Genomic DNA, 123681 nt, shown 5'->3' with positions numbered 1-123681 from the left:
GAAATACACTTGATTTGCCTTTGTATAACTAAGTGAGAAAAATAAATAATATGTACTGTTCGCTTTTAATTTATACCGCTTTTTATTTTAGGTTATAGCATTTATTATGTATTATTTTTGTTTTGGGTAATTTTATTTTTTATTTAATCTTATTTATAAACTTATTATCAATGTCTATCATAACCACTATTTTTCAGTATTCGCTTATTTTTAATCTTATATACTTATTTAATTTTCCTTTCTAATACTATATTTCATCTAAAAAGTATATTAAAAGCATTTTGAGAAAGATAGAGAAGGTACATGTTGTATTGTTAATTTGTTACGTCTAAAAATATGGCTTTTTATGATCAAAATTGTTTGAGATTATTCATAACCTTTAGAAATAATTAAAAGTTAATGGATGGAGCAAGGATTATCCCCTAATTTTTTAATTAATAGGTCATTGTTATCATAACTATCATTATTACTTCCAAATTATAAGGATTAGATAAGGAGTGATTATATTGTAATATTTCTCTCTCAAAATCAACCATTCATTTTTGCAATAATTAATTGCAAGAAAAGAGATATTTTGTGATGGGCAATCATTTTTTTTTTCCTTCTAGTGGAGTACAAGTGACTTGAAAATTTAGTGGGTTAATAAAGTTCATGTCTTTTCTTGTTTTTTATTATTTCCTTTTCTTTAGTAAGTGTTCATATTACTTTTAAGTTTATGTATTATGGTTTTATTAAAAATACATGTGATTACCTTTGATTAGACAAATGATTCCACACAAATAAGTTAGTAGATGGTATTCACTTCAATTTAATTTAAAATATTTCACATTGTATTAGTTACTACTTAAACGGTGTAGTCACTTCCAATTTGATAGATTAATATTTTTTTATTTAATATTCAGTTAAAAAGATGAAATACTACTTTTTCATAATTGTTAAATTTATCTATAGTTTCATACAATAATACCTAGAACGTTTTACAAACAAAAACATTCAAACCCTATAAGTTACAAACTTTTCATCTTACACAAATTTTTAAATAAGACGGTCTCATAGTGAGACTATTTTTATTGGGTTATCTCATGTTCATTTAATGTGCTAAAGTGATCATTTATATTTTTAAAGTAATTAATTAGAAAAATAGACTGATTAAATGGGCTCGTCTCATGGTGATACGGTCTCATACAAGAAAAGCTGTCCATCTTATATTCCTATAGATAAATAAACAGGTGTATATAAAAATTAAATGATGTACATATTTGAGTGGCAATTTTGTAAATAATTGGACATTTTTTAAAAGGTGTACATACATGTTTAAAAGATGTGCATATCCGGACGACATTTCTATAAATAATATAATGTACAGCTTTAGACATAATATATATGTATCAATCTGAGTTTCAATTTTCACCACTTTAATTGTTTTCACATAATCATATATATATATATATATATATATATATATATATATATATATATATATATATATATATATATATTTATATATATATATATATATATATATTTACATATATATATATATATATATATATATATATATATATATATATATTTACATATATATATATATATATATATATATATATATATATATATATATATTTACATATATATATATATATTTACATATATATATATATATATATATATATATATATATATATATATATATATATATTTACATATATATATATATATATATATATTTACATATATATATATATATATATTTACATACATATATATATATATATATATATATATATATATATATATATATATATATATATATATATATATATATATATATTTACATATATATATATATACTTTTGGGACTTTCATAGATGCCATCCATTCTCCAATCCATAATACAATATTGTATAGTGATACTCCTTAACTCAAGGCCATATTCCTTACATAACATGAGATCCAATCATGTGCACATCATGTGCTGAAATAACTACTAATCTTTCTTGAAATTTTTTTAGTTGCAGAACTCAAGTTTTTTAATTAAACTAAAAAATCCAAGCCATATTTGTGGACCATTCCCTTTTTTCCAATCACTTATCTACATTATCTCAATAATATATTCCTAATAAAGATAACTAAATCATGTTCATATTAAGATGATGCAGTGATAAGGTTGAGGACTTGAGGTTTGCCCAAAGCTAGAGAATAATTCAAATGCACTTTATTTTCTCACCCTAATAAAAAAAGTTAGGAGTCATGTGAGAGATTTGGTAATAGGACTTTAAAATAAGAAGTTCATTTATTAATATTTGTATTAATTAGGCTATTTAATTCATATATAAAGTGTATTTAACGGTGAGATTGTCTCATAAAAAAATTTATGAAAGGTTAAATACATTCAAAGAAACTCATGACAACTAAATTAAATATCAACACTACTTCTTCTATTTTATTATACTTGTTATATTTTTAATTTTTTACGCAATCTAATAGAAATATATCATTTAAGTCTTTTATATCTTTTTATTTTTCTTTATTTTTATTCATTTTTATCTTACATCCACACTTCCATCACAAGTTCACAACACATTTCAAGACAATCCCAACAAAAATAAAAAACCTTTTAAAAAACCCACCAACAAAAATCAATTATATTCTTTCTCCCACCTCTTGATATCTCATTATTGACCATTTCTTGTTTTAAAAATGGGAAATAATATGGGAGGTGCAAATAGTAAAACAGCAAAAATAGTGAAAATCAATGGAGAATTCTTGAAGTTGAAGCTACCATTAAAAGTTTTAGACATAATCAAAGAATACCCAAATCATATTTTATTAGATTCACAAGATTTTCTAAGATATAATCTTAGATCAAAACCTCTTAACCCAGAAGATGAACTTAAACCCAGAAAAATCTACCTTCTTGTTGAATTACCCAAGTTTCCTGATGAAATAAATTCTCAAAATCCTCTTAGAAAGGTAAGATCAGGTGTCTTAGCAAGAAATAATGGAGATTTGATGATGAAGAAGGTGTCAAGGAGGACAGTTTCTGACCTTACGATGATCATGACAAGATCAACGGCTAAGGATGATGGTGGTGATGGCCGTAGTGGTGGGTCCCTTAAGGGTGGTTATGTGGGTCCTACAAGGTTGAAAATGAGGTTGCCTAAAGCACAAGTGGAGAAGATTATGGAAGAAAGTGGGAATGATGATGGTGAAGCTGCTAAGAAGATTGTAAGGCTTTGTTTGGAGGAAAAAGCCACCGTGAGCGGCGGCGTTATGAAGGCGGATATGGTGGAGGAAAAGGAAAAAGAAGAGGACGAAGTTGAGAGTCATTGTAAGGATGTTCATGGGATGTGTAGTCCTTGCTATAGTTACCGACGTAAGTATAAAAAATTAACCTCTTAATTATAGTATAGCATGTCTTTTTTTTTTTCTTCTTTGTTTGGATACATGGTAATCTGATGGAAGGGGCGAGCTATGTGAGGATGACGATAAAATCAAACCCAAGTCTTACATGGAAAAGTGATATATATTTATGTTCAAAAAATAACTTACATGTGATCATATATTTATTTCTTATAGAATAATGTTATGATCCATTTTAAGGTACAAGACTTGTATCACATCAGCTGTGTATGTAATTGAAAAAGAGTTTTTAGGCAAATGAGTTATGTCACCCATGGGGCTCGACTCGGAGTGAGTGGCTTGCAGAGTAGGTGACTTGCATTGGAAGAGCACATTGTGACCCAATGTAATCATGACGCAATGTAGTTGTCACCCAACGAGGATGTTGACCTTATGGGGGTCTGTTGAGATTAATGATGTGACTTGAGTGTACAATTGATGTGTGTATTCATATGTGACTCATGGGATGGAATTCTATGGATGACTTGAATGGGTGACTTAATGTTTGTGATTTATGATGGAGTTTACGAGCTTGATTATTTCATGAAATTATATGACTTAATTATGGAAGTTATGGGACTTAATGAAGAAGTGTAAATGTTTGATTGAAGATGCTCTACTATGCTTCGTCGAGCAAAACTATCAGAAAGCACACTGAAGGTCGCTCGACCGAGCGAGCTCCTGGGTGGGTCGAGCAAACAAACTAAATGTATCCAGAAGCTGCCTGTAGCTCGCTCGACCAGGTCACTCGATCGAGCGAGCCCCTGTTACGGTCGAGTGGATCTTCTGACAATTCATAGGATGCTGTTTTCGTCCCTTTAACTTCTTGGAGCAGTTTCAAAGTGGTTAATTCTCAGTATTAAGGTTGTAATCTCATTGAATGTAATTAATACTATAAATAGTGAGCTCATTTGTTCATCCAAACACATCAATCACATAACCTCTAAGCCAAACACATAGCCTATGTTTATGTCTTACTCAATTGTGATACTTCATTTATAAGAGTGTTTTGCTCCATTGAAATAATATAAACAAGAAACTACACACCACAGAGGACGTAGCCATTACTGAGTGAACCTCCTTAAATCATTGTGTTATTTTTGCAATTTTATTTTTCGTCAAATGTTTGTTAGTTCATTGAAATCTTTATTATCGTTCATCAAAGTTCTTTACATCACATCGATCTTGGCAAATATTTCAGGGTCGATTGTTATGGTCAATTGCAAGGTATTGGAAATGTCCCATATCAATTGTGTATGCAATTAACGTGAGGTTTATAGGCAAATAAACTCTCTAATCTACCATGTTAATTTTTTGGGTTAGCTTTTCTTTTTATCATGTAACATATAAGGTTAAAGGGATAGAGAATATATCTAATTGTAGTTTATGCTTAATGATTTTTTGGCCTTATTTATTTATATGAAGAGATTTAAACAAGTAAACCAAAATTAGTATAATTTGTAGCTGAAGTTAATTTTTTTTTATTAGAATCAGGGTATGTAAGTTAATTTATAGTTGTTTTTTCTACTTGATGATATATCATCCTTGGAGTAGATTAAAAAGAAGTGTAAAAAATTGTTTGTAATTTAGGGGTAAATGTAAATATTTTTATTATATAGTTTGATTGATCACGAGTTTGAGTAAAACTTGGTGATTAATTAATTTAGAAAAGTTTTGTTCAATTAGATGAAGGTATTATAAGATTGTGCGATCTATTTACTTCATTTCTAAAAGTTTGTCAATTTAAACTTTTTTTATTACTTATAAACTTGTTTGTTTTATTTTTTGTTTGTCTCGTGTTATCTAAATGTTATACTATTTTTTGTTTAAATGTTATAGGAGTATTATTTTAGTAAGATGAACTAAAGGTAAAGGTAAAGATAAAGGTAAAGGTAAAGTACACTCTCAGTATCCCGTACAAAGTAAGATCTGAATGAAGATTTTTTTTTTTTTTTCCTAAAAAATGCGGACAAATCATACCTGTTCTAAATGTAAGAAGGCTAATTAAGAGTTTGATTTCCCTTTATTTATTTCGATCCTTAATTTTAAATTCCATGAATTTAAATTTATTTTGCCACAGAAATTATTATTCTCTTTGTAAATCAATCATGTACTCAAATATGAATCCAACAAAAATAGATGTGAACACAAAAAAAAAGGAATAAAGTAGAGTTAATATGCCTAGATTTTACTTTTTAATATTTTAATCAACAGTTCTATTTGGTTTTACACATATATGAATGACTATATTTGAATCTTAAAAATTTCTACTTGTACTTTCTTAAAAATTATAAAAAATGATATTAATAAAATTCACATTGAAAGTATTAAATAAGATTTCACATAACTTTTCAAAAATTTATATATTACGGAAAAAAAATAAAAAGTAAGAGTAATTGATGAATAATACAATACTCAAATAAATATTTGATTAGAATAAGAGAATATAGAACAGAAAATAACTAAATAAAAATCAAACTCAAAACTTTTCATGAAAAAATAATATCTGAAATAAAATCCCATCATCAACTATGTGCCCAGATTTGTATTTGCATCGAGTGGTATAAATTCTTTTTGACCATTTTTACATTAATTGAATCACCAACCACACAAAAAGGAGTAAAAAAAGATTTGTTTTCTCAATTTTGCAACAACAAAATTAGGAGTCAAAATATAAAGGTAGAACTGTAGAAGTATAAAGCAGTTCGATCACCAATTTGAGGTCATTTTCTGCCGACTACTGATCTGATTCTAATTAGTGGTGGTGCACCACAAAAGCTATCAAAATGTAAGTCATACTCCATATAATAAAAGATTAATTTTCTCAAAATAAATTTTGTATATATTTCTTTCATTATTTATTTTTAATTAAAAATAAAAAATAAATAAAACAAAAATTAACAAATAAAGAGGATAAAATTAAGCAGAAATTGTCAAAATAAATCAATCTTTATCTGATCTGCTGAAAATAAACATCACTATTGTTTATTATTAAATAAATCCACTTATTAATAAAAGACTGATAGAGACATAGTGTACATAACATATTAGTCCATCAAACATCAATTTAAATTTTTCGTTGAGTTATCAAAAGCGCAGCCCAAGTCACCGATTCGAATCTATTCCATTCATCCTAATATCCAATGTTATATTTAGGGATGCAGGCGGGGCGGGTTTATTAGGAGACCCGCCCCATGGGACGGGGATGGGTCCCGGTTTGGTGGGTCATGGGGCGGGTACGGGTATAAAATTCATACCCACCGCGGGGATGGGGATGGGTTTTAGGTGATACCCGCCCCATCCCCGCCCCGCCCTCCTCAAGATATGTACAAATATACAAATTTATAAATGTATGAAACTATGAATAGTATGATGTACAAGTATTAAAAATGTATTTATTTAAGTATATGAGCTATTGGGCTTTGTACAAATTATGAGCCCAATATCACTTATTCACTTGTTGCACATGTACTGAGTTACTGACTAGTCAGTATATGAGCTATTTAAGTAATTGTTTGAGACTTTGGATGGGTGGTGGGGCGGGGATGATTTTAGGTACAAATCCATCGAGGCGGGAATGGGGAAAAAAATTATACCCGCCGCGGGGATGGGAATGGGGATGGATATTGCATTAACAGATGGGGATGGGGATGAGAATTTCAATACCCGCCCCGTCCCGTTTGCATCCCTAGTTATATTTAGTGCAAAGTATGATCTATACTTATGCTGCATCATTCATTGTTCTAGTCTAAAAAATTTCTCATATAAGAAAATTTAATATTGTATATTGAGATATCAATTAACTATCAAATTAAATATTTAATAGAATTGTAGAGTGAAAATTAAATAAATAACATGCAACTCATTATAGAAAATTGCACTATCATTAATGTGTACTCTATTAATGTTAAGGGTTGTTCACATGACTCGAGCAGTACATGTCTATGGTTCGTGGAAGTTTTATAAATTAATGCATATTCTAATATTGCATAATGTTTTGAGTCAATCGAGCTTAAGTCAATTTGAGAGGTGATAAAAAATTACTGTAGTTATATTGTTATACATTTGTGACATAATTTTAAATAGATATTCTCATATTTAACTCACAAATAAGGTACAATTCATAGTTAAATTATCTCATACAAGAGTTTATGTAAAAAGCAACAAAAAAAGGAAAAATCTAAAATGTACAGCAAAAAAACTATTTTATAGTAAATAAACTATTTTTCTATATAAAATTGATGGAACTCACGAGTCAAGACTTACCACGATACTTATTTTATAGTAAAAAAAAATGATTAATTTAATTTTTTATATTTTTTAATCTAGAACCGGACTCAAATTTTTTGTGTCTAAAAAACATGGATCTTTACTTTAAAAATAGGGATGGATTTGGAACAAATTCAATAAAATCATGGACCCATGAGAGGCCATATCCATCCCTAGATAATAAAAGAGTAGCCGGTTTTCTAAGAGACCGTCTTTCTGTAAAACCTCTCTTAGGGCCAGTTTAAAAATTTAATGTCTATTCTTATTTTACATTATTCTTTATGTGCCGGCCCAATTAGAGATGATTTTTTGAAAAAACCGTCTCTCACAAGAATTTGTGAAAAAAGAGTCACAACCATAAACAGTGAAGTAAATACTATATGGGCTTTTTGTTTGGGCTAGATAGTTGAAAGTGGGCCCTTTCCGTATATTGTTGTATACTCAGTCATTAAAGGTTAGACAACTTTGTAGTGGGCTTTATCTCATCTTTTCCGTCATATAAGAGATAAATTGAAAATTTGAAATCTTTAAGTCAAAAAATCAAAAAAAATGAACCAAATAATCTAAATTTCAAACTTATTCCAAAGTAAGTGTGAAATTCTCAAACCTGAGCTTTGGGGCTGTTCGCAGTTAGTAACTGCGAATAGGTCAAAAAAGACAAAATAGATGTTCGCAGTTAGCAACTGCGAACAACTATTTGACCTGTTCGCAGTTACTAACTGCGAACAGCATGCTCCACAAAAACAAGTCAAAATAGTTGTTCACAGTTACTAACTGCGAATAACTATTTTGTCTTTTTTGATCTATTCGCAGTTACTAACTGCGAACAGCCCCAAACCTCAGGTTTGAAAATTTCACGCTTACTTTTGGAATAAATTTAAAAGTTATATTATTTGGTTAATTTTTTTGATTTTTTAACTTAAAGATTTCAAATTTTTAGATAAATTCTTGTCTCGACTCTCTAGTCTGTCATGTATTAGCTTATGGTTATAACTTAGACTCAGTAGCGTAGCGACCTATTTGATTGTCGATATTATATGATGAAAAATCTCTTAAAAGATTTAATGATTATTATTATTCTGTATGATTCATTTCAATTTTTTTATAATATTTTAATGTGTTTCTATTGGAGAAATGATATTAAATGATAATGGAAAAACTGTGAAAAAGAAAACTTTTTTTATGATAAAAACTTTAATACCATTAAAACGATATAATATATTTTATGAAAATTTAAACTTCAAATTATTACCATTACTAGCATTTAGTACCAACAAACAAATACAGTAGAGATTAAGGATTCTCATCTATCATTATTACTACTCTTATATGTTCAATTTTTCATTAGACAAGTGCTCATGGTTACACCACCTAGCAACCACCTAACATTTTCCATTAAATATAAATACTTGCTGACTGTATATGATAAATGAAAGTATTTTTGGATCGAGTGTAAGAAACAAAAGTTATTCAATTGAACGAATAATGATAAAATTTAAACCATATAAAAAAAAAATTGAAGAAGTATTTTTTATTGCGGATAATTAGGAAAAAAATAAAGATAGCGGTTGTAATTTTGAAAAACTAAATTTAAGAGTATATTTGACAAAAATTACATTTAATTTTAAACTAAATTAAATTATAATTTCAAGATAATTTCAATCATTTAATATTAACAATCAAACTATTTATAAAAGCATCAAAGATGGACATTTGTGTGAGGAGACTTATCATAATATAAAAAATAAAATGTACACAGTCGTCAAAGTGGTTGCTAGCTTCATACACTTATTGTATGAAGTTGGCTAAGATAATTTGGTCCATCTTTATTGTAGCGGTAATTGTTATATGAGACGCTTTTATTATGAGACACATTTTGCATAGATTAAACAAATTATAAGAATATAAATTTTTTATATTGAGGTTGTTCCATTGAGAGACGATCTCTTAAGAATAGCTATTATTGTAATTTATACGCAGCTGTCAAAGTAGAGAGTCTAGCCTGCAAAAAATTAACTATAATTTATCTTATTATAAATACTCTATCAGTTTTTATTGACTAATGAAAAATATTTATAAGATAAAGTTAATTAAAATCAGTGTGAAATGTGTAAGAATCATATGCATTATATAAGATTGTTAAAATAAAGTTAATGAAAAATATATAAGAACTATAAATATTAAAAAATAAAAGAAAATAAAGCCGCCTAAAAATATTAATATCAAATAGAAACTTAGAGATTAAACCATAAGTTGTTGGTCATATGCTTGTATTGACAATGACAAATGACTATCAATATATAGGCTGAAAAATTTGCTACAAAAAGTCATCATAGTATTTTCTCTTTTGGTTTTCGTACCGTGCGTTTTATATGAAAGTTGTAATATCTTTGCTGCAAAATAGAAGAAATTAAATGTAATCTTTCTCAATTTTTATAAAAGAAAACACAATACAATAAATTTAACTTTTTGCAATATTAAATTGAGTGACATTAAAAAAATGCCACAAATTTATATTTTTAGTGTAATAATTGTTGGTTTTATTTTAAGTTCCACTATAATGTGATTTTGTGACATTTTATTTGGTCTTTAATGGCATATGTAATTGTTATTATAATCTATAAAGACATTTATGAGAAATGTCACTATAACCTATGTCCGCAAAAGTTATAGTATAATTTTTTTTATTTTACTACTAAAGGGTATAATAAATATTACTAAATTCACTATATTTACTATTATAAATTTAAAATGATGATATTTAAATTAAATATCGCTATATATATAACATTATAAAAACAAATTAAGTTGCAATGCGGCAAAATATAAATTGTTGTTAATTCGATGGAATAAGGGAGTACATAATGAAGTATTTTAGAATAAAATCATAAATCTAAACTAACAAACTTGTGATATAGAAGTAAAAGTACTCATGATTGTATTTGAGAAATACTCAATGATTTTTATTAAAGCAAATCATACATGTACAAATCTTCTAAACTCTTATTTATCTATATACATGCTTACAACTCATGTAAGCCAATTATTAAATCATAAAAATACTATCTTAAGTTCGATTTTCAGTTAATCTTTCACTCAACTCTTCGTACCTCATTAAATAAAGTTAAATTGGGACAACTTTATTTAAAAAAAAACTAACAACATACGAAACAAAAACTCATTAATTAATCACTAAGATAAACACTAAAATGTATTGAGTGCATGCATTTTTTCCTGCCTTTTCTATGGAAGGGACACAGATATAATTTGTCTACTACCTTTCTCTTTCGAACTTTGACTTGTGCGGGATATGGGTTGATTAACATTGATTAAGATTAATTAAGAAACAATAACCTCTTTGTTATTAGAGCTAATCACCTTGTTCTTATCATTCCCAACAATTTTATGATTACCATTCAAAAGATTACCTTCAGAATCATACTCAATCTTACCAGAAAATTGAAGAGGCTTACATTTTTCTCCTTTAATAATAGTTTTCTTCCAAACAGCATTTTCCCCAATAAACCCATCATCATTAACAACAAAATAATCATGATTATCATAATTATTAATATCATAATAATCATCATGATCATCTCTATGTTGAACATCTTGTTTTCTCCATGAAACCATATTCAACAAAGCTTTATTACTAAAATTGTTCACTTTTGATAAGCTTTTTAGTAGATTCTTTCTACTAATAGTAAGCTTATTCTTGATTAAATCATCCTTATAATATTTTTTATGAGATGCACATAAAAATATTACTAGGGAAAAAATGCTTAAAATTGCTAAAAATGTTATTATTATGTAAAAAGATGGGATTAAAAGAATGGGAAGATGTGATGATAATATTGGTATAGGTCTTGCCATGGCTAAGAAAAAAAAAGGATTAATTTATGAATTTTAGGTTTTTATTATTTTATTTGTAGGGTTTTTGTGAGATTAAATAATATATTAATGGACGAAATTATATGAAAATAATATAAGGATTTGAGTGGAAGGTGGAAATGAGAGATTTGACTAATAATGGCGTGGGAATAGGGGGGTTTAATACTGGTTGGTGTTTGATTTGAGTTTGACTAACTTTTTTTTAATTTTTATATTTTAGGAAATTATTATCTAGAAACTTGCTTTTTTAGTTTGTTTTCTTTTGACTATGAGAATAAATTAGTAAATAAATTACTTGATCATCGCATGTATTTTTAGAAATTTCTTTAATTATTCATTTTACCATAATTTTGCGTAAAATTTTCAATAAATATAAATACACATGTATCAATTATCATGCATAGAGTGGATTTTTACATTTAGTGGCATAAAAATGAAATACTTATATTTTTTTCTAAATATATTTATATATTTTAAGGCGGTGAGAACAAGGTTTTAGATAGAGTTTTTCATGGAATTGCCTGCTAGGTATAGTCCATCCGCCCTATTAAATGGACAGAATTAAATGAATTTATTTTTTAAATAATAAAAATTTAATGACATAGATAAACTTAACAAAATGTATTTTTAATATTTTTTAAATTTAAAATTGTGAATAATTTGAAACAACAAGACTAATTTATTATAATATAAATCTTTTTTTTGTTGAGTAATAATAATCTTTGTTATATATAGGCTTCCATTTAATTTATGCAAAATAATAATAATAATAATAATTTGCTCTAACTTATAACAAGTAGATGAAAATGAACTCATTGGTGACAAAAACAAAAGGATATGTGGGGTCACAATCTAGTTTGGCGTGGTTTACTCGTTAAATTGACCCTAGTTGACTTGAAGGTAGACCCGACTATAGTTTACTATACTCTATTATTTGAATAGCGTGGACCTTAATATGGTGCTTAGAAGGTAAGGTTGCATTTGACACTTCACCATTATGAAAGGAAACACCTAAAAATAAAATTTAAAACTAAGTTTTTAAAAAATCACTCTTGTAAAATAATCAGGTCTTGTTTTAGTTAAATATGTGTCAATTTTTTAGATAAAATTATGACTTTGATTTTTACTGTCACTGCCTAAGCTTTCCCCTTGCTAAAAAAAATTAATTTAAGGAACCGAGAAGTGATTAATTTTTAAGATAGTTAGGTTGTAGTTATTTAACTTTTTATTGACCGGAGATTACTTTTTTATGTCTCTCTCATTTGACATGGTTTATTTTTGGTGAAAATGAGTAAAAAGGAAAAATTGAGTTGAAAAATAAGGGAAAAAACAAGTGAAAGATATAAATAAGTGATTAAAAATGAGTGAAAAAAACACTTATGGATAAATAAAAAGAAAAATTGTGAGACCATTCAGAAGGATAATAATGCAAAATCAAAGAGATAAATTAAAAAAAATTAAAAAGGACAATGAGAAAATATATAAATATTTGGTAAAACTACTTTTAAAATGAAAGAGAGTTTTTGATGTCAATTTTAAAACTTCATAACAAAAGTGTTTGCAAAATGTTTTAAAACTTGAGCATCTTTACTTGCAAAGTCATTCTCTCTCCCCAACACATTAATTTAACTTTGTCATTGTATATTTGTGAGCTTTTGTTCTTATCTTAAATAAATAATTAAACTCTAGCTAATACTCACAATGCAATTAGAAAACAAAAATATACTCTTTATCATTGTAAACTAATTTTCTTATATAAAACTTGACTAATTGCAAAAATAATGATGTTTATTCCATCAATCAACTAATCATCATCATCAGGCTCTTGATATGGAAGATCCCAAATAGAAGTTCCTACAACAAACTCATTTTCTTTATGCATATCTTCTTCAAGCTCTTGAATAGGAAATTTATTAAGGTCCATATTATGAAGATGATAATGAGTATCCAAATTCATATGTGCAAAACTATTTTCCCAATAATGTATTTTCTCATACACTTGCCTTTCGCTATAAGTCTCTTGATATTCTTCATTTGTAGTCATTATAACATCCTTATTGTTCACTAATTCTAATGTTGTTCTTACCTCTTCGGTACGACCGCGCCCTTCTACATGATTGCACATGTTTGCACGGTCGTGCATGTCAACACGATCGTGCATATTAGACTGAATTGTTCGTCTTTGGCTATAAGTCTCTTGATATTCTTCATTTGTAGCCATTGTAACATCCTTATTGTTCACCCATTCTAATGTTTTTCTTATCTCTCCTACATGGTCGCGCTCTTCTGCACGATTGCACATATTTGCACGGTTATGCACTTCAACACGGTCGTGCATATCGGATTGAATTCTTCGGCTTTCATTAGAACTAAATGCACGGCCGTGCACGCCAACACAACCGTGAATATCAGACTGAATTATTAGGCTTTCATTAGAACTAATTCCATCCCCATCATCGTCATCACCATCAACAAGAGCTTCTTTACCTATAATTTTCGACCACAAGGCAGTATCCTTAGCCGTCATCTTAGCTTGAAGACTTTTAGATTTCTTAACAAGCCATAAAGCATGGTTCAAATCAGATGACATATGTTTAATTACCGCAGACAAAACACTTATTTTCCATGCCTTCTTAAGTTCATGGGGCTTTCTATAAGGCGGTGGCCCGTGTTCAACAACCACCGCCCCTTGTTGGCCCCACCAAACTTCTTCCCCCGTGGGCCACCACGGGGGTGGCAACCCCCTATCAAGAGGAAACCTCCTCTGAGGAGGCGTACAATGCTGCATAAGTGCAGATAAAATCGACCCTAAAGTGGAATCCTGAATTTCCTGCAACAAATGCAAAAAGGAGGCCGCATCACTTGAAAAAACTGCTAATCTCTGCTGCACATTTTCCGGTGCATTCTGCTCGAACTTAATCGTCTCTTTCCACCATTCTCTTAAACTATCCGATGATCCGGTCATCGGTTTTCCCTTTTCCGGTATGATCCCATATACAAAACCTTTAGCATTGCAAACTTCCATCATTTTTACCATGTACTTCAAGATTGAATCTTGAGCTCTTAAGAGCTTTTTTCGCCTCGATTTTTCATTTCTGCTTGATTCCGATTCTGCATTGTTTGAAGTATCCCCTCTTGAATTACTTGTTACTTTTTTCTTTTTTGTTGCTGATTCTTTGAATTTCTTCATAAACATATGATCTTTCCACATTCTTTTCTTTAGATCTTTATAGCTGAGTTTTTCTTTTCCTTGATGATCTAACATTAATTCTTCGGTGCTTATTGAATCGTCCATTAACTCATCATATATTTCTACCATTTTTTAAGTAGCTTGGCACTTGAATTTACTGATATATTTCTGTTGTAGAAGTGTTTGTTATCTACTATACATAATACATGTGACAATACGTTTATATAGTGTAGAATCCGACCTCGTACTACTATTTTTTTTTTCATTATTATATTCTAACCTTTTTATTGGTTGGTATTAAATGATGGTAGTGTTATTGATGATCATTATTATTATTCCAATGAGTCATATCTAAGGCAGGGTCTGATGAGGATAGAAAAAAGGCATATTAAAATACTGAGAATGTTGCAATCGAAGAGAGTCCCTCAACTCAGAGCATTACTTGGCATATGAAGACCCTACAAAAGAAAATCCTACAAAAGAAAATAAGAAACATGAGACAGAAAACACAAAACATAGTAGTACATATGCAGACTTTAAACATGTTGGACTTTAAATAGATCGGGTTTTAAACATGCTCTTTTACAAAAATAAAATAGCTAGATTAAAAACAGATTTTATATGGGCCTTTATTATTTTTCTACTTGAATTATGATACATTATTATACATTTATAATTGTCAATAGTCTAATTATAATTTAGAGGAATAAGCAAGTAAGTCATTATAAAAACTTTTACTCAATGTGATATGTCGATTTCAAGGAATATTTATAAACAAAATTATAAATGAACCCATTTGAGCCCATTTTTTTTTATTAGAGTTCCTTTTATTATTTATTTTAAATTCGACTTCCTAACCGCCAAACAAACTAGCATGAATCCTGAGGAACAATAAAAAGATACTATAATATATAGATTTATCTGCTTAATTTTCTGTGCATCAAGATTTAATAATAGATAAACCGCCCAACAATTGCAAATAATATCTGCTCCCTCCGTCTCAAAAAATGGCAATAATGAGACTTTGCATCAAAATCAACAAATATTTAGACTATTTAAATGAAATGTGGATAAATTCAAAGAGAGATTATATGTGGATAAAAATAAAATAATAATAATAATAATTATTATACATACAAAAATTATATCAAAATAAAAAAGACTGACTAATAAGGAAAGTAGCTATCTCTTAATAACATAGGACTATCAATTCTATGCATTCAAATATATTTGTACCTAATATTTGATTAATTATTATAAAGAAAAGAGAAATATATAACATTAGATAATTTTTAATTTACTACAAATCTACAATATATTTGAAAGCCTTTATAATTTGTGTAAAATAATAAATTCAATGGTAATTTGGTAAATATATTTTTTATTAGCTTTTTGATTAGTTTTTGAATGGCTAAACCTACAAACGAAAGTTAACAATATTTAATCAATGATTTTTAAGTGTCAACAGAAAAACTGACTTTTAACTAAGACAAAAAAAATACAATAACTTTTTTTTATTAGCTAAGATTTTTAAATCATTTCTTTTTCCTAACAAACAACCAATAATTAATTTTTTTTATCGAACATCTCCATGACAACTTACTTAAATAGCTGATTTAATGATTTATACATCTAGCTAGTCAAATAAACCAACAATTACAACCAATACTATTCATGATATTTGCTATATGACTTTTTATGCATTTCAATGTGTTATTTTGTTCATTTATATATTAAACTATACACATCTAAAAATTATAAAAAAGTTAATATTATGAAAATATGCGATTACGTTATTCAAATAATATCCCACTTAATTATATTTTTTCTTACATATTAACCGTAATATATAAAATAAGCTTGAATGATGAACAACACCTTAACCGAAATGTGGTAACTATTTCAGAATGGAAAAAGTATAATGGGAACAATAACAAGATGACATTTTATCAAAATTAAGGATAAGTGACAAAATTAGTTGTATGTCCGCTTGACTCTTGATTTCCCTGCTTAAATGACGCTATAGCTATTTCCTACGCACCCCTTCTCAATCAAATAATAACAAAATTTCAATTCCCATGTAATTAAAATTGCTAACTGGGTTCAAATCCTAAGCAAAATTTCTTCAATCTTAAGAATTAATCAAAATGAAAATATTACAAAGAAATGCATGCATATAGTATTTTATCAAAAAATTAGTCATTTCCACAAAATTTAAAAGTCGTCATCAATTTTCTAATTTTTATGTTGTTTATTAAGAAATATATATATCTAATAAATGCATGCATATAGTATTTTATACTATCTTTTTTTGATGGATACTCTCTGTTTTCAAATGTTCTTCCCATTCACTTTCTGTGTAGATCCAGATGAAAACCTTAAAATTTAATAAATTTTAAAAAACTTACCTAGAATAATCCAACCTATTTATGATTTTCCTACAATGATCCCACCTTTTGATTAATTATGGATAATTCCAACTTTGAACGGTATTTTCTTAGAGTAAATTTGATAACCTGATGACTTGCTATAGCAAGTTTTATATTTTTAAAAAAAGATAAATTAAAATAAAATGTCGAAGAAAATGTTAAAAAATGTTAAAAAAATTATGTTTTTTTATTATTTATAATTTTTTATGTAAATTTTAAAAATTTTCCTCTAATTTTAAATTAATTTTCAGTTTACATTTTGTTGAATTACCTACTATTGTAGGTAATCGGGTATTCGGGTTACTCAAGTTTACTCTAGGAAAATACCCTCTAAAGTCGGGATTGGATTATTCATGGCTAGTGAGATTATTGTAGGAAAATCATGAAAAGGTTGGATTATTGTAGATAATTTTTCCTAATTTTAATTGTAAGTTTAAAAAAATTCTAAGAAGTTAATATTTAAAAAGTATATATTGAAATGAATCTAACAAGATCTCATATGAATATATTTTTTCTTATAGATCGACGAAAAATCGTAATTAAAGTTTGACACTAAAATTACTAAATATTAAATTCTAGTTGGGTAGAACACATAAAAACAAAGGGATTGAGGGAGTATTATCATAAACCGGATAGTTTACTGGACGGATAAATAAAATTTTTCATGAGATATTTCAGAAGATACCTTCTGTCCTTCAGGAAGAGCTATTTGTGGTGTGCCGCATGGCTCTTTGGCAGCCGATTAGCTGGCTATTTGGAAAACCCCTCATATTAGGAAAGCAAATATATTTTTTCATTAAATATTTTCGAAAACCCCACAGCAATAGATTTCCTGAGTTAAAATGTAAGAAATTGATGTTTTTAAATATTTTTTTTTCTAATTAAGGTTTCTCGTTTAACAACACATTGTAAATTTTAATTTATATCAAGTAGATGTTTTTGATGACATATTCTCTTTATAAGACAAATAAAACATTTTTTTAAAAGACAAATAATAAAAAATTAAATGGAATAAAATTAAGTTTTAAAATACTTAAATTATGTTTATTCTAAAAAGTAAATCATACAAATTACAAACATAGATAGTATTATAATCATTATTATCATTACAAAAATAATTGTAATAAGGCATCATCATGTCTTGAAAAGGAAAATATTTTATAAGAAAGTGATACATATATACATAGTTTGATGTCAATAGATTTTCCTTTAGTTATAGTTAATAGTTTTTAATAATATTTTCACTATATGAATAAAAATAAACTGAGATAGATTAGAGCACAAATACATAGAATAAATAAAGTTCACATTCTAGGTAATGAAATATATATATATTTGATTAACATTTTTTCCTTTTAATTTTAACCATAAATTTATTTTGAATATGCATTTTAACTTTTTACTTTTATAATCGATTTAATTTTGTTTTATTTTCTTATCTTATTTTCCTTTCTACTAAATTTAACCCATATAACATTAAATGTAATATAAAACTGAAATAGAGAGAGTAGTTATTACTTATTTTCCTTTTTGAAACTCTCCATGTTTTGGGCCTTTTCATATGGAGTTGGTGCATATTATTGGTAGAGATGTGTCTTTGAGGTCCAATTTCTAGTAATGGGTTTGGGTCTTAATATTTTACTTTGTTTAGCATTGGGTTGTAGCCTTAATAGACTTGTAGCTTAATATAAGTGAAGTTGGGTTGTACACTTGTACAAGTAACCACATTTAATGACTAATTTGATTTGATTGTCTTACTAATTATAATCTTACTAGATACTCTTGTAAGAGGTTGTCTCCATCTCTCGGTGAGACGATCTTATAAGAGCTCATTTAGTCGTACTTTGTATTAGTTAGCCTATTTAATTCATGTATAAGATGCATCTCTCAAAAAAACCGTCTCATATAACAATTTCAATAGTGTTTGCTTACTCTTAGCTCTTTCACTCTCTCTAGTTCTGATCCAGTACGTTTCACTTTATAGTGTTTTTCTTAATTTGTATAACTTATGTTACTAGTTTAGTTCGTTCAACTAATTTTGCACAATTTTTTTGAAAATAGTTTCACTTTTTTTCTTTTAATCCCATTCACAAGTTTATTCTTTTTTCCTCTTTTAACCACTCATAGCATCCACTTATTTTTGTCTTATTTTCTAATCTAATTTCCCTTCCTCTAAATTTCACTCATAATACAACAAGTTTAATATGAGAGAAACGTTGGGAGTATATATTTATTGACTTCCCCTCTTGGAACTCTCCATATTTTGGGTAAGTGTTGAAAATAATATGAAAGATTCAGATTTATAAGTTGAGATGGTAAAATCAAAATGAATGAAAAGGAAAAATTCATTAACACGATCAATAAAACTAATCTATTAATTTATACAGTCCACCCTTAACTTTTAGGATTGATATTTGGCGTTGTTGTTACAAATGTCTTTGGGACATTTACTCAATAAACAAGCCTAAGGGCACCTTATCATCAAAACAAGTTAAACCAATTATATTAAAGGCGATCAAGGTTTAAGGATAAAAAGCCTCAAATTTTCTGTGATCCTAATTACTTTGACAAAATAAAAGTCCATTTCAATAAATTAATTTATTTTCTTCCTTTTATTCTTTTCTATTCCTTTTGTCCTACTAATTTAGAATTATTAACCATTTTGATTCGTTCCATTCTTTTGTATCATTTTTATTTTTTAACAGTGATTTACCATTTTCATTTAATCTCATATATATATATATATATATATATATATATATATATTTTAATTCTATTTTAATTTTATCCACATAATTTATTCTCTTTTTTAAATTTATTACCAAATATCTATATTTTTCTTAAAAAATGCATTATTTCTCTTTATTACTAATTTAAAGGAGCGGAATAATATAATACTTATGTCGGGTATGATATTTCCATAATTTATTAATTACAATTTCAATTGGTCAAATGAAAAAAATGTCTTTACAACCCTCATGTCCTCACATAAGCATTACTAATTCAAAAATGGTTATTTGTGCAATGTTTTATTTAATTAAATGCCTATAACAATCAATCACTATCATAAAGAAAAATACAACTCTTAAGTTTATTGATACATAATCAATCTAGCCAATTAATTTTGTGATCATGATTTAGTTCTCTAAGACACTCTTGAGGGAGGTTCCACCAATTAAAGTAAGGTTCAATTCTTCATCAAAGAACTAATACAATTAAAAGTTTAAAAATATATAATACATATTCTAATATACCCTCTCACACGAGAGTCTATTTGACTAGAAGTGTCTTTTTAGACAGCATGTCAAGTGACTAATTCAACTACAAATTTAAGCTTATAGTTTGGGCCTCTCTATGCATTATATATAGTCATGACATTTATAACTTGACTTTAAGTTATTTTGTGCTTAAATAAAATTATAAGGATGTCAAATTTGCGCTAATATATAACTTCATATTTTCATGTAAATCACACAATATATATATATATATATATATATATATATATATATATATATATATATATATATATATACATATATATATATATACATATATACATATATATATATATACATATATATATATATATATATATATATATATATATATATATATATATATATATATATATATATATATATATATATATATATATACATATATATATATATATACATATATATATATACATATATATATATACATATATATATATATATATATATATATATATATATATATATATATATATATATATATATATATATATATATATATATATATATATATATATAAAGTATGATTCACAATCTGGCTCCCTATACTCTTTATCCTTGTATTGTTATAATTGACAATATTATATTAACACCTAATTAACATTATTTCTTAAACCACATTTTTTATATTTCTCAATCTAAATAAAAACAATGCTTCACCATAGCACATAGTACAAACACAAAAGGGAAGACAAAATAAAGAACCTTCCAACCCCTAAATACTACAAAATTTTCACCCTTAAAATGCCAAATACCCACCTAACAAGTATGACCAATATACTACACATATAGCTTGAACTCAATGCACCCAATTCATATCCTACACCACCCCTTCCATTAACGTGCACCACCCCATTCAAAAAATGTATCCAATCCCTCAAATGTTCCAAAAACATATTCTACTACTACTCATAATTGTAGTCTCAATTTCATGCATTAAAGCACAAGATATTACTACACCTGTCACGAATGATCCTAATGGCATAAAGTGTGTCACTTGCGAACTTACTCCACCGCCGCCTCCAACTCATCCACCATGTCCTCCTCCCCCACAACCACCGTTACCACCGCCAATTATTCCATCACCACCGCCGGCACCACCCGTTCTTCCACCACCGACGTCACCACTACCATGTCCTCCATCAGCATTGCCACCACCACCACCCAAATGGATTAATACTCCAACTGTTAATGGTTTGTATGTTACACAATATAACTACTCTGCCGGTACAAAAACATATAAAGGTATTACGAGTCTTATAGTAATATTTTTTGTTGGAGTTGCATTGATGGAAAAGATCATATTTTTATGATGATTAAACATACTCCTATGAAAATATATTCTATGGAGTGTTAGTATGTAGACTATATATAATTAAGAAAATTTATGTTGGATTAGAATTTCTTATTTGTATTATTTTATTATCATCATCCGCATGGTTAATCAGTTACATTTAATCAATTTAATCATTTGGTGATTCAATAATATTATATTGCTATAACTTCATTCTCATTTTCTTTACCATGTAGTTATTTCTTATAATTATTTGAATTTTTCCCTAAGAAGTTTATGATTGTATTGTTTCTTTTTAATATGTAGAATATTGAATAGCTAATTTTCCCTATTTTGAACATAATGAATTTAATGTAATATTCTTATGTCACGCAATCTTTTTCTCTCGAATACGATCTCATATCCAATCTCTGTTAAGAAATCAACTCAATTAAAAATTTGAGTTTATAATTGAAGCCCCATAATATGTTATATACATTATCACGCTCCTTAAAAGATCAGAGCACTTTGAGTTAGAAGTGTGGATACAACTCATCCCTCTTCATATACATGTTGCCAAATATTTCACTTCAAATATTGAAGGTTGAATGAGATTAAGGTCACGTTAATTTCTTATATCATGTCAATAAACTAATTCAATCAAAAGTTTAAACTTATGTTTAAAATTCATAATACGTTATATACATTATCAATCTGTACTCAGTTTCTAACAATGACTATATGAGCTTCTTTGTTATCTATATCATTTTCCTAAATCGTGGTTATGTGAAGACGCTTGGAAAGTGAAATATATATGAGATATTGTTATGATTTGGGTTTTAATTTTTTTTTTACTTGGCTCATATATAAATGCAAAGAAATATGCTTGTAATAAGTGTAATTGAGATTAATGATTTTAATTATATTATATAATATAATATATATAGATAGCAAAATTAAAGTAACAGATAAAATACTTAAACTTATTAATTTGTTGAATTCCGAATTTATATAGTAAGATTATAACACCAACGAGAACGAGTCTATTGCCTTCTTGCAAAACAAGGACAAAAGTTAATAATAATAATAATAATAATAATAATAATAATAATAATAATAATAATAATAATAATAATAATAATAATAATATATTAGTAGACTAAATATAAGAGAGGAGGATTATTGTGCACTTACTCCCACTAATTCATTTAAAACGTTCATTTTGAGATTTTCTGTTATATGTCGATCAATTTTTAGTAGAGAATATAAACTCTTTGTTTTGAGTTCATTTTACAGAAAAGCAGTCTTTTACAAAAGTAATCTCAGTGTCGTTTTCTAATATTTTATGGGCTCTAGGCAAACTGAAAAAAATGAGCACTTTCTAAAGAGGGTCAATTTTGAACTTTAACGGATGTTGGAAAATTAATAGAAATGGACCTTATATATTATAATTATCATTATTAATGTAGACGTGTGATAAACTTCTTAATTGATAAGATAATTAATCATGAATTGCAAATTTTTAAGTGTTTACTTCATTAACCAAATATTTCAGATTTTAGGGCTTTTTCTAATTCAGATCCCTAGACAAATGTCTACATTGTATATGGTCAAAAACGGCCCTAAATAATCCTAGGTATTTTGTAATTTTATTCTTAATATATAACTTGAAAAACGTAATCAAATGACATCTTATTTAATTGGTATTAAAAAAATCAATTACTATCTAATAATAGTCTTCGAAACGCATCACTCACTTTCTCAGAAATACCTCGAGTTCGATGATTAGTTAAAAAGTATGCATCCATATTGTCATAACATCCGTTTAATTAAGTTGACGGAAGTCGGCCTTTAAAGTTTTACTTTTCAACTTTTTTATAGTGTAATTAGGTATTGACCAAATGGTCTCTAAAAGTCAACCCTCCTCAATCCTCAAGTTAACTAAAAACAAAATAAAATTATTAGTAAACGTTAAAATAAGTGAATTTTTTTCCTTATTAGCTATGCCGCCCTTTAGATCTGTCAAAATGGCGCAGGACGTGCAAATTTAAATCAGATGAATCTAGCGAGTTATTTTTGAATTAGGTTAATTTCAAATCGAATTATGTTCGACGAGCTAATTATACTTTTAAAACTTTTTTCTTATTAATTTTGTTTAAAAAAATTTTATACTCTTTTTTATATGAATTCATTTTGTATTAAAAAAAGACTAATATATCGATTGATTACAACAAAAAAATGTTGAATTAAAATTTTTAAAAATTGACTAAAATATAATTGGTTCCAACTAAATGATGATAGAGAATTGAGAGTACTGATGTGAAATTGAAAATAGTTTTTAAAGTGGTTCGGGTTTCAATCAGGATTGACCCATTTTATTGGGTTTTTTGAGTTGTATCATTTTTGGTCCACAAGTCGGTATGTTTGGGTTTCGACCCACTATTTCCCAATCAAATTTCCGATTAAATTCGAATCGAATTAAAATTTGACCGGTATACTATGATTAAAATATACTACAATTATAACTTTTAAAAAAATTTCATCTATTTATTTTCTAAATGAACCATCCATTTCTTTTATAAAATAAAAAGAATGAGAATTTTAAGTTAGACTAGTGGCTAAAGACTTTTTATTTTCTTTCACCCTTTCGACTGGAGCTTAATTCTTACCACCTAGAAATACTCTAACCTACATAAAATCAAATAAATTGAATTACAAATTAGTCTTGTGATTAAATATTTTCACTTACAAAGGTGAATTCTCTCTTCCAAAAAACATCATTAAATACATAGAAGTACCAAGTAATTTCTAAAAAACAACTATCTCTTTCGCTTGTGCAAGTTTCCTTCCCATTTTGAAAGGGGGACGTTATGAAAGACCCACATTACCTACCCCAAATTAACCATTAATTTGAAATAAATATTGACCATAAGTCAACCCTAATTGGTAACTACACACTATAAATTTTTTATGAACCCATGATGTTACAAATTACACCTATACAATCACAAGTTCACAACCTATAATTCAAAAGGCTTACAATTTTATTGTTTCCCTTGTGTCCTACAAATATGGGTACAACCCACAAAACCCTAAAAATTCTATTATTCCTCTTTTTTGTGATCATTAATTCATGCAAAGCAACCATTGATCAAATCCCTTCATCAATACCTCTACAAAACCCTAGCATCAAATGTGACACTTGCTCTGAAACACTATCTCCACCGCCTCCGCCGCCACTTATAGAGTGTCCTCCACCGCCCCCACCGCCCGTTATAGAGTGTCCTCCACCACCACCACCACCGTGTGACGACCCAATTCCACCGCCACCGCCACCGGAGGAGCCTCCATGTGACCCATGCATGCACCAACCGCCGCCGCCTCTGCCAACGTTTTCCTACAATTCTCCGTCTAAAAGTCTATACCCCATAGAGTATATCTACTCAAAAGGTGCAAGAGTACAAGCTACTGTGTGTGGAATGTTTGTGCTCATAATAGGTGCTTTCACACTTGCATGATCATATTGCAGGAGAAAATCGAACTTAGAATCTTATCTGAAAAGTATTACTCGTTTTATAACTGAAACAATACTCGATTTTCTATAGCTTGATCACTTGCAAGATTTATTTTATTTAGTCTATGTTTGTGTTGGGTTTCCATGAATTTCATGGAAATTATATTTATATGCACTTCAGTTTTGTATTAAAGGTGAAAGTGTTTTTTTATGTAATTAATATTTGATTTCTCCTTTTAATTAAGATTAGAAAGGTGTTTTAGTTTATATATATATATATATATATATATATATATATATATATATATATATATATAAACCTTTATATCTGATCATCAAAATTTTATAACGACACGTTAGTTAATATAGCACAAGCAAATCAAAATACATAATAAATTTTAAGATCTTTTTTTATTTTACACATTTTCAAAATTTAAGGCTTATTAAACAAAAGCAAAAGCAACGTCAACATTTATTTCCAACATTAAATTTAGGAGCCATAAGGTCATGTACGTTCATTTTGCTTTAATTTAATGCTATCTAGTATAGAAGTGCTCATCGGGTCATCGGGTAGTTTAAAATTAGATTTTGCATCCATATTAGTTTTAATATAATAAATAATCCATTTTTTAGTCGGGTTAAATCTGATTCGATTATAAGGTCGGGTAAATATTAGATTATCGGGTTTATTTTGAACACCCATATCCAACTAATGTTGTTTTCAACGTAATAGAAGTGTATATGTTTAGTTAGATAATAATAATTCATATGTACTTAATAATAGTGTCGATTTTGTTCAAGACTATCAAATTTGAAGGAATTAAAGCATTTTCTTTTAACATATAAGACCCTAATAAAATATTTCAACAACCTAACGTAAGTTTATTATGTCAAGCTTTCACAATAATAGTCAAGCTTTCATAATCTATCATCTTTTAATTTTTTTTAGTTTATGTCACATCATATTTGTTGGATTACCTCATGTTTGACATGATTTAGTTATTTAATTAAGGAGTGATTAACTTAGATAATTATAAAATAATTATGACTTGTGACTTTATTTAAGGGCACTTGGAAGTTATAAGTCTATATAAATTACATTGCTTGTTGATTATGGTACCTCCATATTTAAGTACGTCCTACGTAGGGTTTCAATTTTGTAAAGAATTTGGTAGCGGATTGTGATTTCAGTCTTCTAAATAATTGTTGGAAATGATGATTGGATATTGAATTAATCAAAATTTTTGTTTTCACCAACCTCAATTATTTACCGTTTAATTGTGGTAATACTTAAGTTTACGTGTTATAACGACTTCAATGATATTGGTTACTTAATCAGTTTTGACGTGAGCTACATCGAATTGGAGTCTGGTTAAAAGATTTTGCAGGATAAATACATTTCAAATCGAATTCAAATTTGGCAAGATTTTGAAGGTTAGATAAATACATTTCAAATAGATAAAATATTTCTAGTTGAGTAAGTACAATAGTTCGTTATATTTGTATTTGATTACAACATATTTAAAGGTTTTAATCTTCAGTTTAAACTTTTAGTTGAATTAATCTTTTAATATGGTATTAGAGCTGATTAAGAATGTATCAAATCCTAAAATTTCAACTAGAATCTTAAACTAATTGAAAATATATTATATCTTAGAATTTCAACTACAATCTTAATAAACTGATTGAGTATGTTCACAAGTAATTCTCTGTCTTACTCATTTTGCATATTTTAAATATCGACGTGAGAGTATTTTCATCTTAATAATGATGCAAAATGAACGAAATATGAAAGAAGCTAACAAATTGACATAGCTTGACTAAAAATTAAGATGTACCTCAAACAAAATGCATGCATTATTCTCAATTCTTACATTCATGGCCCCATTTATGGATCAATCACTTTGCATCTCTTTTGTACCCACGTATATCTATTTCTTGACCTATTCAAGCCTCTATTTTTGACTAATGACTACATCTTATAATGTCCGAGTCTAAATGTAACACCCCGAGATTTTAATGACGTAATTATTTAATATTTTAATAGTTTATAAAGATTTTACAATTATATTTAATTATTTCTGAAATTAGTTTTAATAAATTTCTTTCATATACGAATTTAAATGTTAACATATATATATATATATATATATATATATATATATATATATATATATATATATATATATATATATATATATATATATATATATATATATATATATATATATATATATATATATATATATATTAAAAATATAGTTACGACTTCTCAAATAAAGAGGTTCGAATAAAAATGATTATTTTATTAAAATGTGTGAACCCACGAAGGTGAGTCTTTTAGTTGAGTCTCGTAAGAAAATGAATCGAGATAAAAATAAATAAAATAAGCCTAATAATAATAATAATAATAAAATAAAATTAAAAAAAAAGTATAAAAACCCATGAAACCCTAAACGCTCACGGTTGAAACCGTGCACCACCGCCGCAGCAGCAGCCTCCCTCACGCACAGTCACGCTCTACAGCAGCGGCCCTTTCTCTTCCCTCCTCCACGACAGCAACCAGCAGCAGCCAGCTGCTCCTCCGCAGTCCTTCCCCCTTCCACGAGCAGCCCCAGGCAGCAGCATAGCAGGCTGCGCGCTCTCCAACAGCAGCCGGCTAATCTGTGTACCGCCAGCAAGTCAGCAGCCACGTGGTGGTTGCTCCACCACCCCACATGACCATCAATTGTGATCCACCACTACAACCTTCACTTACTACCTTCATTCCTTTTGCTAGTCCCATCTTTGTAAGCCATCTTCTTCCCCTAATTGATTTTCATTGTTTTGAATGGGAATTTGTATCAAGTTTATGGATTTTGTGTTGATTTTTGTTTTATTTCTATTAAATCTTATGATGGGTAAGAGTTTAAGTGATGATTTAATATAGCTATGAATTAGAGTTAAAGTATGAATAGAAGTGATAATAATTGTACTACTTTTGTGCTTGGGGATGTTTTAAAACTTGAATAGATTGGTATGAGATTTGAATATATGATTTGATTGTGAATAGGTGATAATAGTTGTTATAATTGAGAGTATTAGTCACAAAAGTGGTGTTAATTGTCACTTGTATTATAAAGATGATGGTGGATATTGTTATGTTATTGAGTATTATTGTTAGTCAATTGTGGTATGGTCGTGGTAATTAAAGTTGAATACTATCATTGTAGTAAACGATATCACAACTTGAGGCTATCACTAACATCACTATCATCATAAGTTGCTAGTGTTGATCTTGTTATACAAGTGCTAGTAGCCTAGGACATTTCATAGTGATGAGGCCTTATACTTTGAGCCTCATTGGTTTATAGAAATTGTCATAAAATGCACTTTATTGTTGTGAAAGCTTACTTGATTGTTGGTTTAGTAGATGGAAAGACTTATGTTGTGTTGAATTAATGATTTTGACTTGTATTGAATGAGTTGTGTGCGTGTTAGAGTAATCAAAAACTCATGTTGAATGGGTGATAGCGGTTACTTTCGTATTTAGTTTGGTATGGCAAAGTAGTTAAGGGAACTTATTAGTTCTACTCATGACTTGTATAGGTTCCCAGTTCATAAGAGGAAAGTAGAACTTAATTGGGTGATTTTTGTAACTCTTGGTTGTGCAGTGACGCTTGCAGGTACGTACACGCGGTAATTAATTATCATATTCACTGTTTCAAAGTATTGTCCATATTTCATGATTATATGCATTGCATTAGAATTATAGAACGCCAGAAAGTGAACTATGTTAGCATATAGTCATAATAGTGATATAGGCAAGTAGAATGAAAACATTAGAAGACTATGAGAACAGATTTCTAAATAGTGAAGAACGCACCATGGTTGTGTGTGGTATCGATGTGAATTCCTACTTATTGAGCCTTGATGTATGATTAGTTGGCGGACTCAAATGGATTATGTCTGGTTGATTTAATAGTCCCCTAGGTGAGGTTCGACGGGACCACCGTAAGGGGGGTATGAGCATGCTTGGGTCATTGGGCGCCGGGAGGCCGATAACGCCCCTTGACCAAGGTGTTACCATGCGGGCCTTGCAAACCCCAATATGGTGGCCTCTTCACTGGTTTAGTACCCCAGTGTGTTAGTTTTTCCCGAAGGTAGGACCCGAGAGGGTCAGCTGGAGGGGGCATAAGCTCATACTTTGCCAATGGGCGCCAGAAGGCCGATAACGCCCTTGGCCGTGTCACTATGCCATGAATAGAGAGAGGATCCACTACCTTGAATATACCTCGAGAGATTAGTAGTTTTAAGGAGAAATTTTGAGTAAATAGAGGTGCTTAGACAGATGAGTAGACTTGATATTGCCATACTAGATTGTTGTCTATAGTTTTGTTCAATGACTCTAATTGTTATAAGTTTATTAATTACTGACGTGTATGTGTTTGTTGTTGTTTGCTCATGACTCTCTATGATGTTCCTGCTATGACACATCTGACTATGGTCATTATGTGGAGCAGCAGGGGGATCATAGCTTGACATGACAGGTATAGGAGCTTCTTTTGTTTTGCATTGGGGGAACAGCGGAGTACAACCGTAACAATTGTGTACAATTGTCTAATGCTTGTAGCTTCTATATTACTTGTAAAGTTTTCTTTGGGATTGTATAATTTCTTTTGTATGGAGCCATGTGACTCCTTATATGATCCATAGTTCCGCCGCGTAATTTTTTGGATGTATAGTATTGAGAATACTCCTTTAGTATCCGTCAGATCAATGCGTTAACACTGGAACCACGATCCTCATTAGAGTTGATGATTTGAGAAGCTGACGATGATTCTTTCCGTCGTGACATATTCTTGAAGGCATAAATGCCTTAGATGATTATAGTTATATTATCCAATTATATATTTTTTGTCACATCCTCAGTTTTCAACAGAGATGCTGCCGAAATTTCCACCTACTCACTTTTTAATTAATCCTTAGCGTTTATTTTAATTATTTTCCCTTTTCTTTTTATGTAACACCCGAATTTCCTCCCTTCCTTCACGATTCTGGTTTTTTTTATGGGCTTGGAAATTCAGGGGTGTTACACTAAACTTGCTTATTGGGTCTTGTAGCACAACGAAGAAACAAACTTGACTTCTTAGCTCGTCCCATTAAAGTGTAAGTTCAAAATAGACTTAGTTTATAACTTTTTAGCGTGCACCTTTCTTTAAACTTTCATTCACAAGTTTACATTACTCACTCTCTACTCTTCATACCTGATAGACCTCGTTTATAGAAGCTATGAACATAGTTTGAAGAGTTATTCAAGACAATATATCACTCTCTTATTAAAGTGAAGAATTAAATATTGTGAAAGATTAGGGTTTTAGGAATACTCTATCTATTACTTTAATAAGAAAATCATACTCCAATATATACATGAATACTAGCCACTAATTTAGGAAACTAAATATCCTATACAATAATTAAAGAAAAACAGAATAATCTAGATATATGAAAATATATGCTTTCTCACACTCCCTCTCAAGTTAGGTTGGGGGATCACCGATGCCTAACTTGCATAAAGTATCGTTAAAGACTTCTGATGCTACATCTTTCGTGAGAATTTCGGCTAGTTGATCCTTCGATCTAACAAAAGGAAGACTGATGATCTTGTTCTCTAGCTTCTCTTTGATGAAGTGTCTGTCTATCTCTACGTGCTTCGTTCGATCATGCTAAATTGAATTCTCGGAGATGTTGATCACTGCTTTATTATCACAGTATAGAAGACTTGCCTGTGTCTGATGGCAATTTAGCTCGCTCAAGAGCTTTCTAATCCATAGAATTTTCGTGACCCCTTTTGCTATTCCTCTGAACTCAGTTTCAACACTTGATAAGGCGACTACCTTCTGCTTCTTACTTTCTAAGTAACCAGATTTCCCTCTACACGGGTAAAGTATCCTGAAGTAGATTTTCTGTTATCTCGATTACTAGCCCATACTGCATCTGTGTAACCAACAAGATCAAGGTTTTCATTCCTTGTATACAAGATTCCCTTACTACTTGTTCCCTTCAAGTATCTCAAGATCCTCAAGACTGCCGCCATGTGCTCCACTTGGGGTCGATGCATGAATTTACTCACAACTCCTATAGCATAAGCAATATCTAGTCTTGTGTGTGATAAATAGATCAGCTACCCCACCATTCTTCTATAACGTTTCTGATCTGCCATTTTTGCCCCTTCAACAATTTAGAGACCATGATTGGTTACCATAGGGGTTTCTGCTGGTTTACAATCCATCATTCCTACTTCTGCTAAGAGATCCAGAATGTACTTCCTTTGATTGATGAATATCCCTTTACTAGACTTTAGGACCTCTATTCCAATGAAGTATTTCAAATTTTCCAAATCTTTCATCTCAACTTCATGGAATAATTGTCTCTTAAGCTTATCGATCTCCTTAGCATTGTTCCCGGTAATAACCATATCATCAACATAAATAACAAGGCATATGATTTGATCTCCTTGCTTCTTGAGAAACAGAGTATGATCTGAGTTACTCTATCTGTATCCAAATCTCTTCATGGCTGCAATAAATCTTCCAAACCACACCCTTGGAGACTATTTCAAACCATACAGAGCTTTCTTGAGTTTACACCCTTCGCCTTGGTTATATTCATCTGATAATCCTGGTGGTGGCTTCATACAAACCTCTTCTTCGATTTTCCCATGTAGAAAGGCGTTCTTCACATCAAACTGATATAGGGGTCAATATTTGTTTGTTGCTATAGAAAAGAGAACCCGGATAGTGTCGATTTTAGCTACAAGAGAGAAGGTTTCCGAGTAATCTAACCCATATGTCTGAGTATACCCTTTTGCGACAAGCCGCGCTTTGTGTCTCTCGATGGTCCCATCAGCATGATACTTAACTGAAAACACCCACTTACACCCAACAGTTTTCTTGTCGTTTGGTAACGTACACCTTTTCCATGTCTCATTTTTCTGGAGGGCTGTGATTTCCTCATCCATGGCTTTCTTCCACTTCGGATCATGGAGAGCTTCTTCAGTGGTTTTTGGAATAATACTGGAATAGAGAGCAGTGTTAAAGGCAATAGTTGTCCGTGATAGATGCTTATTGTCTCATCTACTAATGGGATATCGGAATCTCTAAGATTCAAATTCTGGATCATATCTTCTGAGGGGCACCCCTCTTGTGCTCCGAGGAGGAAATTCATATCTCCTGGGAACATCAATACTTGGCACAGTATCATCATTAGACATATCAATAAAGGGAGGATTTGGTGTTACCTCTTGTTCAACTGGATGCTCGGGGGCTGGAGTAGCATGAGGAGATGAACTAACTGTGTTTTCACTGGCAATGTCTGCGGTATTACCTACTTGTTCTTTTGGATCTCGACTGTCAACCAAGGGATGAATTAACCAGCTAAGATCCTCACTCACACTCTCCCCCTGAGATCGAGGCTGGGTATAGTAGTAGGACTGTTCAAAGAAGTCACAGTCCATGGTGGTATATAGTTTGTTCTGAATAGGATTATAACACCGATAGCCCTTCTGAGTAACTCCGTACCCAAGAAACACACACTTGACTGCTCGGGGTTCAAATTTGGTCTTTACCCTGGATAGAAGGTGAACATACATGACACACCCAAATATGCGAGGAGATAAGAATGAGATGAGGGGATGGCCGTGAATGTATTTAGGGTAGCAAGAGGAGTTTGAAAATGAAGGGACTTAGTGGGAAAACGTTTAGTTAGGTAGGTGGCAGTAGCAATGACCTCGGGCCAAAAACGAGCAGACATACGAGCTTCAAATATAAGAGCCCGTGATATCTCAAGGAGGGTATAATTTTTTCTTTTAGCAACCCCATTCGTTGGGGAGTATCAGGACAAGATCTTTGGTGACATGTTCAAGAAAAAATTGTTTCATAACAAGGGAAACATGTTCACCACCATTATCAGATCAAAGAATTTTAGGTTTAGCATGGAATTGGGTGAGAATCATATTATAAAATTTAACAAAAACATCAAACACTGCTGATTTTTCTTTCAAGAAATAAACCCAGCACATACGAGTACAATCATCAACAAATAACACAAAATATGCAAAACCATGAGAATTACTGTGGGGAGCTAGGCCCCATACATCGGAATGTACTAAATCAAACGGTTTATTTGCTCGAGTGTTACTGGGAAAATAAGAATGTTTATGGCTCTTTGCCAGTACACAAGTTTCACATGCCAGGGGCACAGTACAATCATGCAGTGAAGGAAAAAGTCATTTTAGATAACCTAGAGATGGGTGACCTAAACGACGATGCCAAGTCCACAATTGGTGAGCAGGAGATCCGTGAGCAAGCATTGCACTACTATTTTGAATCGCCTCGTCAACATATTATAGTCCATCTCGTTCAGTACCACGCCCAACAATCGTCCCTGTCCGAGCATCTTGCACAATACAACCATCAAAAGTTAGGAGCAAAATACAATTCATTTCTTTGGTTAACTAGCTAACAGAAAATAATTTGTGAGACAAGCTAGGAATTAACAAGCAATTTTTAACATGAAGAGAGGGTGAAATATCGATCGACCCTGCTTGGTTAACTGGTACACATTCCCCATTGGCTGTCTGGATATGGGTTCGGTTGGTGGAGTGAGTGGATAGAAGATCACGAGGGTCAAAGGTAATTGTGCCTTTTGCCCCGCAATCAAATATCCATAGGGAGTTAGTTTTGTGGTTTAGGAGACTTGTGGATGTTTAGTAGTTTGGGTCAGAAATCTTTGTGGGCTCTTTACTTGAGCCGAAATTTAAAAACAAAGGAGGTTTTGTTTTTAAATTCCCACCCGATTTTATGTGGGATTGGGGTGCAAGATTATTTAAGTGGGTTTGGGTTTTAGGGGTTTTGTGTGTTAGGGTTTGGGTAGGAGTAGTTTAAATGAGTGGATTTGGAAAGTTTCACTTCCTTCCCCATGTGTTGCGGCTGTTTCTCTCTCCTCCCTTCTTTCTTCTGTTTTGGTTCCGGTCACTGTATCTCCTTCTTCCCCTTGTAGCCCTTCACATTACCTAACTTATCACATGATGATGGTGGATCGACAGTAGTCAGGTGAGCCTTGCCGGTGCCTTGGTGGCGGCTTTCCTCTTCTGTATATCGTCCCACCATTCAGGGTAACCCACGCGCTTGAAACATCCCTCCTTAGTATGCTTTGAGCCTCCATAGTGAGTACATCGGAGTTTTCTCCGGTCATCTTCATCTCGGTTTCTATGGAGATTTTTGTTTTGCATGGCCAACCCCAATCTAATCTCTAAGGGACTCGATCCCAGTGATGAGACGCCGTTCATTATTTACCGACGTGATATTTCTCGTCTTATGGTGGCGTAGGCCACCTCCACCGTCGGCAGAGGGTCATTATTGAGAAGATCCCTTCTCTCATTGTCTAGATTGTCATTGACTCTGGTAAGAAATTGGTAGTCTTTGCCTTTGTATGTATTTGTTGAATTTTGTGATGTCCTTTTAGCACACCATCGGGTTTGACATTCTCTGGTCAATTTCTTTCCATAAAACATTGAGTTTACCGTTGTAAACTTCAATAGCGTCATTGGCCTGTGTTAAAGTGGCTGCTTTTGAACTCAAATCAAAGATTTGGAGTTCGTCCCTACCACTGGCTAAGAGATTTTCCCTATCATAAACTCTGAGCAGTGGTGTAGTCTAAGAATTGGTTGACATTGTCTCAATTTATATTTTCAATGATCCATGTTATGACCATGGCATCCCTCTGTTCCATGGAGATTATTTGTTCCATCTATATATATATATATATATATATATATATATATATATATATATATATATATATATATATATAAAAGAGCTTTTGAATATAAATAAAATAGTTTTAGAAAAATAAAGCGGAATGAATAAATCTATAGTATTATTATGATGCGAGAGGCTTTAAATCAAGTTCATTGATATAATTGATAAATCTGTTGACTATAAAGTATAAATCAAATATAACGAGGTATTTAAAAAAAAACTTGAATATATAGTTAATTATTCAGACTTATATCATTTACTGATATAAGTTGATAATGTATTGCAATTTGCACCAACGGAAAGATATGGGCTAACTATGTCGAAAGTGCCCATTATATTCTTAAATTTTTTTTTAATCATAATTATTATTAAAAAAAGGATGTAACTTAAGTAATTAAAAGTAGGAGTATAATCCTTAAGCTAGAGGTCAAGGCTTTAAATCTCAGCACTCTATTTTATAGTTTACAAAAAATTAAATATTTTTGAGCCCTTAACTAAAAGTAAAAATTATTTATTAAAAGAAAAAATAAAATCACCCCACCATCTTTTTTGAATTTTATTTTTTTTCATAAAAAAGGGGCTTTGTTTTATAACTAATTGACAAATTATTGATTATGAATAAATTGATAAATGTTACGAAGGCCTAGTGCAATTTCGAAAATTATGATATTTTTCTAAAAATTTTAAGTCATTTAATATTAAGGCCCCTATTTTTCAGAGTTATGTGCGGTCAAACATGTTGAATATACTCAAAACCTAAGTGGGATCAGATTATATACACAATAAGCGTTTTTTTAAAATAAAAAAAGTGATGAAAGCTAGCTTGAAAAAACTTCACCTTTTCCTCCTCCTTTAAAAAACAGAGTGATCTTTAGATCTACAAAAAAATTGTCTATTGAATGATCATAACATTAATTGGAAAGACACTCATTAGCAAGCTTTTCAATCAAATAATCTTAACATTAGAATATGATTTCCACTAATAAGAAGTTACAAAATAGTTCTTTTTAAAACTCTTTTGTTCTATTTTAAACGATTTATAATTATTTTAAGAATAACTGATCATGAATTAATTTAATTCTACTTTATTACTAACAATTATAAAATACTAATTGATAATGAAAGGGTATATAATATATTTTGGATTACAGCATAACATGACAACGTGGAAGTCGGCCAACATAACAAATGGTCACGAGTTTGAATCTTATCCACCCATCAGTGTGGAATATTTATCCTTAAAAACTAAAATGAGAAAGATATGTGTTACTTCTACACTTTTAATTCGAAGGGCTTTAATTATATTGTGTTGTCAACGCCTCAACGGTACGATAGAGTATGTAATATCTTTCAAGACTATAACTATCACTTAAGCTTATAGTTAAATTGGTTAATTAACATCTACAAATAATTTGAAAATATTTATGAAAATGAATTGAATGATCCATCATCATATTATTATTATTATTATTATTATTATTATTATTATTATTATTATTATTATTATTATTATATATATATATATATATATATATATATATATATATATATATATATATATATATATGAAAACATCTAAATGACTATATTATATTTATTGTCAAAAAGAAACTTCTTTACAAGAAAACTATTCCTAAGTTGGAATACTTCCATGTGTAAGCTTAAAATAAAGTAGAATAATTTTGGAATATTAGTACTATAATAATAATGCATGCAATGATATTAATTCAAAATAACATAAATATAATTTATTAATAACCCAATAATATTATTCATCATAGTAATCATAGAGTTGCTTTATATCCCATGCATTCATGAAGGCCATAATGAGATACCTCTAACCTCCATGTATGTCCCTTTCATTTCTTTCTGTCTTTTTTGTTGTGACTTGTTATTTTTATTTATTTTATAAATTAAAATCTTGTCTTGAAATGCTTAGGTAAGAATGAATATCAATCCTTGAACATGCATCAAGGGAATATCAGCTACTTACCAACTTGTTAAATAAATATAAGTGCACATTTATCATTTTATCACTTAGTCAATATCTTTCCCCCAATTCTTAACTTCCACCTTTAATTAAATCCCTCAAGTGGGGATAAATTTTTTTTTAGAAATTGTTTTTTCCCTATTTATTTCATATTATCCCCGTCTTGAATATATAGCTACACTTTTCCTTATTTATTCGATTTTTAAAAAAAATTGTAGCTATTAAACAAACACAGATATAAGTATTTATCGAGTTCAATTCTTATAAATTCAGTTAAATATTTTAAAATTTTTATAAATTTTGCCATTATTTTTACTTTTATAATGTCGCTGCTTATTAAGTTAGATTCAATCTGATCTAATATCATTCGCCATAGAATTATATCCCCATAACTATTACTAATTTAGTTATGTTTGACTCGACATTTATCTGTAAAGTTGATCCCAACTTTAACCCGCCTTCAATAATAAATTTATGATGATTTAAAACTACATGTGGACATAACACCAGATTTTAACCCAACTCAAAATATCTTATCTAAAGACATAGATGAACACCTCTAGTTCAATAAACATATTCGGATCATCAAGCCAACCCAAATAGGTTGACCCAAATCAGATGGGTCAATATAGCGTTTTAAGAGCGAAGGAAGATAAGAAAAATTTCCACCTCATATTATCACACAAATTAAACAGGAAAAGACACAGCATGGTTAATATATAGAACACCTACCAGCGAGAAGATTCTAGTTAGTTCGATAATAATTAATAATAATAATCAAAGGACAACCTAATCATATTTTTAAAATCCCACTTAATCTTAATGAAAATGATAGAAAATAGTTTTTATATATTGATCACTATACGGAAATATTTTCTTCCTATAGTAAACACACCAATCTAATACTTAACAACTACTTTAGTACTAAAATATGTACTAGTCTCACTTAATTGTCATTCTTATTACTATTCCATTTGATTTTTGAATGTTACATATAAAATTCTAAATAAATGTCTCTAATTTTGCATAACGTAAAAATATAAAAAGTTAATATACTTAATAAATTTTTATCGAGATAAATCAAATAAGATTTCGTTTAAACATATTTTACAGAGCATAAATATAAGTTGTGACTGATCAGAGTAATGGAATAGTTGTACTTTTTATGCTATTCATAAGGTGACTTCGTTTTAGATTTCTCACTAATTTATAAAAAATTATATAGTCAAGTAAAATCTTGTTAGAGTTTAAAATTAGTTTTTAGATATCTAATTTTTATAATTTATAAATTTACATAATAAACATATAAATTAACAAAATATTACATTGGATTACGTGAAAACCCTAATATTAAATTCACAAAATAAAATATTAATTAGTAAAGTATATATCTCTTGCTTTTTCATTTTTGTGATAAATTTACTTCACTTTTTAAAAGAACAAGAAAGTAGAAAAAATATAGCTACTACCCTTAATTAATTATTTACAAGAAAGTTTTGACATTAGCAAAATTTTTAATCATTCACAATGTTACTTTAATTTCTAACCTACCAATAATAATCATTCATTGTTCTCCCATAAAATGTCCTAATCTTTTTCCGGGGTACCCTACTAATTTGGTCCACTTCTCCTTGTAGGCGGCTTTCATCCCCCATCCATTTCTACTTCCATTTCCTACTCCTAATTCTCTATCTAATACATACTACATACTACTATATTATCTCTTTTTCCTTACCATTCAATCTAAATCTCCTCTTTTTTTTGCCAAAATTTCTTCACAAAAAAAATGATCAAATTATCAAAATTTTCTTTTCAAAGTTCTCCATTCGAATTTATGATCATAATTTTAGTAATAAATTTAACAATATTCCCACAAAATTCAATGCAAGATTCACCTTATGTATGTCCATACCCCTGTCTTCCACCACCCATAGCCGGCTCTACATATCCCACACCAACACCTACACCGATTGTTCCTCGGCCTTCACCGCCTTCCACCACCGCCAACTGCCCACCACCACCGTCAGAAGGCGGCACGTATTATTACTCTCCGCCACCGCCGCAATCACAATACATTTACTCCTCTCCACCACCACCTTCATTAGGATATACCCCACCAAGTTATGGTTATTACCCTCCAGGAGGAGGGTATGGAAATGCTCCTCCCCCTCCTAACCCAATTATGCCTTATTTTCCTTTCTACTTTAAGACTCCACCTCCTAAACCACAAGATATGTCTTCTACAACAAGATTATTAATGATGAAGCAAGTTCTATTACAAGCTAGCTTTAGCTTATGGTTGGTCATGTTTTTATTGTTTTTATGATTTCGGGGGAAGGATAATTCTCTACGGGTAAAAGGAAAAGAAATTAACTTTTTATCAAAATAGAATATCGATACTCTGTTACAAGGATAAAAAGAAAAATCAAAGGTAGTGAAAAAAAGTGTATTCTTTATTAGTAGCCTTTTGTGCTCTTTATTATGATCATTTTAATTTTCATATTTATAATTAGTAAATTAGTAGTAGTATGTTAATTTAATGTTGTAAATTCAAAGTGATAGGTAAATTTAAATTTATTTTGCATGTATGTTGAACAACTTTAATATCTGTTATTATATTTTCTATTATATGCTATGCAATTCTATATTAATAGAAGTTTCCATCGAATAACATTATTGATAGCCTTAGCAAACTCGAGATGTGATAACTTCTTCACAAGCTTGTTCTTTGATTATTTTAAACTATTTTTTATATCTTACGTATGCTATCTTGTAAATGAACTTGCTTCTAAAAAAAAAGTACCTTATAAAATAAGATCAAGTTCTTCAACTCGAGTGGAATTTTATATGAATAAAACTTGCTTCTTGTAAACAACCTTACACTAAAGAGTAAGTTGACTATTGTAGTACAATTTTTTTTTTTTTGAAACTTCTTGCTACATATTTCATTAGTTTTATCATCATATATTAATTGTAAGACCTTCTAATTCAGTGGAAAAATAGACAAAAAATTCAACGATGCTTAAAAAATATATATTCAACAAAAACAATATTTTATATATTTACCCTAATGTTATAAAGTGAATCCCACCAAAAAAGGATTTAGATGAGCCAGATGTATCCGGTCTTACTTATTGATGATAAAACTAATAAAGATGTATTTTGCGATTACTCTTTAACAACAAACTTCATATACAACTTTATATAATTAAGAAATACAAATAATTAAATTAAAATTTCAAAATACTATACACAACACTCAATATGATAGTGTGGTTGTATAGATATACCTTGTAGAAAAGTAAGCTTTATTTAGCTCAAATGTTGCAAACAAAAGTAATTACTTTCATAAGTTAAAAGTTGCCACCAATAATACAACAAAAATAGGTAAATTTATTAATTTTTATTAGAAAAGTTGCATGAAAAGGACCCCGTTGGATGAGCATATTCCTACAAATAAGGGATAGAAAGGAGGGCTCACAATGAACTATCCAAAGACGTCTTTTTTGCTTTATCATTAAAACAATTCCCTTTTCATTTGCTTTTAGGGAGGCTATATTTTTTAAATCAGCCTCGACCAATTCACATGTTACTCCTAGGTGAAATTTAAATCACATATGAGGTAAATTTAATATACAATCATATAATATATATTAAAACTTTTTCAAATAAGTATTTCATATTTATGTAAAACTCATATTATATTTGGATGAAAGAAAACGAAAGAAAAAAGTAATAAAAAGATATAATTTCCTTTAAGTGAATAGCAAACGGAAAGAGAAAGAAAACAAAATAATTGAAAGAAAACAAAAACAAAAGAGTTATTTACGCTTAATATAAACTAAATGTTTCTAATAACAGAAAGATGTAAAAGAAAAATACGTCTCCATTTTTCTTCTTTCTTTTTCTTACTTTTCCTTTCTTTTCTTTTACTCCCATTTCCTTTCCTCCAGAAATACTATCAAAACATACTCAAATACAAAAAAAAAAACTTAAAAAAAACGTACAACCCACTACAAGCCAAATTTAGCTCTCAAACTTGTATAGCTACATCTGATTTGTGTTTGACTTCATTTTTTTTTTATAAAAAAAAAAAAAAAAAAACTCAAAATTTTAAATTTCATACTATTTAAAGTGTTTAAGCACCCTACCCATATTTTGAGTATAAAATTCAGCACAAGTACTTGAATATAGAGAAAAATCCTAGCTCGTGTTTTTTTGGGTCAATGAAAATTAAATCAATCAAGGATTTCAAAATATAAGGCTTACAATGTCATCAAAATTATAAGGTTCTCATACTTCAGTCCCTTCTATTTTATCTAAAAAACTTAAATATCTAAAAACTTTTTTGAGTCATAAAATGTAAACTCAAATGAACAGAGGAAATACTTACCTACTTTTCTATTAAAAAAATTAGGTTATTTAGCCTATATATCTAATGTGTCTCAAAGTGTGTTAAAAAAATTCACCAAGATACAATTTGTTGATATTAAAGTTTTGCATAGTATTGCAAAGATCTATTACGAAATTTACTACAAATGATACCATTTCAGATTAAAAAAAAATAATGACTTAGGAAAAAGCATAGATGATAATCCAAGATGACAATAAAATGTTGTACTTCTATGAAAATGAAAAAAGTATATATGAGTTACAATAAAGGAGAATTATTCAATAGTACAGTATATTTGTTATTTCTAAAATAACCTAGAAGTGTACCTCCTTATGATATAATAAATCACAATAATAAAGTACCTCAAATACAATTTAAAATGCAACATCAACGGATAATTCCCTTCCCTCTCTTCTACATGAATAGCTTATGCATTTTTGGAAGCAGTCAAGAACATGACTAAAGAAAACCAACTGTCCCGGCCCTCCCAATTTTAAATGTTTCCTTCGCCATGAAAAATAATCGAACCATATGATTAATCTCAGAACTCTTCTCATAATCATCTCAAGTCGACTCCAAAAGAATGCTCGATGAATTATGTACCATCAGTGCGAGGGTATATTTCACATGTTTGTAGAGTGCACTTACGGAGTGATCTTGCTGGTCAGTAAAACTGTTCATGGAATAATGGTATCCAAGGCCTTGATTGTGTTCCGACGCCACAATGAGGTGTTTGCATCAAATCTTAACTCCCAAGTAGGCCAGTAATGCAAATCTTGCTTCAATGTCAACACTCGAGGTTTCCCATTTAAGTGGACTGTCCTCACGCGTGCATAATCTCCGTGATTTAGTTCCTGCTCATCAAACAATGCAGATTTTTAGCGTACTGCTATGCACATCCAATAAGAAGGGAAGAGGGGGAGGAGCGGAGGGGGAAGGCAGAGTTCAGGAACTACCGAACTCTAAAGCATTTAGAGTCAACTGTTTAGACAGATACAAGCAATGAACTATAAAGTTATTATACCTTGGCAGCACTAACAAAAGCATCTAGATCTGGCGTAGGTTTTCCGTTCACTTCTACTATCCATTGAAGAGCATACAAACCATATCTATGCGCTGGACTTCCATGACACCACCTGAAAAAAACGATTAGACAAAAAAAAGAGAAACTAAGTCATAAAGTGAGGGGGGCTCACAAACTAAGCATAGCATAAGCTTTCTGTTTCGAAAACGCTTACGTCCTGTTACTTTGTGGGTATTAAATGGTAAAAACGGTGAAAATATATCGTAAATTTGGTAGAAAATTTATTTGAGAAAGTTCATGGTCGTGCTATTCAAAATTATCCTTTCTTCACAAAATTTATTCTCAATTTCTCATCATTATCGCATAGAAAGTGTCATTAGATGGTGATGGAAATTTGTGAAGAAAAAACATGTTTGTGGATGAGACTTCCATTACCTTGTGAATAATATGGCACATCTCATCAAAATTAAAACTCAAACTCATTCCTATTACCACAAATTAATACCACCAACTAAAGGGGTGTTAGTTTATGCTATCAATCTGATATCATAAGGATAGACTACAGAGACTAAAAGCGTATAGACAAAAATTATGAATATCCATTCAATGGCATCTAATGGTATGACGTACTGAAATAATACTAAAAGTCGGCCAAAACAGATAAACAGAGAAAAACAAGGAAATGTAGCACTTAACAAATTTACTTCTCAAATATTAACATATATCCTACATCTCCAACTCTCTTTTAATTATAACAAAGCTTCCTGTTCCTTTTTTGTTTCTACCACCACTACCAGGCTTCTAAAGCAAGCTTTCTGTCAACTGATTTTATCTTATTCATAATTGTACCTCTTCTGGCAGATCAGTTCAAATCAGTTTATTGAAAAAGCTAATACTACGACGAAGAAACTTTGGGACAACCAACACAATAAGAGGGATTAGTCAATCACCTTGCAACATATACTCCATGGCCTTCTTCGGGAAGAAACCCCAGAGCTCGTACAGCAGAATGAGGATCCTGAACTATGCACCCACACCAATTAACAGCACGAACTGTACCAATGCCATCTCTAACATCAGTACCTACTTCTATTTCCAATTCACATCCCTGCATGACCATTCAAAATCAAATAAGTTGAGTAATCTGTATTGCCGTCATAAGACAGACAACCAACTAACCAAGGCAACATACATTCCTGTTGAACCTTTGAGTAAAAATTAATTAGATAAGGTTAATTTCAGTCACTACCTGGCGAAAGATGGTCATCTTAAGCATCCCATCACTTTCATCATACTTGTCTAAATCTTGACATGCAATTTCAATATCACGAAAGCATGTCACAGGCTTTTTATTAACTGCCAAAACCATATCACCTTGTTCCAAAATGCTCTCAGCCCTTGATCCAGCCAAACAACCTTTGACACGCAATACTTGACGACGCAAAGGGTCTTTCTTAACAAGAGCCTGAAGGAAGTAGAAAAAAAATCCCAATTAAACAAAAAAGACAATTCCAAGAAACTCAAGGCATTTGATAATAATACACTTTTAAACAAAAAAAGGTCAAAAATGTACATAATCTAGAATAAGAAGGTTAACTGTAATTCTTGGCAATTAAAGGAATGTTATAAGAATTATCTGGCCAAGTAGGTAGCTTGGGAAATAAGTTGGTAGAAAGTAGTATACAAAAAGGGGAGAGAAAGGAAGAGGATATCAGAAAATTCAAGGACATTGGATCACACCAGAACAGTCCACTAATAGTCACTACACATCTTTCATTCTTACATAAAAAAACTCGCACAGTTCAGGCTTCTGTCAGTTTTTCATCAACATAAAAACAGCAATTGCAAAAAGATGCATCCCAAACCCAATTGGATTACAGTTGGAGGAACTTAGACTACAGAATGTATACTGATCCCAAAGTTCAGAAAAGTTGATCCTCACTACCGCAGCACTACACAGCAGATAATGCAAAAACATGTCCACATCAAAGTCTTTGTCCATTCTAAATAAGGAAAAATACAGAGGTCCAAATGAGCAAGTTCATCAAAGTCTATTTGTCCATACTAAATAAGGAAAAATACAGAGGTCCAAATGAGCAAGTCCTCCCAAAAACTCTGTCCAAGATTGTCAACAAGAGTTCTCGCAAAATCAGCATTCTATAGCATAGGCATTATCCGGCAAAATATCAACCATGGACAAAGAAGGAATCCCCAAAGCCATTTATATCATGTATTGGACATATGGAACGAATTACTAAGTATCAGAAGTAATTTGAAATAGAATATAACATGAAAGCGAGGCATACTTGAATCCAATCATCACTCAGGCCAAAGCTCCTTGCTTTTGACAGCAAGGTAGGATAAAGCTCCACTTCCAGTATTCTGACAAGTGGCATGGGCCTACTAATGCCATTTATAAGAAGAGGTGGACCATTGGCACCAGACAAAATTTTGTCAAGGACTTGACTGATAGTATAAACTGGTATACCTCTCACGAATTGATGATCTTCTGACGTACTGGAGCCATATTTCAGCTGCAAGAGGAAATACGAACTGTTAGCATTAGCATTTAGAAGATTCAAGTAGCCAAAGAGAGATGAAAACCTGAGTTGAAAAGCTCCCCCATATTGCTTGAACCCTACCGCGTTCATCGGTCAATACGCCAGAAAATGTACTGCCAAAATCTGGGGAGAAACTCCATTGCAAACTTTCAGAAAGTAAAACATGGCAAAAGAAAATTGAACATTTCATCTTTCCTTCAGTTTTCTTCTTTTTCTGTTTTTACATATAATAGTTCTTTCTAGGAAGCAAAGGAAGCGAGAAGGGACAGCATGTGGCATTAAAGAGTATTTAGTGCAAGATTAAATGAACGCTAATTACTAGAAACAAATTACCTGTGTCAAGCTCAATAACTTCCATATTAATGGCTCTATATCGTGGACAATCAGCAGATCCAATGTTTAAAGCAGCACATGGATTGGTGACAATTGATTTCCTGGAAGTAGCCTGGAGACTTCTGCTCAACCCAACGAGACATACAGCATCACCTCGACGTAGTGCAGGTTCTGCCATATAAAGAGAGTTTAGCAAACATGCATTTACATACTGTACTGCACCACCAATTTATATCATAAATATCATCCCATAATACAATTAGACATCATAGGCTGGCATGCGTAATCGAACTTCTAAAGTCATGGTGATTCATGGCTTATGAGAACTATCAAGATGAAAAGATTGGAGCTAGGGCAAACATTTCTCGAGGAAATGGCTAGATCTAAAAATCACAATGCTATTCTTCCACAACAGTATAACTAAATATAATAGATGTTTGAAAGAAAATATGATACACATACTAAAGGAGAGCAAACTCAAATAGCATTATGCACAAAAAAAAAAAAAAAAAAAAAAAAAAAAACCTGGAAGCAGCTCAGCAGCATGCACTAAAGCTGCACCAGCACCAAGAGCAGAAGGGTTGTAAGCAATGAGAGCAAAATTGTGTATTGGATGTAGAAAAACCACCTACAATATAAGTGAAATTTCAATGAGATAAGTTGCTGAGCCTAAAAAAAATGGCAACAACTAATGCAGTTACCTCCCCTGGAATTTCAATAGGAAATGCAGCAAAAGATAGCATGATATCAGATGCAGATATTGCAACTGTGTTCTTGTCAACCACAACCAATCCCATATTTTGAGAATGATGAATAATGACGCCTGTTCCAAAGAAATGTTGGGAGTGAACACCATCAAGCATACATGATGGTGGCACATGAACCTGAAAATGATAAGATGGATGAGAACAATGCATGTGTCATGAATAACATGTATACCAAACAGTGATAAAAATATTATTTTAGGCAGTATCTTTACACATCACAAAGACTGGAAAACAAGTAAAAATGAACAAATCAGGTTAAAAGAAAGAGAATTAAATTTTAACATGCTAAATCTAATTGAAAATAAAAGGGCATGACAGTATTTCAAATCATCAACAGATACTTAACAGTACATACAAACTAAAGCAAAATTTAACCCAAATCAGGTGAACATCAACATGAAAGCCAAACCCCACAGCCATCATCTGACTAAACAAAACAATTCGAGAGCAATTACAAGACACTAACATTTCCGAACACAAGAACAATGTGACAACATAAATATCCTCCACCAAAACTTCAAAATAAGACAATTTATCTCAGAACGTTACCTCAAACATAACAAGAGTTGGTTCAATAACACGTTCAGCAACTGATGCATTGGACACTGCAGCCGTCACACCTTGATGATCGCTTGGGATACTATTCTCGGAAATTCCTGAGTCCACCAATGTCTCTTCTCTAGGTTCAAACAATGCACCATCAGCATTAGCAATGCCATCAGCAAATGAACACTCCTCTACCTTTCGCTTCTTTTTCCCAATATCAGATTCATCTCCAGTGTTCGCATCTTCAGATGTAAGATCATTTTTTGTCTCCATGACTGCAGCACCGTCAATCGGCTTTGGGTGATTATCGTCTAGTGTATAGTCCATTAAACACACCCCTCTAATATCTGATGACACTGCATCACTTTTAGTGCTGCCGTTGACGTGATTGATACCACATGACCAAAGTGGGGACTCTGACGGTATCGCAGGCTTCACTATCCATAAACCAGTACTGTCATCACGTGTATATATTCGAGGAGGGGCGTACCATTCATGTCGATCAACAGTTACCAAGACGGACTGCACCAAATAGAAACCAAATATTAGAGATAGTCTCAAGAAAAGAATTAAAACGGGTGGACGAAAACCCAATCTCATGGATGTAAACAACTATCTAAAATGGAAAAAAAGAAAGGGGAAGGAAAGAACAGCACTTTAAAAAAATGTGCAGAAAAGGCAATTCGAAACATTGAGGTAAGTTTATGGATCAAACCAACTGGGACAATTATTATCTCCCATAATCCTATAAATGAAACACTATCATTAGTTATAATTCTTATCAAATTATGAAAATTCTTCTGCAAAAAGTTCTAATTCTTAGTTCTAATCATAAACAATTTCCATATTGAAATTATTTTGAAGGTTCTACATAATATTAAGTTCGTCAAATATTTTCAAACGCATTATTATAGCATTGAATATAGTATTGAAATTGAAATATGACCTACTGACTACAGCATTGAGCTCATGACGTAAAGTGACAGTTAACATTGCGTAGAAACTTAAAATGCTTTCTATGTATTGGAAAGCAACAGTTTATACATTTTACAGTTACATTAGGCAGTTTATGCAATAGGCAGTTATCCTTAGTCAGTTATTAGGCAGTTATTAGGCAGTTATCTTGAGTCAGTTACATTATACATGTATATATTGAATATGCCCCTATGTAATGAGAGTAAGAGAGAAAAACAGTATCTTTTCAAAAACAAAACTCCAGAAATCATCAAATCTTCATGGTATCAAAGCCATAGGGTTTAGATTCGGGAAGGGCTCATCATCTACCGTTTCTTACCTTGCAAATGGCCGATGTATCAGAAGAGCAAACACAGCAAACCCTAATGTCATTGGAACAGATGGAACAGATGTTCCAAATGTTCCAGAAACTCCACAAAATAACCAACCAAACTGAAAACCCAACATCACTTAAAATTTCAGAAAAACTCACATACCACAATTATACGAAATGGTGCAAGCTAATGAACGTAGCAATTGGTGGTCGGGGGAGGCTCAATCACATCACTGCCGGACCCCCACCACCATCAGACCCAAATTACACCCAATGGGAACAACGAGATGCCATGGTTATAGCATGGATAATTGAGAACATAGACGGAGATATTGTAAACCAATTCCTAGACTACACAACAGCACACAGTCTATAGCAAGGGATCGAAAGTCTCTTAGGATGTGGTAGGGACGAACTACAAATTTTCGACTTAAGTTCAAGAGCAGCAACATTAAGGCAAGACAACGACAATATCGAAGTTTACTACGGTAAACTCAACACAATATGGAAAGAAATCGATCGGAGGATGCCAAATCCCATGACATGCCCACGGGATATAACAAAATTCAACAAATATATTCAAAGACAAAGATTTTATCAGTTTCTCACCGGGATTAACGACAATTTAGACAAAGAAAGAAGAGATATTCTCAACAGTGAACCTTTACCGATGGTGGAGACAGCCTACGCATCAATCAGAAGGGAGATCACACGCCGGAACATTATGAACGGCGTCTCATCACCGGGAACTCGTCCTCAGAGATTGGATCGGGTTTAGCCACGAGAAACAAACCCTTCCAAAGAAGCCGAGAAGAGGATGACCGGAGGAAACTCCGTTGCACTCACTGTGGTGGTTCAAGGCATACAAAGGAGGGATGCTTCAAACTTGTGGGGTACCTCGAGTGGTGGGATGATCTACAGAAAAGGAGAGCCGCCACCAAGGCACCGGCAAACCGAACCGGCGGCAAGGCTAACCTCAGTACTCCGACATCATGTCTCAAGTCAGGTGAACTGGGAGGATGGAGCAAAGGGGAAGGAGAGGCGACAGTAACCCCAGAACAGGGAGCCGTCAATGGTGAGGAACAGAAATGGGAAGAGAAAGCGATAATAGCCGTCAGACAAGGGCAAAGGGAAGGGCAGGCCAACCCTACTTACCCCCACCATCCTTTTTATAATGAAAAAACCCTAAAACTTACCTCGCACTCCCGTCCACCCTCACATTCCAGCCCACTTACCCTTCCTCGGCCCAATATCTCTCCTGGCCCACAAAATATTACTCCCAAAGGCCTTCTTAGCCATAATGCAAGCTCTGAATGGATTTTTGACTGTGGGGCGACCGATACGATGACCTTTGACCCCAGTGATCTTTTATCCACCCATCCGACTAATCGAACCCATATCCAGACGACTAATGGGGAGTATATACCAGTTGCCCAAGCTGGGGCAGTCAATATTTCCCCTTCTCTTCACCTTAAAAATTGTTTGTTAATTCCCAGTTTGTCTCATAAATTATTATCGGTTAGTCAGTTAACAAAGGACTTAAACTGTACTGTGTTGTTAACCTCTGCTAATTGTATTGTGCAGGATGCTCAGACGGGAACGATAATTGGGCGTGGTACTGAAAGAGGTGGACTATACTATGTTGATGAGGTGATTCAAAATAGTGGTGCAATGCTTGCTCATGGATCTCCTGTTCACCAATTGAGGACTTGGCATCGCCGTTTAGGTCATCCATCCTTAGGTTATCTAAAACGACTTTTTCCTTCACTTAATAGTTGTAATGCATCTCTAGATTGTGAAACTTGTATCTTAGCTAAGAGTCACAAACAGTCCTATGTTCCTAGTAATACCCGTGCTCTAAAACCCTTTGATATTTTGCATTCTGATGTATGGGGCTCAGCCCCACATACTGACTCTCATGGTTTTTCATATTTTGTGTTATTTATTGATGATTGTTCTCGAATGTGCTGGGTTTATTTTTTGAAACACAAATCTGAGGTTTTTGATGTTTTTGTAAAATTCTATAACATGATTCTCACCCAGTTCCATGCACAACCTAAAATACTTCGCTCAGATAATGGTGGTGAATATATCTCTATTGCAATGAAACAGTTTTTCCTTGAGCATGGCCTAATTCATCAGACTTCCTGCCCCGACACTCCTCAACAAAATGGGGTTGCTGAACGAAAAAATCGTACTCTTCTTGAGGTCGCACGGGCTCTCATGTTTGACACTCATGTACCTGTACACTTTTGGCCTGAGGCCATTGCTACTGCCACCTATCTCACAAACCGACTTCCCACAAAATCCTCCAATTCCAGACCCCTCTCGCCGTACTAAATAAGTTTACTCATGTTCCCTCATCTCACTCCCTTCGTCCTCGCATCTTTGGGTGTGTTGTGTATGTCCATCTTCCATCACGAGCCCGCACTAAATTTGAACCACGGGCAGTCAAATGTGTGTTTCTTGGGTACGGAACTACGCAAAAGGGCTATCGATGTTATGACCCTGTCCATCACAAACTTTACACCACCATGGACTGTGACTTCCTTGAACATTCTTCCTACTACACCCACCCTCGGTCTCAGGGGGAGAGTATGAGTGAGGACCTCAGCTGGTTGACTCATCCTTTGGCTGACAGTCGAGCTCCCAAAGAGCAAGTAGGTACTACCACCGATATTGCCACAGACATTGTCACTGATTCATCTCCTCAGTTTACTACTCCAGTCCCTGAGCATCCAATCCCTGAGCATCCGACCGACAGAGAGGTAACACCGAGCCCGAGTCAGGTAACACCGAGTCCTACTGCTCCTCTCATTGATATATCCACTGACTATATTGTGCCAAGAAGTGGTGTTGTCCCCAGGAAATACAATTTGCCCCCTCGAAGTACAAGAGGAATGCCCCCGAAGAGGTATGATCCCGAGTATGAATCCCAGAGATCCCGATATCCTGTTGGTAGACCGGATGATGAACAACTTTCACAGACAGCTGTTGCCTTTAATGCATCCCTTTATTCCAGTACCATTCCGAACACCATTGAAGAAGCCCTTCAATAACCAAAGTGGAAGCAAGCTATGGACGAAGAGATCATGGCTCTCCAGAAAAACGGAACGTGGGAGAAGTGCAGATTACCAGGTGATAAGAAGACGGTTGGATGTAAATGGGTTTTCTCAGTCAAATATCACGCTGATGGAACCATTGAGAGGTATAAAGCAAGACTTGTTGCTAAAGGGTACACACAGACTTACGGGGTAGACTACTCGGAAACCTTCTCACCTGTGGCTAAAATCGACACCATTCGAGTCCTGTTCTCCGTAGCAGCAAATAAAGAGTGGCCTCTGTTTCAATTTGATGTGAAAAATGCCTTCCTACATGGAGAGATTGAAGAAGAGGTATACATGAAGCCACCACCCGGGTATTCAGATGAGTATAGCCAAGGAGAGGGGTGTCGACTTAAAAGAGCACTATATGGCTTGAAACAATCCCCTAGAGCGTGGTTCGGTAGATTCACTACAGCAATGAAGAGATTTGGCTACAAACAGAGCAACTCAGATCATACCCTATTTCTCAGGAGAAGTGGAAAACAAATTACATGCCTCGTGATTTATGTAGATGATATGGTGATTACCGGAAACAACCCCAAGGAAATTGACCGTCTCAGGAGCAAATTATTCCAAGAGTTTGAGATGAAGGATTTGGGACAACTGAAATACTTCCTAGGAATAGAAGTTCTAAGGTCAAGGAAGGGGATATTCATCAATCAGAGAAAGTACATCTTAGACCTCTTAGCAGAAACAGGCATGTTAGACTGCAAGCCAGCGGATACACCTATGGTAGCTAATCATGGTCTACAAATTGTTGAAGGGGCAGAAGCGGCAGACCAAGATCGCTATAGACGGATAGTGGGAAAGTTGATTTACTTATCCCACACGAGACCAGATATTGCCTACGCAGTAGGCATTGTAAGCAAGTTCATGCATCAACCTCAAGTGGAGCACATGGCAACGGTCCTGAGGATCCTGAGATACTTAAAGGGAACCAGTAATAAAGGAGTCCTCTACTTAAAGAATGATAATCTTGATCTTATTGGTTACACAGATGCAGATTGGGCTGGTGATCGGGACGACAGGAAGTCTACTTCAGGATACTTCACTCTTGTAGGGGGGTAATCTAGTCACCTGGAAGAGTAAGAAACAGAAGGTGGTTGCCCTGTCCAGTGCTGAAGCAGAATTTAGAGGGATAGCAAAAGGAGTTACAGAGATTCTATGGATTAGGAAACTTCTATGAGAGCTAGGCTTTCATCAGACACAGGCCAGCCTTCTATATTGTGATAACGAAGCAGCAATAAGCATCTCCGAAAATCCAGTCCAACATGATCGAACGAAACATGTAGAGATCGATCGACACTTTATCAAGGAGAAACTAGAAAGCAAGGTCATCTGTCTTCCCTTCATCAGATCTAAAGACCAACTAGCCGACATTCTCACAAAAGCAGTTTCATCACAGGTCTTCAACAGCACTCTATGCAAGTTAGGCATCGGTGACCCCACGACCTAACTTGAGGGGGAGTATTGGAAAGCAGCAGTTTATACATTTTACAGTTACATTAGGCAGTTTATGCAATAGGCAGTTATCCTTAGTCAGTTATTAGGCAGTTATCTTGAGTCAGTTACATTATACATGTATATATTGAATATGCCCCTATGTAATGAGAGTAAGAGAGAAAAACAGTATCTTTTCAAAAACAAAACTCCAGAAATCATCAAATCTTCACTATGGATCAAACAAATTAAGCCAAAACACTTTATATCCGAACTATGAGAAGTATTCAATTTCATGCCTAATATATGAGACTTAGACTAAATAAGCTAGGTTAAATCAATTACCTTCCTTCGGTGCCTATCCATGTAAGTTATGTATTCAAGCGGCACACGAGTACCTCTAGATAACTTAGAGAGAACAGAGATCAGCTCCTGAAGGCATGATATCTCCTGTCCAGCAAATTTTTTTATGATAGCATGGCGAGGCACTCCAGCTCTTACCAGCATGTAACTGCCAACAACAAAGAAGGCAAAACGGGCAAGTAATTATCTCAATGATGCGATAAACATGATATTAGATCAGAAGAACGACTAGAAAATGAACTGACAGCCAAAAGCCATTATAAGCACATGCTGCCAAAATCAAACAAGTCAATCCTTTATTCTCTAATAGTTTTCAAATGAAAGACTTACCCAGGTTCTGCAACGTAAACAAGACCACAAGTAAACCGGAAATTTCGAGCCTGCAAAAATAGTTTGAATAATTAATGATGTTGGATAAAAAAAACTGCGTCATGATTAAAAACTAAAATAGCAAAATTTACAAAATATAACAATCAAGTGAACTAGTGAAAAATGACATGAACAGTGTTTCTTGTTTTCACACTGTCTAGACATGAACATCAAAGTTACTTGATGCAAGGGCATAACAACTTGGAATGCAACAGTAATTGGAGGGAAAATCAGCACCCGAAACAAATTTTGTAAAGAAGACTCCCACATCAAAAAATTATCTTGAAAAAAGAGTAGAATGTCATTATTGGATATACCAAAATGCTTACTATAAAGACAAACAAAAAATAGTAGAATGTCATTATTGGGTATACCAAAATGCTTACTGTAAAGAACAACCAAAAATCCCATAAAGACACCAGGGGGTATATCATCCATGCACAAAAGAAAGGCTAATGAATTTCCTGAAACAATCATTACAAAATTTGGTGTGCCAAATTATATATAGTCATAATCGACCATCTCAACATGCAGAGATTCTGAAATTGAGGCCTGTAAAAAATAATGAGCTTATAGAAAACAAGATGGAAGCAAAAAGCTAGATCCAAACAAAAGGTACAACATTTAGGGAATACAAACAAAGAAACCTTCATTGAATAAGTAGCAACCCCAGAACCCCATACCACCCAATAGTGAAAGAACTTACATCAGAGGAGGGAAAAGGGGGAGAAACAGGGGAGGGGGTGAGACTCAAAATTTTCAGACTTTCAATCAGGCTTCAACTCTTACATTGACATATAAACTATTCCATAAGCCACACACCACATCTAACAGACAATTCACATAAAAGCGTAAGTGAACAATCAGGACACCAGAGAAAACATGCACAAATCTAAGCTTAAAATTGGGAGATAAAGGTGCAGACCTGCTGATAGGACAGAGCATGAATAACTGCACCACTCACTTCAAGAAAGTGATCTGGGGTAATTGAGTGCAAATCTTGAATCTGAATCATCAATTATATAAGGCACAGACCAACAAAAAACATCAAGATATACAAAAAAGCAGAATAAAACACCAACAAAGTCAATTGTCAAAGGCTTTGGCTACAAGAGCCAAAACAAATCAACATGGAAAATTGTTCTAACAAATATTAGGGTTGTTCGATGGATGGCTTTTAGATTGGCTTCTGGCTTTATGGTTAGTCAAAAAGCCAAAAAACGTGTTTGGCAAATAGCTTTTCATAAGCTAGCTTTTAAGCCAAAATGAAAATTTCAACTTGGTTGGCTTTTGACTTGTTGGCCCACTTAGTTTAAGTATTTTCTTAACAAGCTGACTTATCTGGCTAAAACCAACAAAAAGGCAACGCATTCAACTGGCAAACATGCCAACTAAAAAAGCCAACAGCTAACACCCAAAAGACATTTGCCAAATATCTCCACTTTCGCTTTTATGAGAAACTTACCAATTAAAAGAAAAGACAAAATACAACTCAATTTCCCACGAAAAAAATTACAAAAAAAATAACTATATATCTCTTTTATTCTAAATCCATTTCGTGAAAATAAAGTCAAAACCAAATCTACGAAACATGATTCCACAAACACAAAGACAAGCTTTATTTAAAGAAGCACATAGTAAGCTTGATATGGAAGAAAATTTGTAAATTGTGAGCTCACCGTCAAGTTCACTGTCATTGGAGTGCCACCTCTTTCTATCTCCATTTCAACTTTCTTGTTCACACTATCGTCTAACAGTGTCTCTAGTTTGAGGAATTGAGTCATAACCTGCAAAGGATTGTATCACAAATAATCAATTACAATAAATGCAAATCAAGAAATGCCATTTTCAGAAGAATCGAACGCCAAATTAATATCTGTAAACAAATGGCAACCAGAAAGCAGCAATTTGAGTTAACAGCATGTCACACACTGTTATCGAAGGTACATGACATCAGGAGACCTTTCCATAAAATTGATTTATGGATAAAAATGAACCAAAAAAAGACAACACATAAAAGCACTACTCCAAATTACTTTCAAAAACTATCAGGATACATTATCATAATACCATCAAAGATCATACAATAATACATCTCTAGATCTTGGACTAAGCTATAAATTTAACTGTGAGGAAAAGAGGTTCAATAGAATATAACTTAAATGACAAAGGATATCTCAGATAGATTGTCCATCCAGAAAGAATTCAAGTGAAGCAAATGCTTAATTATGTGGACTTACTTCACCATTAACACGAACAAGCACATCACCAGTTTCCAAATGCTTATGAGCTGGCCCACCTGGAACCTGCAATGAGAAATAGAATGCAGTTTTTAGGAGACGTAAAAAGGTAGCTAAAAACAATTCATTCTAAAAGCTCTCACTGGTATAAGATACCATACTCACCACTGAATCAACAACCAACATTCCAGTTTCTCCTGGTGGAGATGCTTGTCGCACCATCTACTTAATTAAACACACAAGAAGTCAGCATCCAAATAACTCAAAATGCCTGAAGGCAGCTGACAGAAAAGAGACATATAGAGCCATTAAGTACCAGTTCCGTATCTCTTCGAATACCAAGCCGAAATGTCTCATCAAAACCTTTGTGCACAAATGTCATCTACATAACCATGATGAAGTCCATTAGAACATTTACGCATATTAACAGATAACAGACAGTGTTATGAATGGTTGACTCTTGGGTTTGGAATCCAATGAGTATGTTAATGTTGGTGTATTATGTTGAGTCTTGATGATTGTGATTTATGATGGTGATTAAAAGTATGGATTAATGAGGTAATGAAGTATGAGTTATTCATTGGAGTTATGGGACTTAATGAAGAAGTGCAAAGGTTTAATTCTTGATGCTCCTAGGATGCTGTTTTTGACTCTTCAAGTACTTGGGAATGTTTCATTATCATTTATTCATAGTTTTAATGTACTTAATGTTACTTAGTGAGATCTCTCCTATATATAGAGAGCTCTCATTCACACATAAAGAATCATCCACAAAATACACCCCAAGCCAAACACTAGTCTATATCTCTTCTCTATCGTAATTCTCCATATTTGAGAGTTCTTTGAACTCCTTTGATAATATAAGAGATACTACACACCGAAGGACGTAGCCTAAGTTGGGTGAGCCTCGTTAAATTTTTGTGTCGTTTTATTGCATTACTTTCTCCTACAAACATCGATATCATTGATAGCTAAATTTGTTTGTCACAAAACCTCATACATTCGATCTTGGCAATATTGGAGTTTGAAACACATTGTTCGAACTCTAGTATAGCATCGTTTTCAGACAGCTCAACCAATTCCAAAGCCAGATCGAATTTATAGTACCAAAACCACAATTATCTAAATTTTAAAGTTGCTGAATATTCGCAATAAGATGACTAGAGAACATAGTCGCCGAATATTCATGCAATTCTGATCCATTTTCTGAGCTCAACACTATATTAAGGTTTCAGATATAGGTTTCAGATAAGAGGTTACAACAACAAAAAATTTTAAAGCCTTAATCCCAAGATATAGGGTTGTCTACATAAGCCAAAATAAGTCAACATAAGAGAGCATTTGTAACATGTAGCCTTTTCCATTCATCCTATACATGGCCATATGTTCCTAGAGAAGTAAAATTCAACTATATCCTTATGTACTTCTTCCATTCAAGTCATCTTTGGTTTTCCTTTCTTATGTAGTCATCGCTTAACCAACTCTTGATTGTAACCAACAAATCCAATTCTTTTATCTTATTTGTAATATCTCCCACACATAACTTTAGTCCTTAATATAATTTCGAGTTCTATCTCTTAGCCTATGCTCACACACTCATCTAAACATACGCATTTCAGTAAGTTTAGTTTTTTGATTTGCACTTTTATATGCAAACATCTTGACCCGTGTAGCAAAGCACGTCTGATGGTAAATCTATATATATTTCCACTTTAGTTTTTCTGGTACACTATAATCGCATAATGCTGCACCTTTCTATTAGAGGCACCCAAATTACATCTTAGTCAATCACTACATAGAAAAACTGAACTAAGGACTTAAAACACGAATATTCTTGATTCTTTGATTTCACCACATCTTCATATGTCGTCCTTTAATTGTGTGAAACTTGCATTTTATATAATCTGTTTTACTACGGCCAAGTTTAAACCCACAAGTCCTAACCCTTGTCTCCATGTCTCAAATTTGGCATTAATACGTGCAATTTCATCAATTAAAATAAAATAATTTTATCTATAAAAAGCATAGACCATAGTGCATCAGTACTTAATCTAGAACTCATTGTGTTAATTCATCCAAGATTATTCCAAATAACAAGGAGCTTAGACAGGATCTCTAATACAATCCAATCATGATAAAAAAAAAATGTGTCGTGATAAAAAAATGTCCCCCTCCTCCACACTGGTCACATTGTAACATGATAATATATGCACACAGCACAATAGCCAGCAGAATGATCACTCCGAGTATGTTGTCATTCTTGGTGTTCACACAAGAGCACTAAAAAGTACAAAAGCTTGCACACCAGGGAATTTCATAAAAACGAGCTGAAGACATTGAATTAATCATATCCAGGGAAAATATCAACAAACCTGGAGCGTACCACGAGGGATGGTAACAGCAGGCCACTTATTTGTAGATAAATCTCTGCCTTTCTGGAGAAATTCTAGTGCCCTGACAACCTACAAAGTCAAATTCAACACTCAACGACAGGTAGAGCACTAGCTAATTGCATAAGCAGAAAGCAACGTCTATATGATAATTCTGACATGAATTAAACATGGACAAGATCAATGCATCAAAAAAGTCAATGTCCAACTCTCAATAAATAGTTCCTAAACGACTCGAGTGAACTTTCACATTAACTGATTAATCATATAGGTCGCCACTAATCATCTATGTAAGCCAGCCAACATCATATTTAAGACCAAACACGCTTTATCTTTACCCTTTTTTCGCAGGGGGGAGTGTGTTGTGTTAATACGAGCTAGATTCTTATATTCTCATACAATGGAATTTTAGTATGATGGCAAGGAAAAAGTCACGAGATAAAATAACTCACTCGTTCCAAGGGTAAGAAAAAAGCAGATGCACTGGATGACTTGCTTCCAGCATTTAAAGCAACGGCCCTTCCTTGCCAATCTATAACAGGAGAACCACTGGAACCACCTTTAGTCCCTGAAGCCGCCTGCAAACAAATTGTTCATTGGTGGATCAATTAGCTCTACTAAAAAAAGTTATCTATCTAAATATTAACGTGCAACATTGTCAAGTTTATATAACCTAAAAAACCCAAGTAAAAAAGAATTGCCAGCATTTAAAAATTTGAATTGCTTTTCAGAAATAAAAAGTAAAAAAAACTCAAAATCTTGTAGCACATAGTAAAACAGGCTACTTACTTGCATGTAAAATGTGTTAAAATCATTGTAGCCATCCCTGCATCCACAGAGCAATAGATTATGTCAGAATCAAAAAATTCACACTTTTTTTCTTTGGGGGGGGGGGGGATATTCAGGATCAGCAAGTATATATTGGCTTCATATAATCAATCATCAAAATTGCATAATGAATAATGCAAAGTAATCACTTTCGGTCATACATATCCAAAAAGCCAAGAGTTACATCACGAACAGTAAAGCATTGTTAACAGGAAAGTACAGTACGAGGGAAGCACTCGGGAAGCACTCGGGAAGCACTGGATGATACCACAGTTAACAAAATTTTCGAGCTTCAAATTAGAGATTTAAACTTTCTTTCACCTCCCTCCCTATATTTTATTCAGAGGGGAAATCTGTAATGAATTTGAGCATATTGCAAGTTATAGGACTTGTTGCAGATTGGTCGTGTAAGAAACCAATCAGGGGCTTATAGTTCGAATGGGCTCTCTCACCAAATCGGAAAATCTTTTGGGATAGACTCTCCCATTTTTTGATCTATAACATTAAAGCATTGATATCATAGCTGCCACCTGGTCCACCGAGTGGTGCTTTGAATTAAGACAGTCGTGAGTCATGACAAACGAAACGTTAGTTATATTGAGGTCGATTGTAATGGAATTGAGGTCGATTGTAATGGAATGAAACTTGCTTTGCATTGGTTTGTGTAGGAAACTAATTAAGGGCTTATAAATCAAATGACATATTTCACCAAATACGCTAGTCTTTAGGGAATAAGCACTCCCATTTGATCTATAGCAATTAGCAATACTGCAAGCAAGTCATTAATCCCATGGATGAAAATGCTAAATAAAATATTAACTTCTGACCTTTTCTAAATGCTACATCTAAACCAAAAAATGACATAGCGAAAACCTCGCTCTTCAACGAAACTTAATTAATACTAAATGAAATAGGGTCAACACTATCTCTTCCAATTGATGCTACCTCAAGTGGACTACATAGGGTGTCTACAACCTTACCAATCTCATTTGCAACCCTATATTGACATCAACTTCTCAAGAGGATTACAGACATATTATCATAATAATTTCAAGGCTATAAAACAAAGATTAAACTAAAATGCACCAATACGCTAGCAAGCTGTAGCCATCTTTATTATCTCGCTACTCTAGGTCCAAGCACAGCCAGCACATTGAATAATATAGTAAAAAGGGTACAAGAAAGAACATGTTTCATATAGAACAATTAACTTTCAAGTCTTCAAAGGAAGGAAGTGGATTGGTTTGGACAAAGTGACTAAAGACTGTACCAAATATGAAAATGGCAACCAAAAGTAAAAAACATTTAAATCCTTATGTGAGACAACATAAACAGTCAAAGTCCAAGATAACCATTAGAGAAGATAATTAACTACTAACAAGCTAATGACCCACATAGAATATCTTATAAGAACAGCAAAGTTCAATAACACACTTGCAAAATCAAAGTGACCTCAGTAGAGCTCTACCCTACTCTCCATAAAGGTGTAGCAACGACTCCTTTCCCTATAAAACCATGCCCTCCAACTGTCTACCCTGGTTACTTCAAAAGTGCATAAGCTAAATTGTGCCTAAGATCTTTCAATACCTGCAAACACTTTTGACTAATCCATTCAATGACAACAGTCAAATCTTCCGGTCCTCAATTGTTGCTAGTTTCGATAGTCAAAAGGAATCGCACCAACTAAGAAAGTTGTTTCCTGCCTCTTAGGCAAGAAATTGAAGCAAATGACAATGGAATGGTACATATACAGTTAAGTTCTACCTTACTAACGAACAAACATTATTTTGCGGCCCCACATTCAGCTTTGTACCTCCTTTTTGACCTTATATCACAATCCACTACACCTCAGTTCACTAATATGAGAGAACAAAATTCATATCATGACCAAGCAATAAATTCAAGCTAAAAAATATTTTTACCACATACTTTTTGTAGTGGGGAGCATCTCTATCAAGACGTGCAAGAGTGCCAGCCAAAATGGATACCTGCACAGGAGTAATATATCAAGCAAGCAAAAGATACAAAGCAAGTACATGGACAAGATCAAATGGACATATCTCACCTTAAATCAATGACGAGAAATTGGATGACAAGCAAAATTCATGCCCACCATTCAGATATGTACCACAAGTAATGGAAAACAAGATCAGATCCTAGGTGGAAAGGGTATTGCCAGAATTTACTATTTTACAATCTTTTTAGCAATGCATTCACCATCACGATCTCCTCAATACTAAAGGTGTTAAAAACTCTATTTGCAAACGTCACCCTAGGTATTTCAATTAAGCATCAAAGACCCAGATATAAAATTGGTCTGTCATATTAGTCAAGAATCTTGCATTATATATTTATTCGAAAATCAGAATGAATCAACCAAGAAATTCGGATGTTTGGGAGTTGTGACAGATAAAAGACACATGCAAATGCACTAAACGACAAGGATATTAGTACAGTAAAAGATACCAAGACGGTCAGCACATAGCATTCTAGACAACATTGCAAATACCTATCACCGTTCACAAGTAGGTTTGAATCAAACAAAAGTTTCTTTTGTAATATACAAAATTGTCTTGGCAACTGTACACAACAACGGAAATCATGGTTGGCACATACAGTTCAACGAGCATTTTCTTTTATACAATGAATTGTAAAGAAAGTTTACAAGGATAAATATTTTTAAGACGGAAATATAGTATTACTGCATCGATATCAATCAAATTCAAGAAATGTGAAGACTAAAAAAGGGAAGACCCTTATTGGTGTGACGGGTGAAGGTGATACACTTCTTCTCTTGCATAGTAAAAACAAGTATACAGAGACCAACTAACCTTGTTAAACTTATTTCAGGGACGGGCATAAATATTAAGGTGAGGCGCACGGGAAAACCAATGTTTGAGTTGGCATAACATAACCAACTCAAGTTCCTGTGAACCCCATAAACTGAACACATAACGCAAAGGGAGGAAAAATCCGGCAAGGAAGCACACTAGTCAATCAATCACCAACTATGAAGTAAGGCTGTAGATAAGGTTTTTCTTATTATCTACAATGTTCATTCAGTAAGATGGCAAACTTTTCACATTAGCATGATGAATTGAGCTCTAATACCACAGCTTGAAGTGATCATCATTAAACTATATACACTATCTTACAACTTCGCAGCCATAGAAATATAACATGATACTACATAACCTACCATAGACAAACAGAGAACAATCTACGCAATACTTTCAGCAACTATAAATTAGAGAATTAAAATTTCACAATCAGGAAATAGAAACACCTACCTTCTCCCCACTATCATTGCCAACAACCCTGATTTCAAGCCCAACACAAGCAGCTTCGGGAGCAAGAGGGATCTCTTCATATTCTAGAAATCGAACTTGTTGCGGATCGTATCTAAAGAATCCGAAATCATGCACCTAAAGAAACAAGTGAACAAAGAATTATGAACAAAAAGACCAAGACCAAAAAACCTCCCTCTCACACACACACAACACACACACACACACACACACTTGAGCTTTTCGAAAAACATCCTAAGCACTCCAAGGAGTTAATCCACAAGGAAAAAAGAGTTTCTCCTTTCCCAATTCAAAATCGCAACTGAACGAAGAGTAACAAAATATGGAGAACATCATTCCCATTTCCACCATTTTCACTTCCAAACTCCAGCAACCAAATTCTTCTCAACACCAACAATCAACTAACATAAGTAAATAAATGCAACAGAAATAATGAAATTTATCAAAGGGTATGAGGTTCGCCATTGATAACCAAATGTCAGTATAAGCAGGGCCCTCATAATTTGAAGTGAAAATTCCAAACCTCTACAAGAACTCTTTAGCTAATCTAGTGAAACAAAACATGAACGCACACCTTTAGGGCTCCAACCAAAGGCAATGTACAAAATTCACAGTATCAAGTTTCGGGTCAATTACAGAATTTTTCAGCTAACAAGTAAGATCATAAGCAAAGATAGATGTGTGTTTTAATCTGTTAACCTGTGATCTCCTCACATTATTTTCTCAAAAGCTAAAGTAATCCTAGAGTAGTCACTTTCCTTGGCGGCTAAGAGGCCCTAAATTTATGCTAAAAGAGGGTAAAATATTTCAAAAAAAAAAATTTTTGAAGGACAAGTTCAAAAAAAATTCAATTTAGGCCCAATAATCCTATGAAAAACCCCTTTGTTCAGAACTTTGTAATTTATGCTTTTTTACATTCACAGTATGTTTCACAATAAAGCTAGATTCATTGAGTAACAGTTCTTTTCTGCTAAAAATCTGTCACATATCACGTATACAGTTTATACACTGCTTGCTTTCCATTCAAAAACAAACAAAACTAAATCTTCCCCCCCTGCTTATCACGCACCAGTATTAATATAATGTTTGTGGGTGAACGAAATTGCCTATCAACCGGAAACTTGTATCTTATGAAAGTTGAACAAAAGGTGATTAAATTGTAGTAGACCCCTTAGAACTCAAAATTGAACTGAATATATAGCAGAACATGAAAATCCAATTTCTATACAGAATTCAGGTAATATCTATTACCTCACAATAGTTCACTGAGTAAGGTCCTCATTCCATACGCAAATAACTCAGCACTCAATATTGCACAGCAAAAAGGATGCTGCATTTGAGCAGCGCCAAAGCCAAGCTCAGGATCAAAGCAGCAAATGTCATGCTTAGTGTCACCACAAAATTCTTACTGGCGAAAAGAAAATTTGAAATTTTAGAAGCTCCAAATTTTAACTTCTTTTAAGTAAGCTACGTAATCATCCATGCCATGCTTAGTGTCAACATATAAATCTTACTGGCAAAAAGAAAATTTAAAATTTTAGAAGCTCCAAATCCCAAGGTATAACTTCTTAAAGTGAGCTAAGTAGTCATCTATAGCCCATGCTTGTGCCAACCAAAATCATCCCAAGACAGATTGATCAAAGTGAAACCTTAGCTCGTGCTAGGTAGAGGCTAAGCTACCAAATTTTTTTAGATTGAAGAGCAAGATCTCAGTAAACACCTCCTATTCCCGAAACCAAGTTGACATCAACGTTAAACACTCTAATTTCCCTTATCAGATGAAAAAGATCCACTTCTATTCAATCAACCAATATGATACTAATGCTTCAACGTAAGACAATGCAAGTTCTTAAGAGGGAGAAAATCAAACCCTTCATTATACAATAAACCATTGCCTATGGAAAAACCAACCAACAAATCATCCAAAACAATTGACTTATCAAAATTCAAAACATAAATAAAAAATTTTCAATTACTATTTTTGTTCTAAACAGGTATCAACCACTTGCATCAAAGTATTCTAATTTTTATGCATCCTAAAATCCTTGAACCTTCTAGTTACAAGATAAAAAGTACAGACAACATTCTCACCCAAAAAAGTGTCAATAATCAAATTGCAACAGATAATATTCCATCAAAACGCACCGAATCAAATTCATACATGATCAGACAAATTCACACACAAAAGAATCTTCCTTTAAAAAGAATTCATACAAAAAATGAATAAAATAATTAGAACTTCCCAAAAGCAATAAAAACCTCAAAAACAGTTTACTCACAGGATCTCTATAAGCCGGAAAAACAGGAATCTCCTCTCGATTCAAGAACATCGCTTCAGCCACTACTGGACCTATAAAAAATACAAAACGACAAAAAAAAATTAGCTTAATCATCAAAACCAAAATTCAAACTTAATAATAGAAACTGAGTTGCAAATTGACAACTACGAAATTGCTGGCAGTTTATTATTGATCAGTCTTATTATCAGTTTGCAGAATATTACTTTGCAAATCAGTATCCTAATGAAAACACTAAAGTTATTAACAATTTGCTTATCAACATCCATTATAAAGCAAAACTTCCTCCGTAACCACGCTTAAACCCTAATTAACACAGTTAATGATGAAAATCAACCTGGTTTAACAACATGACGATTAGTAAGAATAATTCCGCGCCGTTTATCAACGACGAAACCAGTAGCGTAACTAGCACCAGCAGATTCAGTATCAAAAGCGCGACAAGCAGTAGTACGAAGAACAACAACTGCAGGAACAACTTTATTTAGCGCTTTTCGCCAATCTTCAGCAGTCGCAGCATTTTCAATCAATGGCGGATCAATTTCCATACATAGATCATTTTTCAAGGATGCATCTTCTGCTGAAATTGCCTCTGATCCTAATCTTTCTAGCTGATCTCCCATGATTTTCGATCAATTTGATTAAGAAAAGTACAGTGATTTGGGCAGGGATTTAGAAAATTTTAGGGTTTTAGAGGAGAGAGAGGGAAAAGTCTGGGTTGCAATAAAATGAGTGAGCGATTAAAAATTTTGTTTCGGAGAAGATTAATGTAATAATGCAACTCTAAATGCGGTTTACTGACGAATACTCCGGCAGACGGCAGTTAAAACATAATCAAATCCTGTCTCTCGGCCGAGTTTGCACCTTAAACCTTAAATGTAATAGTAATTTTTCTAATTTAATATCTTATCTAATATTCTGATTTTCTATACTTGCAATGCTTAAAACTTTTTGAAGGATAAAAATTAGAAAAATTTATCTAGATTAATCCAAATTTATATTGATTTTTCAATAATAATTTTAACTTTTGATTAACTATAATTAATTTTAATTTTAGGGTTACTTATCCAAAAACTTAACTGTTTAAATTTTAACCGATTATTACAGGTTATTTGCATAAAAGAGAAAATAAATTTAAAAAACAAAAATATCAAAAATTAAAAGTTAAAATCAAAAGATAACTTACTTAATTTCTCTTTAATTTTTTAATTTTTTATTATTTATTTTTTATTTCTTTAATACAAGATTTTTCTTAATGTAAAATTTTCAATATTGATCTATTGATACCCAAGTGCAAGAAATCACAATTTGCACGAATGCAACAACAAAACAATCAAAATTAGCGATTAATAAGGTTCATCTTATATCCTCCATAGTTTAGATGTGTTATTGATTTATGAAGCTTTAATGGAGAGATTGCACCTAGAGAGACAAAATGAGAATTAAGTGCAGATTAACCGGTGTAAACTGTGTATTAGAGAGTATTTATAAATTATACTATCTAACACTTGTATTAAGCAAAAACAGCAAAAACAAAGCATGCCAAAAACACGCATCAAGCTCCAAAGCCGAGTTAGTTTTTTGGTGCTTTGCAAGAAAAGACGACTCGACTTTTAGTCCACCACCAAGGAAAGCTGAATTAACCTTTTCTTTTGGAACAATAATCCAATTTTCCTTTTTTCACTTTAATGCCACTATATCGATCACGTCAATACATCAACCATTCCCTAATCATATTCATGCTCCCATACAATGATACAAGTCTCATAAAACCAATACATCAAATAATATAATATTGAATCTTGTTCTTTTCCTAATAACATATTGGATCATGTTGTGTGCGAACAAAATCTTCCTTACACAAAAAGAACTATTGCAATTAACACGTACAATAAGTTTAGCGTGCCATCAAGTATATCACTATATATACTCCATTATCAATGGCATGAGTTCTTTTTGCTTAGCTAATATACTCATTCTGTCTTTATGAATTTGCAATCATTCGCTCAATTTCACCCACTTTTATTTTTTTTTATTCTTCAAATACAAATTAATACTATCCTTAAGAATTAAGAATTGTTACTTCACAGAGACAAATAGAAATACATACTAACAATTCTTATTAGTAAAGATTATACAAGATTAGATCATTAATCACAAAGCATTTACAAAGCAATTATATTAATTAACACAATCTAATCTATTACAACTATTTACAAGTTCAAATATAAGTTAAAAGTGGCAAGTTTAATGAACTTTGTGGAATGCATCAAAGAACTTTCCCTTCAAAATACCAAACCAATTGATGAACTTTTTCTCCATGGATGTGCTCCAATTTGTGAGTTTAGATGGGAATTGATCCATATATCGCATTATGTTATAGGCTATTCCACCAAGTATACACCCAATAGTGGGACCCACAACATATATCCAAAGCCCTTTGTAAACTTGCATGACTAGTGCTGGACCTATGCTTCTTGCTGGATTCATTGATGCTCCTGATATTGTCCTGTAATAAGATTAATAAGATTATATGTTAGTTAATACAAAAAAAGGGAAAACATTCTCTTCAGGGGAGGATCTGAGCATGTGCAATATGTTCAACTGCACATGATCTAAAAAATTGAAAGTTTAATATTATATTACGTAATTCTCTATTAAATGTTTAAAATACAAAGTTATTAGAGAAATATTATAATTTAATTTGTAAATTTTTGCTTCGTCTTTGATTCTCTTGATAGAGTATATACAATATCCTAGAAGCTCAATTATCAACTTAAATTTTTGACTGAGTTGGTTTGTTAATATATATGGTATCAAAAGCCAACGAGAGAGAAGATCTCGCGATATATTATATACTATATCACCTTTTATCACTTTAAATTTGATACACTATATTCAAAAGCTCTCCTTTTGTTTTGCTAATAAAGCAAATTCAAAAAGAATGATTAGCAATGAGGTTGGTGTGAAAAGGGTAGACTTACCCAGCAATTAAGGCATTCATGAGGATAGTCATTCCAATGGCAACACCAGCAAACTGATTATGCTGTTGATATGAAACAGAATGAACTTTTCAGTATCATAACTGGATAAGAAAAAATATTGTATAAATGAAGTTAAAAGGTATATTAGACCGAGCCCAAGACCCACAAGCGGAGGCAACTGAGTAAGCTCTAGATCAGAGAATGTACCGCTAATCGCCTCGGCTTGCTTGAGTCTTGACTTATAAAGTATATAACATATCTTAGAACTCTAATTCTAAGTTAAAAGCTTTTGTTGAAAAGATCACTTAACATGATTTCAAAAGCGGGTCTGAATCTTATATACTTCTACTATCAAGTTGAATATGTAGCCAGGTACCATACTTTTAGCCTAGACTACTTATATTGGTAAGGGTGGGCTAAATACTCAATTTTACATGTATACTGAACTAATTTGTCAGCTATATTTTTGTATTATATATGTTACGCAATTCAATATTAATAGAGTTTTTGATAAAATTATATCTGAATCATAACTTAGGCAGACTCAAATCTAAATTCTCCCTGCTTTAGCATTAAGTAGAGCAAAGATAAGAAGAACGGATAAGGAAAGTGAAACTCACCGCTCTTTCATCAAAGGCAGTACCAAAAATGACGAACATAAGGATGAAAGAAATGATAATCTCCATAACCAAAGATTGAGCATCTGATCCAGAAGGAACAGTTCCAAAATATGCCTCTTGAGGTACATCAAGCAAAAGAGATAAAGTGAAACTAGCAAGAATAGATCCCAACATTTGAGCAACAATATAAAGTGGAACCTACAAACAAAAAACATGTACATATAACATTAATAAATAATAAAATTAAATTCATACAACAATCAATACTGATGTAAGCTTTAATTCCAAAAGATAAAGATTTATAAAGAGTATACAATGCGAGGACTTTCTAGAAGGTCACCTATTGTAGATCCTCGCCCAAACATACTTTATAACGGAATTTTGATAGATGGCGATAAATATCTTTTATAATCTATTACGTTTTCTCACGTAAAATTTATTTGGACTAAACGTGTGGATACAACACATGTTATTTTCATCCATGGTGCTAATGTAAGACTATAAAATATATCATAAGACCTCAACCATCTCAACTATCAGTTTAAAAATTTGGTTGAGTTGGCTTGTTGACATGGGAATCTCAATCATCCTTCATCTAAAGTGGAATATTTAGTGTTAGGTATGAGGAGGATTTGTACTGCATCCACACTTCTAGTCTAAAGCGATCTCGTGTGAAGGGGCGTTTTAAAGTATATAACATATCTTGAGACCTCAATCATCAGTTTAAGCTTTTGGTTGAGTTGATCTCTTAACACTAGATATTCCACTTAAATGAGGGGTTGATGAGTTTTGAACACTCAATCCATCTGTCATGTTGGCTTTTAAGTTTTGATACCTTACCAAAAGACCAACTCTACCAAAAGAGTTAAAACTGATGGTTAAAATTCAAGATATGTTATCTACTTTATTGTAAGATGGATTAGTCCTAATAAATCAAACTCAAATCATGATATAAATGCACTAAGAAAGGGTTAAATGAAGAATTATAGACGTACCAACTTCCATGAAAATCCTCTGAGAAGGGCATAAGTAATGGTGACTGATGGGTTGAAATGGCAAGAAACATGCTCTAATGTGTAAACAACAATCATTATAATTAAGCCCCAAGTTAAACAAATTCCTGCATAAGTCACTTCTCCTTTGGTTTTCTCTATTATAATTGCTGCACACCCTGTGAATACTATGAAGTATGTTCCAATAAACTCTGCTAACAACTACAAAAAAAAAAAAAAAAAAAAAAAAAAAAAGCCAAAAATGTTAGCTTTTCATAAAACTTTTGACACTTAAAAGTTAAATCAGTCAGCAAAAATCAGAAAATAAAAGTCAAGACCCGTAAAACTATAAAGTAATATTAGCAACATATGGTCAGAAAGTGGCCTCATGAGCCACAGGCCCCTGCTGGCCCCATGTAGCTTCGCCTTTGTTTTGGAGTAAATTAACAATTTTGGAGTTTAGACGACACAATGAAAAGTGTAACGTAAAACTTTTGGGGTAAAAGATTTAGAGTGTTGTATGAGATATTTAATCGTGAGACAAACTCATACAAGCAGCTCAAATAATTTATATTTAAAATAAAATTAATTATGTAAAACTTACACAGCAGATAACTAAATAATTTTTTTTTATTTAATTTTTAAGAAAATAAAAATTATGTCAACCATATTAAGTCATCTCACGGTTAGAGTTGAGATTATCTTATTAAAGAATTTTTCAAAGATTTGAGAGTTAATTTGTCAATATTACCTTTTGCAAAGAGGTTGCAACAATGAATGAGAGGCCTAAATTAGAAGGCGGGACATTAGTAGGCACATTGGTGATGGTTTGAGTATTTGTGCCGCGGACAGATCCTTCCTCCATTTTCGACAACTCGACATCGTCAACATGGCTAACTTTTGACGACATGATTTAACGGAACAGATTAATCTGATGGTTGTAACTTAAAAATATACTACGTGTTTTTGTCGTATTGTAAGTAAAAAAAAAGATGATTGATTTGAATATTAGAGTGATGGAAAATAATGACTTTTGAGGTGGTATTTATACATGTATGAATACATGATAATTTGGGTTAATTATTATCATGATTTTAATACATGATATTATATGACATTAATGGTGACGATATGAAGAAGTAAAGCTGTGCCTGTGTAATGAAAACTTTGGTGGTTTTGTAGTTTTAATTAGCTTAAAACTATGATTAATTCCTGTTTTGGGAAAAGCTGTTAAGTCAAGTTGTATATACTTTTTTATTTTTTGGTAGAACATCTGTATATTCTTTGTATGTAGATATATAAAAATACTTATACAATACTCCACTTGATGTATAGAAGTAGGTAAATAAGTTGGTCCCCCTCATTTTTTTTATGGAGACTAAGACGTTACATCATCATTATTATTGTACATGTGTATATTTCGACCATAAGAATTATGATAAGGGTATATATTTCGATCATAAGATGGAAAAGAAAGGGAGTGGCAACCTATACTATAAAAGAAAATACGGTCAAAGAGTTCCTCCGTTCGAGAAAGATCACCAAAAGGCAAAGAACAAAAATACCAACAAGTAAGCTAGAGAGTATTAGTAGTCTAACATTAAAAAATTTAAATATAGCAGGTTAAAATAGTGAGATGATTAATAATAAGACAGAATATAAAGGACAAAAGTAATTAATCGTATCCAAAATATATGGCAAACACATTAGGGTGAACTAAAATAAAAAAAATGGGACAAATTTTTAGGAATAGGAAAGTGTAGACTTTGGTGCATGTGTGATGTGCAATGTGTTAGGTAGCGTATTTGTGCCAATTTTAACAAATTGCTCGAAATATTTTATGATTTTATTTATAAGATTGATCATTTCCTAATACATCTTAATCTAAACTTATATTTGTATTTATTAGGATTTAATTTAGACGTACATATTATTTATACATTATTTTAATATTAATAAAAAACAAATATGAATAATTAAATTAAGGTTTATTTAGGACTCTGTGTGATATCTCAGGTTGAACTTTAAAAATAATTATTAAATTATTTATATCAACAAGATGCATCTTTTTTTCAAATGAACATATTTACTTAGAATTTCAAAGTTAAGCGTGCTTGATAAGGTGGGGTTAATCTTATGATGGTGACCTCCTAAGAAGCTTTCTCAGCTGCACGAATGAAATCAAAGTGCGCTAAAAAGACATGTCTAGTCTGTGAGGCTAGTCTACAGCTTTCATGGGTAGTCACTAGACCCGGGTGCTAGATCTATCAGATTTCGCAAATGTGAGTCTATATTCGGCTTCAAAATTTTGAGACTCTAATAATCTAGGTTCAAATAAATCCACCAAAAATATATCATTTAGGTCCAAGTCTAACCGGACGTGACTAAAACCTAACTCATAACCAAACCTATGAATTTAAGAAAAAACTAATTAGTAAACACGACTATTATTGTTTTTTGATAATGATAAGCTAAGAGTAGAATAGAGTTTAAATGGAAATCAAATTTAAGAACTTATCCCAAAAACAGGAGGGTCACTTATTTACAATTGTTATAATGGAAACGTTTTTCTTTTATTGAAGAATAAGTACTTTGTTTTCTTTTTTGGTCACATGGAGCTAAAAGTTTTTTTAATAATCCTCTTGAAAATTTATTTTGAGTTTATTCGCCTTACAAAATCTTTTTCTCATATATTAAATAATCCGGACATAGTATTGATAAATGAAGAATTTTAGTATTTTATTAATTGAAATCTGAAAGTCAGCTAGAATTACAAGTACACAATTTAATAATTTCAATCAGCCATGTAATTTAAAAAAAAGTTCGAATTTTCAGTCTAAATTTGAAAATTTTGACTTTTAAAATATTTTAAAAGTTTAAAACTCATAATCTATTGTTGAACCACACTTTAATACTATTTATTAATTAGTCCTGAAAGCAGTTTCATAGAAATGTCTAATTGATGGTTGTACAGATACTTCTAAAAGTACTTTTACAAGTACGTACTTTTTTCAATTTATGTTTTGGTTTTCTCTAAAAGGGTGTCTATTGAGTGACTCTCCCTTTAAGAAACGTATTTTAAGTTCGGCCCAATAAAAATTAATATCTATTTATTGTATTCTTAACGTCTATTTACATTATTCTTAATGCCTACTTACCGTATCCTTAATGCCTACTTTTAATATCGTACTTTCATCATCCCTAATGCCTACTTACAATATTTTTAAAAAAATATAATTGACCAGCCCAATTAGAGATGGTCTCTCATAAAAATTTGCGTTAAAAAATAAACTTCCTCTGTTCTGAAATACTTGCTATATTTTTGTTATGGGCACTATTCATCGTTCAAGCTTATTTTATATATTGCGGTAAATATTTAAGAAAAAATATAGTCAAGTGAGATCTTGTTTGAATCGTCTAATCACATACTTTTATAATATTAACTTTTTATAATTATTGGATAAGTATAATTAAATACATAAATGAACAAAATAACACATTAAATTGCGTAAAAAGTCAAATGTAACAAGTATAGTGGAACGGAGAAATTATATAGTATAAAAGTTCAATTTGTGTTTTTGCATTAAGAAATATAAAATAAAATATAAAATGAGTAAATATGATGTGATGACAGATTAAAATATATTGATGGATATGTAAGCAACAGTGTAAGTTAGTTTCCAAAAGAGAAAATATAACAAACTACGATCTTAAATAAATAGCTTATATTCTTATAGTATATATTAGATGAGTTATTTATTTAACCCATATATACGGCGCGTCTCTCAATAAGATCGTCTTATATAATAATTTGTAATAGAAAAATTACAGTAAAATCAAAGCAGTGGAGACCGAAAAGGGTATAAAATAAGAGTAAATGATGGGTTATATATGAAAATCATAAAAAAAATCGAAAATAACCAAAAGAAACGTAGAAAGTTCATATTTAGGCTATGTGCATCTTACACTTAATGTTTTGTATTCAAAATTTTGAAATTTTCTAGTGTCTTAAATTAGCTAAGTTGTACTTCTAATATTTTATTTGAGAGCTTTTTAAAACATTGTGACAATATTAAAAGGACAAAAAAGTAAGAATTGTGTAATTGTTGTTAAAAAAAATGTGGAAATGAAATTTGAAGTCTAGAAATTAGACATGTAAACTACAACCCAATCAATCTCAATAGTTTTAAATTTTAGTAGAATTTTGAATTTTGGATCAGTATTTTCATATCAGAAACGTACTTTTTTTTCAATTTTCATAATTTGGATAAATATCCCACGAAAAGACTTGCAAAGATCTCAATATCATAAAGATATTTTATAGCAATAAATAATAATTAATAATAAAACCTATATACAACATTAGAATGTTTCCCAACATATTACATTTTTTCTGAAATACTTCTAATGTTTTCTAACATATTACATTTATTCTGAAATACTTATAACTAATTGTAATATATTGTATGAGAAAATATCACGATCAATTGCAAATATATTGGAACAAAGAAAATATATACTACTACGAATCCCAATAATCATTGCTACATAACTGAAAAAATATCGATGATAAAATATTGGGTCGACTACGACTTACATGAAGTATAATCATTGCTTCTTGCTAGCAATGTGAGAATCCAATCTTCTATCAGTTGGAGCAAAAACTGCTTTTTTTCAGGTAAAATCATATAATCAAATCTCATTTAATCTTGCCTTTCTCTCAGCCTACCATATAATTCAAAAAAACGGTGCACCAGAATAAACTCAACTCATCTAAAGTCTAAATCTTTTGCTACGAAACAAACTTCAAAGCCTGGAGGACTGCACAGTCTGCCTCATCACATCGAAAACTCTTCAACTATGACCATCAAAGGCATTGCTGACGGTAGCTTATGCATTTGAACCTCGTAAGGCTGGAAGAGTAAGAAAAGCGAACTATGATTATGAGTCAATGAACGCGATCTCAGATGAAAACTAACCCGATCACATGTAATCTAGAGTCACGTAAAGCTGTTCCTTTTCAAACGGTTAAATAACGTGATCACTACGATCAAGCATATCGACCAGAGTCATACGTCTAGGAAACCTAGGTGGTAATCTCAAGTACATTGCATTGTCGATCTCAATAGGTAGATGCGTCGCTACAAAAACTATTCCACCCTTTTTCCGATGCTCAGCAATGATATGCTCCAAGAGTTTCACCCCGTCATCATCCAAGGCAACAGAGGGCTCATCCAACAACCAAATAGGCCTATCGATTGCTAGTAGCCTAGCGAGCTGCAACCTTTTTCGTTGGCCCATCGACAACATTCTTGCCTTTTCCTTTGCCAACTTTCCCAATCCCATTAGCTCCAAAGCTGGTAGAGCTCTGCCTTCTTTTCCCTCGAGAACTTCGAACCATTGCACGTTTTCCAAGACAGTAAATTTCTCCTTGATAGCATCTTTAAGAGAAACCCATCCGAGTTGAAGCTTATATTGATGAAATACTCCCGACTGGGTAATATCGTGACCGTTCCAAAGGATCTCACCAGCAGAAGGCTTGGAAAAGCCGGCTAACATGCGAAGAAAAGTGCTTTTGCCTGAACCATTGCTGCCTGTCAGCACGAGTGCACCTCCATCATGAATCGAGACATTCACATGACGCAAGATTTGTTGGGCATTTCGCATACAAGAAACATTGTTGAGAAGTAAACGAGGAAGTGTGGGTTTCCTTAAAGACATCTGCTAAAATATATTACAATGTACAGAAGTAGAAAGGATGAGCATAGTGTCATCAGCAAGATACATCAGAGACTCCGCCTCTTACGAAAACATCAATTTCAGAACATTTAAAAAGAAAAGCAGAACACCAAACAGCTCCAGAGAAACAACAACCGACATAACAAGATAAAACAATATATCCATTTAGGAGCTATAAGAAACCACAGGCCCCTCCACAACCTTATTCCCTAAATTTAATACTTCGCCTGCTCGTGGTCTAAGATGGCCTCTCCAATTTTACTACCATGATGCACAAACAACCAATTTTTTATGTGCGGGATACACTGGATATGATAATGATGATGATGCACTAACTGCCATTTCAAAGACACACAGTTCAAGGCTTCTCACCATCAACCTCAAAACATTATACTTCTTTCAAAAATTCATCTTTATCCTTCTTGGCATCATCTTATGAAGAATATCAAGCCACCTAAATTAATGCCAACTGAAAAAAATAATGTGAATCCCACATAACCATAACTGATTACGCCCATAAATAAGTATTTATCTTGGCCTCTCCCATCTTTGCAATCAGTTTTCCTCAAATAAATTCTTAAACTATGAACCTATCTTGATATTTCAACTGATAGTCATAAATTGAAAATTCACTCACAACGCAAAAGAGAGTAATATAGGCAATGGAGAAAGAATTCTCTAAGATTGTTATAGTTTTATGTATATACAATGAAGGGGAGGAGAAGAATAGAATTATGTTTTGAATTGATAAACAGTGTTCTGAACACTTTGGGAGCTTTATGCTCGAAATACTTGAGTTGGGCATTGCTCAACAAATCAATAGAATCTTTCATTTTGCTGATCTATATTACATTTCATGTAGCATCTCTTGATTTCATCCCTATTTTTTTGTAATTTTACTACAATATCTTCTGTCTAGCGCTCACAATACATTCCTAACACCAGAAAACATAATGTTTTATTGTCCAGACTCTATTATAACCAGTCAGACAATTTACCAGAGACACAAACAACGACCAGTAACAACCCCTGGTCATTAAAGGTACTCCATTTCTATCTCAAAGGGATGAGCAATCCAAAATTTTCAGCAAAAAACAATCTCCAAATTCAGTTTTCTCATTGTAAAAAGCATTGCTGGCATGAAAAACCCTTTCTCTAAAATTCTCTATAGAATGAATAGCAAAGAATAGCATACTTTCTAGCTGGCATATGAAAAAAAATCTATAAAATATCCATATTCCGTTCCCTTTAATTCCTCCAAAACCTATTATCCTCAACCATTTCCTTAAAAGCATAACTTCCTTTTATCCCAAATTCTTGTGAGAGACGGTCTTATCGTGAGACGTTCTCTGTACATGGGCTAAATAGTCAAACTAATACATTAGCATATGAACTTCTTGTTTTGAAGTGGTCTCATGGAGAGACGATCTCTCACAACTGTAGCTCTGCTTTATTAATAACCCCACATCTCCACTCTAAGTGCTATAGTACAACTGTACAAGCAATCATCAGATCCACGGGTCTAATTTTTCAGGACCCTGATCCGTATCCGTGGATCTTACACATTCAGGATCGGATTCGGATCCAAAACGGCTCCATTCCATTAAATTGGCTATCATCTTTGTCGTTCGTTCATCATCATCATAAACATACCACAACAGTCGACAGCACATGGATAAACTTCTAATATTTCCTCCTTTCCATTTAGCAAAAATACCCAAAACCCCTAAAAATAAAAAATATCCAAAATCTAAACCCTAAAAATCGAATTTCCCAAAATGTAAACCCTAAAAATAAAAAATTCCCTAAATGTGAACTCTAAAAATCAAAAACCCCTAAAATTAAACCCTAAAAATCAAAAACCCCCAAAATCTTCAATCTTGAAAAATAGAGTTAAAGAATTATTTAACCCTAGCAAATCCTACAATAATAAAAAAAAAAAAAAGCAAGACAGGAATACATACCGGCGGGCGACGGTGGTTAAGGGAGCAAAGAGAGTGCAGCTAGGATGTAGATATGCGGTGGTTGGAACTGAGAATGAGGGTTTGAGGGAGAAAGAGGAGAAATGTCTGATGCTTTGAAATGTCTCGTTTGAGTTAGTAATTGTGTAATTCATTGGAATTATGACGTAGGTTAGGAAATTAGTAAATAGGGGGCGTTTGGTTGGGGGTATTAAGGAAAGGGAAAGGGAATGGAAATACCCCATTCCCTTTGATGTTGTTTGGTTCGCAGTTAGAATCATTCCCTTTCCCCATATTAAGGTTTTGGATTACCTAAAATGAGGTAATCCTCATTCCCTCCCTCCCCCTCCACTTTCCCATTCCATTCCCTTCCCCACAGCTGCTGCCTTCCCTTTCTCACTCGCGCCTCCTTCCTCACCATATTTCTCCTTCCTCGCGCCTCCATCCTTCCTGAACTGCGACGGCTGGGTTGATTTGGCCGGTGCTGGCGGCGGCTGCTCGGTTGAGGCTACGACGATGAGACAAGGAACAGATAAAGAGATTTGAAACTTGAAATAAAAACAAAACTTGAATTGAAGGTGGGTTGATTTGGTGGTGGGCCGTCGGCGTTGATGGGTCTGGTGGTCTTGATTTCACGTTCACCTGTTCACGGAAGCAGCAGTAGCAGCCAGCAGTGGCTTTGCGAAGTGCGAATAGGCGAACAACGAACTGATTCGCTCAGTGAACATCAGTGAGGGGTGGCACGTTCACCTGTTCACGCCTCGTTCATCTTCCTCAACTTCTCTTCTCTTCTTCTCAATCTCGATTTTGCTGCCTCCATTCTTCTTCGTGTTCTTGTTGAATCTGTGTTGTACCACCATTGATGAAAGCCTGCGTTTTTGATTCTTGTTGTAATTTCGTTTCTGTTGCGTTTTTGATTTTTGATGAATTGGATTTGTAGGATGAATTGGATTTCTGGGTTGTTCTACATAGATTTCTGTACCGCCATTGATGAACATCGTTTTGTTGTTCGAGTGAATTGAAGTTCTTCGCCATTGTTTTGTTCCTTTTCTGGGTTGTTCCTAATCTCTGTTGAAAGGGAATCAATTAATCCAACTTGAACCAAACAGTCACAAAGGGATTGATTCCGTTTCCTGAACACAACCAAACGACTAGGCTAAATTAGGGGAATCCATTCCTTTCTCCTTCATTCCCTTTCCTCATTCCATTCCGATTCCCTTGTGCGAACCAAACGCCCCCTAAAATAAAACGGTCCTTGAATCCACGGATCCGGGCTTGGATACTTATTGAGACCTGGACGCTGGTCTATCAAAATAATATGGATCCAAATCTGACACGAATCCAATGCGTCCAAAAAGTAGGACCCAACCCTATTAAAATGGATTCGAACCAAATCCATGATCCATTATCCTCTATAAAAATAAAATACAAATCAAAAGTGATTTGTAAATAATATCAAAGAAATGAAACATTTAATCTGAAAAGGAGAAAATTAAGTATGTACAGATATACCAACCACCTCAATAACTAATTTTTTACAAGCTGCTTGCGATGACAAAACATTAATAAAACAACACTCTTACAATCCTCCTAATAAATAGTAATTACAAGATCATTTACTCATTTCATACTATAAAATTTGGTCAATTGTAATGTTAATCAATTCTAAGAAAATTTCTCAAAATTTGTCACTTAGCATTGAAATAAGTCAATAAGTAAGAGTAGATCAAAACTCAATTTAGCAAACATCATTGATGTAATTGATAAGGCTTCTTAAGTTTGTCATTTAATCAATCTTCCATCATAATAGAGTACAAAAATAATGGTTACAAGGTGAGAATTGAGTGTTCTTATGACACTTGTGATGAATAACAATTAGCCATGTTCATATAATAGGTTATAATAATAATACTCCCTCCTATTCAGAGTCGATTTTTTATTTGTTTTTTTGACATTATTCACATTTCACTCTTAATTTATATTTAATTTTTAATTTATAAGTTTAAATATAGTTAAGTGAGATTTTATGTGATTTGACTCAATGTAAAGATTATTAATGTCAAATTTATATAATTTTTAATAATATACAATTAAAAATATTATAATTTTTAATTAGTATATTAACAAACGTATAAAAAGCAAATGAGACATTAAGACAGAACCAAAGAGAGTAATAAATAATAAGAGTTAGAGTTATGTAGTAGGGAGTATATATTAATGCTTTCAATTCAGGTAAACCTAACACCAAACACCTTCCCTACTAGAAACCATAAAGTTGATCACATCCATGATGTTTGGGATCTTATTACTTCATTTATTTGGCTTTTCTAGTACTTACTAGTTAATTATATGTTCCCTCCATTCAATTCTAATTAAAAGGAAGAAATATGTTGATTTAAATATTACTCCTATGTTAGTATTTTTGAGAATATCTTTTGTCTTTTTCTTGAGATATATGCAATGAAATAATGGTAAGTCTGATATAAGAAATATCTCTAATTTATCTTTGCAAATAGATATATCTCTAATGTTAAATAGAAAGAGAAAAAAAATAATGGGTTGATGACAAATGATAGAAAAGTATAAAAAGTTTAAAGTATTGAAAAATCAAGAAATAAAATATTGTTATTTTTATAAATTAAGTTGTTGATAATTGATGTTTAATAAATGTGTGAAAATTAAAACGATGTAAGAGAAGTTAGATGTATAAGCGTTCACAAATTTTTGTATGAGACGGTCTCACATGAGACGTGCCCCATACTTGAGTCAAACAGCCCAATAATAGAAATCTTTAGCATAATGAACCTTCTATATAAATTATCTTACGGTGAGACAATTTCTTATAAGAAGAGCTGGTACAATTTAGATGGAATCTAAAATAGCACTCTTAGTTGTTTGTATTATGGCATATATTCAACTTGTTAGTTGAAGAAATAGTGAAACCTTTATTTGAAAAGTATGTTAAGAAGACTCTTGTATTTTGTAAGCATACCGTATCATCTCTATAATCACTAATAGGAAATTAATGGTGTCATATTTTTTTTAAGTGGTGAAAGTGAAACCAACCAAATTCTAATTCAATCACTTCTCTTTCAATTCATATCCTAAAATCTTTTCTCTATATATCTTATATTATACACACCACAATGTCCACAAATAAATGTAAAAAAAGTTTATATTCTATCAAAAAAAGTAAAATAAAAGTTTCTTTCATTTTGATTTTTGGAAAAGCTACATTGATGGACATGTTTTTTGTTCAAAGTAACCACTAAATTATTCATGGAAAATGGAACTTACTACTACTTACTGCCTTGGTGGGACTTAGAAGCATATGGTATATCCATGACAGAACCCATGTTTCTTCATTCAAAGGGAAAAAAGCAAAATCCCTTTTAGAGGTGTACATTCGGATGTTTGGACAGATTTCAGTTATGATATATTGAGTAGAGTTTATTTTGATTCTTGTGTGTACGTAAATATTTGACAATCAAAATTGATATTTAGTAGACCTATCAAAGCTGTTGGTTAGATGGATTTCGGGTTAGGTCAGGTCGATTTCAATCGGGTTTAGTTTTGTGATGGATTATGTTGAGTTCGAGTCAACCCAATAGGCCAAGTCTTTTAATTTTTTTTCCATAGCATTAATTTTTTCTCCAAAAAAGATATATAAAATATTTTTTTCCTTAAAAAAATTAATTAATAATAAAAAGACCAATATTATATCAAATTTGAAATTTTGACTTAACATGTAGGGGGTCTCGACTTAAAATGATGACGGGGAATTGAAAATGGGTCAAAATGGTTGGTATGGATTTCGATCGAGTTTGACCTTGTTTGGGGTCATGACCCACTAATTTTCAGTCGTGGCTCGGGTCAATTTCAGATCAAATCAAAATTTGACATGTCTATGTGCATGTCCCATGTATGGGGTCAAATCGAGTCGAATCATACCCGATTTCAGTGTACACAAGAGGACAAAAATAATTGAAGAGAAAAAGATAGGGATAAAATAGGCACTTACCTGGAGGCTTTTTAACTAGTGTCCTCATAAACTTTCAAACAAAATCATGAAAATCATGAATCATGGTTCACAATACTATGTACTCCTCTTAGTCAAGTTTGTGCCCCTTTTTTTCTTGGGTGGGGTTTGTGTATTTCCTCCCCAAATTGTGCAACGAGTACCAGAATTTTCTGTTTGCCGACAAAATACACGAACGGATCTCTTGCTTAGGGAAGTATTAACTCACTTATAACCCCAAAACATTGCAGTGTTGATGCATTACAAAACATTGATGTTTCCTGCATTATTGATATTAAGTGGCCCGAGTTTACCACCGTCCAATTTCAACCCTATCCCTCATAAAACCAACTTAACCAAATACTTAAGCCTCTAAATACAGCCTCATAATGTGTTATATACTCTATCAATTTGCATCTCTTATTTGAAAGTCCTTTAATCTGAAAGTGTGGATGAAAATTGAATTATAGACATCTAATATCATGTTAAAAAACTATCTTATTAAAAAAAACTTAAGCTAATGGTTGTAGACTTGTAGTCTTACGTTATGTTATATACTCTATCACCGTCATTAATAATAGATTGAATGTTTGCAGTGTAATAGTAACATGTGGATCGACTACATTTAGGCTCGAGTTAGTTCGTGTTGACCACCAAGGGTAGCCTTGATTGTGGAGGGTAAGAATGTCAAGAGTCACTTATATATTCGTCTAATAGTAATTGTGCTCTATATTCAACAATGCCAAAATTCTAAACCCAAAAGCACAGGATCGGCTATATAAATCAATAAATCAGTCCCAATATTCATCAACAACTGAGCTCTAAACGTGGAACGATTGAGAATTACCATTACAAGATTTAATAAACAATTTTCTTTACAAACAAGAGACTATCAAGGAAAAAGAAAAAGAAAAAAAAGACCCCTATATTCCAAATTTTCCTAATTTCATTCCCCACAACATCCACCAATCACCTGATACCACTTAACAATGGCCTGGACTGGCATCGCTCATTGTATGCACAGTAGTATAACATTCTCATTTGCCCAAAAGATCGTATCTAAAACGACTGGGCAAAAGTTTAAACAAGTTTTCGGAATTTCAAAACGAGGAAATAAAGAGATTGATTAGATTATTATATGATCATTTCGAAGGAACTTGAGATGCACAATTGGCAATCGGAAGATCAGAAGGGGTGCATACAAGAGCCCTTTGCTGCAAATGTCTCAAACTTTGTTCCATACTCACTTGCACCATCTCGGCAAGCATCTTCTTTGCTTTTCCTGATTGTTCCTCACCGTCCATTTGTGAGATGATGGTACAAACAATGTTCTCCAAAGTATCCGGTTGTAACTCCGACCTTGGATAAGGTGACTCCCTAAGCAACCTCAACAACAAATGAGCTTTGTTTTGTGACTTCGGAGTTCCTTGTACCGTAAGCTCGAGTAAACCCGGTATAACCCCTTCTCTAAGTATTGGGTCCCGATACTTGGACCGATCGATCTCACACATCGTCAAGAGTGCCCCAACCGCATGTTCTCGACTTTGCAAAGATCCGCTTTCTAAGACCTCCACGACAGCAAGTACACCGCCTTCTTCGGAGACTAAAGCATTTCTACCCTCATCGAAATTCACAAGAGATTCTAAGAGAGCCGTGCATTTTTCAGCTGTTTTCGAGGATTTCTTGCACGTTTTGAGCAAGTCGACAATGAGCGGAATAGGGTCTGTCTCTAAGATCAGAGTAATGTTATTCGCGTGTGTGGAAAGGTTGTAAAGTGCCATGACAGCATCTACCTTGGCTTGAGGCGTGCCGGTTTCTAGGACATCTACTAGAAGAGGGATCGCCCCAGAAGAAGTAATGGTTGGCTTATTTACTGAAGATGCGGAGAGCGTTAGCAACGAGGCGGTGGCATATTCTTGAAGACTCGTGTTCTCCGATTGGAGAAAACCGATCATCGAATCCAAGGCACCAGCAGCTACTATGCTTATCTTGTTCCTACATAGTAATACATACAAAAACTTCAATCAATCAGCCATTACAGAACCTGTAAAAATTTTAATGTGCACAATATACCTGACTATAAATCCAAAAAATAATTCAGAACAAGCCAGACATGATTTCAGTATGAGATCACTTAAAATATACTTTATTAGGTTAATAAAAACATAATGCCAAAAAATGACTAATGTCTGTAAGTCTGTCACATGATTTACTAATCTCCTTACGATTAGCGAATCAAAAAAAGCAAATTGTGATTGGTTTTTGGCTATTTTTGGGTCATTAGATGGCTGTCTAAAACATTAAATGTATACTTGCATATAACCTCTATTACTCGGACTCGAGAATTTAGATCCGACATAGGTACATGTCCGAGTATCAAACTTGTCTTAATTATAAAAAGGTACAAAAATTTTGGGTCCGAAATAAAGTGTCGAAGTGTCGTACCTAGTGTGGCATTATTTGCTAGCTAATTCGCTTTTTGAATTCGCGATTCGCTCAAATTTGCTCAAGACTAGCCTAATATCGATCATAATTTGCTTTTTTCGTTTTACGATTCGCAAGGAGATTAGCGAATTATGTGACACTGGTCGTACCCGTATCTGCTTGTTAAGGATCCTACATGGACATTTGAGGTAAAATGAAAAGTCCCAGTAACAAAGTAGATAACCATCAAGCTAATTAGAAAAGACAGATCATACAGCACATTTTGAAATGAAAGAGCCCAACGAATATAACTACATAATATTCCGAAATCTGAACTACAGAGTAAATCGCAATTGCCATAGCTCGTAACAAAAAGATTTATAATCAACAGGTAATACGTAAGACGGTAACCTACTCAACTAAATACTTACACTAATTGCTGTAACCCCAGAATATGTTACATACTCCATCAGTAATAGCATTTACCACAAACGGATTGCTTGGTGTTATTCGGGATCTATGTTAGTTGGACTTAGGTACTGATGTTGGATGCTGGTACATGTCCGAGTGTCTGATACGTCTAAATATTTACATTATGCCTAAAATGAAGCGTCTAAGGGTCATACCAATTTCCGAGGATCAAAAATCAAATATGGGTACGTGAAGCAAAATGAAGAATTCGAGTTATATAGCTCGGGATAATTATCATAGAATTTTTTGAATCTTAACCAATACTCAAAGTTAAAACAGATTAAAGAAAGGTCATTTTTGCTTTTTAGCAACTGCAAAAACACGCAAAGTACTTCAATTAATTGTATTTAATTAGGATAATTATCTGTAAATCTGTATACAGATTAAAAGTTACAAAAATTTTAAGCAAATTAAAAACCCATTTAAAGTTGAACAGGAATTAATTTACAAATTAAATAATTTTCATTTTAGATTTTCTTTTCATCATAAAGAATCCATCCACGTGAAAACATCACATGATAATAAATAAAAGCAAAGAAAAGAATTCAGAATAAATTGATAAATCTGGAAAGAGAAACAGAAAGAGTAGAAGCAACATGAGCTGAAGAATCTAGGAATGTAATCCCACTACTCAAGTAAATTTGGAAAAAAAAAAATTATTTTTCACTCTTTTAAAATATATGGAATAATTCCCAATTGTTAAATATCATTGAATATAATTTATTTTATTAAAAAGTTAATTTTAAAAAAAAACAAACATAAAAATAATATAGAAGTAGAATATTTTACGCGTAATTTATTAATAGATTCCGAATTTAATGCTATTTAAATAATTTAATTAATAATTAATGGTTGGATATATAAGAAGTTACAAGTATAAATATTTGGTGAAAATAAATTTTTTTAGATATCAGCAGGTTGAGGGTATGAGAGGGCTAGATTAGATTCGATTTCAGGTACTTGTCTAGATAAGACGATATTTGCTCAAACTAAAGGTGTTCAAAACAGACCCGATAATCTGAAATTTATCCGACCTTGTAACAGAATCCGATTTTACCCTGCTTCAAAAATGATTTACAATTACGTAAAAAAACAATATGAACACAAAATTCGATTTCAAACTAACCCAAAACATCTATCCTAAAATTAACTCAATGACCTCAATGAATACCTCAAATTCCAACTAAAACAAAATTCGATTCTAAGTGAAACATAAGTATTAAATGTATCGATACTTATATAATTTGTATTGAAATCATATTATATCGTTATTTTTAATTAAAATCATAAGATAAATTTATTTAGGCAGCTGTATATATTATTTTCCGAATTATTTAAAAAATTCTCTGATTTATATTCATAAAAGCGAAACACTATTGGCCGTTCATTAGCAAAATCCTTAAATTTATAAAATTTTGCAAAGCTAGAAAAATTCCTTTTAGCTGACATTAATAGTACTCTTAGCAGCAAACAAAGACAGGAGAATACTTTTCCACCTTAATAATAGTTTATTTTTTTGGATTCTCTGACCAAATTAAGTATATTTAATAACAAAAATATTAACTAAATTTGATTCTTGAGAATAATTTTACACTAAAATTTGTACATCAACAATTCAATGACTTGGAATATTCTCATCTTTACTAAAATTTATCCATAAATGATGAAGTAAAGATATTACTATTTAGTATTTACATATAATTTTCAAGCTTAAGTAATATTCACAAGAAAAATCTTTAAAAGTAAATAATTACTCCTATTTTAATTACTACTTAATGAGTAATACATTTAATAAGGTTATGATTTACCGTTTTCTATCCTTTTATTGAACAACTTGTTTTGTATGAGATCGAATCCATATAATTAGCTTATTTTGTAATTAATTCCTTTAAAATTATAAGTAATTATTTTAACATGTTAAATGTATATAAGCCAGCCTAATAGTAACGATCTGACCATTAAACAGTCTCATTTAAGAACTTGTGTTTATGCATAAGCCGGCCTAATACATGATGATAATAGCTTGAGCGGGATGCAATAACTATAATGATGATGATAGTAATTGAAATCAACATAAAAACAAGCCCAATTTCCCCAATTACTTAATCTTCCACAAGAACAAATCAAGATTTCCCTAATTATAAAAGCAATTTCACTAAATAAAGTTAGACCCACTAAAGTATTCCACTTACTAAAATTAATCAAAAACCTAAATCATCTAACTTTAATCAAAATCCCAAAAAAATATTAAAATAATACAAAAATCATCTCCTATACACAGAAACTCCTATCAAGAACCCTAAAAGAAATAATCTTTCACAGTTCAAGATAAAACCCACATCAAAAACCCTAATCATTATCAAATTAAGACATAATCCAAATCAAATTAAACAAAAAAAATTAAGAAAAGAAGAAAGAAACTAACTTTTCATCTTTGACAGCGAGATTAAGAAGGGCAAGAAGAGCAGACTCAGTAGAAACCAGTGAGTCAACTCGGAGCATAGAAACGAGTTGTGGAACAGCAGGGGAAAGCTGACGACGACAACGTTGAGAAGTTTTTGTAAGCCGTCTGATCTCTTGGGCGGCTTTGATCTTCAAATTTGGATCGTCTGATTTAATAAAGTCAAGAACTTGATTAACACTAAGGTGGGTTGCTATTACACTAGATTCCATGGAAGAAACCCCTAAAAAAACTGCCTCTTTTTTTTTTTCTTTTTTAACTTTTTTTGAGATGGGTATTTAAGAAAAATGGGGAATTAATGGGTAATTCTTAATTTAGTGAAAAAAAATGAGGAAATTAAATGGGCAATTAATTTTTAGGAAAAAAAAAGAGGAGAGAGAAAGAAACGTAATGAAGATGAAAGATGAACAACAGGAAAGCTTTAAGCAAGGATTGAGAGAAATGAAAGAGGAAAAAGAAAGAAAATGAGGGAAATTCTTTCAACGGTTCCCTTGAATGACAGTTGGGGGACTAAGAATTAAAACTAGAGATTTTATAATTTTGTTTGGGGGTTTTTAAAGAGGTCATTTTCCAAGATTGGATCTTTGTATTTGGTGTGGTTTGGTTAAGATTAGATAAATATTTGTATATTTTGTATTGGATGGTGATGGATAATTGGGAAAGGGAGAATATACTAGTCTAATATAGTCCATATTAAGAAATTGATCTGAGGCTAAGGGGTTTATGTTAGTCTTTTGGTCCTTTTAATTTGCTATATCGGTGTTTGATAAATTATTTTTTTTTTCTTTTGTGTTTTTGTTGATAAAAAAGTTAACAACGAATATGATAAATAGTTTTTAAGCAAGTTAAAAAATTGATTTTTGGTTTTTGTTTTTTGACTCAATCTCTAATTAATTCCAACAACCAATGTCATCCAACAAGTAACTAATAATCACATGCTTAAGCCTCATCCAAATAACCACATTTGGAATCTCAATTCTAGGACTTTTAAATGTTGAAACAATGACTAGCGTAAAGGAGTACTAAACGTCTCCATTACAATTAACTTCAAAAGTTAGCTTATCAGCCAATGCTTTCAGTTCTAACCGATCAAATCAGTCAGTAACACTAGTTAATAGTCATTTGCCAAATAGATACATAAGTCTTAAAATTTTGAAAACAATTTATATATAAAAAAAACAAGGCTTTAAGATTATTGTGTATTCTTTGATTAAAATTGTAGTGGTGATGGATAATCGGGAAGGGAAGAATATATGTTGTGCCAAGAACCAAATCAATTGGTTATGAAGGTGAGTTTGATCACCTTGTTGCTCACATCATGTCATGCATTATGGAGGATGATAAGAGGTGTGCATGGAGCATGATCATTTGATGTTTGGAACCTTGGTTGAAAGTTTGGTTAAAGCAAGAAGAAAGCTTCTTGAAAGGTGCCTTGAATAAGACAAGGAGTGCATTGGAAAAGGTAAGGAGGTGCACAAAGTGTGCCTTCAATAAGGCAAGGAGCTGGGTAAGGGGTGCCTTGAACGAGGCAAGGCTACAACATGTCACAAAAGGTCACTGAAGTGAGTGGTTGTTCGAGCACTTAGAGTGTTCGTTTGAGCACCCCGGTGCAGGCCCAACTTTGCGATTTATTTTTTGTTTTGGCTTAAACTTGTTGGGCATTCGGACTTTGAGCTGGGGTTTATTCTAATGTTTTAGCAATCATATAATGTCCCTAAATCAAGTTTAAACAGATGTGAAGAGGCTAATACAAGAAAAAGAGAGGTTGAGACTTGAGAGACTAGAGAGTTTCTCTTGTATTAGATGAGTGATTTCTATTAAAGATGGAAATTTTAAGCTGGAGAGTTTGTTCTAATGCATTAGTGAGGTTTATTTCATTATTGTATTGATGAATCATTAGTGACATATAATCTATTTGAGTGATAAGTTTCAAAGATACCATTTATCGTTATGTGTGTGCTTTATTTATCAAAGTTTTAATCTTTATGCATATTTTTTTCACACTCTATTTTTCTGTTTTCGTCTACTTCACCCTAGACTCTTCACCTTCAATTGGTATTAGAAAAAATATGATCTCCATCAAATCTGAGATCTGTGAGCTTGATTGCTTGAAAGGATATTCTCAAATATTATGAGGGTTATTTCATTATTATATTGTTGAATTATTAATGATAACAATCTAGCTAGTTTGAGGGGACAACACCTTATTAAAATTCTTGTATGCTTGCTTTTATATTTATTTGCTCTTTGGTGTATGCGTTGTTTTTCATTGGTTTTTCTTGTTAGTCTTCGTCAAAGTGAGGTTTTTACCTATCATCTCAATATATAAGGTTAAGGGTTTTTGGGTGGCAATATGCTATGTTATATCCTTCAAGGTGAATGTGTCATGTATTATGTAAATTTTTATTTGTGGTGATTGGTGTACCATTGTTCAATCAAAGGAAAATTTAGGCATGAGCTTGCTCAGCTTGTAGAGTTATACCATAACCTAAGTAATTTGATTTAAAATTTTATTAATATCGAATATATATATATATATATATATATATATATATATATATATATATATATATATATATATATATATATATATATATATATATATATATATTTGTATGAGTGTTCGATCCATCTTATACTATTATTTTAAATTCGAGCCTAGATGGGAAGTAAAGCATCATTGTCAAACTAATAGCATTTTTAGCTTACTTTTCGTAGGTCTCTTGATTATGTTAATAGAAAATCCACCATTAGTCATTCCTAATCAAATAATTAGTATTTCCTCCTTCTAATCCTACCTAGAGTTGACTGAAGTCTATTCATTTTTCAACTTGTTTAATTTACTTTACATCCCTACTTATCTACCTGGGAACATGAATTTTGACCTAATTAGTCTTCATAAAAATTGTATTCATAGTCAATTTATAATCAAACAATATTATTTGAAGTTTAATATGTTGAAACTAAAGGGATGATTCACCAAATCAAGATAAGTATTAAACAGAGAATATTTTTTTTTTATTACATGGAAGACTAGGGAAGGAAAAATCATGTAAGAATCAAATTGAATGACCTTGTACGAAAAAGGAAATATTTAATTTAACAGAAATAAAATTTAATTTTCATGAGAGATAGAATTTTGATATACACCAAAGAAGATTATTAAACTCTAAGGATAAGGTTGGTTGGTTATAATCTACTCTAATTATTATTACTCTAAAACATTTTTGAGAGCCTAGTTTTTGTGCCATAATCTAGGTCAAAGTCTAAAAATCCATCCTACAAGATTCAAACTCTAAGTATTTTACATTCTCATGGTTTATCAGGAGTTACAAAATGTAGATGAAATTTAACGACTTTTGCTATGCATTCATTTCAGTTGGAATTAAAAGAGCGGAAATACGGAAATTAGGTTTTGCTTTTGGTGAATACTATTTGTATATATTTCAATATGTGATTACAGCCTGATTATACACACATGATTATCACCCAATCTAGGAAAGAATAATTACATATTCTACTGTTTCCTAAAATATAATATTACACAAATATGATTTTATTCTAATTTATTTGACTTCCTAAAACTTCCACTCAAGTTAGGTCGTAGGGTTCACCGAGACCTAACTTGCATATAGCATCATCAAACACTTCGGACGACATGATCTTAGTGAGTATATCGGCAGGCTGATCTTTTGATTGAACAAACGGAAGACTAATAACACCTTTCTCAAGTTTTTCTTTGACGAAGTGCCGTTCAATTTCCACATGTTTAGTGCGATCATGTTGAACTGGGTTCTCTGAAATACTGATGGCTGCTTTGTTGTCACAATACCAAGAAAGTACTTAAGGTTACCTGGATCTTTCATCTCAAACTCACATGATAACTTCTTCTTCAAATCTAGAATCTCTTTTGCATCGTCACCAGTAATAACTATATCATCCACATAAATGATTAACCATTTGATCTGGTCTCTGTTTTTCTTGAGGAGGTGTGATCAGAGTTACTTTGTTTATACCCAAATTTCTTCATAGCAGCAGTAAACCTATTAAACCAAGCTTGAGGAGACTGTTTTAGACCATATAGAGCCTTCTTGAGCTTACATCCTTCCCCCGGTGTATACTCCTCTGAGAATCCTTGTGGGGCTTTCATATACACCTCCTCTTCAAGTTCTCCATGCAAGAACGCATTTTTAACATCGAATTGATAAAGCGGCCAGTCTTTATTTGCTGCTATTGAGAAAAGTGCCCGAATTGTATCAATCTTAGCCACAGGAGAGAAGGTCTCGGAGTAATCAACTCCATATGTCTGAGTGTACCTTTTTGCTACGAGCTGAGCCTTATATTGTTCAATAGTTCCATCTGCTTGATACTTAATCGTGAACACCCATTTGTAGCCCACTATTTTCTTCCCTTTAGGCAACTGACATTTTTCCCATGTTTCATTCTTCTTAAGGGCCAATATTTCTTCCTTCATTGCTTTCTTCCACCTAGGGTTCTGAAGAGCCTTCTCGATACTTCTTGGTACATTATTGGAATACAAAGAAGTGTTGAAGGGCAAAGCTGTCTCTGATAAAGATTCATCATTACCCTTATTCATAAAATATCGAGATCTTTGGGCCTCATACTCTGGATCATATCTCCTTGGTGGGACACCTCTCGTGCTTCTCCATGGCAACTCATATCTGTTTAAGGACTCAACACTTGACACAACATTAGACTAATCATTTATCACTGCTGGAATAGACTCATTAACCTCCACATTATCATCTTCAGGTGATTCAAGGTTTACCTCCGGAGTGTCTGGATGCTCGGAGACTAGAGTGGAATAAGAGTGAGGAAGAGATAGAATTACGTCTTCAGAGGTAATGTCAGCAGTGTTACCTACTTGCTCTGGAGGGTCAATCCTTCCTGGACATGTTAACCAGCTTAGGTCCTCAACCCAATTCTCCCCTTGAGACCTAGGCTGGTCAAAATAATAAGACTATTCAAAGAACTCACAATCCATGGTAGTCCCTTTTGTGTGGTCCCATATCCTAGAAAAATACACTTAATAACCCGAGGTTCAAGTTTGGTACGAACACGGTTGGGAAGATGAACATAAACAACACAGCCGAACACCCGGGGTGGTAGGGAATGAGATGAGGGAACAAATACATGGGTTTTGAGGGTGTCTAAAGGAGTCTAAAACCGTAGGATTTTGGTAGTAAGGCGGTTAGTTATGTAGGTGGCAGTAGCAAAGGCTTCAGATCAATAGGATGCAGGAACATGAGATTCAAACATAAGGGATCAGGTGATTTCTAGGAGAGTTCGATTCTTTCGTTTAGCAACCCCATTATGTTGGAGAGTATTAGGACAGATGGTTTGGTGTATGAGGCCATGTTCAGCTATAATTTGTTTCATATTTAAGTTGACATACTCTCCCCCATTATCAGATTAAAGGATTTGGGGACGAGTCTGGAATTGAGTGACAATCATATTATAAAATGTTACAAACACCTCAAAGACTTCAGATTTGTGTTTTAAAAGATAAACCCAACTCATACGAGTGCAATCATCAACAAAGAGAACAAAATATGAAAAACCACGAGAATTAAAAACCGGAGCAAGGCCCCAAACATCATAATGTATCAAGACAAAAGGTTTATGAGTACGAGATAAATTAGGAAAGAAAGAATGTTTATGACTTTTGGCTAACACACATGCCTCACAAGTGAACAAATTTTTACAACTATGAAGAGATGGAAAAAGTCTTTTGAGATAACCCATTGATGAATGACCTAGATGTTTGTGCCACATCCATAGTTGATAGTTAGGAGACCCATGAGCAAACGACGTTTGACCTTTTTGACTTGCCTCATCCACATAATATAGTCCTCCTCTCTCGATACCACGCCCAATGATCGCCCCGTTTGAGCATCCTGCACAATACATTAAAAGAGGTCAGGAGCACATAACAATCAAGTTCTTTTGTCAGCTGACTAATAGAAAGTAATTTATTAGAAAGATCAGGAATTAAAAGACAATTTTTTAATTGGATTGAAGGAGAAATATCAACTGAGTTGCGTTGCTTCCATTGTGTATAGGTTGTGTCTATGGGTGCGAGAGGGTCATCGATGATGTGATTGAGATTCCCTCTGCCTTCAATTGCAATTTGCATCAGTTGGTATGTAATTTCTCTGCACCCTTAGATCTGCCGAGGGTGAGTCATTTGTGGTGTTTTGTTTCTTGAGTTGCTGGAAGTACTAGAACATTTGTTCCATATGTGGAACTGTTACTAGTTGCTGATTTTGGGGGTTTCGTTTGGTTTCGTTCTCCATTGCAGGTAAGTACAATGGTAGATGATGTTTGCCGGAAAAATAAGTTCACCGTCCCGAAACTAACCGTACAGCTCTGATACCATAAAAAGCAAAAATACGAAAATTAAGGATTGCTTTTGATGAATACTGTTTGTATATACTTCAATATGTGATTATAGCCTGATTAGATACACATGATTATCACCTAATTTAGGAAAGAATAATTACATATTCTACTATTTCCTAAAATATAATATTACACAAATATGATTTTATTCTAATTTATTTGACTTTCTAAAAGGAACGGATGTATAAATTTGGTAGATAAAAATCGTATATGAGCACGAAAAGTCTTATTCATTATGGGGTAGGTATGACATTTTATCCGCCTGGCGCACTTTATTCTCCGCTCCGCGTCCAATTCCCACCCACCGGGTTACCCCACACTTTTATTTATTATTTATTAAATTAAAAAGGGTTTAAAGATATTAATAACTTTTCTAAAAAGTAGCAAAATTGAAAGCACCTCCTATTTTTAGCTATATGTAAAATAATTTTTGAAAAATATAAAATTATAACATTTGTTAAAGAAAAATTAATACTCCTATGATGAATTATTCCCGGTAAAGTGAATTCTATCTAATTTAAAGGAAAAATATTATAAAGTAAGGAAATTTATTTTCTTTTTCTTTGCACTTTAAATTCCTTGTCAAATAATTAAACTACAAACACCCCAAAGTCTATGTGGTCAAATTAGTTTCATTTATTATTCCTATGGAATTCCAAATAGCCATAAGCACGATTTTGCTGCAAAATATACTTTTTTAATTTTGTAATCGTAAGTACATTAATAATATTTGTTTAAAGTCACTAATTATTAAATTAAATTAAGACTTTAAGACGCAATAGGCAAGAAAGTACATAATAGTTTTAATGAGACATGGAGTTGGCCAATGGCCGTGGAAATAGGATCGAATCTCAGTAGTAGTACTCTATTGTGTGTGGCTTTGGGATTAATTATTGCTTATGGTTTATATGCTTATTAATACGTGTTCTTTGTGGCCATGAATAATATTTGGTTGTCATGTAGGAGAGATATCGAATTTAAATGATTAATATATATGTTTGAAAACAAATTGATTGTGATCTCATATCGAAAAAATTAGCAAAAAGTTGATTAATATATATAGATGGACTATTTCTTCTAATACCAATAAGTTTTAGGATGGAATCTCATCAGGTTGCAACTTCTCATATGCGGGTCTTAATGTACAAGAGACACACACACACACACACACACACACACACACACACATATATATATATATATATATATATATATATTTATAGGGGAGGAATCCATTGAGAAGGATTTTGAAAATGAGAAGGGTAAAACGGACTCTACACCCTTGATTTCACTAAAATAAAAAAAATCTATGGTCATGATTGAGCCAAAAACTCATAATTGTAAAAGTAACTATGTTACATAGAAAGGTAAATATGAAATAATTTTTAAAATGTTCTTAATTTATAACATAGTATCTTTTTGTATATATAGTAACCAAACAAAATCAAACAAAAATCCTTCTCACCCTTCTCATTTTAAAATCCTTCTTATTTTATCCTACATATATATATATATATATATATATATATATATATATATATATATATATATATATATATATATATATATATATATATATATATATATATAACAAATAAATATCAAAATAGAAAATAATGATTATACAAGATTTATGTGATTTGATAAATGTGACCTACGTACGTATACATAAAGGGGATTTAGAGGTATAGTCTTATAAAATTTTGCGGAGGAAATACAACAAATGAGAGTAAAAGGCTTTATGAACTTATATTATTATAAGAAACTCTCTTACAAACAGCAAAATTTTTAAGTAATTTTGTTTTAATAAGTCATCATGTAATCAAAATCATAACAAAATATTAAGAAAACAAACCACTATTATATATTAGGTGAGAGGATTAGAAAAGTGCTTTTATTTAAAAGAAAAGAATAATTATCAAATAATATTATTATACACTTTTTGCTAAAAATCTCTATGATCAACTCAAATACTCCCTCCTATTCAGCTTATGTGTCCCATTTTCTTTTATGGTCAAGTCACCTTAATTGTCCCATTTCTATTTTTAGTATGGGTTTTTGACTTTTATGCCCTTAGTAACTTTATCTTATTTTTAATTATAGCCTCCATTACCCATACTAATTTTCCTCCCTTACATTAAAAAACCCATAATACCACTCTCTTTCCTACCCTAAGGGTGCCACTTTTGACTCTCTTTAAAATCCATGGAAAAATCAAATGAGACTCCTAAGGTGAATAGGAGGGATTACTTCACTATAACTTGATCTCTATACCACCTCAACTATCATCGTAAAGATATATAATTACAAAAGTAGCTCCTCCACTATATTAAATTAATTGTCCACTATAACATTTCCCAAAATTACTAGTTTTCTTATTTTATTATGTAAGAAAATATGTAGAGTAAAAAGATGGTAATAGTATTTGCACTATAACTAGATTTTTAGTTTAATTTGTAAGAGTTGCAATTTCCAAAGAAGATTAGGTTTACTTCCAAAGTGTACCCACACATTTCAATAAGATAGGGAGACCAAACACTATCACAACCCATGATTTGCTTTCTAGGGGCACAATTTCTTTTCCTTCTCTTGTGCTCCTCTTGTCCAATAAACTATTTTCTTTATTGAATAGTCAAAAAGAAAAAAACCTTTTTGTGCATAATATTGAATCCACAAAAAAAATTGATTAAAGATTAAATCGCTTTGGTTTATCCTCTTTAAAGAAAAAGTAATGTTGCAAATTGAAAATTAGAAAGGAGTATACCTCTACATAATGCTTTCATTGATTAGGTCACCCATTGCTTTAATTATGAGGTTATTATTTAATTAGTTACTTTTGTGAAAAAACCGTCTTTTAAAGAGACGATCTTAAAACAAGAAGCTTATATTTTTGTTTTCTCTTTAATTTGTAAATAATTGGAATAAAGCCTATATATCTAACACGTCTCTCGTAGAGACCATCTTTCACAACAATTTGTGTATTGCTTCATCCAAAACAATATATTTATTTACTTAATGAAAAAGACATAGGATAGCTCTAAACTATATTTATTTATTTTACTTTTACTTGATTATTTGAAAAAAATTGTTTTTCTTTTATATATATATATATATATATATATATATATATATATATATATATATATATATATGTATATATATATATATGTATATATATATATATATATATATATATATATATATATATATATGTATATATATATATATATATATATATATATATATGTATATATATATATATATATATATATATATATATATATATATATATATATATATATATATATATATATATATATAATAAGTTATTAAAAATCTGATTTATTATCATTCTTATGTTTATAAGGAACATCATTAATCAAGTTAATTCACATTGTAATTGTTCAGTTTCCTTTAGAGGAAATTTAATACATCAAAGAGAATTATGAAATAGCTTAGTGATTGAGGACTTTTTCATTCATTTTGGTAAAACGGGTTCTATTTTAATAACCAACAAAAATAGTTTATTTTCTCTCTTTAACAATAAGAATTCTCTAACCTACTTATGAATCAAAAAAATAATACTCTATGTTTTATTATTAAGGTATATGATGATGCGAATATGCCAATTAGAACAATTATATATTTTCTTTATCTAGGGTTTGTGTAATCGATAATCTCTGCGTATTATTATTGATTAAAAATATAGATGTTAATTGAAAAATACAAATAATATTTTCTAAATAATTGTACATATACTACATTGTATCAGCCTATCAGGTGCACTGTGCACCAGTTTTAGCATTTTATGAGATATGTAATTATTTATTACTACAACAATTAAGGAATATAATTTGGTGCATGAAATTTCTAAATGGTGCACGTGATCAGCTAACTAAATTGAACAATAATAGTACTCTTGAATATCTTGATCAATATGAACAAATCAATATCTAAAAATGCAATTAGAATTACTCACCTTTTGTTCCCATTTGCTTTTTTTAAAAGATTTTTAAAATATATAATCAAAGCTTAATATTTATAAATAATGCATTTCGTAAAATGTAAAATAAAGAATATAATAAACTATGTACGCTGAAAAATCTAACAAAATCTCACATAAATATAATACTATAATTTATATATTCTAGTGAAAAATCATATACAAGTTTCGATCTCCTTAAACAAAATATATTTTATATCAACAATGAAAATATGAAAAAGAAATTAAAGTTTTAAATTTATTTGGTGAGTTTATCAGCCAATGAGGGCCAATAACCTCCTTTGGGAACATATTTTTCTATGTCCTTTTCAATTTAAAAGGAAGTGTCCCAAATAAATTAGGGATTACAAATTCGTTTCTTGCTGTTGAAGTGATTTTATTTCAGACTTTGCTCTTTTTGTAAGACTGTCCAATTATATTCATGTGACATTCTAACCCTTTTATATATATATATATATATATATATATATATATATATATATATATATATATATATATATATATATATATATATATATATATATATATATATATATATATATATATATTCCTTTTTTTAAAAAACAAAGGTGATACTAAGGCCTTTTCTTTAACCAATTAAAAAATGAAGTTGAATTTATATCAAGTATATATAATAATTATGAAACAAAAATATTATTTTGCAGTCAAAAATTGTTTAAGCAATTGTTATTTTGTTATACATTTCCTATGAAATAAGGACACGAAATTTGTGAATTAGGTAAAGCTGGGACATGGACATATACAAGAATGTTGACCGCACAAGGTCTTTTAAATTAAGGTGTTTCAAACATTATTTTACATTAATTTAAATTATTTATTTTAACAGGTCGTTTGAGGGAAGGACAAGGTATGTAAATCAAATTCAAAATCTTACTTGGCAAAAGTGGTTCTTACTTTCATTGAGACAGATGTCGATTTTCAATTTTAATCACTTTTGATTGGCTTAATTACATGATTAAACTCTAAAATAAAAAATAAATTAAAATAAATATTGCCTAAAAAGTTAATACATATTTTTAATCTTTTTCCAAATAATTACTTCATCAAATCACTTACCTTCAAATCCCTAAATTTTAAAATTAGCTGAATATCCGTTAGAAGTTCAATAAAGATTTATTAGATCATCAGTATAGAAGAAAAATATAGAAAAAATATATCAAAAATTTTATAACAAATTGATGTGTATTATATAGCTTAATATTTTAAAGGAAAATGTTAATGTATGACCCCGGGACGTGTGTTAACAATAACAATTTATATATATCTAAATTAAGAGTAAATTTTGAAACAAATAAAAAATAAAAATAATATAATATATTTTAACACGTAAATTTATAATAAATTCTATCTCACTGTTAAAAATTAATTTTATTCTCATTAACAAAACACTTTGAAGACGTTGATAAGCAAGATCCTATTTTAAAATAATGATGTTATTATTTAGAAAACAACATTTTTATAATTTTTGAATAACATAAGCTTAGCTCATCACTCAAGTCTTTAGTGTGTTGTCAATAGCATATTAAGTCGATGTTTAATTCGTTACGATGTAAATTTTATTAATATACGCTTTTTAAAATTATAATTGTGTATTGTCATTTGCACAATCCCAAATATGACATATATTAAAAAAAATTTAAAAAATGACATTTGTGCACAATCGAGGGAATATTTGTTTCAATTCCCTAAGTAGCAAATTCATACGGACAGATGTTAGTTTCTAACAAGTTGGAACAGTCCTATGGCTAAGAGGGTTTGCATGCCATTGGATATGAACTGCCTACTTCTCTATCTTTTCGAAATTGCTAATATTAACGAGATATTGTGAAATAAAATATTATTATAAGTAACAATCTCAAAGCAATAGAATCATTGACCAGTATAAATTGACTTATCAACTTCTTTGTTGTCAACATTTGATTGGATTAACGGCAATCATTTAATTTATTGTACCTTTTTAGATTAGATGACATATTAGTATCCTTTAATTTCGAGAAGCCCATATGAATATCATTTTGGGGAACAATCATGAATTTATGTATAGTCTTTTCTATAACTTAATTTTTATCATTTAAATTATGATAAAGATTGAGGAGCGTGTGATTTTTGAAATTGTGTTGATGAATAGTTTTCTTGGCATTTAGCCAAAATAACCTATTTGTTTTTTCTAATTCAAATTTTGGTTGTTTAAAAATTGAATGAATTAGAGGCTTTTACAATAATAAAATCAATTTTGAAAATTTGATTTTGCATTAGTTGTAGGATGTAGTACTTTCTCTAGAAATGGTATATGGGTTCAATTCTATATATTTCAATTTAGTTTCATCTTTTGAACGTATTTTTTATCATACATTTAAAATTAATGTCGCTAAATATACCTCACTAAAAGCAAATAATGTTGTACTGTCTTTATCATAACCCAACAAATATAACATATATGCGGATATGCCCACTTTCTTTGGTTGAAAGAGATTTGTGAACTAGCCTTGTGATTAAGGGTTTTTCCTTTCAACATTGCGACAAAGAGTTCAATTTCACCACCTACAAAAAAGATTTCCCTCTCTTCTTTACCTATAGGGTTCCTCGAACCTACCTTCGAATTTTTTTAAAAAAAGAGCAATATACTCTTGTGAGAGACCATCTCTTGATAGATAGTTCAAACTAAAAGCTAATATTCTCATAATAGATACTAAACAGACTATTTTACATATATATATAAGGCGGATATCTCAATAAGACGTCTCATAGAACAGTTTATAAAAAAACCTCGTGTAAATTTTGCTTTCAAATATACGAATTGCAATTTATTTTGGGCTTTTTCCTATGAGAAAGACGTGAACGGACCAAAAATTATAAAAGCTTTGTCCTTTAATGTATGGGCCCAAACTTCATATGTTAGGTAAGTTGTCTTCTATACTTATAGTGATCCATAAGTCCACTACGTGCACACAAATAATTTGACTGGTCCAACCGTTTTTGCATGATTCTATTAAGGGTCGTTTTTGATAGTTCTGAGATGTAATCACCCATGGTCCAATTTAGGAAGGGGTGTAAAATGAGTTAATCCTTATTATTAAAAATTTGTTCTTTATACCTTATTATTATATGATTTTAAATAAATTTATTTGACATTGATGTAATAGAAAAATAGAAATTATATGATGCAAAGTTGAAGAAAAAAAAACAAAATTTTAGGTACAATGGCCCCTTTTTTGGTTTTTGCCTAGGGCTCAAAAATTGTCAGGAACGACACTGATTCTATTTTCAGTTACTCTTGCATGAAATCAAACATTCTTACAATAACATACATATATTCTCATATTTGTGTTATCTTATATATGAAACGGGTCTCACTGCGAAATTGCATCATACAACAATATGGGTTTCCACTCCAACTTATAGCATTTTAATCCAATGTGTCTATTTTTTGAGGTCCTAAATGAGTATAAATATTTGGATGCCTATTTTATATATAGTTTTGATGTATGTGTTATGAAAAAAATATAAGTCTTGAATTTACGTTAAAAGAAGAGAATAATTATTAATGTACATAAAAATTACTTATCCATCCCTTCAATTTTGCAATTAGAAACTAAGCTGGAACTTAAATGAAATTACTTATCAAAAAGTAAATTAGGTAAAAAAAAAAGGAAATTTAAATTCTAAATAAGATTATGAGATAAAATAATTGATTTGTTGACAAATTTTGAATTGTGGCAGAATTAGAGGGCTGATAATAAAACAAATGTTATAGCAAATTGAAAGAGATGAATTAAGGGATTACATATATTTTTTAAAGAATTCTCATTTAAGCTGGTTTGATCATTAGATAGTCTTAAATTAAATTGAATAACTTAATTAAATCAATTAAAACATCTACTTTTACGGCTAAAATACTCATATATAATTGTTTAAAGTTTAACACGTTATTTTATATGTTATGATTGACAGTTTAAATATTAAAGCATTTATTATTTTGAATTTAAGCTTCTTATATGTACTGATAGGACGATTTCATACAAGAGTTATATTTGCAAATTGTAAAAGAAAATAAATAATACCTCTTGTGTACCCTTTGCTTACAAATGGAATTGGAAAATTCAATTTTAAACTAATTATTGGATTGGACTTGAGAAATGTTTGGTAGAGAGCTTTAATGGATGATATAATTTCTTCATTTCTTGCGTTATCAATTAAAGTTTTACATGACTAATAGATTGGACGGATTAGACAAATTGTATGATTATCACTCTAAAGAACGACACGTTAAAATGTTTTAAAATTAGATAGAAGTACAAGTATATGTGAATGTGGTGTTAAATACGATTAATAAGAATTAAAATGTAGTTTTTGATTGATTTTGTAGTAAGTAACAGAGTTTAAATTCGGGGCTTCAAACGTAAACTTAGATTTTGGTTGATGTTCCAAATATGTTATATAATCTGACACCCTCAACGTTGTATTTACAATCCTAACCCGAAATACTCTCACAAGACTCACACTACGTACTATCACCACTCATATACCCGACCCTAGCTATACTTTCAGGTTTAGGGCGGAGGAGTATCAACTTGACAGATAACTCAATCGGCCATTAAATTACTACTTTTACTGTCCATATTATTTCTCTCTTATTTTAATCACTCTACCGATTTAACTCATTATAATTAATTTTTTAAATTTTATGTCATGCATATTGGACGAAATATTAGTATATAATTTATCATTTAATTTTTGGGATAGATCCCATCTACACACTTCTAGGAAAAAACAAACATATATTTTCCGACAGTATTAATTAATAAAAATCCAGAATAACGTCATTAAATTCACTAATCAATCTGTTCCAAAGTTGAATTTCCCAAGGGCATTTTGCATGAATATTAACACTAACAGTGTTTTTACTGTTAAGTCTGTCATTTGTTACTTGTTTTTCCTAATTTCCACGTGCTTCCAAGAGTTGACCACTATACATTAGACACGTGTAAGATGTCTGTTTGTGCACCGTTCCCCATGCATCCCCACACACGTGACGTTATTCCTTTGCTTCATAAATTTAACATAATTCAATGATTATTTTTGGATCAATCTTATATTTAAAATATGATAAAGTATAATTCCATCAAATTAAAAATCACATATAGTTATGAGCTCAAAATCTTATTGAGCTCGTCTTAGTGTTCCTTTTTTAATGTCTGGATCTAATTTTTTGAGATTTTAGCTCATGATATCATGACAAAATGGGTAGATATTTAAATTAGAGTGTATAATAAATATTGGGGAGTCTCAACTATCAACTTAAGCTTTTGGTTGAGTTGGTTCTTTGACATGTTATCAGAGCTATCGCGACAATGGACTCTCATGTGTGGGGGCGTGTTAGAGTATGTAACATATCCTGAGGCTTAACTACCAACTTAAACTTTTGATTGAGTTGAGTCCTTGACAGTTCTGGGTTAAACTAATTGGTTGGTTACAAATAATAAGAAGTGTTTGACAAATGATTTTTTTTTACTTTTAGAAAAAGTGAGCAATCTATAAATAATTTTACCACATGAAACCTTCTTATCTTCTTTGATAAGGTTATAGTCTACCTTATTCCAATTCTTTTTAGACTCTGATATAATTTCTATGAGTAAATTATGCTAATTAAGATGATGATGATTTCTTCAACAACTGGCTTATACACGTTTGGCTTAACGCATTATACACTAATTGGTTAACTAAGTCAACTGAATCAACCAACAACTAATAAGACGATAGCTTTACTGATTACTAGTACTCATAGTTTTGCCTACAAATACATACATATGAGTTTATACTATATGCTTTTCCTTGTCTCTCGCGATTTGTAACTTCCAATCAACATTTTATTTTGAAAAAGTCTTTCTCTATCTTACGTGTGGAAGGTGATCAAGAATCAAGATTATGTGCCCTAAATAAATCTAATTAGTACTGATTTACTGATTACATACAAATCAAGGTTAAGCTAATTGGTTAATCTCTTCTTAGGTTCATCACCCCCCTTTTGGGTTTGTGTAGACATTTACCACATGGAACAACTCATTCAAGATTATATTGTTCATACATAATCTATGAACAATTGATCATGTATACCTATTTAGTTTTGACTAGTAGAAGTAGACATTATGATCATCTACATAATATTTAAAATACATATCTATTATTTTCAAATGACAATAATACATACTGAATTTGCGAGTTATTTAAGCTTAAATCGAGATTTAATTAGTTGATCACAATGAAGTTCAATTCGAAATGTGTGTAAATTGAATCAAAACACTTATATATGTAAAATTATGTTGTATTATAAATAAATAATTACAACAATAAAAAGTGAAATTGTTACAATTAACAAAAGTTAACTATACTAGGAAAGAGTTATTTTATTCATTTATTGAATGAAGTATAATAATTGTGAAATTGTTACAAAGTGAACACTACTTGTAAATGCTAGAGAACGAATAAGGATACTTAATACTTTAATTTGAATCATATCCTCGAGTTTTTTGGAGTTATACTAATTATTATTTCTTTCACTTTATTAATTTATTATAAATAAATAATAACATATTATAAAAAATAATAAAAATATTATTAATTTCACTAAGAGGGAGAATATATATTATATTATAAGATTAATTAGATAAAAGGACTATAGAGTTGTTTAACCAACTATCCGGTAGTTGATTGGAGTAGTTGGTTTAACTAGGAGATTTTGAAAATATGCTACTAGAAGCATATTGTATAAAAATAGTCGATTTTTAACAATAAATTGTTTCAACTAACTACGTCACTAAATACTAACTTTAACCATCTATAAGCTAAAATTGTCTAATAATGTATTTTACGAAACACTTCCTATATCCTAAACCTTTGATGTAATTGTAAGATCGTACTCAAAAAGTCAATGAATAAATGATTGACTAGCTTATGGCCCTAAACTATAGGGTAACTTATCTTTTAGGGAGTTGTTAGGTAGATCTAAAGTTCTAAACTAAAGTGAGCATGGGGGTTGTACTTGTACTTTCAAGTGTGTTATGTGAACCGGCCAATAAGAATATAGGGTTGGACTAATAACCTACCTAGCTAACGTTAGCCAAAGGGGGAACTACCGACCGCAAGTAGTGGTGACACACGTCTAGGGTTAGAGTTTTTAATTTGACTATTAAGGTATTAATTCAAAGATATTTCTACTAATTAATTAATTAACTTGTTATACACGACAAACTACTTCTTTAGTACTACTAACACCGCCTCACCGCAAAATTTAGGCTCGGGTATGCATAAGTTATTGTCAAAGTCATTTAATTTGACTAAAAAATCTGTTAATATTGAATTTTCTATCATAAAAACATAAGAATTAAAATCAAATTACTTTAACATACATATAGAGGTGAGTGTTCAGCTCATTATTTACTTATATCTTGAATTTGCCTTGAAGTACTAATTCATTGGATTAATGAAAATTATATAATAGATAGTACTTATATGATGCATATGATAATAATTTCAAATGCAATATTTGTTAAAATTAATAAAATTAAAATTTTAAAAATAAATTGTATTCGCTAATTAACTTGAAGTAATTAATAGATTGTTGCAAGTTTAAAGTATAATTAAGTACATGTTAATGCATTGATCTTATAAGTGCAACTTTTTAGTAACATAGGCCATAACTTTAAGCAAAGTATATGCAAATTTTCACCAACATAGGAAAACTTTTAGAGTTATGGATAAAATTTTATGCATATATAATAATAAAAGCATGTTTAAATTTTATGTTTATTGCCTCATTAGTTTTAACTTATAGATAATTAAGAATAAAATAAAAATTTACATTGAGACGCATTAAATCAGATCGCACATGATTATGTTTTAAGTTATAGATAATTAAAAATAAAAAATTAAAACTAATTGATGAATATCAAAAAATCCAATAAGACAATAATTATAATAAATAGGACTGCGTATTATGTTATTATAATAATAATAATAATAACAATAATAATAATAATAGAAAAATCTACAATTAATGTACTTTGGTCATATGATGACATTGTGTCACCATTACAGTGTTTGATTGTATCTGTTGAAGTATATATAAGAATAAGAATTATTACAAACAATAATTAGTTGAGTGGCTTTAAGTTTAGCATATTTAGCCACTTGACCCAATTTGATTATTAGGAGTTAAGGTCATATTAATTCTATTAATTAGGAGTACTTTTAATGTTATTATGATTTATTATGTGATGTCCCACGTGCAACGACTCAACTGTATGGATTCCTCTGTACTTGATTATAAACCATCTTGAGCCGTAGAGGTGTGTAAAATAGATTCGATAACCCGATATTTATACCCAAATTTATAATCGAATCTAATATGACCCGCCAATAAAAATGGATTATCAATTATGTAAAAAGAATTTTATAGACATAAGACCTGATTTTAAACCGTCTCAAAGCATCTAATCTGATTCCATCTGATGACCCGAACGAACACCTTTAATTGACCTGATTAATTATGAAACATAAATTTAATTCCAAAAAAAACAAAGAAATTCAATAAAAAAAATAATTCAACCAAAAAAAAAATCTAAAAATACCATATTTAGATGATCAAATTTCATATAATACAACCCTTTTATTTATCCAAAGAAAAATCAAACCTTTGCATTATTCTTTCTTTACGAGAATTTTTGTGACTTATAACGAAATTATTAAAAGAAAAAATAATGTATCGATCGATGTGTTTGCTCTAAGTGTAAAAATTTGAGCAACTTGAAGATTTGAGGAGGAATTCAAGGATGAAACTAGGTGCTCCGATATATCCTTAAAATTGTCATACATGGAGAGCCGTTATTGCACCTATGCACACTTTTACCCCAAAGAAATTTGTATAAAAGGCGCGTGATAGGATATAATACATACTTAGGAACTTTAATCATCAATTTAAAATTTTGATTAAGTTTATTTATTGACATCATTAATTTAAAATTTTGGTTGAACTAATTTATTGACACGTTAAAATAAAAATGATTTCAATTATTCTTGACAAGTAGACACAAGTTTGGCACACTCATCTTATGGGCTCATGTGCAAGAACAGCTAAGTCAATCTTTTGTTTCATCATGTTATCATCATCGCAATCCCTTAATCATTCTTTTGTTTGATAATTAAAGGACAATTAATCATATCATAGATTATTTGTGATGTAATTCAATATTGGTAAAATGATTAATGGGTAATCTTATGGATGACCAATTGACTAAAATGATAATTATTCAAGGTGTTAATTAGTTCATACTTTATAATTTTAAATATAGGTAGTGGTACACATTACATTTCTAAGCCAACATAATATAGTTGTCTTTTTTGATCAAATAGTGATGATTAAAGGTAATATAATTCACTTCTTAATCTATTTCAATCAATTTGATGTCATTATTATCTTTCACTTACATGATCTACTGTCAAATTGTAAATAATATTTGTTATTAAAGGGATATAATAAAACAATTTCTTTATTATCAGTAATTAGAGTAAATTTACATATATCTGACTTTAAATCCCTCATAGATAGAACTCATTAATATTGAGGTAATTGAATGTTAATTCTTGTTAATGTCGTACTCAAATTGTTGCAAACTTAAATCTTTTATATGAGTTGCAATCTTAATCTAAAACGTAAGAAGGATCGTAATATTAGAAAATTTTATAATCAAAACTGAAATATGATTCTAATATACAATTAAAATTTTTAGTAATTTAATTGTAATATTAATAATTTTATAATCCTAACATTAAAATAAAATTTTCTTATGAACCATCTTTATACAATTTCTAATTTAAAACCTATAACTCATCGATTCATCAATTTCAAAACAATTTTTAAAAAGTACCATAAACTAACACTAAGTTGAAACCATTTGTTCGATCATCTATGGGCTAATTCATGACACTATTATAGGATAACGCTCATCAATGCATCATTATGTGTGCTGAACCAATTTATTGTTATTCTTTCATGTTACTTCTAATACTTTATGTTAATAGTCTCATATTATATAAAATTTTTAATTAAACAACTCGGACTATAAGCTAGGTAAATCCATCTGATCTTTTTTATTCTTCTCATTTGAAATGTAAGAAGAAACCAATAAGAAAATTAATGAAAAACAAGATTATGTTAAGTGTGATTATTTATTGGAATAAATAATAATTAATATATCCTAAAATTATAAAAAGGAGTAAAATGAGTTTAGTAAAAAAAATATGGTTAAAATAATAAAAAGAGGAGTACCCTCAGTATGAACGAATCTAGTAAATTTTAGAGGTTGAAAAACGTAGATATTTGATGCTGTTTGGGTTGAAAAGATGTCTCAAAATGGAAAAATTCATATTGAGAATAAGTATGTAAAATTTCAATTTGAAAAAAAGGAAAATATCCTTTTTTGTATGAGACCGTCTCACCGTGAAACAAGTCCATACAAAGGCCCATTATACTAAAAGTTTCTATTATTAGACTATTTAACCCAAGTATAGGGTAACTCTCACAGTGAGACTGTCTCATATAAGAACTTGTGAAATGAAAATAAAAGTTTCTATTATCAGACTATTTAACCAAAATATAAGGTAACTCTCAGGATGAAACTGTCTCATATAAGAACATTGAAATGAAAATAACAAATAAGAACAGAGGAATTAGGGAGTATAATTAATTGTTGCTTATAACCAAAAAAGACAAACTAAATATACTTGGGAGCACGAATTGTTGAGTATGGAATTACAAAATTAGAAATTTGTGACATCATTGGTGAATTTGGAATCTCAAAGCAATTGGTTTGTACTACTAAGAGAGTAGAGACAATTTTTTCGTACTAATTTTTTTAGTATACGTAGCTTCCCGAATAGTCAACAAATTAAAGACAAAACCTACTCAATCATTAAAACGTAAGATAATCAAATATAATAATTAGGGCTACCCAATTAATCGGAAAAGTTAGAGAATCAATTAGCTATTAAACTATGTATAGGAGAAATTTCTTTTTGAATTTGTCATCACATTTTTCCTTTTCTTTTAATTTTGATCTTAGTTAAATGAGTGGGCTATGATTAATAATATTCAATAAAATTTAATAGTATGAATGAGATTTAATATTATGGTAGAAGATTCATATAAGATAGTTAAGTGAAAAATACTGATAATTACGGTATAACTCTCTTCAATGAACAAAATAATGCTTTAAATAGTTGAAAATGAGTGAGACCAAATATTTTTTAAAAGTAGTGAAACCTTTCAAATTTCTACTTATTCAATGGCGGTCAAAATTCCAATACTATAAATAATTTTTTATCAAGAATAACCCGTTTTTACTAACTTTCAATTGGTTAATTAAAAAGAAAACACATCATATGTAATCCTTTGTCCCACCATTTTACTTTATTCCTCTCTAATTCCCAAGTTCAAAAAATCTAAATTTAAAAATTATTTTCGATAATATTGTTCATCAGAATTGTAAACTTTATAAAGCTAAGAGAACGGCTAACATTATAGTGATTTTAAATAAAATTAAGTATTGTTAGTATATTTACTTTTTGGAAGGGAAACTATTTATTTCTTAAGTAAAACTGCTAATAATGTTATGTTAACAATTCATAAATTACTATCATGGTTCTCAGCGGCTTTGTTAGAGGAAAAAAATTCCAGTAGTGAAAATATATCAATAACTGGGATGGAGGAGAGATTAGAGTAGTGTATTACTTCATTGGATGGTCATGTACGCGGAAACATGATGATTTAAAGATGACATTGCAATAAAATCAAGGGTCAATCTCAATTTGAGATGCAATTAATATGAAAAGTTTGATTAAAAAATAATGAACTCAAAAAGTCGAGACATAGATCTAACGGTAAACACGTATAACGTCATCACCCACCAAGTCTTGAATGGTATTGTCAACTAAAATAATAATATTCTTCTGTTCTGTAAAGATTCTAATGATCATTATCATCATTTTATCCGGTGTATCTTACTCATAGAAAAATTATGGACATGGTTTGGGGAGGAAAGGACGACGACAACTCATACCCATAATGGAGAGTACGGCCAAAGAAGTCCCCCGGCTCGAGAAAGATAAAGAGACGTAACTACACGAGAAAGATAAATTAAATGCCTATAAATAAAATAAATAAGTAGAACCAACTACGAAAAAGAAAATAAAAAAACTAATAATAAAGAAACGAGAGAAGCAAGAGGGCAAAAACACTAAAAAATAAACTAAAAGGACATCAGTAGTCTAAAATATGAATATAACACCTCAAATTTATGTTAGTGCTTTTAAAATATTGTGATCTCAAAGAGATGAAGGAAATATAGCTCTTACTCATAGACCAAAGTAATTTAATATAAGAAGAATAGAACTTACAATTAAGTATGTGTTAGTTTGCGGCAAGTACGTCCCAATTAGTTTAGCATTGAGAAAATAAGAAAGATTTGACAAAATTAATTTAGAACTTACAATTAAGTGATACAATTCTCAGATTTGCTGAGGAATTGTTCTTAGAAGAGATGGAGGAAGAGAGATTGCAGAGATTGCTATTCTTGAGTATTATTCATGTTTAAAACAGATATAAGGGTATATATATATACATCGAAGACTATTCTATGTTATAAGAGCCAACTTCCAGCTCATATATCAGTAATACCCCCCTCAAGCTGGTGGTTGAATCAAGTGATCGAACACCCAGCTTGGAAAGTAATTTGTGGAATTGAGGAGAGGCAAGAGACTTGGTTAGAAGGTCAGCTAGCTGATCAGAGGTAGGGATATATACAAGCTCCAATAACCCCTCCATTACTTTTTCTCTAGTAAAGTGGCAGTCTAATTCAACATGTTTTGTTCTTTCATGATGAACTGGATTCTTGCCCAAGTGAATGGCTGATTGATTGTCACAACAGAGTCTAATAGGTTTTAAATTTTGAATTCCCAATTCAGATAATAGACGCACTAGCCAAGTGATTTCTGAGGCTGCTGAGGCTAGAGCCCTATATTCTGCTTCAGAGGAGGATCTAGAAACAGTAGATTGCTTCTTAGATTTCCATGATATAGGACTCTTTCCTAGAAGCATTATGTAACCTGTGACAGATCTCCTTGTATTTGGACAAGAGGCCCAATCTGAATCTGAAAAACCTTGCAGAGATAGCTCATCACTGGACTGTAGTAAAATGCCTTGACCTATGGAGCCAGCTAGGTATCTTAGCATGTGGGAAAGAGCCTTGACATGTTGGATTCTAGGACTTTGAAGAAATTGACTAAGTGTTTGTACTCCAAAAGAAATGTCTGGTCTTTTATGTGTAAGAAAATTTAATTTGCCCACCAGACATCTGTATTGTGCAGGATCATGATAAAATTCTCCTTCATTTGCTAATAATCTGAGGTTAACTGGCAGAGGAGTTTTTGCTGATTTAGAGACATCCATTTCACAACTCTCAAGGAGCTCTTTAGTGAATTTTCTCTGTGTCAATATGATGCCTGTAGCCACCCTGGAGACCTCAATACCAAGGAAATAACTCAATTCACCCAGATCCTTGATGCTAAAGACAGTGTGAAGGTGTAATTTGAGGTCATTAATGATTGTTGTATTTGTGCCTGTGAGGATGATGTCATCCACATAAACTGCAACAATGCACAGATCCACATTATCTTTGTATATAAACAAAGAGTAATCATTCTTGCTTTGTGTAAAATGCTTCTGTTGTAATTCAGTAGTTAGCCTGGCAAACCATTGTCTACTAGCCTGTTTCAACCCATAGAGAGATTTGAGCAACTTGCATACTTTGTTCTCTGGATTAGGAACACCATGTGGCATTTTCATGTAAACTTCTGCATCAAGTGAACCATGTAAGAAGGCGTTGTTTATGTCAAGTTGATACAAGGGCCATTGTTTACTAGATGCTATGGCAAGTAAGCATCTAATAGTAGCCATTTTGACTACAGGGGAAAAGGTCTCTGCATAATCCACTCCAAACTTTTGTGTGAACCCCTTTGCCACAAGCCTTGCCTTGTACCTTTCCAATGATCCATCCTTCTTAAGTTTTACTTTGTAAACCCACTTACATCCAATAGCCTTTTTTCCTTTAGGTAGGTCTGTGACTATCCAAGTGCGGTTTGCATTGAGGGCCTCTATTTCCTTCTGCATTGCTGTTACCCATTCAGGATGTTGTGCAGCTTCAAAGTAGGTTGCTGGTTCAGATAGAACAGATATATGAGATATGAGTGCTTTACAGGGTGTTGGTATTTCTTCAAACTGAACAATGTTACACCAGTGTTGTGTGTTATTATAAGCAACACAAACAAAGTCATCCATCCAAGCAGGCCTTTTATGTGGTCTTTTGTCTGGTAAATTGGTGATAAGGTTTGGTGGGTGTGGTTGTGGTACAAGTATGTGAGGAATGTTTCTTCAAGAATGTCTGTGTTGGTTGTATGAGGTGTTTGTATGTTCTGTTTTGCTTCAGGTGTGGTTTCTGTATGAGGATCTTTTTTGGCAGTGGGTAGAATGAAGGCATTTGGTAAAGACTGATCTTCTGGTAGATTAAAGGGTGTATGGCTCGGTAGAAAAATAGGGTTTAAAGGAGTTTGAGGTGAATTAGAGAGGTGAAAGGGTAAATGTCTTTCATGAAATGTGACATCCCTTGAAACAAACAGTTTGTTTGTTTCCAAATTCAGAAGTTTATATCCCTTTTGTCCTGTCTCATATCCCATCATGACACAAGGTATGGCTCTTGAGTCAAATTTGGATCTATTTGCCTTTAGAGTTGAGGCATAAACCAAACAACCAAAGACCCTTAGGTAATCAATATTAGGTCTTGTTCCATATACCTTTTCATAAGGTGATTTATTTTCTATGGAACTTAAAGGCATTCTGTTTATCAAGTGAGTAGCAGTAAGCAAGCATTCCCCCCAGAACTTTAATGGAACTTTAGATTGAAAGTAAAGTGCCCTTGCTGTTTCAAGAAGATGTCTGTGCTTCCTTTCTACTACCCTATTCTGTTGTGGAGTATCAGTGCAGCTTCTTTGATGCAAAAATCCCAAACTTTTCATATACATTTAAAATTCTTCATTCACAAAGCTCTTTGGCATTATCACTTCTTATTGTTTTTACAATGACATCAAATTGATTATGTATGAATGTAATAAGAAAATCAAGAATTTCAACTGAATCACTTTTATTCTTCATTATGAAAGTCCAAGTATGTCTTGAAAAATCATCAACAATTGTCAAGAAGTATGTACAATTATTATGAGTTCTGATTTTGTAAGGATCCCAGACATCTATATGCAACAAATCAAAGCAATTTTTACTTCTACTTCCTACCTTGGGGAAAGAACTTCTAGTTTGTTTTGCTCTAGGACAAATTTGGCAAACACAGTCTAGACCATTTTTACTTGCTAGGTTATCATCAACAAACTGCAACCTATTGAATGGTATATGACCCAACCTCAAATGCATCAACTTCAGCTCTTCTGAAACAGCAATGTTGACTGAATTTCTCGTTCTGTCATCATCATTTTTTACTGCATAAAGTCCTAACTCCAGATTACCAAGAACCAGGGTACTTCTCTGTGAATGATCCTGGATCATACACTTGTCATGTGTAAAAACTATGTCACAATCCATGTCCTTACATAATTTATGTGTTGAAATCAAGTTGAACTGTAATCTTGGTACATGTAGCACATTTTTGAGTATGATACCATTTCCAAATGTTACAGTTCCTATGTTTTCTATCTTTAATTTCTTTCCATCAGCCACCGTTATTTTATTAGGTGATTTGTCAAAGATATTGTAGCTATCAAATAACTCCAAGCTAGAACAGATGTGATCAGTGGCTCCACTATCTATTATCCATCTTAAATTGAAACAAGGGATTAAGCAAGCATTGTTACCTGCCATGTTGCCCCTTTCTGTAGCCTGAACGTCATCGCATTGTTTGCTTTGTTTGATTAGATTCATCAATTTCTTGTATAAAGCAGCTTCTTGATCTTGTTCATCATTTGACTCATCTTCATAAGTCATGGCTGCCACTCTTTTTCCTCTTGTGGCCTTGTTGTTCTTATCATTTTTTGGATACCCATTTAGCTTGTAGCACTTGTTTACTGTATGGTTTGTCATTTTGCAATATTCACAGTATAGATTGTTTTTCTTGAAGGTTGTTGATCTACTTGTTTCTCCTTTGATTCCATCACCAACAGTGAAAGCCATGGTAGAATGTTTGTTGCATACTTTTGCTATCTCCTGTTGTCTCTCATCTTGTATTAGTAAATTGTAGGCAACAGAAATAGTTGGAAGAGGATTCATCATTAGAATATTGGTTCTAACTGCATTGTGTTTGCTATCCAATTTCATAAGAAATTTTACTAATCTTTCATCTTGCTGATTCTTGAGAAATTTCTTTAGGAAATTGCATGAACAACCATTGCATGTGCAGATCGGAATAGGATTTGCAGCACTGATCTGATCCCAAATGCCTTTGATCTTTGTGAAAAATACAGCGACAGAACTGTCATCTTGATTAATCTTGCTGAGATTCTGTTGTAGAGAAAACAATTGCGGTCCAGATATCACTGAATAGCGATCTTCAAGATCTTTCCAGATCTCATAAGCAGTTGAGAAATACAAAACACTCGTTGCTATTGTATTATCCACAGATCTTAGTAAATATGAGATTATCATATTGTTGCATCTTTCCCAAGCTTTGAAGAGAGGATCAGTGATTTCAGGCTTAATTAGGTTTCCATCAATAAAAGCAATTTTGTTCTTCATTGACAGAGCTAAAATCATAGCTCTCTTCCAATCTGCGTAGTTATCACCATTAAATTTCTCTGAGACCAAAGAAATAGTAGGGTTTTCATTTGGATGAATGTAGTATACAGAATTTGGATCTGCAATTGGATTTTGAGTGGAATTTTGTGAAGTGTAACTTGATTCAAACATTTTGATGAAGAAATAGAAAACAAGAAGAAGGGAGATGAATCTTTAATCAAAATTCTGAGAATTCAATCTGGAAAACAAGGAAAACGAGTTCTGAATTTTTATCTGAATCGTGATGCAATTCCAGTGATTGCTGAAAAGAAAAGAAAAAAGAAGGTATGATAGAACAGATCTTTAATGCTCTGATACCATGATACAATTCTCAGATTTTCTGAGGAATTGTTCTTAGAAGAGATGGAGGAAGAGAGATTGCAGAGATTGCTATTCTTGAGTATTATTCATGTTTAAAACATATACAAGGGTATATATATATACATCGAAGACTATTTCTATGTTATAAGAGCCAACTTCCAGCTCATATATCAGTAATATTAAGTAATTGGGAAAAACAGTGTACAATAGAGCAAAACAATGATAAATATATTCGATTGCTAGAGTACATGTGTGAGCGGGTTCTCAATGTGATCTCCCAATGGAAGAATTTAGTTTTGATGACTTATTTGAGAGTCTTTTTGACAAAATATGATGATAATAAAATTCAACGATCCTACGATTCAACGATTAGATCTACAAGGGTAGTCTCAATCATAAAAAATTTCTTATATTCTAGCTTTTACTTACATATAAATATAAATTAAGAATATATTGTCATCACGATTATGAAAATCCATGTACTTACCGATTCGTGCTTCATAAGTGATTATTAAAAATATTTCTTTATTAATTAAAAGATGAATTAAAATAAATCTTTGTTTATAGCTCAAAACTTTAAGGATGAACAAAAATGAATAAATATAACAGATAATCAATTATCCTATAACATATCAAAATATGTTTTTATGATCGTACGTTCCTACTATTTGGTTCTACCGATTTTAATCCTACCCATTATCAATCATAGGTAGGATTCTAATTCGAACAACCTTGATCTGAAAAAAAAAAAACGAATTAAAAACAAAGAGTTTACAAAATTGAGATTTGAGTATGAGAATATTTACACTCTGATACACTAATTCTTATTTTTTTCATTATGGTAATTAAATATACACTTAACATATATTACAACTTTTTTATGTTCTACTTCCATCTATATTTTTTCTTTCTTTTGATAACCATTCACACAAATGTTTTTCTTATTATCCTAACAATTTAACCAAAATCCCATTCATTTCGTTAAAAAAGCAAAAAGTAAATTTGCCACAATATAACAGAGAAGTGTAATCTTTTTTGCTTGAGATAAATTTTTATGGTTTTTGATAGTTGCTTTAAGTGTTTTTCACACTATTCAATACACAACTGTAATCTTTAATGTCTTTAATTTCATATGATCAAAAATTCTAAAAAGTTAATATTATGAAAATATGTATTAAGACGAATCAAACAAGATTCTAGCTGACTATATTTTACATCATACATAGACAAATATATACCAAATAAGATCAGTTAATAAATATTAGTTGCTACAGAAAGTCAAAAACTATAATAACTTCTATAGCAATTAATAAAATCCAGAAAAAAGTAATATATTAATATTAATTATTTTTGAATAACCAGAATTCTTTTTGTTTTGTAACCTCCATCATGTACCTAATCAAAGAAAATTTTTGCGAAGTGGTTAGCCATGTGATTCCAAATTAACGTAACACGAGCCTTGTCTTGGTCCCCCATCTTTCTTCAAAGTATTTTTTAGAAATTTGAACACTTATCCTCTTAAAATTAAAAATATTTTTGTTAATATTAAGCTTGTATCTTCTTTCTATAGTATGTTATTTATATTAATAATACGTGTCGCAATCAAATTCCAAAAATAAAAAGAAAATTAAGAAATCAGCAAATAATTTTTTTATTAATATTAAGCAATACATTTTTCTTGATTAACTATCATACATATATATTTGAATATAATATCAATTTGATTCATTTATTATGCACTAATAATAATAGTTATATTAAGGTATATTATCATACATATACATCATTTTTCAAATTTCTATTCTCTGTTTTACTCTATATATATTTATTTTGAGCCGTTAAGGTTTGATCCAATCTAATTTGTTTAATTTGATACTTTTCGTCTTTCACCAGATCAATCCAATCCATTGCACAAGACTAGTCTCAATTCATTATAAATTACATAATCTAACAATATATATATATATATATATATATATATATATATATATATATATATATATATATATATATATATATATATATATATATATGGGAGGAATCCACTGAGAAGAGTGTTGAAAATGAAAAGGATAAAAAACATTTTTACAACTTTAATTTAATAAGATAAAAAAATCTAAGGTCACGATTGAGCCAAACACACTTAATTGTAAAAGTCACTATATTACACACAAAGTAACTATGGCAAAAGTTTGAAGAATGTTTTTAATTTATAACATAATATCCATTTTTGTATATATAGTGACTAAACAAAAATCTCCCTTATCCTTCTTATTTGATCATATATATATATATATATATATATATATATATATATATATATATATATATATATATATATATATATATATATATATATATATATATATATAATTTGTGTTATCACTTGTATAATAATGAATGGTGGATAGTCCTTAATTTCATATGATTTTGAAAAAAAATGAACCTCATCAAGTATGTATATATGTCTACACTCATTATCCGTAGGTTTGTGAGCCTGATTTCAAGAGTGTATTATGGGTGGGTCCACACGAATGGACCTAAAGGATGATTATATGGTGAATTATTATGGCTAAACAATCCCCAACCTATCTTGTAATAAAGAAAAAATTATACTTCTAATCAGCATCATTCTGGCGAATATTATGTATATCATCATCATAATACCCGGTGTATCCCGCTCATAGAAAACTATGATCAGAGTTTGAAGAGGGAAGAACGATGGCAGCTCATATCTATAAAGAAGAGTGCGGTCAAAGAGTCTCTCGGCTCGAGAAGGTCTTTAAAGAGAGAGAAACTTACAACTTACAAACAGAATAAATAGAATATGTATAAATAACAAAAATAAAGATAAAAGTAATGAATAAGCAATTGATCGAATATTATGTACTTGTTATCATCAATTAATCGACAAATTTTCATTTTCAAACTCCATTAAAGCCTAGCAACACTTGTTAAATCTCCACATATATCGTTATCTTCTTTAATTCCCTTTTTAATGGTCCTTATTATATTAATTAGTGGGGACCAATTGTTGCATGCAAATCTAATACAAATGAGATAATTATATTATTTTTGAAATTGTTAGCCAAAAAACTAGTAGTTAAATAAAATTATAACTAATAAAACCTAATATTTGAACCGTTAATTTAGAGGCTATGTATGATCGGATATCTTGTACATGTCCAATATAATACAACCCAAGTTATGCTTAATATAGAGTATAATATATTAATTAAAATTAAAACATAATCGAGTCTTGTCTCAATTAGAGCATATATATAACACTTTACCCGGAAAAAGACCCGGATTCGATTCTCACATCCTCCTTCCCCTTGTGGCCTTACTCGCCAACCTCTTCCTTCAGCCTATCCATGGCCGTCGATTAGCAAAGGTAAAGCGAACTACGGCCCAGGCCCAAATTTTTTAGAGCCTTAAATTCTAAGTTTATGTACAATGTTGATTTTATTTATAGGCCTTTAATTTATCTTTCCCGTGTAGCTACGTCTCCGTATCTTTCTCGAGCCGGGGGACTGCTTTGGCCGCGCTCTCCTTTTTGAGTATGAGTTGCTGCCGTCCTTCTCTCCCCAAATCCTATCCATAGTTTTTTTCTATGAGCGGGTTATATTGGGTAGGATGATGATGATGATGTACAATATTGATATTAACTTGAATAAAATTTATATATAATTTATTTTTTTTGCTAAGTAATATGAGGCAGTATTGTTTTTTCTAAGTAATACAGTATAAATTTTTAGTGCTTATTTTGATAGAGTTGTTCAAATATCAATAATAAAAAAACAATGTGTATTATATTATACATTACGCTTTAAGTTTTTAGGGGTCTTTTTTACTTTTTTACTGGGGCCCATAAATGGGTTCGGCCCTAAACCAATCTTAGCTGGTACTCAAATGAATTAGAAGGAAATTTCTAAATTACTATTCAAATATGCATTTATTATCAAGTAATCAATATTAGAGATGCATTTTAATATGGTTTAAAATAATTATTGATCCAATCTGTATTAATTTCAGGGTTTTTATGATTAATACACAGTTATATCTAGTGAAATAGTGAAATAATTAATTGTTTTGAAATATTAAGATCAAGTCAACAGGAATATCCTAAAGATATGCTCTTATACCTTCATAATTACCAGTATCTTTGTAATTAACAAATAAGTTATAATATAAATTTCTGTAAATGGCATCATAATTATTATTGCCAATCACTAATGCAATATATGGCTAAAGTCCACTTTCTTGTTTTGCAATTTGTTTGAGATATGCAGACAATTACAGATCTGTTAAAAGGAATTATTTGGTACATCAAATGTTCCACTTGTTTTTTTAAATTATTTTTAATTAATATACAGGTTAAAATATAATTAAGTGAGATCCTACTTAATTTGTCTCAACGTAAATTTTTATTAATTTCAACTTTTATAATTTTTAATTAAGCATGATCAAAATATTTGTGATTAAAATAGTGCATCAACAAATGTACAATCTTAAATGGATATTTGATTCGAATAAGAGAAAGTAATATTTTGGTGTTAAAAATTATGTAACAAGTTTGGCCAATGTAACAAGTTTGGTTCATGCATATTTACACTTAAGACTATGGAATTTGTCTCGAGCCTAAGGACTCTTTGACCATAATCTTTTTTGTGGGTATGAGTTGTTGTTTTTCTTCCATCTCCAGACCCTGATTATAGTTTCTATGAGTGGAATATACTCAGTAAGATGATGATGAGAATATGGAGAGTGTAATGAAGTAGCGTTAATATATTTTGTGATAAGGTTTAGATAGATGGTGGTTTGTATTAGATAATTGATGTTATCTTTTTGAATTCTCGTGATTGGTAAAAAAAACTTCAACTTACCAGGGTAATTTTTATTTTTATTTTTTATTTTATAAAAATAATTTTTAGGAGTGTGGTTTAACATATAATCTTAACACATGTGGATGACTCAGCTAATAATTTTGATTAAATCATTTACGAGTATTATGCAGAATGTTCCTGATGCCAAATAAGGCTATTAGCCCCATTCTTGGTTGTACAACAATACATTATTTAATTAAGAGAGAATTATTTATGCAAAATTGGCCAATTACTATATATTAATTAATTGAAGCTCAACTTTCAAGTACTTTTAAAAAAATAATTAAGAATTGATGTTCGATTGCCTCAAAATAAAAATAAATAAACAGATGCCTTCAACTTGATTTCTAGAATGCTGACAATTTCAGAAAAAAAAAATTAAGATTTTCTTATAACACAGGACAAAATATTTAGAAGTCCAAAATGTGGAGCATTTATTAATTTTATATTTTAATTGAATATAAATAATTCAAAATGCGATACTGTGGGAAAAAGTAGTAAGCTATTGATCAAAATACGTGTGAAAATTTTGTTTATATTTTGGTTTTTTCTATGAATCAAATCAAATTAAATCTAATTCAATTTTATTTTTAATTCATTTAAATTACATTTTCTAAAAGAAAATTTTAAAAATATTCTCAAGCTTAGTCCAATCGTAATTTACAAATTATCTTTTTCTAGACTAAAGAAAACATTTGAATTAAAAAAATCGTATTTGTAAGCTAAGAAATTAAAAATGATAACTCCATCCTTTAAAACTAAATTCCATTTGAATTTTGAGCTGGCTAAAATTAATCCAAACAAAATATTTTAATTAATTATTTTTCTATCTTAATATTTTACTTGATCAGTTAAAATTGATTTGATTTACAATATTTATCTTATTAATTTCCATTTTCCACCCTATTTGAAATATGGAGGATTGATATATAAATGTACTCTAATCAGAAAATGTGAATGACAAAATTATATATCAATGATCTTCACAAATTATTCAAAACCAAAAAAAAAAAAAAAAACTTATTCTGCTCAAATTAAAATTTGATTAATTTAATCTGACTCTAATAAAAGTTTTAGGTTCCTTCGCTCTTAACATCATCATAGGTTTCTTTTCGTACTACAAAACAAGTTCAGAAAAATAATATTTGAATAAAAAAAAAGATTCTATCAAAACCTTTACATAAAAGTTGAAAATTAACAATTCAAATAAAACCAATTACCAAATTAAAAGGCTTAAATTAAATTGTGAGTTAGTGAAGTGGAAAATAATCCGTGTAATTTAGCAAAATGAAGAGTAAAGAATGGTACGTACACAATATGAAAACTCTAGCTCAAAATATATACCAAGGGGGAATGAATATTGTTTAGTTTAAAAAAAAAAAAAAACATATCTCGAACTAAGAGTGCAACTGAGGATATAAATTGTTACTCAAAAATAAAAATGAGACATTTAGGATAACTTGACCTAATATAGATATGGGACACTTAGAGATTATAGGGACTAGCTAGGTTGAATGGGAGGAAGTATTAATTTGTGTAAGTGTATTTATAAGTGATTTCAAAAAACATAATTGATAAAATGACATAATCAAAGTTAGAATTTAGGGAAATTTAATTAAGTTTGGGTCTGACTAAGTTGTAGTTAGACGATTTGATTAAAAATCTTGTTAATATGAATTGTATAATATATAAAATAGAAATATATAATAAGGTTAGTCCTATATCGCGTACAAATATAGAAATGAGTATGCGGTCTACAAGTGCTAATCAGTTCCTCTTGTATGAGACCGTCTCACCATGAAACTGTCCATATAATTAATCTAATTTTAATTGATCACTTTAAAATTATCAGTAATTACTTTAATACACTAAATGTATATAGATCAGCCTAATAGAAATAATCTCATCATAAAACTGTCTCATTTAAGGATTTGTGTATTCTTCTAAAATCTCCCATGGCTAGAAGAATCTAGTAGGAGACTACGTGCGTCCATATTCATCAAAGTGCATGGAGATCACAAGTCAAAAGACTTAAAGATGGAGACAAAAGGAATTAATCTTGCAGATTTTTTTTTGGAATTTCCTTATTGAATATGCACAAAATCTCAAACTTACAAGAGTTTGAAATTTTGTCATTATATATTTATTTTACATGAAGATAAGTAAGAAATATAATTAATTATTAAACAAAAAAGTAAATACAAACAAATAAACATTTGACAATATCTATTGTCCCCTACATGGAATCTAGGCCTAAAGTTCCTAAACTCCTCCAAGAAGTAGTAATTACCTAGTTTTTTTTTATTATATTGAGTAAGTGAGAATCGAATTTAAGATCTTTTCTAAAAAGTAGTATTTGTTCAGATAAAATCTTTTTTTCTTACCTAGGTTTTTGTTACTAAGTTAGGTAATTAATTTGTCTGAGAACTTTGTCTCTATGACTTCATATTTGTTTAATATTATTTGAATTCCTTTTGTCTCTTCTTAGCTTCTTTGATCTTCTTCGTCCTCTTACTTCAATCTCTCGTAAAATACGTCTCTTTTACTCATCATTCAATTCTACTTTGTGCTTGTACTTGGTGTTGATCTTTCCGAAGATCGTTGGGTGGAAAGAATTGCATCAATGGCTTCCCTTACTTGAGAAATATCGGGAGCTTTTCCACCGGCTGCCGGCCAAAATTCATCGGTTGCCAATACCTAATTGTCATTCGTAAATGATTAATTAATAGAATGAAAAAGATAAATTATTAGTTCTGTATATCAAAATTTTAGTTGATCCACCCTCAAAAGTTAGAAAATATAACTATTATGGGTAAAATAAGTAGTAAATTATTAATCTATACGTTTATAAGATATAATATTTATTGATCTCGCTATTAACATAGAACAAATTCAACCTTCCATATTTTTTACTCTTTCACATAAAATCTTTATTGTGATATTGATATGAATAAATCTTGACTTATAACTTGGGTTTGCATAGTTAATGACTTAGTGCTAACCCTAGTTAGAGTTAATCCAATCATAGAAGTATATTTATTTACATGATTTAGGGTTTGAACTTTGTCAGTAAGGTCACTCTGTCACTTTGATTTGATCCTTTTTTACTAACTTGCGTTCAAAGTAAATAATCATGGATGAATCTGATTACCTTCACTTGCAATTGAAGGAATTTGACATAACCAATAGCTTTCTCTAACATGGTCACCAAATCAACCTGTAAATGATGTAGATTAGAAACTACACATACATGCACATAAATATTATTGAAATTATATATTAGGGTTTATTAAGATCATATATATGTGTAATACATACCTTAGAACCATTGGGGACAAGATCTTGGAGTATTTTTAGCCTTTCACTGATTCGTTCTCGTCGATTCTAGATTGAAATATACATCCACACTTTTAGTACTACAATTTATTGAATATGATTTAAAGTTCATGAAATAAATTTCAAAAAGAACCAATTAAGCCAAAAACTTGAGCCAATGATTGTAGCCCAGGTATGTTATCACGTCCTCTCATATCCCACTCCCTCGAGGGGGTATGAGTATAATCGGTCTGCTAACTCTCTCCCTGAACCTTGACTTTGTACGGAACACTAGACTGATGACTAAGACCTTGACAATATACACTCAGGTAGATGCAATACATACAGAGGTCTTCCTCAAACCCAATGATAAATATTCCTTTAAAATGAGAGGGGGTGAGATTCAAACCCATGACTATCAATTTTGTTGGCTTCTGATATTATATCATGTACACTTAAAAGAAAAAATATTTTACCTTGGCAGCAATGCTTTGAGGATCCTTAGAAGTTGAAGGCTTGGATTTTGCAGGCTTTTTTGAGAAACCATTTGTGCACTGTTTCTTAGAAGCTTGCATGTTATCTTCCTCCTACAAAATTAGCCATTACAATTTAGTTAGTTAAAATAATTAAATAAAACCTTTAGTCAACAATATTTTTTCATTTCACTAACTACTAGGCAAACATGGACATCTGAAATTAATTCACCAAGAAAATTTAATGCACTAGGGATTAATTAAAATTGAATATATGTTCTTGAGCATCATAATTACCAAAGATCTATGTCTATGTATTCTAATTAATATGTAACATAATAATTAATGAAGAATATATACACACTAAATCATGCATTTAATTTACTTATAACATACTCACTTTGTTGTTTTATTTTACGAATTTATCGAGATTTATATATATATTTGGTAGTATTTATAGTCAAAATTTGATTTTAAAATCGATCTAAATATATATTTCAAACAAAAATAGCAAAATAGAACGGAGGGAGTATACCATATAAAGTCTTTTATGGAAGGATGTTTGTGGAGTTCCGGATTCTTGAGGTGGATCAACAATAGTTTCAGCAAACAACCATTCATTAGCTTCATCTTGATAGCCACCAATACTTGTTGTTTGTAAACAATTAACCTCTTCCAAAAGGCGCATATTTGAACCACAATTCTTCATCATTTTAAGGTGATCATGGCTCATACCACTACTACAACTACTACCTTCCCAAATTGGAAAGGATGAATGATGATCATTATTAGGGTAATTAGAATTATTTGTTGCTTGATCATCTTGTTGAAAGCTAAGTAAAGATCCATTACCATGCATAAAGCTTTCATAACTAGCTTTGAAGTTAATTAAGGAGTGAGCTTCTTCATGAGGATGATAGTTTGAAGTGTGAGGACGATGGATAACAAATCCATTATTGCTTGAATTTGCACTACTTGAACTAGAAAGGGGTGGAGAAGGGCTTAAAACTTGACTATTGTTCATCATCTTGTTACTATTAGGGCTTTCTAGACTATCAACATCTTCTTGTTGTTTTTGATTATAATCATCAAACCCATAAGGGGAGATATGAGGGAATTGAAGCGACGAACCGCCTTCAAACATACTACCATAGAATGAACACGAGGGTGTTTGATGATCTTTTGCAAGGGCCATAGGTAGAAAAACTAGCTAACAAAAAGATTTAGTATTAGTAGTCTAGGTTATAGTTTAGGTGATGTACTTTTGTGAGTTTTTAGCTATCTAGGGTTTGGCTTCAAGCCTAAAAACAAGCCAGAAGATACTAGCAAGCAATAAGTTTGAGATGAAGGACACAACTTAACTTATTTGTAGGAAACTAAAAGATGGATGTACTTAT

The 123681-nt window shown here is 31.4% G+C and overlaps 9 protein-coding genes and 1 long non-coding RNA gene across 13 annotated transcripts; 3 read left to right on the top strand and 7 right to left on the bottom strand.

Moving 5' to 3' along the window:
* The first annotated feature begins 2565 nt into the window (after positions 1 to 2565).
* Positions 2566 to 3603, top strand: LOC130802238 (uncharacterized protein At1g66480-like). The gene has a single exon (XM_057666168.1). The coding sequence runs from the start codon at positions 2701 to 2703 to the stop codon at positions 3400 to 3402; it is 702 nt and encodes a 233-aa protein (XP_057522151.1). The 5' UTR covers positions 2566 to 2700; the 3' UTR covers positions 3403 to 3603.
* A 9763-nt stretch (positions 3604 to 13366) lies between these two features.
* Positions 13367 to 14881, bottom strand: LOC130803306 (putative ETHYLENE INSENSITIVE 3-like 4 protein). Its single transcript, XM_057667506.1, has one exon. The coding sequence runs from the start codon at positions 14879 to 14881 to the stop codon at positions 13367 to 13369; it is 1515 nt and encodes a 504-aa protein (XP_057523489.1).
* Positions 14882 to 21486: 6605 nt separating this feature from the next.
* On the bottom strand, positions 21487 to 27126 carry LOC130803305 (glycine-rich protein DOT1-like). The gene is made up of 3 exons (XM_057667505.1): positions 27085 to 27126; positions 24904 to 25129; positions 21487 to 21644 (listed from the first exon to the last, which is right to left on the bottom strand). The coding sequence occupies exons 1-3, from the start codon at positions 27124 to 27126 to the stop codon at positions 21487 to 21489; spliced, it is 426 nt and encodes a 141-aa protein (XP_057523488.1).
* Positions 27127 to 27568: 442 nt separating this feature from the next.
* On the top strand, positions 27569 to 30227 carry LOC130802237 (uncharacterized). The gene is made up of 3 exons (XR_009039759.1): positions 27569 to 28035; positions 28835 to 28911; positions 29749 to 30227. It is a non-coding gene; the product is annotated as an uncharacterized LOC130802237 (long non-coding RNA).
* Positions 30228 to 38629: 8402 nt separating this feature from the next.
* Positions 38630 to 39536, top strand: LOC130802694 (extensin-3-like). The gene has a single exon (XM_057666720.1). It carries the CDS (start codon positions 38823 to 38825, stop codon positions 39360 to 39362), a length of 540 nt encoding a protein of 179 aa, XP_057522703.1. The 5' UTR covers positions 38630 to 38822; the 3' UTR covers positions 39363 to 39536.
* A 2102-nt stretch (positions 39537 to 41638) lies between these two features.
* On the bottom strand, positions 41639 to 65122 carry LOC130803280 (protease Do-like 7). 3 transcript variants are annotated; one of them, XM_057667484.1, is made up of 24 exons: positions 64625 to 65122; positions 64270 to 64340; positions 61973 to 62107; positions 60612 to 60670; positions 58644 to 58680; positions 58307 to 58432; positions 57837 to 57926; positions 55781 to 55846; positions 55630 to 55686; positions 55465 to 55530; positions 54904 to 55011; positions 54150 to 54230; positions 53186 to 53235; positions 52838 to 53003; positions 46664 to 47182; positions 46049 to 46231; positions 45873 to 45975; positions 45348 to 45518; positions 45058 to 45137; positions 44760 to 44987; positions 43703 to 43918; positions 43404 to 43561; positions 42454 to 42565; positions 41639 to 42283 (listed from the first exon to the last, which is right to left on the bottom strand). In XM_057667484.1, exons 1-24 carry the CDS (start codon positions 64908 to 64910, stop codon positions 42107 to 42109), a joined length of 3345 nt encoding a protein of 1114 aa, XP_057523467.1. In that variant the 5' UTR covers positions 64911 to 65122; the 3' UTR covers positions 41639 to 42106. The 3 variants fall into 3 exon arrangements, with proteins under 3 accessions (XP_057523467.1, XP_057523469.1, XP_057523468.1); XM_057667486.1 differs by lacking the exon at positions 60612 to 60670 and adding an exon at positions 63242 to 63398 and having other exon boundaries at positions 64625 to 64671; XM_057667485.1 differs by lacking the exon at positions 60612 to 60670 and having other exon boundaries at positions 64625 to 64691.
* A 1153-nt stretch (positions 65123 to 66275) lies between these two features.
* Positions 66276 to 69960, bottom strand: LOC130802732 (probable aquaporin NIP-type). The gene is made up of 5 exons (XM_057666777.1): positions 69635 to 69960; positions 68887 to 69105; positions 67892 to 68089; positions 67272 to 67333; positions 66276 to 66796 (listed from the first exon to the last, which is right to left on the bottom strand). The coding sequence occupies exons 1-5, from the start codon at positions 69791 to 69793 to the stop codon at positions 66535 to 66537; spliced, it is 900 nt and encodes a 299-aa protein (XP_057522760.1). The 5' UTR covers positions 69794 to 69960; the 3' UTR covers positions 66276 to 66534.
* Positions 69961 to 73188: 3228 nt separating this feature from the next.
* Positions 73189 to 77829, bottom strand: LOC130802736 (ABC transporter I family member 1). Of its 2 annotated transcripts, none has more exons than XM_057666784.1 (2): positions 76587 to 77829; positions 73189 to 74607 (listed from the first exon to the last, which is right to left on the bottom strand). In XM_057666784.1, the coding sequence occupies exon 2, from the start codon at positions 74602 to 74604 to the stop codon at positions 73912 to 73914; it is 693 nt and encodes a 230-aa protein (XP_057522767.1). In that variant the 5' UTR covers positions 74605 to 74607; positions 76587 to 77829; the 3' UTR covers positions 73189 to 73911. The 2 variants fall into 2 exon arrangements, with proteins under 2 accessions (XP_057522767.1, XP_057522768.1); XM_057666785.1 differs by having other exon boundaries at positions 73189 to 74604.
* A 3523-nt stretch (positions 77830 to 81352) lies between these two features.
* On the bottom strand, positions 81353 to 86640 carry LOC130802757 (U-box domain-containing protein 4-like). Its single transcript, XM_057666814.1, has 2 exons — positions 85922 to 86640; positions 81353 to 82596 (listed from the first exon to the last, which is right to left on the bottom strand). Exons 1-2 carry the CDS (start codon positions 86167 to 86169, stop codon positions 81744 to 81746), a joined length of 1101 nt encoding a protein of 366 aa, XP_057522797.1. The 5' UTR covers positions 86170 to 86640; the 3' UTR covers positions 81353 to 81743.
* A 34004-nt stretch (positions 86641 to 120644) lies between these two features.
* Positions 120645 to 123627, bottom strand: LOC130802762 (putative transcription factor bHLH086). The gene is made up of 5 exons (XM_057666820.1): positions 122820 to 123627; positions 122288 to 122398; positions 121815 to 121880; positions 121648 to 121713; positions 120645 to 121193 (listed from the first exon to the last, which is right to left on the bottom strand). Exons 1-5 carry the CDS (start codon positions 123477 to 123479, stop codon positions 121056 to 121058), a joined length of 1041 nt encoding a protein of 346 aa, XP_057522803.1. The 5' UTR covers positions 123480 to 123627; the 3' UTR covers positions 120645 to 121055.
* Positions 123628 to 123681: the final 54 nt, after the last annotated feature.

The sequence above is a fragment of the Amaranthus tricolor genome, chromosome 16, assembly GCF_026212465.1.
Source record: "Amaranthus tricolor cultivar Red isolate AtriRed21 chromosome 16, ASM2621246v1, whole genome shotgun sequence".
NCBI lineage: Eukaryota > Viridiplantae > Streptophyta > Magnoliopsida > Caryophyllales > Amaranthaceae > Amaranthus > Amaranthus tricolor.
This window is presented reverse-complemented; position numbering and strand designations above follow the sequence as displayed.

Coding starts and splice junctions, on each gene's coding strand:
- LOC130803305 (XM_057667505.1), bottom strand. CDS start 27,126: ATGAATGTAAGAATTGAGAATAATGCATGCATTTTGTTTGAG. Junction 25,130..27,084: donor ATGCATGCATTTTGTTTGAG/GTACATCTTAAT, acceptor GGAGAATTGTAG/GAAAACGTTGGCAGAGGCGG. Junction 21,645..24,903: donor GATGCTAGGGTTTTGTAGAG/GTATTGATGAAG, acceptor AACCATTAACAG/TTGGAGTATTAATCCATTTG.
- LOC130802762 (XM_057666820.1), bottom strand. CDS start 123,479: ATGGCCCTTGCAAAAGATCATCAAACACCCTCGTGTTCATTCTATGGT. Junction 121,714..121,814: donor TTGTCCCCAATGGTTCTAAG/GTATGTATTACA, acceptor CATCATTTACAG/GTTGATTTGGTGACCATGTT. Junction 121,194..121,647: donor TCCTTCAATTGCAAGTGAAG/GTAATCAGATTC, acceptor AATGACAATTAG/GTATTGGCAACCGATGAATT.
- LOC130803280 (XM_057667484.1), bottom strand. CDS start 64,910: ATGGGAGATCAGCTAGAAAGATTAGGATCAGAGGCAATTTCAGCAGAA. Junction 55,531..55,629: donor TGTTGGTTGTTGATTCAGTG/GTGAGTATGGTA, acceptor TTCTCATTGCAG/GTTCCAGGTGGGCCAGCTCA. Junction 55,012..55,464: donor TTGTTCGTGTTAATGGTGAA/GTAAGTCCACAT, acceptor AATCCTTTGCAG/GTTATGACTCAATTCCTCAA.
- LOC130803306 (XM_057667506.1), bottom strand. CDS start 14,881: ATGGTAGAAATATATGATGAGTTAATGGACGATTCAATAAGCACCGAA.
- LOC130802238 (XM_057666168.1), top strand. CDS start 2,701: ATGGGAAATAATATGGGAGGTGCAAATAGTAAAACAGCAAAAATAGTG.
- LOC130802694 (XM_057666720.1), top strand. CDS start 38,823: ATGATCAAATTATCAAAATTTTCTTTTCAAAGTTCTCCATTCGAATTT.
- LOC130802757 (XM_057666814.1), bottom strand. CDS start 86,169: ATGGAATCTAGTGTAATAGCAACCCACCTTAGTGTTAATCAAGTTCTT. Junction 82,597..85,921: donor CTCGCTGTCAAAGATGAAAA/GTTAGTTTCTTT, acceptor ATTACTATGTAG/GAACAAGATAAGCATAGTAG.
- LOC130802732 (XM_057666777.1), bottom strand. CDS start 69,793: ATGTCGTCAAAAGTTAGCCATGTTGACGATGTCGAGTTGTCGAAAATG. Junction 69,106..69,634: donor TTGCAACCTCTTTGCAAAAG/GTAATATTGACA, acceptor TTTTTTTTGTAG/TTGTTAGCAGAGTTTATTGG. Junction 67,334..67,891: donor CTGCCTTTGATGAAAGAGCG/GTGAGTTTCACT, acceptor TCATATCAACAG/CATAATCAGTTTGCTGGTGT.
- LOC130802736 (XM_057666784.1), bottom strand. CDS start 74,604: ATGTCTTTAAGGAAACCCACACTTCCTCGTTTACTTCTCAACAATGTT.